This window comes from Amphibalanus amphitrite, unplaced genomic scaffold, assembly GCF_019059575.1.
Source record: "Amphibalanus amphitrite isolate SeventyFive unplaced genomic scaffold, NRLGWU_Aamphi_draft 000251F_arrow, whole genome shotgun sequence".
Classification (NCBI taxonomy): domain Eukaryota; kingdom Metazoa; phylum Arthropoda; class Thecostraca; order Balanomorpha; family Balanidae; genus Amphibalanus; species Amphibalanus amphitrite.
This window is the reverse complement of record NW_024881746.1, coordinates 555670-670623: the sequence shown is the minus strand read 5'-3', so window position 1 is coordinate 670623 and position 114954 is coordinate 555670. Positions and strand designations below refer to the sequence as shown.

The 114954-nt window shown below is 49.3% G+C and overlaps 1 protein-coding gene across 1 annotated transcript; it reads right to left on the bottom strand.

The window, feature by feature from the left end:
- Positions 1-17964: 17964 nt before the first annotated feature.
- On the bottom strand, positions 17965-105028 carry LOC122386436. The gene is made up of 8 exons (XM_043375616.1): positions 104858-105028; positions 49397-49637; positions 23030-23295; positions 22256-22515; positions 21924-22061; positions 19287-19496; positions 18692-18742; positions 17965-18017 (listed from the first exon to the last, which is right to left on the bottom strand). Exons 3-8 carry the CDS (start codon positions 23293-23295, stop codon positions 17965-17967), a joined length of 978 nt encoding a protein of 325 aa, XP_043231551.1. The 5' UTR covers positions 49397-49637; positions 104858-105028.
- Between the last annotated feature and the right edge of the window lie 9926 nt (positions 105029-114954).

Here is a 114954-nt window from a genome sequence, read left to right as displayed (position 1 = left end):
CACGTGACGCGTGAAATCGCAACGGAGAGCAAAGCTCCGCCATAACCCTACTCTGAAAGGCTCTCTGAACGACTTTACAAATTACAGGTCATGGGAGGGGGTGGCGTGCAGCCTGGCATTTTTTTCTATGCCGCCACCCATTAGCAGGTGACCAGGAGTGCCCCATCCCTCTATCCCAGCGACACACAGAACCTTACTTTAACACCATAATAACTTAAAATTGCACGTCGCGGCACTCCCTGCAAGGAAATGAGATGTAACATAAAAAAGCAGAAAGGAGAAAGCCATACGAATTAGGGGAACAAAAAAGAAGCAAAGTAGTCAACACTGCAATCAGTGGTGACTGCCCACTACTGAAAGCCCCCAATTTATCAGCACACTCACACATTCATTACATTCATAACATTCATACACGTTGGGGAAAGTGTCCAAGTCCACTGAGGCAGTTTAGTTTGAGGGGGATTCACAGTCATAGCCAAGTCATCATCAAACTCTGGTCAAACTCAGCGTATGTCAGCAGCAAGGTAGCCCGGGCTCCCAGAGCACCCAACGAAGCGAGGCTTGTTGTCGGGCGCTCCAAGATCCCAGGCCGCCAAACAGATGGGGTGGCATATTACAGTATCATGCACACATCACACTTACACACTCATTTACACAAATAAATGATATGCACAAATCCATGTCCACAAATCCAAATCCATCCATCCATGCACAAATAAATGCGGTGCGAGCGACTTTAGCGAGTGTCATTCGAGCGAACGTCATTTGAGCGAACCATTTTCAGCGAAGGCAATTCAGCGATTATCAAGTTAAGCGATTATCAAATATAACGATTATCAATTTTAGTGAAAGCTATGTTTCAGCGATACCTATTTCGTCGACTACAATGTGAGCGACTGTCAGTTCAGCGAAACACTTCATCGTCCTATTACGGTGTATTTTTTTTTTTTTTACTTTTGCCAGCGCATACGTATAATAGTAAAGTAACCTTGCGTACGAAAGTTTTCGGAGTTTCTCATGGTTATCTGGAACTGGATGGCGGATGTCACGTTCTAAGGTCAGACATTGAGTTCCAAATTTAATGCTACATTTCTAAAAAAAAATCAACGGTTCAATTTCACTACCCTGCTCTTTGCCAATCATGGTGACCAAACATTTGTTCAGAGATTCATATCGCTTGCGCTGTTTTTCACGAAATTCCCCCGCTTGAATTTGGATCAGTTCCCATGTTTAAATTTTGTTCTTGCCCCAAGCACCGTACAAATTTCCAGGTATTTGGGTGAGGTCCCTGAAACATAGACTGGATTTCCCTGTGCCATCTCTCGAGTTTATTATTGGTCCTTGGCATTCCTTCCGTCGTCCTATCTCTCACATTCCACATTTTCAATTCAAATTTTGCCCGCCTCCTTCCCCTCCCACCCCTTCAGGGGGATGTCGTCCCGGTTCTTCCCATGTATTATTCGCCAATCAGCTTAACACTACCGGTGACGTCACTGGTGGACCGCCAATCGGGGCCGACCGGCCGGGCCCGTAGAAGGCCAGACGCAGACGTTTTCAGAAAAGCGTAAGCCGTATAGATACAGTCGTGGATGGAGTTTTGCTGTGATTCGGCTCTCCAAGAGTGCGTCAGGGTATGTATGTACCAGGACCCGGACAAAGGTCATAGTGAACCGGCATCTGATAAAATCCGCTCACCACTTATCAGCCGACTTCGACCCTTCACCCTTGTACAACACAAAAGCCTGCCGGTCATCAATCCACCTGCATCTCTGCATCTGCTTACTACCTATATCGACCAGTTACTGCAGCCGTTTTGGAGTGGCTCACGGCCGATAACACACCAGGCGTGCGCTAGCCGCCGGTGCTAAGCGCTAACCACTGATTGCGCGTGGCCGACTGCCGCCCCGATGGCGCTGGCCCCCGGCACCGGCGCGGCGCTGCTGACCCATGGAGGGGGGGGGGGCTGATAATTAGTTGAGCCGGAATTGGGATAGAAGCCGGTATGGGATTGGGATAGAAACTCAGCGAGACTAAGGGATTGTGTGGTGCCCTCGGTACGCCCCTCAAAATCACCCGTGTAGGGCCCTCAGGGCCGCCGGTTATGAAGCCTTTGGAGGTTATGAAGCCATTTCGAAAATTTTCTTGACCTGAACTACGAAACAGCAACAGCACAACACAAGCAAGAGCCACATTTGGCCATTGATTCTACTCACTCGTGGCAGGACGTTGAAGACGAAGCTTCTAGGGTACCCTCGTCTGAAAGGTAGTGGACGGCCCTCCTCGTTCAGCCGTCACCTCGGCCCAGAGACGGCGGTCTGAGGAAACGTCCTCACCCGAGCACCGTGACCACTGGAAGCGCTCGTCGCCGACGCCAGTCCCACTATCTCCTCCAGTTCCGGACCCTCGGACAGTAGAGGCGATGGCACAGCGCGTTAGGCGGCAAAATCGCCCCTAGGAGCAACTCCGCAACAAGAGGACACTGACGCACTGGTCGGTCGGTGCGCGGGGACCACATCCTGGGCCGCTATCTGCAGCGGAGGGACTGAAAACATGTCAGCCCGGCCGGCCGGACGGCGCCTCGGCCCCGCACCAGTGTCTCCCGGGCAGACACACTGAAAAAAAAATTGAGCACCGTTAACTGGGTAAGTGGTTATTCTGCATACCGGAGTTTTTATATACCCAATAATGGGTGTTCAGGGAGCGTTTGACACCTTTAACCGTGTATGACAGGCTTCATGACACTGTAATAAGTGTCACAGTACACATTTAAAAGTGTCTGACACTCATCATACACTGCAAAAACACCCCACCCCGTTTTTAAATTTTCTCAGAGCAATATACGATAATACTAAACAATGTTTCATGGCTGCGACAACTGAGCTACATGCAAAACAGCTGACCCAAATCGTAGCCACATGAGACTCAAGAAAGGCACGAAAACTCGCCAATTAGGACCTCAAATGCTTTCATTTTGACCGTCTATATCACAGAACGGATATTACACACAGGACGGCCGGAACAGCCAAATGTGGTGAGGGAAACGACTAAGGAAACCACCGTCTCCGGGATGCACTCAGATAGATCTCTAACGATTTCAATGAAATCGTTCCTTTCAAAGACTGAGTCATGCTTTGAAGTTACACTGAAAAAATAATAATGCCTGTGGGGAATTTTTGGGGTATCGGACACCGTTATGACACCCGTGAGGTTGTACGTTCTGCTAACATATATCTCACATCTTTATATAACTCCTACTAAGCATTCTTAGGGTGTATTTGGAGTGTCAGATACCCCAAAAACACCCATGCAAAGTGTCAACTTCATTATTAAAGGGAGTTTGTGAGGTGTACAAAACTAAGCCAACACCTTTAAGAGTGTCAGTTTGATATTTGACACCTACATAATGCCAGAATTAGTCCCCACAATAATTTTACAGGTATCTGGAAGGTGTAGAAAAATCCCATTTACAGATTTCAACAGTGTTTTAGGGGTGATGAACACCGTTCATATTACCATCGTACTCCCTTGACGACTTTTTTTAGGAATATCCCTCGCCCTGGCAGGGCATTTTTCATAACACGGCCTGGCAGCAGGGGGGGGGGGTCGATGCGACCCCCCCTCGCGATTGGCTCCTATGGCATCTAGAAACACCAAATTTGGTAGGTAGGTGGGCCCCCTAGAGTTCTCGCCCCTGTGCAAATTTGGTTGCTCTAGGTCAATATTTAGGGGGTTTTGGGGGGTATAAATGTCAAAATTTCGCTAAAAACTGGTCAAAAGTTTTTCGCCTATAACTTTTGATCTAATTAAGATAGAGCAAAAAAAAAGCACCAGTGAACTCAGCACGTCAAGGCGCGTCAATTGATGTACTTTTAAGCTTGCTTATTTGTACTTAAAGTTTTTCTTAATTTTTAAGTAAACTTTAATTAATCAATTAAGTTAAAGTTAACCAAATTGCATCATATCGCATATCATTCGATTTGGCTGATCAGCAGGAACACAATGATAACATTTTTTAAGCTCTAGCGTCATTATGTGCCAAGTTATTGGCAAAAACGTCATTTGACCTCAGTTAACCTCATTTGACCTGACCCATGGATAAGTATATCAAACAAAGAAGCACCAAGTGACCTGCTGTTAAGTACTGTGGTTTAAAGCACAAAAGTGATAGAACGAAGCGGATATCTCCAGTATTTTCCGAATTTAGTATTTTCCCATAGGCTTAACCCGCGCCCTGGTGTGGGTCTGAGCCACCTTCGCCCTGGTGGGGGGGGGGCCAAAATGACCCCCCCCGTCTAACTCGAAAACGAAGAGGGCTAGGAAGACGCGGAAAAAAACAAACGAAAGACCATAACAAGTACGTTCGAAAGTATTTCGGTCATTTTTTCGCTAAGGTCAATATTGAGGTCGCTAGAGGTCATCATAGGTCAAATTTCAGTGTTTTCGGTGTTGCCGGACATATTCCGCTGTAGCTCGGAAACTAGAAGAGCTAGAGAGCCGCGGAAAAAAGCAATCGATAGCTCTTTTCAAGATCTTTCGCCAAGGTTCGTCAGATTTGACCTCAGCTTAACGGTTTGGCCTACAGAGGTCATGCAAGGTCAACTTGGCAAATTTTGTTGAAAATGTTTTTAACTATAGCATGCATTCACGAGGAAATAGAGAAACGATTCATGCACCATCGTGCTTGGCTCGTCGAGACGCGTCGAATGATATATAGTTTGACCTCGAAAGGTCATTTTGAAAATTTGACCTCAGGTCAAGGTCATGACCTTACCGAAATAGGTCATGCTGCATATCATTCGATCCGCATTGACGAGACAAACACGATAAACGTCGAACGGAGTCTCTATCTCTATTCAATAACAAGTAAGTGCAGAAAAACCGCTGGTGACCTCTGGTGACCAGGGAGATGACCTAGCGTGACCTCAGCGAGGTCACAAGCAAATGGTTTCACATGGGCTGTGATTTGCTGACCCAAGACACTTCAATAACGAAATATAGGATCAATCACGCCCGATTTAGCTGAAAAACAACTACTTTTCGATTCTCCCATTGACTTATAATGGGGAGCAGCGATGACCTGACCTGACCTTAGGTCACATTTATAAAAAATCCGAGATAGCCATTTCGTAGAGCTGGGTGACATCTTCAAGTACTGTAAATTTTACATCGATCGGATAAAAGCTGTGCCTTTGAGAGAGCTTTGAACTTTTTTAGAGGTGGTGTCAGTTTTGGTGACCTTGTGACCTGACCTGACCTGACCCGAACCCCCCAAAACAGGACATGATGTAAAAATGTTGAATAAACAGCTATACAAAGTTTCAGGGCGCTAACTCAAGTGGTTTCTGAGTTATCGCTGAAAAACCACAGGGGGGGGGCCAAAATGGCCCCCCCCCACCAGGGCGAAGGTTAACATTACGACGTAATGACCTCTAACTGACCTCAGGTCAGTGACCTATAAAAACCCGAACTATATGCTATACAACTCGGTAAACTTAGCACATCCTGAAAGTTTGAAGGAAATCAGTCAAAAACTGTGAGTTGGACAGCTGCTAAAAGAAAATTGAAATTTGACCATAACCTTGTACCGGTCTTTCTGACCTGGTGACCTGACCCAAGGTCACCCGGACCTGAAATTTTCAGGTCATATGTAAAGAGGCTGCCCCATAGGCTGTGCTAAATTTGGCGGCGCTGCGCGCCGCCGTTTTTACGCTATTTTCGAAAAACCTTAGGGGGTCGCATCGACCCCCCTGCGAGGGCGAGGGATATGCTAGGTGTAAATCGCTTGATAACACCCATGAAGGGTGTCAAAAGATAATGGTAAAACACTTGTTGTGAACATCTGCAGTGTCAGACACCCCTGAAACACCTCAAATAGTGTACGTTCTGCTGATACCGACACCTTAAGATTTCCCCAGGATAATGTATCGAGAATATTGGGTACCAAACTGCTCGCCTGGTCAAGGCGCGTCGTTTGGTATGCAGCATGACCATACCCCACAACCTCATTGAATAATGACCTGACCTTGACCTCAGGTCAAATTTTAAATTGACCTGTGAAGGTCATCACATACTTATTTCGCATCGCCTCGTCGAGAGCAACAAAAAATGTATTGGTTTTATGTCCCTATGTTTCTTAGTTTAAAAGTTATATAGGTAACTAATTCCAAAACATTTTATCGTTGATGACCTCTGGGGTGACCTCAATATTGACCTGACCTGAAAATGTTTTATGTAAAAGTTGTAGATCTTTAAACGACCTATCAAACGCCGTTTGCCGTTTGTCGCTGCGATGTGTAGTTTTTAAGATCTGAAGGGGGGGCCGAATCGGCCACCCCCCGCCAGTTTCTTGTCCCGGCGGAGCCCGCCAGGAATAGGGTTAAAAGCACTTAACACGCGCACCGACGGGGGGGGGCGGATATCCGCCCCCCCTGAGGTTTTTCGCGAATAGCGGGACCATCTCGTCTACGACATGTCATCACGGCCCCACCCCGTGCCGTGCTGCCACCACACCACCGAACGCCTCTGACCAGCCCTAAGGTGTCGGCGGGTGTGCCTCTTTTCTACGGCCATTTTCCAGCGGCCGGCCGGAGCCAGTCGCGGGAGGCGCTGCTGATTGGTCCGTGCGTAACGCGAGAGCCGCAGAGGCGTCTGCTGATTGGTCTGTGCGTGGCGCGCGTGCCGCAGAGGCGACTGCTGATTGGTCTGTGCGTGGCGCGAGAGCCGCAGTGGCGTCTGCTGGTTGGCTTCGGCTGCGCCGTCTTCTGGCCGCCTTCGCCGCGTCCCCCTCACCGCCCCCTCCGGCCGAGACGGGTCGGTCTGGCGAGAGGTTCGGAGCGGTGTGTCCATGTGGAGTGAATGCACTGCTAGCCACTGCAGCTATTTGGTGCCCGGCTGCCGGAATAGAGTGTCGGAGCGGCGACAGAGGAGTGACGGCAGCTGTTTGTGGTGGATTCTGACGGAGCTGACCACCGGCACAAAAAGACTGCAGCGGCACCAGCCACGGGGAGGGGGCTGCAGCTGGGAGTGTCACCGGACCGCTCTCCGTGCCGGCAGCTGACACTGACCGGTGGCCGGTCTGACACTGTCAGGGGCTGCAGTGTCAGTGTGTAAGTTCAGCTGACAGTCGGAGGACCAGCAGCTGGACACAGCTGACACTGTATATATATAGACCAGTGTCACTCGGACACTGACACGGACTGGGACGGCACGACGGTGTGACGTCACACTGGCCTCCAACACGGCCTCCAACAGCTGCACCCGGCTGTGGGCACGGACACACCGGCTGCAGCCAGTAACGCTCGCCGCTGTGCTGGAGCCGCCCGCTGGCCACAGCAGCGACGGGGGCTGACAATCGTCCCGCACTGCAACGGAAAGGCCACACGACGGCAACGGGGGTGACTGCTGTGGTGGGATTTTCCGATAAATACGGGAATGGTTGTGAGCTGTGTATTTGACGAGAGGAAACCGGTTGATTTTGTGAGTGTGTTGATGGACAGGCGAGGGTGATTAGTTGATTTTGTGAGTGCGTTGATGGACAGACGAGGGTAATTGGTTGATTTTGTGAGTGCGTTGATGGACCGGCGAGTGCCCGTGGTTGACAGCGAGACAAGCCGGCTGCTGGATGTGCTGTGACAGTGTGTCGGTGCTTGTTGTCGGTGTCTGGTGGTGCAGCTGGCGGCGGCCCGAGCTGCCATACGGGAGCGGTCGGTCGGCAGGCCGCTCGGCGGCTCGTCCAGCCGGTAGTTGGTGTCAGATCTCTGAGGCCGGTGGGTCAGAGCCGGTGAGCCCGGTCAGGGCACGGCCGGAGCACGGCCACGGCCCCGGCGGCGGCACGGCGTACTTGTCAGTGGGCCGGCCGTGACCTGGCGGTGACCGGTCGGTCTGTCTGCCGACCGACCACCGGTCGAGCCCCGACCGACCACTGCACCGTGTTTTAACTCTGGCCAAAAACTGGCCAGGACGCGAAATATCGACTATTTTTTAACGTTTTCATTTGGCCACTATCGTGTTCAAAAATGATCAGAGCATCTTTAACGACGGAAAATTTTATTCCCTTAACTTTTGAAAACGTTGAAAATGTACAACAAAGTCAGATAATTCTCGAAAGCTAAACTTCGGCGAACAAACGCAGAAACAGTCGCCTTGCTTCACGTCAACATCTTCGAGCTTTGGATTGACAAAACTATATAATTTGGGTACCAAACGATAGCGCAAGCTTTTGGCTTTGTAATGAGTCATAATTTATATAATTATGATGCATATAGGTGTTACATTTATTGATTTCCGTCAGCCCTTACATTGGCACACTTTTTTCGAAAAATGTCAATGTTCTAATAGAGCTACAAAAAATTGTACGCTAGTGTACGGTCTCGGACTACCACCACACTGTGGGTCAAGGAGTTGTCTATATGTCCTCAAAATTTCAGCTGCGCCTGAGTGCGCCGGTGTTGGGGATGAACACTTTTTTGAACGAGTCATGTCTGCTCCTGCTGAACCATGGGACGGTCGCTAGCGTGCGTCAAGGGAAAATGCTAGTACTCCTCGTTCATTCTCTCGTCTGTTGTGACGAGTTGGTGTCCCATGGAAGGTCGCCGACCTGTGTGCGACCTGCCGTACCCTGGGGCGTAATCAGCTGACGGCACGACCCCCTACGACACGTGCCAGCTGCATTTTCATGTGCCGCGAGAAGAAAACAAAGGGTCTCCGGAACCGGAGACCGGACAATGTCGGTGAGTGACAGTTGTTCATTCAAAAACTGCTAGCATTCCTATGAAACATACATTTCGTAAATATCAACAGCATTATCGGTGTAATTAATTAAGTATAGTACCTATAGGTCTATAACAGGAACCTTCCACCTCATGGCTATTGCAGCAAATTCATAGATGGGCTCTGCAGCTGTATGGTCGCTACACATGCTTCCTTGATAGCTTATAAACATATTTTAGTACCTGGTGAAGCGCAATTAAATATTCATTGTGTTCAGTTTAAGATGGGACTGTGAGCTGAAAGGTGACTGAGACCTGCCACAGACCGCTGATCACGATGATCGGCTTTTGGTCGTCCATTACCTGTTTGCGTTCGGCAGGGTTACCATCGGCCTCTTCAGTCAGTATTACTACTTCGATGTACTTCGATGTAGGTGGTATGGTATCATTAGTGCTGTCCGCCTTTATGAAAAAGCATCAGTTTGCTGCAGTAAGCGTCAGTTAGTATGGCAATGGGGTGCTTTTACATGCACGTTGTATGCTACATAACTCACCATACAATAGGAATTGGTAAAAAGTTTTGGGATACATTCTACCATTTCACGTCATGCGATGGCGGATCCAGTGAAGGGCATAGTGGGCATTTGCCCTCCCCATAGCTGAATAGTGTCGGCAAGACTATCCTTTTGCCGCTCCCAAAGCTGTTGGTGATGAGAAATATAATACAGCGTCGATGCCTATCTAGACGAAAAGCAGGTCTTTTTGTCACAATCATTTTGAGGGATGGAGCTGACCGCTCACTGCTCATTGTTTAGGTCGGTATGCTGATAACAGATGGAACTCCCTGAACTGCACACATGCAGATTGCAGACGTAGTGAAGCGTTGTAAAGTCACCGGCGCGGCGATGGGCTGAGGTCACCGAATGGGTCGGAAACTTTTGCCCTCTCCAAACGGATTAGCTGGATCCGCCCCTGACGTCATGTGACGTAAAACATACAGGACTCTGGACTTACTTAAGTGGAGACAGGGTCTAACATCAAGTTGATATAAAAAAATACGTTTGAAAATGTTTTTTTATAAATATAAAGATTGTAGGTCCCAGTGTTCCATTTTTCAGAATTTTTGGTGGCAAATCACACCTAATGGGGAAAATACTTTCATTCCTAAAATATGAATGACCGACTTTACTTCATCTCTGAAAAAGTTTCATGTATTCCCGACAGCCAGTTTACATGCCACTTGACAGTTGATGCACCCAACGTCCCACATCCTTTTGTCCAACACCCTGTCAAGATTCTGACATGGTCTCGGTTTAGCAGTTGGCATACAAATTGGGATTACACCATTTTACAACTATATTTCAGTTATTTATTCCCTTTTTTCTCATCCTATTATTTTTTTCTCTTCATCGGCACACCCAACCAAAATCCAATTTTAGAACACTGGTAGGTCCTATATGAATAAGTCCTATATAAGAGCATTCAAGGTCATCTGAGGTCATCAACGCTAATTGGTCATGTCCTCAACCTTGACTTGCCTCGTCGATGAGCCTTGCTCAGACTCACGATTACTATAAATTTACAGATACCTAAATGCTCGTGCATTCATAGCTAGAATATGACACAATATTTGCACCTATATGTTTCGTGACACTTATGATGTCATAAACAAGTACATAAGCATCTGGTCCGACACATTTTGCATTTTAAATGATCGTTAGTCTCCAACGTTTCGTTTGAGCCCAAAAACACGTTTGTACCTCATATAGTTTCTTAGTTACGAGCCCTGGCCAGTTTTGATCCCGAGTTAAAACATAGTGCACTGGGACGGCACCGGTGGATGATCAGGGGGGCGGGCGGGACATTTGAGACTATTGAGTTATGGAAGACCATCGTTATTCGTTAGTGACTGCTGATTACATAGTTCAGAGCGTATGTTCTGTATGTTTCTCGATAAACAGGGGCAGGTGTGTTGTATGTGAGTGAGTGGTCAGTACGGGGAGGCCGGCTGGCCGGCGGCCGATGGCACGCCGCCGCCGGCCCGACCTGACCAGTGTAGCGTACTGGGAGCAGCGAGGTCTGAGGCTGTCACCTCGGCGCCGCGGGCAGCGTCGGCCGGCCGCCGCCTGCCCTGTCCTCTCCGGTGTGGACGGAGACGAACATCGGACATAGGAGCGTCCCCGGCGGCCGTTTGTCCCAGTTGTGGGGCCATGCCGGCGCGTCGGACGGCACGGAGGGGAGTCGGGTCGTAGTCATGTGACTGCACGGTGGTGTGTAAGGTCGATCGACGAATACAAGGTGCATTGGAGAAGACACCCAGTTGACCACGTGACCTCGAGCGACCCTACACAGCGGACTGGGGAGAGGAGAAGGACAGGGTTGGGGGCTCAGCGGCCGCCGCAGAAACGGACACTCACATATAGGGTAGGGACAGTCGGCAGAGACAGTCCCACCGGTCCCACTCATGGGGTAGGGACAGTCGGCAGAGACAGTCCCACCGGTCCCACTCATGGGGTAGGGACAGTGGGCAGAGACAGTCCCACCGGTCCCACTCATGGGGTAGGGACAGTCGGCAGAGACAGTCCCACCGGTCCCACTCATGGGGTAGGGACAGTCGGCAGAGACAGTCCCACCGGTCCCACATATAGGGTAGGGACAGTCGGCAGAGACAGTCCCACCGGTCCCACTCATGGGGTAGGACAGTCGGCAGAGACAGTCCCACCTGTCCCACTCATGGGGTAGGAACAGTCGGCAGAGACAGTCCCACCGGTCCCACTCATGGGGTAGGAACAGTCGGCAGAGACAGTCCCACCACTCCCACTCATGGGGTAGGAACAGTCGGCAGAGACAGTCCCACCGGTCCCACTCATGGGGTAGGGACAGTCGGCGGAGACAGTCCCACCGGTCCCACTCCTGGGGTAGGGACAGTCGGCAGAGACAGTCCCACCGGTCCCACTCATGGGGTAGGGACAGTCGGCAGAGACAGTCCCACCGGTCCCACTCATGGGGTAGGGACAGTCGGCAGAGACAGTCCCACCGGTCCCACTCATGGGGTAGGGACAGTCGGCAGAGACAGTCCCACCGGTCCCACTCATGGGGTAGGGACAGTCGGCAGAGACAGTCCCACCGGTCCCACTCATGGGGTGGGCACAGTCGGCAGAGACAGTCCCACCGGTCCCACTCATGGGGTAGGGACAGTCGGCAGAGACAGTCCCACCGGTCCCACTCATGGGGTAGGGACAGTCGGCAGAGACAGTCCCACCGGTCCCACTCATGGGGTAGGGACAGTCGGCAGAGACAGTCCCACCGGTCCCACTCATGGGGTAGGCACAGTCGGCAGAGACAGCCCTACCGGTCCCACTCATGGGGTAGGGACAGTCGGCAGAGACAGTCCCACCGGTCCCACTCATGGGGTAGGGACAGTCGGCAGGGACAGTCCCACCGTTCCCACTCCTGGGGTAGGAACAGTCGGCAGAGACAGTCCCACCGGTCCCACTCATGGGGTAGGGACAGTCGGCAGAGACCGTCCCACCGGTGCGCGCCGCTCAGTGTCCCAGAGGGTGCGTCGCTGAGGTGCCGCGGCGCGCCGCAGTCCCGGCTCGGGCCGGCCAGCACCGCTCAGGTGACTGACGGCGGTCAGCCCAGCCGGCAGCGAGTCGCCGGGACCGGCAGCTCGGCCACCGGCTGGAGTCCAGCCCGCCGACAGACGAGTGGCCACGGCCGGCGGCACCGCACCAGTCGGCAGACAGCTCTGCAGCCGCGCCGCACCGCTGTATGGCCGGGACGGGGGGACTTGGTGCTGATTATAATACCACATCAGTCGAGTAGTTCTTACCTTCACTCATCACCTGTTTCGCTGTAGCTCGAGTGGATATGGCCGGGCAGAAGCCGGGAACCGTGTGTGTCCGTGTCGAGGTGTCTCCGTGCATGTCCGTGTCGAGGTGTCTCCGTGTATGTCCGTGTGTCCGTGTCGAGGTGCCTCCGTGTATGTCCGTGTCGAGGTGTCTCCCTGTGTCCGTGTCGAGGTGTCTCCGTGTGTGTCCGTGTCTCCGTGTGTGTCCGTGTCGATGTGTTTCTGTGTGTCCGTGTCGAGGTGTCTCCGTGTCTGTCCGTGTCTCCGTGTCGAGGTGTCTCCGTGTCGAGGTGTCTCCCTGTGTCCACGTCGAGGTGTCTCGTGTCTCCGTGTCGAGGTGTCTCCGTGTCTGTCCGTGTGTGTGTCACTGCAGTGTCACTGCAGTGTGTACGGCCGCTGTACGGTCCGTATATGACGGGTACGGAGACGGTGTACGGAGACTGCCGCTCCGCTCCGCCGGGGCGGACTGTCTGTGACCGCGCGGGGCGGGGCGGAAAATGACGGTTCACAGCGGAGCGGGACGGAAAATGACGGCTCACAGCGGAGCGGGGCGGAAAATGACGGTTCACAGCGGAGCGTGGCGGAAAATGACGGCTCACAGCGGAGCGGGGCGGAAAATGACGGTTCACAGCGGAGCGGGGCGGAAAATGACGGCTCACAGCGGAGCGGGGCGGAAAATGTCGGTTCACAGCGGAGCGGGGCGGAAAATGACGGCTCACAGCGGGGCGGGGCGGAAAATGACGGCTCACAGCGGAGCGGGGCGGACGGTGCAGCCGGACAAACACTCGGCACACTGCTCATTGGTTTATTGAAGGCGACATATATGATACAGCTCAAGCGTCTCCTCTCGTGTATGTATAGCAGACAGAGAGTAGAACAGACACCCGCTTGCCGGAGCGGCCGGGCGGGCGCGGCTGTGAGCCGCCGTCTCAACTGACACCGCCTATACAGCTCGGACGGCCTATCCAGTAGTATATTGATATATACCTGTCCGTGTGAGTGTCACAACACGCATCCAGAGCACTCAACATGGCGCGCTGTGCACTAGAGATGTCAATCGGATACCAACGTTTTGGTATACCGATACCAAACCGATACCAACTTGGTACTTGGTGTTTCAATCGTAATGTGTTTGGTATTTTGTTGGTATCATAAACCCTCACTAATGGATAAGAGGCTAAGAAATCGGTAAAGTTGGTATTTCCCTCATTTCCCAAGTTGGTTTGGTTTCGGTATTTTCCCGGGATTTTCGTTGGCATTTGGTTAGGTATCGGTATTCTGATTTTCTGTAATTGACATCGCTACTGTGCACCTCGGTGCCCGTGAGACAGCGTCCCCGTCCGCATGGGTGGAGAATGTTTGAAAAAGTTACCCCGGCCGGCGACCAATAGTCGGAAAGACGATATGCTCACATTGTTGTCAACGGTCATAATAAGCAAACCCCTTACGCAGCCTTCTTCAATGTTGGGTAGCTCAACCTCCTATAAAACAAACAGGGAGTCGATCCAGGAATATCGACCGGTCCCGGTCTCGCAGCTCAGTCGGTAGAGCGTTGGACTCCGCGTGGCAAGAGTACGCGTCCCGGTTACAACAGTCCGATTTCGAAGCGTGCAACGGACGCTCGGTGTTTATGAGTATCCTGACGAGTACGCTATTATAAACGGGTATGGTTGCGGTCTTTGGCACTGGCAGGCCAGTCGAAGGCAGTGAGGTCAAGCATTGTTTCAGAAAAAGTGCGCCGAAAACGCGCCAAATTTTCGAAACTGAACCCGATTTGAGAGCAGCCTTGGCATTGGCGACCACACGCGGGTCCTTGAGATTATGGTATGTTAAGCAAATAGTTAGTTACCTGATTTGCAATATTACGCCCATGGCAGTGAACATTTGAAGAACAAGTTTTCTTATCTCGTTTGGAGACAGTTTCTAGGATTTACCTACAAGAGTGGAAAAGTTACCCCGGCCGCGCCGGGGTAGGCTGAAAGTTACCCCGGCCACGGCCGGGATGGCCGGGGCAGGTTCTCCACCCATGCCCGTCCGACTGCCCGCCGAGCCGAGCCGAGCCGGCCGACCCGGCACGGCGGTCACGTGACCGAGCCGGCCGACCCGGCACGGCGGTCACGTGACCGAGCCGCCCGACTCCACCGGGGGGCGGTCACGTGACCGAGCCGCGCCGGACGGACCAGGCGCGGTGAACCGAGTCGGACGGTCCGGGAGCGCCCCATTTATACAGTTAAGCTAGGATGTGGGTTCTATATACAAAATATCGCAATGCCACGATCAGTTTCTACACTCAATCACATCACTTTTCACTGTCCCATTACCCACAATACCCACCCGGTAATTACCCACTGCATCACATACCACAGTCCAATTACCCACAATATCCGCCCGGTAATTACCCACAACATGCCATCTTCCGTGCAACTACCCACAATACCCGCCCGTTAATTACCCACTACATCACACCCTTGTGCTACTACTACATCTACTACTACTACTACTACAACTACATGACTACACTAGAGCGGACACCGGGGGCCGTGTGCCGGCTGACCGGCGCCGCTCTCAGTGCCGGCTGGTGCAGCACACACGGCAGCAGTCAGCTGGCGGCCCCGGCCGACTGGCTCGGCCTCTCTGCAGTCAGCTCATCACTGCACGGTCGGTAGTGCAGCGCATCAATCCAACCACCGACACACTATGACCCGACCGCCTTCCTGGCTCTCCAGCTGACGGTACAGCTGCCCTGTGGACAGAGCAGAGACACGTCTGAGGTGGACACGTCACACACAGACAGACACACAGACAGCGGTACAGCCATGTCCACACACCGCCGGCCAGTGACGTCACACACAGGACAGACGGCTGACGTGACGTCACCGTCGGCCGTGGTGGCCGTGACGCGTCACGTCACCGTCCGTGACGTGGCCTGCGGCGGTGGTCGAGTGTGTGTGTCTGAGAGGCCGGTGGCGCCGTGCAGCGCCTGTTGTGAGGGACTGACTGGTCAGAGGCGCGGCGCGCGGCGCCCTCTCACCTACCGGGGACATGGAGACCGAAGGTACGGGGAAAGCCATCACTGTACCGCAGGTCCGCCTCCTTCAGGGCGGTCAGCACGGCCCGGCCGGTGTTTGCCGTGCAGTGAAGGTGCAGAGTGTCCAGCTCCCGACACGACTTCACCAGTCTGTAACAGAGCAGAGCAGCAGAGCCGTCACACACAAACACAGCGGCACCAGCCGGCCGGACGTACGAGTCAGTGTCAGTGTCAGTAGTTCAGTGTCGGTGTGTTGGTGTCAGTGACAATGCGTCGGTGTCAGTGTGTCAGTGTGTCAGTGTGTCAGTGTGTCAGTGTGTCAGTGTGTCAGTGTCAGTATGTCAATGTGCCTGTGTCAGAGTGTCAGTCATTGTGTCATAGCCGGTGTCAGTCAGTGAATCAGTGTCAGTGAGTCGGGGTTAGTATGCTGATGTCAGTGTCAGTGTGTCAGCGTCAGTGTGTCACTATCAGTGTGTCAGTGTCAGTGTGTCAGTGTCACTGTGTCAGTGTGTCAGTGTCAGTGTGTCAGTGTCAGTGTGTCAGTGTCAGTGTGTCAGTGTCAGTGTGTCAGTGTCAGTGTGTCAGTGTCAGTGTGTCAGTGTGTCAGTGTCAGTGTGTCAGTGTCAGTGTGTCAGTGTCAGTGCAGTGTCAGTGTGTCAGTGTCAGTGGCTGACGTGACACCCCCTCGCCAGTGTCTGCTGACTGACCTGGTGACCGCTGCTGCTGTGAAGGCCGTCTCTGCCGGCCGCTGGAGATCCCCCAGTGTAAGGTCACACAGCCCGGGGCAGCCGCTGAGAATGTCCAGCACCGCGTCAGGGACGCCGCCGGACAGGGTGAGATCATACAGCTCAGGGCACCTGGTGAGGGGCTCCAAACTACCGGCCGTGAGATCAGGACAGTCTGGAAAACACACAGACACACATACAGACAGGATCAGCCGACTGGGATACATGTCGATATATGGAAACACGAAACAGCTATGAATTCGCATGTTTTTATGGACACCGTAAGCCATGGTATAACAGTGGTACTATATGATATGCCATATAACCATGAATGATTAATGAATGTGATAACATGAATGAATGAACATGATAACATGAATGTTCATGCTATCTAATCGCATATCCATGTTATGGATATGCGATCAGTTCAGCCAATGCATTGAAGTGCATTGAACATTGCATTACAATCGCAATATGTAGTTCAACTAACTATGAGGGAATATGTCACTGAGTGAACAGTCCTCCGCCATTTTGGAGCTCAATTGGCTTCATTATTTCACAAAGCACATTGGCTATGTATCACACCTGTCTCCATAAGGTCCGACAACGGCACACCGTTACTCGGTGTCCGCCATTCGCTGAGCTCATATATCAGCGGCCTGCCCGTGCTGCCGCTGCTCACCGTATATCTCCAGTACTGTGACCGTCCGTCCCAGGTCAGCCAGGTAACTGATGGTGTCGGCAGCCACCCCCTCGAGCGACACTGACAGATCATCATCCTCGTACCATTCCGGCCACCTCGGCTCCGTCACCTCCGGCCCTGTCGGACAGAGCTGTGTCAGCTGACTGCAGTCGGACAGAGCTGCCGCCAGCTCCCCGCTGCACCACTGACACCAGATTGTCAGACACTGACACAGCCGAGCGGCCGCGTAGCAATTTTTGGCACCAGCACTCAGCAGTCATAAGTACCTAGGTATGTAGAATGTAAATATGAACATAATAAGTACCTATATGGCTATATGCGATAAGTATATGCGTAATAATAAGTAATACAATAGCGTAAGTAACACAATAGTCTATGAAACTACTTATACTACTCTCATTGGTTGCACTATGTCTATAATCATTCCTCATTGGAATAACTGCTTACTAATTGCAGCAATGCCTGCATTCCCGTGCTGGCCGCCTTCGATCGTGGCGCCACCTATACTCTGTATAACCGCCTCGCCAGGGCCGCGGCCAGTCAGTCTCGCCAGTCTGCTCAGACTCGTCGTCAGCGAGCTCTCTATGTAGTCAGCAGTCAGTCAGTCGTCGATTAATACTCATTACGCTTGTTTGGAAATTTGTTGCTTGTGACAATGCAACTATCGCTAGTACCTCAACTTTTAAATCACCCCGTGACGTTACACTAATATTCCACGCATATGCCACAAGATTGAACACTATCGAAGGCATGCATTGAACCCCTTCCCCCTCTCACCACAATGCGAGTAATATACACGATTAACGATGAAACTTGCTAGTTGATGCTGATTGGTTCGTCCATATGCCGTCTTCGCTGACCATTTGCATATACCAGCATTACATGTATGATCCGTGGTATCTCACCTCTGACATTAAGGTACCCGAGGCCCTCCGGCAGCTGCCCCCTCAGTCGCGGGAGGTCGGCGGGGGTGACTGACAGCCACCGCAGCTCAGGGCACCTGGTGAGGGGCTCCAGGCTCACGGTGTCAGGGACGCCGCCGGACAGGGTGAGAATGTGCAGCCTAGGGCACCTGGTGAGTGGCTCCAGGCTGCCGGCCGTGAGATCAGGAGAGTCTGGAAAACACACAGACACATATACAGACAGGATCAGCGGACTGCAATACATGGCGATATATGAAAAAAACGAAACAGCTATGAATTCGCATGCGGTTTTATGGACACCGTAAGCCATGGTATAACAGTGGTACTATATGATATGCCATATAAACATGAATGAATGTGATAACATGAATAAATGAACATGATAGCATGAATGTTCATGTTATCTATGGATATGCAATCAGTTCAGCCAAAGCATTGAAGTGCATTGCACATTGTATTACAATCGAAATATGTAGTTCAACTAACTATGAACTACAGTCTTCCTCCATTTTTGAGCTCAGTTGGCTTCATTATTTCACAAAGCACATTGGCTATGTATCACACCTGTCTCAATGAGATCCGACAACGGCACACCGTTACTCGGTGTCCGCCATTCGCTGAGCTCGTATATCAGCGGCCTGTCCGTGCTGCCGCTGCTCACCGTATATCTCCAGTTGTGTGACCGTCCGTGCCAGGTCAGCCAGGTGACTGATGGTGACGGCAGCCACCCCCTGGAGCGACACTGACAGACCACGAGCCAACGGGTTCCATTCCGGCCACCTCGGCTCCGTCACCTCCGGCCCTGTCGGACAGAGCTGTGTCAGCTGACTGCAGTCGGACAGAGCTGCCGCCAGCTCCCCGCTGCACCACTGACACCAGAGTGTCAGACACTGACACAGCCAGCACTAACACATCCGAGCGGCTGCACAACGATATTTTAGCAACAGCATACATTAACGTAAATATGCAAATATGAGCAACATAAGTATTACGAATTTTGCAAGGCACATTGGCTTAGGCACTGGGCAGCCAGTCATGGTATAGTAACGGATCAGGTTAGTAGACTACATAAATATATGGTTCGCAGTGGTTGCAATGAAACCATTTCAAATTACCATAATTGCTACAATAATATTTCATGCATGCACTTGATGCTCACACTATATGCAAATGCATGCATTGCATCACTCTAACAATACCATATAACACAAACAAGGCTGTAAGATGTTGGCTGAATTCGAACAGTTCGTCCATTTGCCGTCTGTCTCTCTGTCCATTTGTATATCCATATGCATTGTCCATTATACCGGCATTACATGTATGATGCGTATTGCGTGGCATCTCACCTCTGACATTGAGGCGCTGGAGGCCCTCCGGCAGCTGCCCCCTCAGTCGCGGGAGGTCGGCGGCGGAGACTGACAGCCGCTTCACAGTCTCCCGTGAGCTCCGCAGCTCCGTCAGCTCGCTGTCACCGACTCCGACCGGAAGGATGACAGTGTTTGGGTCCACCCTGATGATGGCACCACGAAGTTGACTTGGAATAGTAGTAATTTGTGCTGGAAAGGTGATTGAACCAATGTCAGGCATTTGTCTAGGTCAAACATAGTACACTTACCTACATACAGGTATTGAAAACACAGAGTGAAAATTGTTTGTGGCTACCAGACATGTGCATGGATCCGAGTGATGGATCTATGATCTCAGTGGATCTCGAAGCAAAGTACAGGTTCTCCGGCGTGAAAAATACATCTTGGATCTATGATCTCACATGATCTGACGATAAAAATAAGAACATGGATCTATGATCTGAGTGGATCCCACCATGCACCACATTTGAAACCATGTTTTAACCCTAGAACGCCTAGGGGGGGGGGGGGTGTATCAACCCCCCCCCCCTGAGGTTTTTTCGAAGTGCACGCTAAACGGCTTGTCGTAGCGGGCTGAAATTTTCAATACCCTCTGGGGCAACCTTTGCGCATCTTTTGCCGAAAAAAAAATTGATCGGGTCATGTCAGGTCACGGAGTTATGACGTCATAAGAGGTACAGCCTCCGGCCGACAGTGACCAAACGTGTGCGCCGAATCCCTAGGTTTTCTGCCGGTGATACCCACATTGTTTGATGGATCATGATGAACCTTCCCATGCATGTTGGGGCAAGCATTGGCTATCGTGTGGTGCAAGAAAATTGACCGGTTCAGGTCAGGTCACGGAGCTATGACGTCACAAGAGGAACAGCGTCCGGTACTATTTTTGAAAAGCGCCCGAACCACTATTTTGCTAATTCTTGTCACCTCAATGGGAATATGCAGCAATATTAGCTTCTATAGGGAGCAAATGGACCTCCCAAATCCAAAAATACAATCAGATTTCAAAAATTTACATTTTGATTTTTCGAATTTCTGCCGCCGACTGTGACCTTGCCGACTTCCGGCGCTCCCAACGCGCCATTTTTAGAGCTAGGGAAACGAAATACATACCAAACGATAGAGAATTGATCAAGGAACACGATAGTAAAGGTTTCAAGTCGATATCTCCCACCGTTTTGCCGCAATCGCCGCGGAAAGTTGAAAAAGTTTGATTTTTTCGGAAAATTTGACCTTTGACCGGTCATAAGTAGGTCAAATGTTGACCTAGGACCAAAAAATATACCACCAATCGCGAGATCTCGTTGAGAGCAATCCGTTGGTTTTTTCGGCTAAGCTCTACGACCTTCCGTTTCGAAACGCCAGGGGGGGGGTCGTAACAACCCCCCCCCTGGTCGTTCGTGTTATGAGAAATGGCCTGGTCGTGCGAGGGTTAAAGGGTTTCTATGCCAATAAGTGACACAAACTATGGATTATGACGTGCGATCGCATAAAATCACTAAAACAGAACGTTTGTGAGTTGAAACAAGTGCTTTTTGGGGATATATGTGTTGCCAAAAACTAAGTGAGGATCTATGATCTCACTGGATCTCAAGCAAAAAATGAGACTCGGATCTGTGATCCCTACGGATCTCTCGATAAATTACAGAGCTGGATCTATGATCCCGTCGGATCCGAGATCAGGATCCGTGGGATCAGATCCCAGATCCATTTTCTCGGATCCATGCACATGTCTGGTGGCTACAATGCTGTGATAATTCCGTGTCTGAGTGAATATGTACTTTATCAAAACGATGTGAATTTCATAAATTACTGCGACTTTCCGTAACAGAATATTCAACAAATAAAATGATAATGGGTCTTTGACATACAAAACAAAAATCACCATTAATTAGTACATTATATTCCGAAAAAGGCATGTTTTCAAGATGTCAATTAATCAATCTGACAGTTTTTGAACCTTTTCACTTAAGTATTTTGTTCAGCACTTATGTGTAGCCAATTATTTCAATTTCGTATCGTTATAAAATTTGTAGCGTAAATTTTACGTCCAATACAGGCTCAAATCATTGACCATCACCATTCACCACACGGTACACGACTTGTCATCCTACGGCTTACCATGGCTTATGGCTTCCGTCTTACCTTAGGATGAGGCAGCATTACCTACAGTACATGTAATATGTGTTGTATCCAGTTATTCTTGGTTTGATTTAGGCTTCAGATTTTCAAGGATGAACTGCTTCTCCACGTTATTTATGAACATTTTTTTAGAAAAAAGTAGTTCCTTAGAGCAAAAATAACAAGCAAGGAGCGGTGCCGCCGACCAGTTTTCCTGTTCTTGTGTCCCCGTGTCGCCACTGGCCCCTGCCCCGTTCAGGAGCGCCCGGCAGCGCCACCTGCACCTGACCAGTCCGGCAGCGTTTGGGGTCGCCACGCACCGCCGACAATCAGCTGACGCGGCCGGCGGCGAGTCTCAAGGTCACTGGAGGTCAGCCGGGCCGCGGCCCGCCGGGGTGGCCGTGACGTCACAGCCAGCGAACGTTGAGCGCCGGAACAGCTACTGTTGTTTATCCCTTCCTAGCCATTCATATATGAGTAACTTCAACCTCTGCTCACCATCCGTGACAAGTAGCGTAATCCGAGACCCCAGCTCCGTGGCCAGGTGACTGATGGTATCGGCAGCCACCCCCTGGAGAGATACCGACAGACCACTCCCGTACCGTCCCGGCCACCTCGGCTTCGTCACCTCCGGCCCTGTCGGACAGAGCTGTGTCAGCTGACAGCTGTCGGACGGAGCTGCTGCCGGGTCGGGAGGCGGCTGACACTGTGGTGTCAAACCCTGACACAGACGACACTGACAAAGCCAGGGTCGATCGGCACTGTTGGACAGTAATTGAACATTGTGCACAATGCATGCACTATAATGCGTTTCCTCAACATATTCTTACCGGCAACGTATAGCGTCCTCAGTGACGTCGGCAGCAGCCGCAGCCACCGCCCCGTTCCGAAGGACGGGACCCTGACGGTCAGCTCCTCCAAGCGGGGAAGACTCTGCAGGAGCGCCGTCAGCTGGTCCTCGCCAAGGGCTGACGGAGCGTCGAACGTCGTCACGGTCCTTAGCGCCTCTCTCAGCACTGTGGTATCACTGTCTGCCGGTGGCTGCGGCTCCGTCTGTACTGTGACGTCATGACACGCTTTTGAAATTTTACTGAAAAGACAAGAAAAAAGGAACATAAATCAAAATGCAAAAGAAGTTTACAACTTTAGTTGGCTCCTTTGATGATCCGATATGCATTTACATATCGTCGTCAGCAATAGTATGTTGTCAAATCTATTCAGTTGTATAAAATCGTTCAGAGTTGATTTCATACGAATCTGAACGATTTGATGCGACCGATTATATTTTGTGACACGATTGTTGATGAAGACATGTAAATACGTGCGGGATATGATGTCCCGATCTGGCCAACTTTATGCAGGACGGCTGTCGAAAACTGGAACAATATGATCGAGACTAAACGGCTAACTTGCGAAAGATGGTACGAATTCAAGGCATGTTTCTTTGATTGGGCGGAAATTACAATTACAAGCTACTCGACCTTCAAGGACCTAGTTATGTTTTATTTTTTTACACCTTCTACAAATAAAGTTTACTTTTCACCATGACAGCTCTCCGAAATATCTCAGCCCCCGCAGCCACCCCTGCTGCCTCCCAGTCTCACCCCTGGGGACGGCCGGATGGCGCCGCTCGCCGGCGGACGCAGTAGAAACACACCAAACCGAGTAGAAACACGCCACACGCCAAACCGTAGCGATCCTCCACCACGGTCTGGCGAGTGGTCCGCTCTTCAACCAGTGCTTGCTCCAGGAGGACCACCGCACCGTGTGGTGCGGCGTTCTCCCCCTGGACTTTGGCCACCTCCTCGCGAAGGGAGGCCACCTCCCGGCGAAGGGCGGCCAGGTCTTCACGCACATCTGTCATCTCCATCTGGAACGCAGAATTACCGTTTTTTTACGTTTCTACTAATCATTTAAAGGTGACTTAGTACGTAGCGTTACGTCGTACGCATTACGACATGTCGTGCAGCGTCGTGTCCGATCACGTCACAAAACGACATGTCATTACGTATTACGACATGTTTTGTCATGCAACCCGCATTGTTGCATACCAGGCAGGCAAGCTTGGCAGGCAGGCAAACAGGTCTTAGGTAACCAATATCAAAATTTACTATCGTTACTACTTTTTCGCAAAAAAAGCGAGATAATAAAGACACGTTTATCACTACGAATGTTTACCCCGTGGCCAGGCCTTTTTCATAACGCGGACGGTGCAGAGGGAGGGTCTGGCTGTACGACCCCTGGCGATTGGCTCCTGATGCACTTAGAAACACCAGATGTATACTTATAGGATGGATCGGATGTATAGGACACAGCCAGTCACACAGCAGGACTGACACAGTCACACAGCAGGACCTCGGCTAAGGAATTTCGACTGGGGGATGGGGGACAAACCAGACTCCAGAAATCAGAATGTCATATACCACCTAATATGCACCGTATAAGCGGACCTTTACACCACACCTAACATTCATACCATATACCGTAGGTAACGGTATACCAAAATTCTGCCTAATCAGTTAAGCATACGTAAACATGTCTAAACAAACTTCTATCAAAGGTTTGGAGGCCAGCGTAGGGCCCTCAGAAGCCGAAGTCGAGCCGTCGGAGGCTAGCATGGTCATTTAGAGTCCGCTTTGGGACCTCCTTCCAGGCGGTGGGGGGCATTTTTTGCCCCCCCCCCCCTTTTAGTTTTTCAATATATCTCGAGAACCGCTGCGCCGATCGTCACCAAACTTTCAGTACCCTCCCGGGAGCAGCTAGCGCATATATGGTGACCAATTTTTTTCAAAGGCTATGATAGGTTGGCCGCTAATGACGTCAGAGTGACGTCATTTTTGCCATTTTCGACCCAAAAAAAGGTTTCGCGGGAAGAGCTGTCAGGCCTACAGCTTTAGAGATACAGGAAAATGTTTCAGACATAAAAGGTGTGGAATCAAAAGGGCTACAAAACTGCTATTTGGGTTTTTCATTTTTTTTTGGATTTGGATCCCCAAAAATAAAAATAGATGGTTTAATATAATAGCCGAAAAATCCAAAAAGTTTTTTGAATTTCGAAAAAAAAAACAGAAAATATGTGATAGTCCCTACCACCTTACATCTACATACCGAATTTGAGATCGATACCTCCTTTTTTGGCCAAGTTAGAGCGAAAAAAAACTGTTCAAAATTGATGACGTGAATTTTTCAACCTCAATTTTTAGCAATTCTAGACCTCGTAGCGCAAAACAAAGACCACCATTAGGCTCCCCGTGACGAGCTGCATCGAATCGATACCCATTTTATCCAAAAATATCAATTTTGAAATTTGACCTTTTTTGACCTGACCTTGACATGACCTCCACCAGAAAGTGACCTGAACCGTACCTGATGGTCGTATAACCAACACCATTGAGTTGGAAATGAAAAACTGGCCATAAAACATGCATCGTATAACCTTAGTAAAGTTGGGCTCATGTGGTGACCCTTGGTGACCTTTGGTGACCTGACCTGTGACCTGACCTGGTATGACCAGTGACCTCTATTAGCAACATATGTACTAGACAACTGACGCCTTATCGCTGATTTTCGACAAAATGCGTTTTACTCGGTGTTATAGCGCTTTCCCTAGAAGCCCCGTGAACGGTAAAACATTTTATCTTTGACCTGACCTGTGACGTCATCGGTGACCCCGAGGTCAATGAAATTTGGTTTCCCCTTGTCAAACTTGACAGGGCTATCGAACGCCGTTTGAATTTTCCGGATCCGTCCAGTAGTTTCGGAGATACGGGGGGGGGGGCAAAAAATGTCCCCCCCCCCCGCCGCGCGGAAGGTGGCTGGTAGGCCCACCGCCTTTTGGGTTAATGTTTTTGGGTTAAATAGCCAAATGTGGACGTGGGGCCCAAAGAAGCCAGTGCGTAGCCCTTTTAGACCAGCGTGGGGCAATATAAGGGCAGCGTGGGTTCCTCTAAGACCAGCGGCGTGGGGTCTTCTGAGGCCAGATTGGGGCCCACTGGGAACAACTCAGCTTGGGGCTATCTAAGGACAATGTAGGCCCTCTTAGGTTAACGTGGGGCCCTCTGTCCTCTGAAGTCTAAGGTTGGCGCTGGGCCCTCAGAGGCTGGCGTTGGGCCATCAGAGACCACCTAGAGGGCCTCGACGGTCAGACTGTAGCCCTTATGCATGTTTAACCCACGAGCCGCTGGGGGGGGGGGGACATAAAGTTGCCCCCTTTACGTTTTGCGGAATATCTCCGAAACCTGATAAGCTACGAACGTGAAACTCAAGGTAGCTTCAAATGAATACCTAGGCAATGTTTGAGCATAATTTGGTGGTTGTAGCACTTAAGATGACGTCACAGTGACGTCATAAAATATTGTCGTTTTCCTATACGGACCGTTTCTGATGTCGCTGAGCATGAAACTCAACTGTAAATGAACTAGACAGCACCTGCTGTCATCCTGAAACACCTAAATACACTTCCATCTAGTTCCTGACCAATAATCGGCCCTTTATATGCGGTCCCATATATCTGATATATCGTGAGGAAACTGGAGAGTCGCAAATCTATAATTTCACTTATGACGTCACTGTGACGTCATTTCAGATGAAATCGACATTAAATTTGGACACAACCTTGGCTAGGTATTCAGGAATATATGTGCAAAGTTTCGCTTCTCTATCTCGTCGCGTTGCGACGATATCGTCGCAGAAGTAAAGGGGGGCAACTATATGCCCCCCAGGCGGCCGGCGGGTGGCGCGGAGGCCCAGCGGCCGCCGGGTCCTTTAAACATGGATTACACGACACTTTCATTTGTGGTCCTCAGTGACCTGACCTCTGTTACCTGACCTGGTATCAGTGACCTCAAATAGCAAAATATGTGTTTCACGCGCAATTATTTCGCCCCTTCGGGGCGCGGGTTAACAAAAAGATCATTTTTTATTTTGTTTTACATTTTAGGGGATTATTTCAAAAGTCACTTTTTTAATTTGGGGTTCAAAATCAAAACAAATATATAACAAACAAGATAGCAGTTTTGTAGCGCTGCTCGTTTTATATCTTTTTGTTTTTCAACATTTTTCTTTATCTTTAAAGGTAGTGTGCCAACTTCCAATGATTTCCCATTTTATTTTTCCTAGGATAAGAAGCTTCTGTTTTTACCTAATATCGCAAAAAAATCAAAAATGGGCCTAAAATAGTGCTTTTTTCGCCTAAAATTTTATCGGTTTTTCGATATGTATAACAACTGTAGTGGGCTCACCTGCAAACAGGCGTCGGCAACAATAGTGAATGCGGCGCACATGTGACAATAAGCAAAGGTCATTATAGAATTGCGACGTACGGGAATGAGTTATCAGCTGTCTAATCGTAGACAACAAAATGTCGAATTTAAACTGTAAGCCTGTATTGGTATTGTTTCTTTAATTTGGCTGTCGAACATTAATTTATGGTTTGAAATATTATTTTATGTAAAATAACTGATATGAAACAGCCGTCTCGAAAGTTATGACCCCATCTCACCACATGAAAGTGGCAGAAATGACAATGATCAGCTGACGCATTTTTCTTGGCCGAAGTCAGAGCGCACGGCCCGACGCACCACCACCGCACCACAAAGTATGAGCAGAAGCCGCGCCCAAAGCCAGGGCCCCGGTAACGTGAGGTAGCCGAGTCGGGGCAGCGTGCGCTGACCCAAGCCGGGGCCGCAGCTTTGGGCGCGGTCTACCGCATCCCCGCGGGTAGCCCCGGGCTATCACATAACACCGGGAGGACGCGCGGCCCCGGCTTGGGTCAGCGCACGCTGCCCCGACTCGGCTACCTCACGTTACCGGGGCCCTGGCTTTGGGCGCGGTCTACCGCACCACCTATCAGGCGTGTTCGAAACCGCAGGAGCTGATGATGAACGGGTTTATCGAAACTTGATTGGATGAGCCTATCGGTGATAGCGATTTCAGTGTGTGCATTTAATGTTCATAGTGGTGTGAAATGTGGTTGGGGTACGACCGACAACCCGTCGGGGCGAATTTCGCACTGGGGTACTCAAAATTTGAAGAATTTAAGACGTTTCCATGAGTTTTGAAGGTATGGATAAGTTCTAAAAATCCGGTTCTCCTTATCTGGGCCATTAACTCCATACGATCCAGGAAAGCTAGCACACTACCTTTAACCCGCGCGGGGCTGGGGTCTCCAGCCGAACGCGCGGGGCGGGGGGGGGGGGGTAAATTTTACCCCCCCCCTGTTATCTCCCGAACTAATGGTCCGATTTGGAAAATTCAAACGCCAATCGAAAGATCTCATCACGAACAACTAAAAACATGCACTTAATTTTAAGTTTGAAGTCAAGGTCAAGGTCAGGTCAAGGGTACAAATTGCAAGTTCCTACAGTATCGGCCTTGCACCGTAGTTGCCGAAGAATGGAGTCATGGACTGAGACTGATCGCCCAAAACGTGTTCTTAGGCTACCAAGACAATATTCGTTGCATACAATATCATTCAGAGGTCAAGGTCAAGGGCAGGGCAGGTCAGGTCAGGTCACCAAAAACAAAATATAGAAAAGGGCATGTGCGACACATGTTTTATGGGTCATTTTACTCATAGAATTCAATGGGCACACTCAATAAGTGATATGGACCACCTCTGGATGAATTTCAGGTCGAGGTCAGGTCAAGGTCAGGTAAAGTGAGGTCAAATTTTGAAGTTGGTTGTTAAGGCCTAAAAAGGTGTCTATCTGATGCAGTTTTCACGGCGAATCGAATGGTGCTATTTTTGTTTCCGTACGAGGTCTAGAACTTCCAAAAAAGTCATTTTTCAAAAAATTTGTGTGTCGTACTCGTGACGTCACACAATTTTGAATAACTCCCACATTTTTGAACCGATTCTTCTAAAACTTGGTATGTAGGTACACATAGACCACTTCTCTGACATGTATTCCGGTTTTTTCGATACACTCAAAATTTTGGATTTTATAGCTATTTTCCCAAAAAAGTCAGTTTTTGAAAAAAAAAATTGGGCCAAAATCCAAAATTTTCAAAAAAACCGAGATAGCCATTTGATAGACAAAGTAGAATTACGTATATCCTTTTTTGTTACGTCTTGATTCCTTTAAAAATGAAGATGTTAGCGGCGTTTGAACTTTTGCCGTTTTCGAGGCGAAAATGGCGAACATGACGTCACTAAAACGTCAATTTCTCAAAAATATCCGACGGATTTCGCTCAAATTTTCAGGGAACGTGTCAAATTGATGTAAGAAAAGGTACTGAAAGTTTGGCGGCGCTGCGCGCCGCCGTTTTTGAGATATTGCAAAAATTCGCGAGGGGGGGGGGTAAAATTTACCCCCCCAGCCCCGCGCGGGTTAAAACTTTGAGCTTGACAGTTCCTCTCATTAACCCTATTAGTGGCAGGCTCCTGGCTACCCCTATTAGTGGCAGGGGGGGCTGTTTACGACCCCCCCCCCTTCATATCTCGAGATCTAACGGGCCGATTTTCAAAATTCAAACGGCATTCGATTTCACTCAACTACATCTACGTTTCCAAAAAATAAAAATTAAAAAATGTCAATAGGGGGGATAGAGGGGGGTAAAAACGGGCAAATTGCAGATACATTTTAGACTGTTTATCACGGCCAGGTTTTTGAACCAATCTTAACGCAACTTTTGCCGATCGCTAGAGAATGAACCAGGAATTCATATGGATCCTAAAAATATGCATTTTCAAAAATCATAGGCGGATACAGATCATTGAGATTGGGGGTACACAAAAAGTATAGTAAATAAGGTTTTTGTTGGTACTGTTTCTAAAAAGGGTGGTAATGGTCTTGTTATGTTACAATTTTCTTATGAGAGAACGACTACAATTGTATTGGTCATGCATAGGCGGTGTCAGGGCCCCTATGTTGGGAGGTAAAACATAACCCCCCTTTTTGGATGCCTGGATCCGCCTATTATAGCAAAAACGTGTCAAAAGAGGATGCACAATAACTGTATATGTTATCACATGATACCTTTCATTCACTGTTCGTAAAACTGGTGCAGCATCGTGATCTTCGCCCAAATGACTCGCTTCACGAATAGGACCCCCCAATTCCCAGTGCTCTGGAGACGCCCCTGGTAAAGTTATGAACTTGAAATTTTCAGGGAATGTGCCCAATTTAGTTTTAGGAAAAGTCAGAAAATTTCAGCATCGTAGCTTTAGCGGTTTCGGAGATATTCCCGAAAAACCTGAGGGGTGGATAAAAACAACCCCCCCCCCCTGCCACTAATAGGGTTAAACCTCTTTTGGGTCGGAAATGCCTGAAGGTGACGTCACTCTGACGTCATTTGCGAACAACCTATCATAGACTGTGGAAGAAAAGGTAACGAGGTGTGTTTTGGTTATGTAACGCTGTTCGTACAGTAGGTCTACTAAAAAAAGTCCCCCACTCCAGAGGCGGCCGGCCGGCCGAACCTCCGGATTCCAGCCCCGACTCTATTGCGCAGGCCGCGGCAGCGACACGGGTCAGGTCGCGGCGCCCGGCGAGTGGGTCAGTTGGCGGCGGCCGGCCGTGGAGTGAGGACGCCGTGTGTGGGGCGCAGAGATGCCGCAGTGCAGAGGGGAAGATAATGACTCTGCACGATGCCGGAAATGACGCCTTTGTGATCTAAATTAAACACCTGCAGTGCATATCCTCCCTTGCCCCATTCCAATTTTATCATAATCCTTCAATAATCCGTAATGGCCATTCAACGCAAGCAAGCAAACAAAACAACCCGTTTAGCGGCGACATCATCTCGGATAAAAAAGCGACAGTGATGAATAGACTTAGCGCGAGGGCAAATCGAGGGGTATAACTATAAGAATCACATACCGATTATTTTATTCCCATCTAGCGAATTAAGATTAAGGATCTTGTCCAATAAGTCAGCGGCCATTCTAGACACAGATAAATGCTTTGTTTTCGGTCGCATAATCATCTGCAATAATTCGAAGCGAGGTTTAACCCTCGCCGGCCGAGAAGAAGTGGCGGCCATGTATTTTTTTTTTGCGGTAGCTCAAAGCACACTGATGATAGAAGGCTTACATTTCACACGCCTTACATTTGATTCAAGTCGGATCAATTGACATCAACCACGTTTTCAGGTCAGGTCACTTAACTATGACGTCTTAAGTAAACCTCTGCACGGTTGTTGGTTATAAAATGATGCAATCCGCAATGCACTTAGTGTCATATAAGCATAATGGGGAATTGTGGAAACCGTTAATTTGGCGTCGGAAATGATCTGAAACTATGCCTCAAGCACATGAAATCGTGACTTCATACATTCTTAGCAAGGTCTTATGCTTAACTTTTGCATTGTTCACCTTGCGTGACGTCGTTTATGACGTCAATAGGGTCATAGGAGTGCTTCGTCAATAACTCCCGATCAAAATGAGCTAGCCAGTCGGGACAGCCATCAATGGACTTTGCAAGACTTGCCGAATCAAATGTTATGCAACATGTCCTCCTTTCAACAGCTTCGTGACCTGCGTTGCCATAACATGACATTGACCTGAGGTAAACATCCTAAATTGCTTCACCTAAACAAAAAAGCATATAAATCGACGCGTCTGAGAACAGAAAACACGATTATATCGAAATGACGATAACGCGTTAAGTTATTTATTAAAAACCGATCAAATGCTTTGGGACCCTTGACCTGCCCTAAGAGGTCACTGATATTTTAAAATGGGGTACTAGTCGCTGCGTCACGTAACGACGCAAACGCTCGTTTTTTCCGCGAGGCTCTAGCAGCTAGCTCAATTATAGGAGCTAAACATGGGGTCGGGGAATCGCTCCCTCCTCACTCACTATTTGGCCGGGATAGTGTTTGCAATTATTGTTAAAATCTAGCATTTTAAGATTTCAAATGGCCCATTTTTTCCCGCCCAAGTCTTTCAATTCAGGGTCAAAACACCAGCACGTCAAGTGACCTTACCTCAAGGAAAGTTCCTGTGCTCATCATATCTAAATACACCGACTAACCGACCGCTTCAGAACTTTCAGCGATTTTAACCCGCGCCCCGTAGGGGGGGCGAAACGCCCCCTGTCCTTTTTTCCGTCGATATCTCCTAAACGACTGGAGATATCGCCACCGAACTTTCAGGACCCCTCCGGGCATCAATTTTACACATTGTGACCAAAATTTTCCAGAGGCTATGATAGGTTGGCCACCAATGACGTCACAATGACGTCATGTTCTGCCATTTTCGACCGAAAAAAAGACCTTCGCAAGAAGAGCTGTCAGGCCTACAGCTTTGAAGATACAGAAAAATGATCAAGACATAAAAGGTGTAGAATCAACAGGGCTACAAAATTGCTATCTCGGATTTTTGAAACTTTTCAGTTTTGACCCTCCCCCCCAAAAAAAACATTTTTTGTATACATTAGTCAAAAAAATCCAACAAATTTATGAGTTTCGAAAAACCGGAATATATGTGATAGCACCTACCGTCTTCTATATACATACTAAATTTCAGATCGATATCTCGTTTTTTTGCGAAGTTATAACGAAAAAAAACTGTTCAAAAATGATGACGTTAAATTTTCAAACTCAATTTTTGGCAATTCTAGACATCTTAGGACAAAACAAAGACCACCATTGGACTCCCCGTGACGAGCTGTATCGAATTGATACTCATTTTATGCAAAAATATCAACTTTAAAATTTGACCTAATTTGACCTGACCTTGAACTAACCTTTACCAAAACGTGACCTAAGCTGGCCCCAAAGGCTGCCTGACCCACATTATCGCATTTGTCATGTAAAATGGACCATAAAACATGTATCACACGACACTTTCATATTGTGACCCCCAGTGACCTGACCTCTGTGACCTGACCTGGTATCAATGACCTAAGATAGCAAAGTTTGTGTTTGACGAACAATGTACCATCGATGATTTTCAATAACTTACCAATTTACTCGATTTCACAACACATTTCTTGAAATGCCTGTGAATGGTGAAAATCCGACCTTTGACCTGACCTGTGACGTCACCGGTTTGACCTAGGTCAATGAAAGTTGGTCACAAGGTAGTTCCCTGTTGGGGCTATCGAATTCTGTTTGAATTTTGAAAATCGGCCGGTAAGTTTCCGAGATCTTAGGGGGAGGGGCCGAAACGACCCCCCCCCTACGGGTGGTGTAGGGTCCACCGGTAGCCCTACGGGGCGCGGGTTAATGGGCAACAGTATATGTATTTGAAACGTTTATTTTGCATGTTTGACATTGTTGACAGAAAGGCCGGGTCAATTTCGAGATCACTCAAGTCAATGGGAGAAAATTGAACTGCGCTTTTTTGGACGGAACGCATAATAAACACTCTGAAAACATGTGGTGCTTGATGAGATACAATACCGAATGAGAAAATTGTTTTTTTTTTTTTTTTTGTTGGGGGCCATCTTTTTCGGTCTGAAAAGGCCCTTGACATAACTATGCTCTGGTGTAGTAATTGGGTTGTGCGAGCCAGCGACAGTGATCTGCGGAAGCGAGACTGTTCCCGTGGGACGATTGCCCTGTCGGGACGGTCCAGCCGTCTCCCAAACTGTCACCCGAAAAGGATTATGTGTCCTGGAATGGATCCGACATCAACTACAGGTTGGCTGGTGGGGTGACCTCCAGTTCAGAGAGGGAAGCATGAAGACTAGGGGCGATGCGGATTGGTTTTTCCTGAGGATACCGAGGACGGAAGGAATCTAGCACCCTTGACCCTTCCTTATACTGAATGTGTCTCAGGCTGTTAAATCTCCTAAGCGTTTTTTCTCGACATCGTCAAGGTGTCATTAACAAAAATATGAAATCCGGGAGGATAAATCAAATATAGAAATTGTGGCCAACAGAACATTATCAGTTGCGTTCAACATACTCATAAGCATGTTCACGCACCCAGCTTACATATGAGCCATGTAATAATTATTTTTGATAGACATGCTTAACCCTCGCCCTGGCAGGGGGGGGGGTCGATGCGACCCCCCCCCTAAGGTTTTTCGAAGATAGCGTAAAAACGGCGGCGCGCAGCGCCGCCAAATTTGGCACAGCCTATGGGGCAACCTTTTTACATATGACCTGAAAATTTCAGGTCCGGGTGACCTTGGGTCAGGTCACCAGGTCAGAAAAACCGGTACAAGGTCATGGTCAAATTTCAACTTTCTTTTTGCACCTGTACAACTCACAGTTCTCGACTGATTTCCTTCAAACTTTCAGGATGTGCTAAGTTCACCGAGTTGTATAACATATAGTTCGGGTTTTCTGAGGTCACTGACCTGAGGTCAGTTAGAGGTCATTGCGTCGTAATGTTAAGCCTATGGGAAAATACTAAATTCGGAAAATACTGGAGATATCCGCTTCGTTCTATCACTTTTGTGCTTTGAAACCACAGTACTTAACAGCAGGTCACTTGGTGCTTCTTTGTTTGGTGTACTTATCTATGGGTCAGGTCAAATGAGGTCAACTGAGGTCAAATCACATATTTTCCAATAACTTGGCACATAATGACGCTAGAGCTTAAAAAATGGTGTCATTGTGTTCCTGGTGATCAGCCGAATCGAATGATATGCGATATGATGCAATTTGGTTAATTTGAACTTAATTAGTTAATTAAAGTTTACTTAAAAATTAAGAAAAACTTTAAGTACACTTAAGCAAGCTAAAAAGTACATCATTCGACGCGCCTTGACGTGCTGAGTTCACCGGTGCTTTTCTTTTTGCTCTATCTTAATTAGATCAAAAGTTATAAGCGAAAAACTGTTGACCTGTTTTTAGCGAAATTTTTACATTTATACCCCCCAAAACCCCCCTAAATATTGACCTAGAACAACCAAATTTGCACAGGGGCGAGAACTCCATGGGGCCCACCTACCTACCAAATTTGGTGTTTCTAGGTGCCATAGGAGCCAATCGCGAGGGGGGGGGGGTCGCATCGACCCCCCCCCCCCTGCCAGGCCGTGTTATGAAAAAGGCCCTGCCAGGGCGAGGGTTAAGTTATGAAATCATCTGAAGTGTTTGTAAAGTTCCACGATACGGATCTAATATCCTGCTATGCATTATGACCATTTCTGGTTAGGTCATGTCTTTGAACATAGGCCAAATTTTTCAAATGACCTTTAAAGATCAACTTTTGATTCATTCGAAGCGTTTTGATAAGAGGAACACGAGGCTGGTAAAATTAATTTCATGCAAGTTTTAAGCTAAAAACTTTTAAGTGCTTGTGGAAAAGCAATTGGTTTTCTCATAATACCAATGGTGGCAGTTGTTGTTATTTACATGCTAAGCCGTTGACCTTAATTAAATCTGGCAATATTATTCAGACATAGCGGTAAACGAGCTGATTGTTGTGTTAGGTTAGGCTCTTTCGGTCGATTTCAGAGTGGGAAGGATGATAGGAATTAGGGGGAGACAGGGGGCCTGGGCGGGAGTCCTGGACCTCATGCTCCGCTGGGGCCGAGCCCATCACGTGGGTTGGATTGCCCTGACACATGGATAGCCCTGGGCGGTGTTTCACGGCCCCGCGCTGCAGCACGCTGCGCTGCGCTGCTGCATTGTTGCGGCGGTTGATATGAATTCGGCTCCACGCTAGCGTTGCGAGCTTCCGAGTCTGTTGATGTTCCCATGGAAATTGGAAACCTAATGCACCGGTGCGCGCAACGCACCCTGTCTAAGCAAAATTATATCATCGATGACCTCTAGTGACATGACCTCTGGCTACGACCCGATCCAAATTTGATTGAAGAATTTTTATTCTTCTTTTTGCTTCCTTTGACGCTACTTCGAATACCAATTAGATGCCCAAAGCTGAGTAGTGAGTTATAAGAATGATGCTCAATCCCCATTTCCCCTAAAACAGGGCGTGAGAGTCTAGGCATTCCTGTGGGGCTAACAATGACTATCTCATAATCATTGTGGTCATGAACATCTACTGCCATTCTTTAACCCTATTAGTGGCAGGGGGGGGGGGTTGTTTTTATCCACCCCTCAGGTTTTTCGGGAATATCTCCGAAACCGCTGAAGCTACGATGCTGAAATTTTCTGACTTTTCCTAAAACTAAATTGGGCACATTCCCTGAAAATTTCAAGTTCATAACTTTACCAGGGGCGGCTCCAGAACACTGGGAATTGGGGGTCCTATTCGTGAAGCGATTCATTTGGGCGAAGATCACGATGCTGCACGAGTTTTACGAACAGTGAATGAAAGGTATCATGTGATAACATATACAAAGTTATTGTGCATCCTCTTTTGACACGTTTTTGCTATAATAGGCGGATCCAGGCGTCCAAAAAGGGGGGTTATTTTTTACCTCCCAACATAGGTGCCCTGACACCGCCTATGCATGACCAATACAATTTTAGTCGTTCTCTCATAAGAAAATTGTAACATAACAAGACCATTGCCACCCTTTTGTACCAACAAAAACCTTATTTACTATACTTTTTGTGTACCCCCAATCTCAATGATCTGTATCCGCCTATGATTTTTGAAAATGCATATTTTTAGGATCCATGTGAATTCCTGGTTCATTCTCTATCGATCGGCAAAAGTTGCGTTAAGATTGGTTCAGAAACCTGGCCGTGATAAACAGTCTAAAATGTATCTGCAATTTGCCCGTTTTTACCCCCCTCTACCCCCTATTGACATTTTTAATTTTATTTTTTTTTAGAGATGTAGATCTCGTTGAGCCAAATCGAATGCCGCTTGAATTTTGAAAATCGGCCGGTTAGATCTCGAGATATCAAGGGGGGTCGTAAACAGCCCCCCCCCCCTGCCACTAATATGGGGTAGCCAGGAGCCTGCCACTAATAGGGTTAACACCGGTTTGGCTGCGCTGAGCGGTGGCCGTCCCGTTTGTTGGATTCTACAGCTGGCTGGCGGAAAGCGTTACCGGCCGCCCGTCCACCGCCCGCGGGCCGGACCGAGCGGTCCCGCTGACCCTACCTGACCTGAGCGCGGCGCGATATGGGGCAGGCAGACGGGGGTTTGGCTCAGCGAAGGCAGCGCCCACTGGTGCTGGGGACTTTTTTAATAGACCTACTGTACGGCGGTCGTGGCTTCGCTCAGCGCTATGGTGGGTGCACCGGTATTTTGAGCACGGCTCGCGCGGCCGCTCCGCGCGGCCACCGGTGTGGGTGCCCGCGTATGTGAAACGAGTGTGCTGTCACGTGATAGGCCGAGCCGAGGTCGGGGTCTTCCGCCGGACGGTGCGTCAGTTAGCATCCAGTACTGACTCAGACAGCACCTCCCGCCGATCCCCGACCGCTACCCACCTGATAGGTTACGGCTGAATTGGTATTTTGTACCATGAAGGCTGCTATCCTCTGCCTTTAAAAACCTGGGATATCGCTCCGGGTTTTTAAGCATCTGTTGTTATTTTACCGTTCATTTTATTATTGCTCGTTCGTTTTGCCCGCATGTTTCTTTGCCCGCACGTTTGAATGCCCGAGGTCAAAGACAATACAGACCTATTTTGTATACATTCTTTCAGTTAAGGGGTATATCGAGAACTGCACAGCCACACAGGTATCTTGTACCTTCTTTGCTGACGTTAACATACAGTCCACGTTCTCTCGCACGCAGCGAGCCGCCGGCAACAAGGTGTAAAACCGATTTACAAGAGGGTTCTGAAATTTTCGCGGCGATCGGCGCATTAATTTGGGAGATAGTGCGAAACGACTGGAACGGGGGGGGGGACATAAAATACCCCCACCAGGGCGCGGGTTAAAAAGTTTCCACTGGGTACCCTAAAGTAAAGGTAGCCTCAGGATTGTGGATACGCCGCTGGATGTTCTCTACGATATTAAACAAAGAGCAGTGTAAACACGGGCGACAAAATATGAAAAGGAATTAGGATTGATTGACTTTCACATCGGGTTTGACAGATTGGATAATATTTATTTGAAGCGCATTATCCTTCGCCCCAGTGGGGGGGGGGGGGGCATATGTTACCACCCTGTCGCGTTTTTTGCGTGTGAATAAAAAACCGCGGCGCTTGGGGTAGCTTTTAGTACATCAATTTTGAACAATGTGTAAAATTTTTGACCCCAGGTCATGTCAGGTCAGGTCACCAGGTCAAGTTCTTAAAAAAGTTTGCAGTCATGTCCAGCCTGCAGTGTTTGTCAGAAAGGTTTTAAACTTGGTGGATTGCATGCTGTTATGGGCGCCTACAATTTGTATATCTCGGATTTTTTATATCCGTGACCTAAGGTCAGGTCAGTGGCGTGACCTTTCCATTACAAGTCAATGGAAAAAATGGAAAATGCCTCTAGATCCGTGTGTACGTATAGGAACAGTCCAAGTATTTCAGAATCACAATGATATAGACCACTCGTGTCTCGTGATGACCAAGGTGTCATTTTTGCTGATAGCCTCTAGAAAGGTCATCCGAGGTCATTTGAGGCCACAAACAGTTTTTTTTTTGCCAATAACTCGCGATTGGAACGAGATAGAACGCTGGGGATGGTCTCATTGTGTTCGTCTTGTTGAGACGCATCGACTGATATGCAACATGACCTTTTCCGGTCAGGTCATGACCTTGACCTGGGGTCAAGTTTTCAAGTTGACCTTTCTAGGTCAAATTATAGTTCATTCGACGCGTCTCGGCGAGGGGAACACGATTCTGGCAATCGAAATGTCATGGCTTTTTGAAGTCGAAAGTTATTGTCGAAAAACACTTTTCGTAAAAACAGCTATTTTTGGAGATTTTGCCCTCTGGAGGCTAAACCGTTGACCTGAGGTCAATTTTGATAATAACCTTATCAAAAGAAGAGTTTAAAAGCTATCGATTGCTTTTTCATGCGTTTTTGTAGCTACCATAGTTCCTGAGATAGCGGCATGTTTTCTGAAAAATATAATGACAATTGGCAAATTTTGACCTTTGATGACCTCTGGTGACCCCAATACTGCTCTAAGGTGAAAAATAACCGAAATACTTTCAAACGTACGCATTGAGAGCTATCGACTGCTTTTTATCGCGTCTTTCTAGCCCTCTTAGTTTTTGAGTTAGAGGTGGGTGGTAACATATGCCCCCCCCCCCCCCACTAGGGCGAAGTTGGCTGAGACCGCCACTGGGGCGCGGGTTATAGGTATTCACTCCAACAGGATGGGCAAAATCTCGTCACTGCAGGGGCAACTGGCAGCCACTGCGGGACATTTGCCCCCTCCCCCAGTAGCGCGAAACACCTTCAATTAAGGTGGGGGTGGGGGTGGGGGGCATTGCCGACTTTTGGTCCCATTCTTTCCATGCAACGTCCATAGGGCTTATGTTAAAATGCCGAAATCAAGTTGGCACGGTTCCCCGGTGCCCCCTCCCCTTCCCGTTCCGCCACCCATGCCCTCTCCCCCGTTAAAGGGACCCTCCCACCTTAAGGCTGCCCCACACTAGAACTCGCATGCGGGTTGCGAGTTTGCGGGTTTTGAGTTTGCGGGCATAATACTAATTCATAGAGTGATTGGACCGGTCCCTTAACCCGCGCACCGACGGGGGGGGCGGATATCCGCCCCCCCCCTGAGGTTTTTCGCAAATAGCGGGAAAACCGCGGCGCGTAGCGCCGCGAAATTTGGTATGACTATAACCTCATCAATTTTACACATGGTGTGCAAGTTTGAACCTCCTACCTTTTAACCCGCGCCGTGCTGGGGGGGGCGTTTTTACGCCCCCCCCTCAGGTTTTTCGCGAATATCTCAAAAACGGCGGCGCGCAGCGCCGCCGTTTTTGGTACACGTGTTCCTACATCATTTCCGCACATGTTGTGAAAATTTCAGACCTAGGCCGTTCAAGGTCAGGTCACCAGGTCACGTCAAGTGACCTTACCTCAGAAAAAGTTCAAAGGCTCGCTATAGCTACACCGACTGAACGATCACTTTGAAACTTTCAGCGATTGATATGAGTAACAGTATGTATAAAATGTATATCTCGGATTTTTGATATATGTGACCTAAGGTCAGGTCAATTTTGCGACCTCTCCATTATAAGTCAATGGGAGAAAATTGAAATGCGCCTCTTTTGGACGAATATCGTTCAAAACGCTCTCAAACATCGGTTCATAGGTAAACATGACACACTGAATAGGAAAAATGCACCTGTGACCCCTCTGTGTGCCCCTGAGGTCATCTCAGGTCATGAACGGTCGCCAGCAGTTTTTTGGCTATAACTTTTGATAGAGACGTGCTAGAGCGGTGAAAACACGTCAGATGTGTTCAGCTCGACGATACGGATCGACTGATATGCAACATGACCCTTTTCGGTCAGGTCATGACCTTGACCTGAGGTCAAATTTTCAAAATGACCTTTCAAGGTCAACAAATAGTTCATTCGACGCGTCTCGACGAGAGGAACACGATGCTGGCAAAAGTAATGTCATGGCGCTTATGAGTCAAAAGTTATTGACGAAAAAACGTTTTTCGTAAAAACGGCTATTTTTGGAGTTTTTGCCCTCTAGAGGCTAAACCGTTGACCTGAGGTCAAATCTGAGAACATTACTCAGAAAGGTCTGTAAAAGGGCTATCGAATGCGCTTTTCCGCGGCGCTGTAGCTCTATCGGTTCCCGAGATAGCCGTTGGCAGTTTCCAAAATGTTGAAATAGTCAACATTTTACCTTTGGTGACCTCTGGTGACCTGACCTTTGACCTGACCCAAAAAATGACCGATGTGTTTTCGTCCTTATTTTTGACGCTCTTTCGATTGCCGCTTACCGCGTGTCGCTACGTGGCCCAGGAGCCGAGTTAGACGGGGGGGCGTGAAAACGCCCCCCCCCCCAGCACTCGGCGGAAAGTTCAGGCCACCAGCACGGCGCGGGTTAAGGTCAGGTCACCAGGTCACTTTGAATGACCCAAACTCAAGTCACTTTTTTGCAACTTTGTCACCGTGCCAGAGCTACAGTAGATGTCGGAGGCCTTTGAAAGTCGCAGGATATTATTAGGTCATTAGTAGCTACAATTTTTATATCTCGGAATTTTGATATCGGTGACCTAAGGTCAGGTCAATTTCGCGACCTCCCCATTATAAGTCAATGGGGGAAAAATCAACTCCCTGTTTTTACCACTAAAACGGGTCGGAATGGCCCCATATACCATACATGACTTCATATACGATCAACCTTCACTACCTTGAGGTCTGTTTTGCTGTTGGGCAGCTGCGAGGTCATGTGACGTCATCAAAGGTCACCAAAGGGTTTTGGCCAATAACTCCGTACAGGAACAAGATACAGACGCGTGGATGGTCTCATTGTGTTCAGCTCGTCAAGACGCATCGAATGATATACATGATGACCTCGAGGTCACGTGACCTGAGGTCAACCTTTGACCTTGACCTTTCGAGGTCAACATATATATCATTCGATGCGGATTGACGAGAGGATCACGATGATGCCCTTAGTTTGTTCCTATCTTGACTAATTCGAAAGTTATTCGAGAAAAACTCTCTCCATATCTAGCGCCGCCATTTTGACTTTTTTCGACCCCTGTGACGTCATCTTTGACCTGACCTGAAAATGACCTTAGTAAAAATTGTAGATCTTGGCCATGCGTATCCGATGCCGTTTACCGCTTGTCGCTATCTTGCTTCGTTCTCGAGATCTCAGGGGGGGCGGTCATCCGCCCCCCCCCCGTCGGTGCGAAGTTGGCGCAGACCCCCGTCGGTGCGCGGGTTATGGTAACTTCATGAATGCAGTAAAGGCGGTACACTTTCAGAAACTTACATATAGTCGCAATACCAGCGCAACGAACCATAATTCGTCTCCAAAGAAAAACCCGCAAGCCTCGCAGAACTCGCAGACCTCGCAGCGAGGAAAATCGAAAGTTGACTCAAAATCAACTTTTGGAATGCGATGCAAGGTCGCTCGCAAGCTAAAAACATGCACACTCGCTTGTTAGATGGTAGTGTGGGTCACTCAGCTTAGATTGTATCATTTGATTTTGAAGAAACCCAAAACCCAAAAACTCGCAACCCGCATGCGAGGTTCAGTGTGGGGCGGCCTTTAACATTAGATTTGAGCTGAGATAGCCAAAATGGGGTCCCTGGCTCACAATTACCGGTTTCGGCACTCACAACATCGAGAAATGCCTTAACCCTCGCCGGACCTATTGGTTTTCTACATACGCGCCGGCCGAGGGGGGGGGGCGGGTACGACCCCACCTCGCCGTTTCGCCCCTGGTGGAGCTAGCGCGTCGCGGAAAAAACGAGCGTGTGCGCCGTTACGAGACGCAGAGATTGGTACCCGATTATAAGGTCCTAGGTCAACCGGTAACCTCTGAGGTCAGGTCAAGTGCCCCAGGGTACGGTTCAGTTTTTGGTGAATAACTTCGCAAAAAATGGCCGCAGAGCCGCGATTTTGGCAGCATCGTGTTCGCCTTGCTGAGGCGCGTCGAATGATATACTTTTTGTTCGGGTCAGGTCAACTTAGGGTGTTGACCTCAGGTCAAGGTCAGGTCAGCACCCCCAGGTCACGAAGTTGGTCGAAAGAGGTCATGTCGCATATCATTCGATTCGGCAGGTCTTCCTGAGCCCATTGGTGGCTTTCCCGACTCGCTAGCTCAATTAGATCGGGAGTTATTGACGAAAAACTTATATGACCTTGATGACGTCATAAATGACGTCACGGAAGGTCAACATTGCAAAAGTGACGCATCTAACCTTGCAAGGAGTGCATAAAATCACGATTCTGTGTGCTTGAGATAGTTGGAGATCGTTCCCGGCGCCAGAATAGCAGTTTTCATTTTTCCCCATTGACTTACGTGTATAATGGTGAGGTCACGAAAATGACCTGACCTCATATGACCTTTAGGAAAAATCCGAGATATACAAGTTGTGAGACTCATAATGGATACTAGATCCTGCAAGTTTCATTTCCCTGTGACATCTCCTCTGGCAGTGAGGGCGTTGCGAAGTTGCGACATCTGAAGACCGTGAAGAGGTTCACTTATGACGTCATAGGTCAGTGACCTGACCTGACCCAACAATGCGGTTGATGTCAAAAGATGAAGCTTGGATCAAAGGTCAGGTATGCCAAGTTTCAGCTCTCTATCGCCAGCGTGTTCGGAGCTATCGCGAAAAAACCCTATGGGGGGGGGGGGGCGGCACCCGCCCCCCCTCGGCCGGCGAGGGTTAAATCGGAAATATTGAATTTCAAAATTGCAGCATTTTGATTCAGAGGGGCTAATGCATAGGAATACCCCACTGAATGTGTGACGTCAGCGCAGATATCTAACGATTTTAAATGTTTGACTAAAACGTTTTGTAGCACGCGGTGGTATATGCTGCTTGGCGCGCAACAATTGCCGCACTTTCAGCTGCCAAACTATTGCTTCCAAATAAAGTCGCTAGGAACAGCGGAGATCCCAAAAAGTAAACAAAAGTAGGAGTCTAATATCTTGAAAACCGGTGAATATTTTTCTGTGAAATTTGGTAGATATTCATTTTCGCTCTTACTGAACCGAGCGACATCACTTTCATGCCAATTCATAAACTTTTTTGAAGGTGGGAGCCGGGGCCCGGGAGGGTCCCTTTAACCTTCGCCCGCACATGGGGGTGCCACCCCCCCCCCCAGGTAGTTTTTCTGCTCTGCACTCGACACTTTTAGAGCTAGAAGGCTGATTTTTCGCATAGCTGCTCCTCTATCCTTTCTTGATGTTCACTGAAAATTTCAGGTTTCTGTGATTTTCGGTTTCGGAGATATGACCTTGTTTTTCAGGTCATGTCATGACCCAAATGGCCAATTCTCAACATCTTGCGTTTGCTATGGGCCTTGTGAGCTTTTGACACCTTTGATTTCGGCCTTTTTTGCCAGTCTTACCTCCCACCTATCATGGAACATGTTGTTCGACGATGTACAGGTGTCAAGGTCAGGGTCAAGGTCAACCTAGGTCATCTAAGGTAATTGCGTTTTAGGCAAGCTGAATTCACTTTTTGTGAAGTTTTTTGACTGCATTATTGGTAAAAGCTTCTCAGATCATGATTTCATGTAATATGGACATGGGTGTAACTTTGTATACTTTCGAGGTCCCATGTGGGACCCCAATGCGAACATTTGGGACCCCAATTGTCATTTTGGGACCCCAATAATGGAGGCCCCCGAAACGCACCAGCTACTTTGCAAACGGAGGTCCGATGTTCATATAAAAGGTTCTCTGTTTAAATAGGAGGCCCCTTGGACAAATCGGAGGCCCTGTTGGACAAATAGGAGGCCCCCTGAACAAGTAGGAGGCCCCCTGAACAAGTAGGAGGCCCCCTGAACAAGTAGGAGGCCCCCCGGAAAACAGGAGGCCCCCTGGAGAAATAGGAGGCTCTCTGGACAAACAGGAGGCCTCCTGGACAAATAGGAGACCCTAGACAAATAAGAGACCCCTAGACAAATAGTAGGCCCCATGGACAAATAGGAGGCCCTCTGTACAAAAAAGAAGCCCCCTGAACAAATAGGAGGTCCCATGGACCAGTAGGAGGCCCTCTGTACAAATAGGAGGCCCCCAACCCTGCAAAAATAGGAGGCCCCCTGGACAAATGGGAGGTCCTAGACCTAGACAAACAGGAGGCCCCTTTCACAAAAGGAGGCGCCCTGGACAAATAGGAGGCCCCATGGACAAGTAGGAGGCCCTCTGTACAAATAGGAGGCCCCCTGCAAAAATAGGAGGCCCCCTGGACAAATAGAAAGTCCTAGACCTAGACAAACAGGAGGCCCCTGTCACAAAAGGAGGCCCCCTGGACAAATAGGAGGCCCCTTTCACAAAAGGAGGCCCCCTGGACAATTAGGACGCCCCCTGAACAAGAAGGAGACCCCCTGGATAAAGAGGAGGCCCCCTAAAAATAGGAGCCCTCTGGATAAATAGGAGGTCGCTTGGAAAATAAGAGGCTTCTTTAACCAATAGGAGGACCCCTGGACAAATAGGAGGCCCCCTGAACACGTAGGAGGCACGCTGGACAAATAGGAGGCCTCTTGGGCAAAGAGGCCCCCCTAGAAAAATAACAGGTCCCTTGGACAAATAGGAGGCCCCCTGGACAAATAGGGGACCTCTTGAACAAATAGGAGGCTCCATGGAATTGGACAAGTAGGAGCTAGAGGCCCTCTGTGCGAATAGGAGGCCCCCTGGACAAATAGAAGGCTCCCTTAACAAAAAGGAGTCCCTTCAAAAAAGGAGGCCCCGGGACAAGTAGGAGACCTTTGGACAAATAGAAGGCCCCTGCACAAATATGAGACCCCTAGTCGAATAAAAGACCCCTGGATAAATAGGAGGCCCCTGGACAAATAGGAGGCCCCTGAACACGTAGGAGGCCCCCTAGATAACGAGGAAGCCCCCTGGAAAATAGAAGCCCCTGGATAAATAGGGGACCTTCTGGAGAAACAGGAGGCCTCCTGGACAAATAGGAGGCCCCATAGACGAATAGGAGGCCGCTTGGACAAATAGGAGGCGCCGTTAACCAATAGGAGGCCCCCTAGACAAACAGGAGGCCCTCTGTAACAGTAGGAGGCTCTCTGTACGTACAAGAGACTGGCGCTCGACCTGTAGAAGCTTAGCTGTATGTACAGTCTGTCTTAAAAGTACCGCGCAAAGTGACGGTGGATCCATCGAGCCTGACTGAGGAAGGGCCTGCTTTAGTATGAAAGTCACCGACCAACATGATCTAGGGAATGGACGAAGATGTCAATTGCTTCGATGACCCAAATTTAGCAGGCCCTTCCTCGGTCAGGCTCGATGGATCCACCGTCACTTTGCGCGGTATTTTTAAGACAGACTGTACACTAGGAGGCTCTCTGTGCAAGTAGTCGAAGTAGGAGGCTCTCTGTACTGTACAGTCTGTCTTAAAAGTACCGCGCAAAGTGACGGTGGATCCATCAAGCCTGACCGAGGAAGGGCCTGCTATAATTTGAAAGTCACCGAACCAATGGAGCTGGGGAATGGACGAGGATGTCCATTGCTTCGGTGACTCAAATTTGGCAGTCCTTCATCGGTCAGGCTTGATGGATCCACCGTCACTTTGCGCGGTACTTTTAAGACAGACTGTACCTACAATTACAAATAAGAGGCCCCCTGGGCAACTTAGATGCAACACAAATCGGAGGTCACCTTTAAAAAGCGAGACTCTGTTGGAATACCTGATTTAATAAATTATTTTCCTGATATTCAAATTGCTTAGGTAATCCTCGTCCGCACATGGGGGGGGGGGCAGTGGTTGCCACACACACACCCGCCCTAGGTAGTTTTTTCTGCTCTGCACTAAACATTTTGATTGCTAGAAGTCGGATGTTTCGTATAGCTGCTGCTCTATCCTTTTTTAGCGTCCACTGAAAATTTCAAGTTTCTGTGGTTTTTGGTTTCGGAGATATGACCTTATTCTTCAGGTAATGTCATAACCCAAATGACAAATACCCAATATCTTGCGTTGGCGTTGGGTCTTGTGAGCTTTTGACACCTTGATTTCGGCCTTTTTTGTCAGTCTTACCTCCCACCTATCATGGAACATGTTGTTCAATGATGTAGAGATGCCAGGGTCAGGATCAAGGTCAACCTAGGTCGTCTAAAAATATTGCGTTTTAGGCAAGCTGAATTTACTTTCGTGAAGTTTCTTTGACTGTATTTTTGGTAAAAGCTTCTTAGTTCATGATCTCATGTAATATGGACACATTCACAATCGGTGCACACATCAGTATACACACAGACACACACAGACATACAAACACATGTCATTGACCTTGAGCTAACTTGACCTGAAATGACCACAGCCAGCAAAAACCTAGTCGGATAGTGTGACAAAGAGGTTCAAGCTGGCTTGGCACCACAATATGGCAGCGTCATCGGTATATGATGAGCAGCGCACGTGATATCCCAACGGGCAACGGTGACCCCAAACAGCAACATTCTTTAGTTTGACCTGACCTGGAAGGTCAATGACTGACCTGATGAGGTAAAATTGGTATCATTGGATTCGTCTCTTCCCAAAGAATCTGTTGCTCTGGACCGCAAGGCTTAAAATCTTGTAAGAAAAAATTGTGTTGATGTCGAATAAGATACCTACACAAGCAGCGGGCCAACCCATCATATACCGATGACGCTGCCGTATTAGTGCCAAGCCAGCTAGAACAGCTCTTTGTCACACTATCCCACTAATTTGCTGGCTATGGTCATTTCACGTCAAGTTAGGTCAAGGTCAATGATATGTGTTTGTATGTCTGTGTATGTCTGTGTATGTACTGATGTGTGCACAGATCGGTTTGTGTGTCCCTATTACACTCGATCATGAACTGAGAAGCTTTTACTAAACATACAGTCAAAGAAACTTCACGAAAAGTAAATTCAGCTTGCCTAAAGCGCAATAATTTTAGATGACCTAGGTTGACCTTGACCCTGACCCTGACATCTGTACATCGCAGAACAACATGTTCAATGATAGGTGGGAGGTAAGACTGGCAAAAAAAAAACGAAATCAGCGTGTCAAAAGCTCACAAGGCCAATAGCCATCGCAAGATATTGGGTATTCGTCATTTAGGACATGACATGAACTGAAGAACAAGATCATATCTCCAAACCGCAAAAGCCACAGAAACTTGAAATTTTCAATGGACGCTGAGAAAAGATAGAAAAGCAGCTATACAAAAAAAAATCAGGTTTCTAGCTTTAAAAATGTTGTAGAGCAGAAAAACTAACTTGGGGGTGGCGACCCTCCCCCCAGGTGCGGGCGAAGGTTAACCCTCACACTTTTTGGGGTCGGCTTACGGCTAGATTCCTTGCGCAATGCTGTGCCGTTAATTTTTTTTTTCTATAATAAAGGCATTGTGTTTTATTGTCAAAAATGAAAAAGCCAGAGATTTTCGTCTATTTCGGATGCCGCGGGGGATATTTACATACAATGTCACCCTGCTGGCCTGGATCCACCAGTAGGGTCAGGTGACCTACCATTTCTTTATCAAAATTAACCCGCGCCGGGCCGGTGCTCTGAGATTCCGCGCCGGGCCGGGGGGGGGGGTGTCTGAACACCCCCCCTTCTAACTCGGCTCCTGGGCCACGTAGCGATACGCGGTTAGCGGCAATCGAAAGAACGTCCAAAATAAGGACGAAAACACTTCGGTCATTTTTTGGGTCAGGTCAAAGGTCAGGTCACCAGAGGTCACCAAAGGTCAAATGTCCACTATTTCAACATTTTGGAAACTGCCAACGGCTATCTCGGGAACCGATAGAGCTACAGCGCCGCGGAAAAGCGCATTCGATAGCCCTTTTACAGACCTTTCTGAGTATTGTTCTCAGATTTGACCTCAGGTCAACGGTTTAGCCTCCAGGGGGCAAAAACTCCAAAAATAGCCGTTTTTACGAAAAACGTTTTTTCGGCAATAACTTTTGACTCAAAAGAGTCATGACATTACTTTTGCCAGCATCGTGTTCCTCTCGTCGAGACGCGTCGAATGAACTATAATTTGACCTTGAAAGGTCAACTTGAAAATTTGACCTCAGGTCAAGGTCATGACCTGACCGGAAAAGGTCATGTTGCATATCAGTCGATCCGCAACGTCGAGCCGAACACATCTAAGGCGTTTTCAGCGCTCTAGCACGTCTCTATCAGAAGTTATTAGCGAAAAACTGTTAGATTCTGTTCGTGACCTGAGATGACCTCGGGGACAAAACGAGGGGTCACAGTTGCCATTTTCCGGTTCAGTGTGTCCATTTTACCTACATCTCGATGTTTGAGAGTGTCTAGAATAACGTTCGTGCAAAACAGACGCTTTTCAATTTTCTCCCATTGACTTATAATGGAGAGGTCGCAAAATTGACCTGACCTTAGGTCACCGATATCAAAATTCCGAGATATACATTTTATAGATATTGTTGCTCTAATCAATCGCTGAAAGTTTCAAGGCAATCGATCAATCGGTGTAGCTATGACGAGCATTCTTATTTTTTCTGAGGTGAGGTCACTTGGCGTGACCTGGTGACCTGACCTAAGGTGACCTGGGTCTGAAATTTTCACAACATGTGCGGAAAAGATGTACGAACAGGTGTGCTAAAAACGGCGGCGCTCCGCGCCGCCGTTTTTGAGATATCTGCGAAAAACCGCAGGGGGGGTGTTCAAACACCCCACCCCCGGCCCGGCGCGGGTTAAAAAAAAAATCATGGCATCAGAGCTGTGACGAAAAATAAGTGGCCTAAATCCGATGAGAAAACTGGATTTGAGGGTACCCCAGGTTTGGCTTCTGAGCCTCTGGTCCCCCAATGAAAATTTCTTAGAGGAGGCCCTGGCGTGGTTCGTAAATTACCGCTTCCGCAATTGGAGGCCCCTAATTGCTTGGAGGCCCCCACTAAATGGAGGCCCCCTTGGACGTTTGGGACCCCAATGGTGATGTCAAAGTTTCACCCATGAATATGGACAGTGGACACATAAACAATCGTTCCACACATCAGTATACACACAGACACACACAGACATACAAACACATATAATTGACCTTGACCTAGCTTGACCTGAAATGACCTCAGCAGCAAAAATCTGGTCGAGTAGTGTGATAAAGAGGTTCTAGCTGGCTTGGCACCAGAAAACGGCATCGTCATCGGTATATGATAAGCAGCGCACTTGATATCCAACGGTGACCCAAAACAGCAACATTTTTTAGTTTGACGGTCAATGACTGACCTGAGAAGGTAAAACTGGGTGTCATTGGATTTGCCCTTCCCAAAGAATCTTTTTTATCTTTACCGCTAAGCTCTATATCTCCAACAGGAACGAAATGGCGCGGGGTGGGGGTGGCAACCCCCCCCCCATGTGCGTTCTAGGATGGGAAAATGGCATGTGCGGGCGAGGGTGCATGTTGATGTAAGCACAGACATCCAAACACTCAGACGGGTACCTAGCACACAGAGAAGACACACAAAGAATCACACCATCACATACACACCGTTACACAAACACATGTAGTCTGACAATAGACACAGACGCACAAAACACACTCAGACAACAGACACAGGGACACACAGACCCCCCCCCCCCCCTCACACGCAGGTCGGCCCGGCTCACCTGATATTCGCCGCCTCCGCCGTGGTCGGCTCCGGTGGACAGAGCTCAGTACCGTCCACACACTGTTGGACCACCCGCTCTGTCCACTGACACGGCCGGTGGACGCAGTGCAGCTCGTGCGGCTCCCGCTCCTCCGTCGGCCTTTGTCCCGGTCCCGGAACTGCGCCGGACATCAACACCCCGAGTCGGTGTGTCGGCAGAATCGATCGTGTTCAGTGAGTCGGCGGCGCGGTGTCCTGGCCTGATGACGTCAGCGGGGGGTCACCAGGGTTACAGGGACAACACGGGCCGCCGGTCGATGTGCAGTCCCCCACCCCTCCCCTTCCCTTCCCTTCCCCAATCCCCGGGACAACTCTGCAACTCGGCAAAGCAAAACTCAGTGACGACTGACGAGCAGGCATGAACGGTTGAAAAACAAAACCGATGATAGGCGTAAATGGGTAATGGTGAGCGGTGGCGCAAAAAGGGCCGCTCGATTTGCATAGGCCGCGAACAAAGGGTCGTCGCCGCCGCCGCCGCCGCCGCGGAGTCGCGGTGTCGCGGCCTGCAGCCGGCAGCGGCCCCTCCCCGTCGGAGCAGCGGAGGAGGGTGCGTGCCGCGGGGAGGGGAGCCGGCGGTGGGGGAGGGCGCCGGCACCTGCCGACCACCTGGTGCCCCGCGGCGCCCCGGCGCCCTCCAGCCAGGCGTGACCGCGCCGCCGGCGCCCTCCCCGCCCTTGACCCGACATAGACCCACCGCCGCCGCTGCGCCGCGACCGCCGCCAGCGCGAGCCGACGGTGACCATTGTGACGCACACCGGGCGGGGCGCGCGCCGCGCTCGCCCCCAGTGCGCCGCATTCGTCCTCAGCCGTCCGTGAAATCCCATTTGGCGCATTGTGCGAGCGGGAGACGCGTGCGGCGCCGGTGAGAACAGGTGGAAAGGTTTCCCGGCGGTTGGGTCACAGCGCGCCGGTCAGCGGGCGGCCGCGGGCCGGGACGACAACCGAGGTCCTTCGGCGGCCCGCCGACAACGTTGACAAATCGTGTTTTGTATTTTACACTCGCACAAGGTCACACGGGTCGCCTGTGCGACACTGTGCGAAATTTGTTCTCAACGGGAATAAAGTGAGTCGGTGACAAACAAAAATCGGCACGGAGCACCGTACCGGAACCTATGGCCATTTAGCACGGTATGTCAGTTGACCCGCGGACCATGTAAAAGGCAAAGTGGGTGGCGCCATTCATTCTTCCACTGGGGGCGTTCCACGACAAATCGACAAATAAAAAATTAAATTTGCACCCTCATATTTTATTTTTCGTTGAAAACTGGTGTAAGGGGTTGTGATGGGCGGGGAAGCCAGCTGTGGCAAGGATTTTTTTCTTCGAACAACGGTTTCCGAGATATAGCCTCGGGCAATTCCAGCAGGTCGCGCTGCAGCCCTATGTTTGGCGGCCTATAACTCAGAAACTGTTGGTTTTCTACGATAAAAACTTTATATGGTTCAACTCACAATCAGCCAACAAACATTTTGGCTATCTCGGATTTTCAATTTTTGAAAATTTTGATCACGTGACCTTTTGATCTATTTTTCGAAGAGTGGCCTTGATATTTTCCCCACTGAAAGTTCCAATTTTGTCTGATGACGATTAAAGCCTTATCAATTTTCATTCATATGCGAAAATAAAAAAGTGGATATCGCCCTGCGTTGACCTCAGGTCAGGTCATTTTTATGACCTGTCCATTATTACGAGCGGGAGCGACAGCGAGATCTCGAGAATAAAACAAGATAGCGACAAGCGATAAACGGTGCAGGGTACAAATGGATAAGGTCTATAATTTTTACCGAGGTCATTTTCAGGTCAGGTCAAAGATGACGTCACAGGAGCAAAAAGGAAGTCAAAATTGCGGCACTACATATATATGAAGTTTTTCTAGAATAACTTTCAAGGTATCCCAGCTAGGAACAAACTAATAGCACCATCGTGATCCTCTCGTCGATCCGCATCGAGATATATGTATGTTGACCTCGAAAGGTCGAAAGTTCAAAAGTTGACCTTCGGTCACGTGACGAGCGGGAGCGACAGCGAGATCTCGAGAATAAAGCAAGATAGCGACAAGCGGTAAACGGTGCAGGGTACACACGGATAAGGTCTATAATTTTTATTCAGGTCATTTTCAGGTGAGGTCAAAGATGACGTCACAGGAGCAAAAAGGAAGTCAAAATTGCGGCATTAAATATATGAAGTTTTTCTCGAATAACATTCAAGGTATCCCAGCTAGGAGCAAACTAATAGCACCATCGTGATCCTCTCGTCGATCCGCATCGAAACATATGTATGTTGACCTCGAAAAATCGAAAGGTCAAAAGTTGACCTTAGGTCACGTGACCTAGGGTCAACTTTTGACCTTTCGACCTTTCGAGGTCAACATACATATGTTTCGATGCGGATCGACGAGAGGATCACGATGGTGATATTAGTTTGTTCCTAGCTGGGATACCTTGAAAGTTATTCGAGAAAAACTTCATATATATGTAGTGCCGCAATTTTGACTTCCTTTTTGCTCCTGTGACGTCATCTTTGACCTGACCTGAAAATGACCTCAGTAAAAATTATAGACCTTATCCATTTGTACCCTGCACCGTTTACCGCTTGTCGCTATCTTGCTTTATTCTCGAGATCTCGTTGTCACTCCCGCTCGTAATAATGGACAGGTCATAAAAATGACCTGACCTGAGGTCAATGCAGGGCGATATCCACTTTTTTTATTTTCGCATATGAATGACAATTGATAAGGCTATAATCGTCATCAGACAAAATTGCATTTTTCAGTGGGGAAAATATCAAGGTCACTCTTCGAAAAATAGGTCAAAAGGTCACGTGATCAAAATTTTCAAAAATTGAAAATCCGATATAGCCGAAATGTTTGTTGGTTGATTGTGAGTTGAACCATATAAAGTTTTAATCGTAGAAAATCAATAGTTTTTGAGTTATAGGCCGCCAAACATAGGGTTGCAGCGCGACATCCAGGAATTGCCCGAGGCTATATCTCGGAAACCGTTGTTCGAAGAAAAAAATCCTTGCCACAGCTGGCTTCGCCGCCCATCACAACCCATTAGACCAATTTTAAGCAAAAAATAAAATATGAGGGTGCAGGGCACTTGTCGATTTGTCGTGGAACGCCCCACTGGTCGTTTGCCGCTAGCACTGTCAGGGAGCCGACCAAGGTAACTACCGCCCCCTCTCGATAAACTGCAGGAATGGAGCTGAGCTGCTCACACCTCGGTACATACCGAGAGACAATGGCGCCGCGTCTTCCGTGGGTGAAAACCGACAATTTTCTGGCTTTGAAAATTGCAGCCTGCATTTGAAAAAAATGCACTTGCATTTGAGCCTGCAGTGAAGTATGCAAAAGTCAAATAAATATGTGACGCCTCAATCAAAAATGAATTTATCGGTGTTTTTGATAAAGCTATTTTAGATTTACACCGAAAGAGTAGTACCTTGCTTGAAATAATCGTGCTTCTGCCTCATGCTGCTTGTCACGGAAAATTTATTTTCTACCGTGGATCTGGTAAAGCACTAATGGCTCTGTCAACAACCAACGGTAAGCCACCAAGGCTTGTGGTAGGTTATCATCACTGTAAGCCATCATGGAATGCCACCGATCAGGGTGGTCACATTGATCTGTAAAGAGCTGCTGACGGGCCCCGGTAGCTCTGTTTGCTATACACTTCGTCAGGCGTGTGACACATTCATGGCAGCTCTGGGACCTGACCGATAAACTGTGGCAAACGGTGGCGTGCAGATTTCTACCGTGAAACCCACCAAACCCACTCTTTCTCCTGATATGCAGACATTAAAAATCCGACAAATAGTTGCGAACAGGAAATCAAAAGTCAGGAGCAATTCAATGCATAACGACTTAACCCGCGCCCCACTGGGGGGGCTATTTATAGCCCCCCCTCCCGTTTTTCTGCAATAACTTCCAAACCGCTTGACGTATCGACGCCAAACTTTCAGTACCTTAGGCTGCATCAATTTGACACCTTGTGTCTAAATTTGAACTTCGTACCTACTATAGGTCGGCCGGAAATGACGTCAGAGTGACGTCATGTTCGGCCGATTTCGACGCAAAACATTGAACCACGGCAATCACTCCCAAGAGCTCAGTTTTTAAGCTAGATCCAATTTCTTTGCATGAGAGGACTCAGAATAGACTGCGCTATCAAACTGCTATCTCGGATTTTCGAAATTTTGAAAATTTCGGAAATTTTATATAATAACATCCAAAATTTATATTTTTACATTTTTTCAAAAAGTTTTTGACTTTTCGAAAAAAAAACGGAATATATGTGATAGAACGCTTTATTATGACTAACTCTAGCAAGTTTTAGCTAAATATCTTCAAAAATGGCCAAGTTTTACGCATTATTGCAAAAAATCACAATTATTAATTTTTCAAATCAATTTTTCAGCACGTATTTGACATCGTACGTCAATATAAATAGCACCATCGTATTCCTGAGCTCAAACTGCATCCAGTAGACACCTTTTTTGTTAAAAAATTTTAACTTCAAAATTTGACCTTTTTTGACCTGAAAGTGACCTAACATAAGCTAAATTCGACTCAAAATGACCTCAAATAACACAGACGACATCAAATTCGAAATATCTGACCTAAATGGACCATAAAACATGTGTCACGTGACCGACGCATGATATAATATTTTCGTGACCTGTGATGACCTGACCTTGACCTGAAAATCAAAGTACAAGTTTGGTACCCTCAGGGTAACTAGAGCATCTGTTCCCGAGTGTGTGATCCAAAAATGAGCCTGGTCTGACTTGTAAGACGGCGGCCAGAGCCCAAAACGTGATCAAGCCAAAATGCTAATAATTTTTACTTTGACCTGACCTGTGACGTCATCGGTGACCTCGAGGTCAATGAAATTAGGTTTCGCTCGACAGTTTTTCCGGGGCTATCAGACGCCGTTTGAATTTTGACGATCGGCCCAGTAGTTTCGGAGTTAGGAGGGGGGGCTATGAATAGCCCCCCCCCCAGGGGCGTAGGATCCTATACAGTTGGGGGGGCTTCAGCCCCCCCAACCTGCTGGTCAGCCCCCCCAACTTGCCAGGCAGCCCCCCCAACATTATAAAATATGGACAAATTAAGAAAGCTCAACTTGGCAAAGTTACAATTTTGGGTAGTAGTAAAGCAGGCGTCACACTTCTTTTTGCAACCAAGGAGATGCGCTGTAGGTTAGGCTGTAGGGTGTAGGTTTTAGGTTTTAGGTGGTAGATTTTAGGTTGTAGGTTGCATGTTTTTGGTTGTAGGTGAGTTTAGGTCAGATTTGGTTAGGTTTGGTTTGGTTTGGTCCGATTAGAAAGCATCTCTGGAGTCTCGATAAAGCGCCTCTCTGCTTTACAACTAACTACCCAATTTTGGCCTTAAAACTAACCGGGGGCTTTGAAAATGTGCATTACAATGGAGGGAGTAAATTTAATTTATAAAATGACTTTCGAGTCATTAGAAAGAACATACTAGCAGAACAAAACCAGGAGGGTACACATAAAAATCAACTGTGGTTTTAGCAAGCCTGAAATAATCAATTGGTCAGCATGTTACACCAGTACAGCAGGCGTCACCAAGCAACTTCGGTTGCCGTTGCGGTATTTTACAAGAACGGTAATCTCACCTCCCGAACGTTGTCACACCGTTTTTGTAACAAGACTATACCTAAATAGTAAAATAGAGGTGAAATCAAGGCCGGTGAAATATCATCCGCTGAGTAGGTTTATGATTATGTCAAATCTTTAAAATGATAACGTCATAATGAATAAAAATAAACTGGCATTATCTTAAAAGGATTTGGTGAAAGAATTTTGCACATTCACCAACTTTTAAATGTTTTTTTTTCACCTTTTTTCTAAGATATCTCTTATGTCTCGCCTTCAGAAGAAGGTCAAATCCTTTTTACGGAATTTGACGCCATCGCAGGCATAATCAGCTGACGATACAGCACAAAACCTTTGGATGTTACTATGCGTGCCTTCGGCATCCGGATAATCAGGGAAAATTATCCGGCATCAGCGATAATTATCGGGGATTACGTTCGGTATCGCGATAATGAGACATGTTGAAGATAGGCACCCACCAATAATTTTCCGGCCGAGAATATCCAAACGATATTTTCCGGACACCGAACGCACGCTAAAGCGGCGCAGAAAGCAGAAAAACACAACAAAACAAAGGCGCGACACTTAACAGCTTCGTTTCGTTTGTTTAGGGGTGGGTGCAAGGCCATGTGGGTGGAACTCGGACGGTAGGACGAACGATTAGGACAATTGTTCAGGGACGTATCCAAGATGGACGGGGTGCCCCCCCCCCCCTCGGGGTTTTCAGGAGGCCCCCGTGGGCCGAAGGCCACGGGGCCAAAATCACGTCGGAGGCGAAATAAATTCAAGGGAATCCCAAAAATCACGTCAGGATATTCAGGGCCTCTGACCAGCCTGACAGCTAGGGTCCTTCTTACTTCCTGGGGCCTCCTGTGAATAACTGCTAGTGTCTGTGTCTGACCGCTAGGGCCCCTCTGACTCCTCAGTAGAAAGGAGGCCCTCTGTAAGAGGAGAGGAGGCCCCTCTGTAGAGAGGAGGCCCCTTTAGAGAGGAGGCCCTCTGTAGAAAGGAGGCCCTCTGTAGAGGAGAGACCATCTGTAGAAAGAAGGCCCTGTGTAGAGAGGAGGCCCTCTGTAGAAAGGAGACCGCCTGAAAGCAGAAGGCCCTCTGAAGAGAGGAGGCCCGCTGTAGAGAGGAGGTCCTCTGAAGAGAGGATGCCGTCTGTAGAGAGGACTCCCTCAGTAGAGAGGAGGCCGGAGGCCCTTTGCAGAGATGAGGTCCTCTGTAGAGAGGAGGTCCTCTGAAGAAAGGGTGCCCTCTGAAAGAGATAGACCCTCAGTAGAAAGGAAGTCCTCTGTAGAGAGGAGGCCTTCTGTAGTTGATAGGCCCTGTGAAAAGAGGAGGCCCACAGTAGAGAGGTGGTTCTCTCTAGAGAGGAGGCCCCTCTGTGTTTTGATTTTTTTGTTGCAAATTTGTGTACGTACAGGTCAATACGAGATCGTGACTGTAATTACACCAACCAACCGTGTCAAATTGAATCGGAATTCATATGTGTACTATGGAGTGTGAAGGAACTCCGGCTTGTACTACCATACTAAAAGAGTTATAAAATTTGTGATTTGGAGCAGTGTTTTGACAAATGCTTTTGCAAATTTTCTCGGCGCTCCGCGCCTCCGATTCATACACCAATCAATAAGAAAGGTCGTGACTGTAATAACACCAACCGTGTCAAATTGAATCAAAATTCCCTAAGTGTATAGTCGACTACAGAATGATGTTCCACTCCTCAGAAGCATCAGTTGACTGGGGCGCTAGTTGTGCCGTTTATCACGCAATTAAGCGCCTGTCGATTGTGAGCATTAGGACAAAGTTATAATTTGTGAACTCAGCCCGTGTGATGCGGCACAGCCTACCACTCCAGGCAAATATTTGCCTGTGAAAAGCGGAACATCATTCTTAAAAAAACGTTTTTTTTTTTGCAAATTTTCGCAGCGCTTCGCGCCGCCGGTTCGTTAACAGGTCAATAAGAGAAATCGCTACTGTATGCTACTAATGCATAGGCTAAAAGTGCGAATATCAACTTCTATGTTTTTAAGTCGGTCTCGATACGCCCCCCCCCCTTAAGTAAGAAATCCGTGGCGATCCATCAGACCCGTCATGTCGGCCGACCTGTAACCCCCCCCCCCACAAAAACGTTCGCCTAGATCCTCCCTTGCCCTCTGTAGCGAGGAGGCGCCCTGTAGAGAGGAGAGGAAGCCCCCCCCCGGATCCTCCGCCCCCCCCCCCCTTGGCCAAATCCTAGGTACATACGTGCCTGCAAATGTTTCGTGCATTTTGGGAGTATTCGTGTGGCTACACGACCTGCAATTTTAAAAACGAAATTATGCTTCCAATGATATGCAGAATGCAGGGGTTTTGCGAAATACTACAACAGAAATTGTTCTGTGACTGTCCTGTTTTACCAATCACGATCCGCCTACTTTGTCGATACCGCTATCGTGGCCCTAGAAGTAGTCGAGGAGGTCCCTGAAACAGCCAAAAGGGAGCCATTAAACAGTCTACAATCTTTACACAAAAACTTGACCCTTCCGAAATGAAGTGGGTGATTGGTGAAAAGTGAGTACCAAGATTTTAGGAAATTGCGGGGGTACCTCCAAGGACCCCTAAAACAGTTTGCCAAACTAGGGGATACCCAGCTAACAGGAAACGTTACTACAACGTTGTCACAACGTCGTGTTTCGGTAAGTTGCGAAATTACGTTTTAATTACGTTGTAGCAACGTTCTGAACGTTGTGAAGCCATGGTTTGGTCCGAAAGTCGTGGTAAAACGTCGTGACAACGTTTTATTGGTACGTTGCAGCAACCGCGCACTTGCAGCATTATATTTTGATAATGCATGATGACATATATGGCCATATAATGCATTTCCTTTGACTTTCAATGCGTATATTCAGTTTTCATCTTTAAATTTGACATATTTTAACACCTGGACTGTTCATGTTGTCAGCTGGTGGTCGCCAACACGTTGTTAAAACGGTTTTTCACAACCTTGACATTATAGGTACTGAATAAAATTAGCGGTGTTTTCACAAGTAAATTCTGATATCTTTCCCTCTCCATCTCTCTCTCTCTCTAATATATATATATATATATATATATATATATATATATATATATATATATATATATATATATATATATATATATATATATATATATATATATATATATATATATATATATATAACATGTGTAAATTGCAAAGCATCATTGGCATGTTTTGCAACATCACAGGCGGAGCTAGAGGCTTGCAACTATCCCTATGTAAACGCGGCTGTTATCCGCGGCTGCCAGCAAGCCACGCGGGCCGCCACTCAGGCGAACGGTGGCTCGCGCCCTGACCTCGCCTGAGGGGCCGTGACGTCAGTGTCACCGGCCGGCGTTCAGAGCCAGCCGGCCGAGCCGCAGTCTACGCGGCGCGAGCGAGCAGTGAGGGCCGGCGGCGGGCGCGGCTGAGATAGCTGGAAGATGAAAGATAGCGCCAGTTGTCTGCGTTTGATGCGATTATTGCTTTGACTGGTAAGTCAAAGTACCATTTACGAGTAGCATTTGCAAGATTGTGCCTTGTAATATCGTGCGGTCTAGGCTATAGTTCATTGTAGCTCTAGCCTCTAAGGTGTTGACATGTTTGATCTAGCCTGTCGCACTGTTACGGAAAGTGGTGCAGGTATTTTTGTGGTTTTTTTCATGAATTGAATGTCTGATTTTCCCTCATGTCTTCCCGCAGAGGTCCTGCAACTCGTCAGCGCGCCTTGTGGCAGGCCTACTGTCGGCAATGCGGTAGCGAAGTGGCTGTCCGGAAGCTGCGACCGGAACGAGGGGTGCGCAGACCGTCTAGTCAGGCACTGCCAGCTGCCTAGGGACATCGAGGCCGCAAATGAGCCGGTGCCTAACGGTCCGCCGAGTGATCCTCCCAGCGAGGGTTAGTGAAGAAGTGAACTTCCACCAGTTCTGGCGTGCTAGCGGCTAGCGCCAGAGCCGGTAGAACCCAATTCCGTCCCACGCCCCCATGGGGGCGCCCCTGGGCCCCATGTCCCATCACCGATGCCGCCGCCGTCGTTTTTTTTTTTGTAAATTGACCTGTATGATGTATTTATTGAAATATACACTTCTTACATGCCTTTTTTTACAAGTCTAGAGAACGAGAAGAGAGCGTCGGAAACACATTCTGAGTATGTTGCGAACACGTTGAGAGGGCGTTGCGAAAATGTTTAGGACGTTTACTCAGGGTCGCAGGGACGGCAATACGAAGTAGCGACAACGTGGTGCGCACGTGATAAAAACGTCGCAGAGACGTTGCCAAAGCGTTCTATACTCCTTGTAGTCACGTTGCGGAAACGTGGTGACAACGTTCCAGAAACACTGTTGGTACGTTACAGAAAACATTTCATAACGTTGGCGGGACGTTGTAAGAACAGTTTTGGGACGTCACGGCCACGTTACAGAAACGTTGTGATGACATTCAAATGCATAGTCGGATGACGTTGTCACGCCGTTGTCTGGAGTCTACAAAATTACGTCGTCACAACGATAAATCGGGACGTTGTGGTAACCATTTGACAACGTTTAAACGACGTTGTAACAACGGCAAATTGTTAGCTGGGTAGGAATCTAAATACCATGAATCAATCAAGAAATTGAATCTCTCATCAGCCTTAAGTATAAGAAGAGCCTACATATACCGTTTAACCCGCGCCCTGATGGGGGGGCCATTTTGGCCCCCCCCCCTGTGGTTTTTCTTAAATAGCGAGAAAACGGCGGCGCGCAGCGCCGCCAAATTTTGGGTACCTTACCGGACATCAATTTGACACCTTCACACAAAATTTCAAGTCACAGGTCACCTCAGGTCAGGAGTTATTGAGGTCAAACTGAGGTCATGTTCGAGTAAAAATGAGCAAAAAACATGACATCTTGAAACGCTCACCAATTCTACAGTTAACAAGCAATTTTAAAGTTCTTTATGTGGTTGTGTAGAGAAAAGACGGCGCTACAAAACTGCTATCTCTGATTTTCGAAATTTTTGGATTTTAACCCCCAAAAATCAAAAAAATTGATTTTTTTTAGAAAAACTCAAAAAATTTCCAAAAATTTTTCGAATTTCGAAAAAACCGGAATATATGTGATAGTCCCTGCGCTCTTCGATATACATACCAAATTTTAGATCGATACCTCTTTTTTTGGCGAAGTTATAGCGAAAAAACTGTTAAAAATTGATGACGTCAAATTTTTGAACTCAATTTTTAGCAATTCTAGACCTTGTAGCGCAAAACGGAGACCACCATTGAACTCCCCGTGACGAGCTGCATCGAATCGATACCCATTTTATGCAAAAATATCAACTTTGAAATTTGACCTAATTTGACCTGACCTTGACCTGACTTTGACCTGACCTTGACCAAAACGTGACCTAAGTTGGCCCTAAAGTCTGTCTGACCCACATAATCGCATTTGTCATGTAAAATGGACCATAAAACATGTATCACACGACACTTTCATATTGTGACCCCCCAGTGACCTGACCTCTGTGACCTGACCTGGTATCAGTGACCTCAAATAGCAAAATATGTGTTTGAAGAACATTTCCCCATCGATGATTTTCAATGAAATGCATTTTACACGATTTTACAACGCATTTCTTGAAATGCCTGTAAACGGTGAAAATTCGACCTTTGACCTGACCTGTGACGTCATCGGTTTGACCGAGGTCAATGAAATTGGGTCAAAAGGTAGTTCCCCGTTGGGGCTATCCAACACCGTTTACCGCTTGTCGCTATGTTGCGTGGTTCTCGAGATCTGAGGGGGGGCCAAAATGCCCCCCCCCCCCATCAGACCGCGTTGCTCGGCAGACCCCATCTGGGCGCGGGTTAAGTGGCATCACTTTGCATTTGAAAAGAGCGGGAACATACACTGCATAAATGTGGTTGCAAAACGTTGAGCCAGAATATAAATACCTACGCCTTATTTTATAAGCCTGAACTTGGATCCAGGGGGAGAGAATAAGTCATATCACTCAAGTCATAGACCCGCTTTTCACCACCATGGTCCACGCTCCCTCCCCCCCCGGTCAACACCTTTTCCACTGCTGGTTCCCCCCCCCCCCCGCTCAGCAACTTTCGTCGCCGCCCCACCGGCGCGGCGTCCGGGGTTCAGCCCCCCCAACCTATTTTGCGATCCTACACCCCTGGCCCCCCCCCCCCCAGTAGGGCGTGTTATACGCAGACCCCAGTGGGGCGCGGGTTAACCCGCGAGTTGCTGGGGGGGGGGGCGTTAAACGCCCCCACTTTTTTCGCCGGGCCATAGCATAAAAATGGCGCGCCGCAGGCGCGCAAAATTTTAGGTACCTGTAGGTAATTTATTGAAGTTTATTGTGACAAAGTTTCAAAAAATCAGTTGGAAATTGTTTGAGATATCGAGGTTTTAGTGACGTCATGATTTTTGAGTTTTCGACCAAAAACGGCATATGTTCAAAAAATCATATAAAATCACAGAAAAGACATACAGGCATTCCGTAAACGCTATTAGACTGCCAATACCATGAACAAACAAATGGCTATCTTTGATTATTGATTATCGTTACGCATTTTCCAAAATCTTGAACTGAATCTTAGCAATTTCTCGTGACTACTTCACGACCATGATACATGCATTTCTTACATTGAACGTTTTTAGCCAAACACGTACACGTATGATAAAATGAATGTCACCATCGTCTTCTACGCCTCAAATTACCCATAAAACATGTGTCACAGGCTGCGAATATCAGTTTTGATTTTCGGGGATATGTGCCTGCCCGGTTGACCTGACTTTGACCCTGACCTATGCTTGACTGACCCCTATTGGAGCTGACACTCTTGTAGGCCTTATATGATGGATTGTGCACCGTTTTTACAGAGTTTATGACGAGAGGCGCCCATCGCGAAGTCCTGAAGTCCATGATACTGAAAGCCCGATATCAGGTGTTTGACCTGACCTTGACCCGACCTGTGACCTCAAAATTCAACTTAAAAGTAGGGGAGAGTGGGGTAATTTGGCCGCTTTTTTTAGAAAACGATATAACTTAAAATTGACGACACATTTCTGCATTTTCTCAACGCTGGCAGGTGTCGCATTCATTTTACTTTACTGGACAGTGAACTTGAAATGATGGAGTAATTACTTATATTGAAATTGTGACGTATTACAAAGGTCTGCAAGGCGGCCAAATTGCCCCACTGGCAGGGTTATTTGGCCGGGGGTGTGGGGCAATTTGGCCGGTGTTAGTTTGCGGTCGGGATTTTCTGTTATATTGCGAGTCAGCTTCAGATTCAGCAATGACGTGTGTCCTATGACGCATTTGCCGCATTTTGGAGGTTGGCTCAGGGGTCACAGGGGTCAAAATAGCCAAATTAGTGGCTCTAGATGCGATCACAGTTTTTTTTTACGAATAACTTTTGAAGTAATCAAGCTAGGCCAAAATTTCGAGTACCATCGTAATTCTCTTGTCAGTCCGCATCGAAAGATATATGTGTTGACCTTGAGAAGTCAAGGTCAAAGGTTGACCTCAGCTCATGTTGCATCAGGTCGCTTGACCTCAAGGTCACGTGATTTCAAGGTCATCATGCATATCATTCGATGCGCCTTGGCGAGATGAACAGAATGAGACCATTTGTGCGGCTGTACCATTTGTATGTGAGGATTTATTAGCAAAAAACGTTTGGTAACCTTCGATGACGTCACATGCTCTTACAGTTGACCAATCGGAATTAAGGCATCAAAGTAGTCAAAGTTGGTCATGAATTATGTCATTTATGGTGCAATTGACCATGAAAACTAGGCCGTCCCAGCATAGTGACCATGAGCGCACCGGCCAAGTTGCCCCGCTAGTCCCGGCCAAATTACCCCATATTGCTATTCTGAAAATTTTTGTCTATAAAGTCATCGCGGCTTTCCGGAATTAGATAAAATTGCTCTTGGAACCGCTGAACACCCCCAAGAATGGCGCTATAATGTCTGAATTCGTTTTTAGCCCAAATACTACATGTTGTACAACTTTGTAAACAGAAGTAAAAGTTACCATTTTCTAATGAAATTAAGAAGCCGTATGGCTACCCATCTACGCTGGAGTACGAAAAACATCATCTCACGCTCTCAGTCCCAGCGGATAAAAACAACACCTAATAATGAAATTAACGTTTTATTAATTTTATATAATTAGATAAATAAAAGAAGTTGACCTTTTCCTCGACATCAAAAATGTAAAAAGCCGAATAATATATTTAAAAAAACGGTGAGCTTTCGGCCACTGGCCTTTATCAAACCAACGTGATAACAATGTTAAAAGACGATCCTGTGAATACCTAATCTGTCTGCCATTTTTCAAAAACCGAAGATCGTGATATTTTAGGAAAAGCGCTACTCATAAGGGCAAACTATTTGATAGACCGATTGTCTACATAGTGTCCGGTGTACGTAACATACATAATATACAATTGTAACCGCAGGTTGTTTGAAAAGACAAACACTATTCGTTAGAATTGTGTTTTTCTATTGAAAAACAACCGGAGCGGTCGTTCTCCGGGCTATGTTTTGCAAGTCTGGCAGCGAATCGAGTAACCGAAGGTTTGTTGTCAATAGTTAAAACACTATATTCGTTAGAATTGTGTTTTTCTATTGAAAAACAACCGGAGCGGTCGTTCTCCGGGCTATGTTTTGCAAGTCTGGCAGCGAATCGAGTAACCGAAGGTTTGTTGTCAATAGTTAAAACACTATTCTTTAACCGCAGGTTGTTTGAATCCGGGCTATGTTTTGCAAGTCTGGCAGCGAATCGAGTAACCGCAGGTTGTTTGAAAAGACAAACACTATTCGTTAGAATTGTGTTTTTCTATTGAAAAACAACCGGAGCGGTCGTTCTCCGGGCTATGTTTTGCAAGTCTGGCAGCGAATCGAGAGGGCTATGTTTTGCAAGTCTGGCAGCGAATCGAGTAATAACCGCAGGTTGTTTGAAAAGACAAACACTATTCGTTAGAATTGTGTTTTTCTATTGAAAAACAACCGGAGCGGTCGTTCTCCGGGCTATGTTTTGCAAGTCTGGCCGCGAATCGAGACATTTTGGGTGGGGCCTAGACGAAATGTACAATCTTCGTAAAAAGTTCAGTGTATGGGCTCCCGGAGGCGATCTACCTGATGGCATCGGTCGCTACTCGCTTAAAACCTCGTGGCACGTGGCACGTGCGTTTCAATTTTCGCCCATGTTAAGTCAATGGGGTTTTGGACACTTTTTGTGCGTTCGCCAATGGCGGGAAAACGAGCCAAGAAGGAGGTGGTTTTCTTCCCAGCATTTTATGGCAAACACGTTCAGGTACACGCCCGTGTGCGCCGTATACCCGCCAGAATCTCGTGGCACGTGGCACGTGCGATTCCATTTTCCCCATGTTAAGTCAACGGGGTTTCGGACACTTTTTGCGCGATCGCGAATGGCGGGAAAACGAGTCAAGGAAGAGGTGGTTTCCTTCCCAGCATTTTATGGCAAACACGTTCAGGTACACGCCCGTGTGCGCCGTATACCCGCCAGAATCTCGCAACACCTCTATGCACAAGGTCAAAGTTGGAATTTTGCTGTGTCCCATGTTAAGTCAATGGACGGCGATGCCGAGCCTTTGCAGAGACATTTTCTTTCGTTCAATGTACAAAATTTTAGAGATAGAATTTGCCCAAACTCTTATATCTTGTAGAGGAAAGAGCGTAGTACATGCTGGTATGCTTCGTTATGCTGGCAGAAATCGTTTTTTTTCAAATAAAGTGTGTTTGAAAATGAAAATTTTTAACATGGAAAGTCAATGGGAGCGTCTTTATTGCTCTATAACTTTTATCTTTAGTAAGATATATAGGTGAAAAGTTAATATAATATACAACTTTTGATGCTCTTTCCACTGATGCATAGAACGTCACTGCACGATGTGCCGTTTTTAAGAAAAGCTGTAAAAAATCAGGGCTCGACTGTAACTTGAACCCAACCACATTAGAGTATACGAACAGGTGACGGGGATACCTCCCATGTACGGACGCAACACTGATTATTGCTAATTATTGGCAGTCGGCCGCCGCGGGGGCGCCTTTGCAAAGCTTATATCCCCACAACCGATTGACCGATTCACTTGCGGTCTTTTATGAGGGATAGCCTCTTCCTTTCTGACACGTAGTGCGCTATTCTCGATGCGTATGGGTGACCCCTAATGCACGTGCCACGTGCAAAACGAAGGGGTGTCAGTTCGGTAGCAAGTCTAATAACTCTGTAGTTATTTTGCCGATTGCGCTGGTACTTGGCATGGATGTAGGCACCCGTCCCGCAATGCATTTCCATGTGTCACGGTTGGGGTGCCGCTGCACGTGCGCACGGGCAGGGTGACGCTTCCAGATCTCGAGAACGGCTGGGCCGATTGTGATCAAAGTTGGCACTTCGTTAGGGCTTGGCGAGTAGGGTGCCGTGCACAAGTCAGATGGGACCCAGTTTGCACGTGCGCACGTGCAGGGCGACGCTTCCAGATCTCAAGAACGGCTGGACCGACTGTGCTCAAATTTGGCATACCACTAGAGACTGGTTAGTAGGGTGCCGTGCACAAGTCAGTAAGTATGTATTTTCATGTGCCGCGGTTGGGGTGCAGCTGCACGTGCGCACGTGTATGGGTCGTTTCCCGATCTTGGAAACGGCTGGGCCGAATGCGATTAAATTTGGTACACCGCTAGAGACCGGCGAATAGAGTGCCGTGCACAAGTCAGTTGGGACCCAGCTTGCACGTGCGCACGTGCAGGGTGCCGCTTCAAGATCTCGAAAACGGCCGGGCCGATTGCACCCAAATTTTGCACACCGCTATAGACCGGCGAATGGGGTGCCGTGCACGTCAGTCCGTAGCACACCGACTCCGGTCTGCACGTGCGAGGCTCATCCTCTCGTTTGGCGGCGGGCGTTTTTGCTGCGTTTACAAAGGTGCTTGCTCAAACAACCTGCGGTCCCGCGATGCGGATAACCGCAGGTTGTTTGAAAAGACAAACACTATTCGTTAGAATTGTATTTTTCTATTGAAAAACAACCGGAGCGGTCGTTCTCCGGGCTATGTTTTGCAAGTCTGGCAGCGAATTGGGGCAACTTGAGCGGGGCCTAGACGAAATGTACAATCTTCGTAAAAAGTTCAGTGTATGGGCTCCCGGGGGCGATCTACCTGATGGCACCGGTCGCTACTCGCTTAAAACCTCGTGGCACGTGGCACGTGCGATTCCATTTTCCCCATGTTAAGTCAACGGGGTTTTGGACACTTTTTGCGCGATCGCCAATGGCAGGAAAACAAGCCAAGAAAGGGGTGGTTTTCTTCCCAGCATTTTATGGCAAACACGTTCCGGTACACGCTAGTGTGCGCTGTATACCCCTCAGAATCTCGGAACGTGTCTTTGCACGAGGTCAAAGTTGGAATTTTGCTGTGTCCTATGTTAAGTCAATGGACGGCGATGCCGAGACTTTGCAGAGACATTTTTATTCGATCTTTGTACAAAATTTTAGAGATAGATTTCGCCCAAACTCTTATATCTTGTAGAGAAAGGAGCATAGTACATGCCGTTATGCTTCGTTAAGGTGGCAAAACTCATTTTTTCTTATAAAGTTCATTTGAAAATTAAATTTTTTAACATGGAAAGTCAATGGGAGCGTCTTTATTCCTCTATAAGTTTTAGCTTTAGTAAGATATATAGGTGAAAAGTTAATATAATATACAACTTTTGATGCTCTTTCCACTGATGCATAGGACGTCACTGCACGATGTGCCGTTTTTAAGAAAAGCTGTAAAAAATCAGGGCTCGACTGTGACTTGAACCCAACCACATTAGAGTATACGAACAGGTGACGGCGATACCTCCCGTGTGCGGATGCGACACTGAGTATTGCTAAATATTAGCAGTAGGCCGCCTGTGGGGTGCCTTTACAAACCTTATATCTCTGCAACCACTGGACCGATTCACTCGCGGTCTTTTGTGTGGGATAGCTTCTTCCTTTCTTACACGTAGTGTGCTGTTCTCGATGCGTATGGGTGAACCCCTAATGCACGTGCCACGTGCAAAACGAAGAGGTGTCAGTTCGGTAACAAGTCTAATAACTCTGTAGTTAGTTTGCCGATTGCGCTGATACTTGGCATGGTTGTAGGCACCTGCCGCGCAATGCATTTCCATGTGTCACGGTTGGGGTGCCGCTGCACGTGCACACGGGCAGGGTGACGCTTCCAGATCTCGAGAACGGCTGGGCCGATTGTGATCAAAGTTGGCACACCGCTAGAGGCTGGTAAGTAGGGTGCCGTGCACAAGTCAGATGGGACCCGTTATGCACGTGCGCACGTGCAGGCTGACGCTTCCAGATCTCAAGAACGGCTGGGCCGACTGTGCAGAAATTTGGTATACCGCTAGAGACTGGTTAGTAGGGTGCCGTGCACAAGTCAGTTAGTATGTATTTTCATGTGCCACGGTTGGGGTGCAGCTCCACGAGCGCACGTGTAGGGGTCGCTTCCAGATCTTGAAATTGACGGGGCCGATTGAGCTCCAATTTGGTACACCGCTAGAAACCGGCGAATAGAGTGCCGTGCACAAGTCAATTGGGGCCTAGGCTGCACGTGCGCACGTGCAGGGTGTCGCTTCCAGATCTCGAAAACGGCCGGGTCGATTGCACTCAAATTTGGCACACCGCTATAGACCGACGAATAGGGTTAACCGCAGGTTGTTTGAAAAGACAAACACTATTCGTTAGAATTGTGTTTTTCTATTGAAAAACAACCGGAGCGGTCGTTCTCCGGGCTATGTTTTGCAAGTCTGGCCGCGAATCAGTACAAGTTGAGCCTCTCCTAAACGAATCGCTCAATCTTCGTAAAAAGTTCAGTGTATGGGCTCCCGCAGGCGATCTACCTGATGGCACCGGTCGCTACTCGCTTAAAACCTCGTGGCACGTGGCACGTGCGTTTCAATTTTCGCCCATGTTAAGTCAATGAGGTTTTGGACACTTTTTGCGCGATCGCAAATGGCGGAAAAACGAGCCAAGAAGGAGGTGGTTTTCTTCCCAGCATTTTATGGCAAACACGTTTGGGTACACGTCAGTGTGCGCTGTATACCCCTCAGAATCTCGGAACGCGTCTTTGCACGAGGTCAAAGTTGGAATTTTGCTGTGTCCCATGTTAAGTCAATGGACGGCGATGTCGAGACTTTGCAGAGACATTTTCATTCGATCTTTGTACAAAATTTTAGAGATAGATTTCGCCCAAACTCTTATATCTTGTAGAGAAAGGAGCATAGTACATGCTGGTATGCTTCGTTAAGCTGGCAGAAATCGTTTTTTCTAATAAAGTTAATTTGAAATTTGAATTTTTTAACATGGAAAGTCAATGGGAGCGTCTTTGTTGCTTAATAACTTTTTACGTTGCAGATGTATCAAAGTGAAAAGTTAATAAAATATACAACTTTCGATGCTCTTTCCAACAATGTATAGAACGTCACTGTACGATGTGCCGTTTTTAAGAAAAGCTGTAAAAAAGCAGGGCTCGACTGTGACTTGAACCCAACCACATTAGAGTATACGAACAGGTGACGGGGATACCTCCCGTGTGCGGATGCGACACTGATTATTGCTAAATATTAGCAGTCGGCCGCCGTGGAAGCGCCTTGCAAAGCTTCTATCTCCACAACTGCTTGACTGATTCACTCGCGGTCTTTTGTGTGGGATAGCTCCTTCCTTTCTTACACGTAATGTGCTGTTCTCGATGCGTATGGGTGACCCCTAATGCACGTGCCACGTGCAAAACGAAGAGGTGTCAGTTCGGTAACAAGTCTAATAACTCTGTAGTTAGTTTTCCGATTGCGCTGATACTTGGCATGGTTGTAGGCACCTGCCGCGCAATGCATTTCCATGTGTCACGGTTGGGGTGCCGTTGCACGTGCGCACGGGCAGGGTGACGCTTCCAGATCTCGAGAACGGCTGGGCCGATTGTGATCAAACTTGGCACACCGCTAGAGGCTGGTAAGTAGGGTGCCGTGCACAAGTCAGATGGGACCATTTATGCACGTGCGCACGTGCAGGCTGAGGCTTCCAGATCTCAAGAACGGCTGGGCCGACTGTGCTGAAATTTGGCATACCGCTAGAGACTGGTTAGTAGGGTGCCGTGCACAAGTCAGTTAGTATGTATTTTCATGTGCTACGGTTGGTGTGCAGCTCCACGAGCGCACGTGTAGGGGTCGCTTCCAGATCTTGAAATTGACGGGGCCGATTGAGCTCCAATTTGGTACACCGCTAGAAACCGGCGAATAGAGTGCCGTGCACAAGTCAATTGGGGCCTAGTAACCGCAGGTTGTTTGAAAAGACAAACACTATTCGTTAGAATTGTGTTTTTCTATTGAAAAACAACCGGAGCGGTCGTTCTCCGGGCTATGTTTTGCAAGTCTGGCCGCGAATCGAGACATCTTGAGCGGGGCCTAGACGAAATGTACAATCTTCGTAAAAAGTTCAGTGTATGGGCTCCCGGAGGCGATCTACCTTATGGCACCGGTCGCTACTCGCTTAACCTTCGCCCCAGTGGGGGGGGGGGGGCATATGTTACCACCCTGTCGCGTTTTTCGCGTGTAAATAAAAAAGCGCGGCGCTACGCGCCGCGCCGCTTGTGGTAGCTTTTTGTACATCAATTTTGGACAATGTGTGAAATTTTTGACCCCAGGTCATGTCAGGTCAGGTCACCAGGTCAAGTTAACTGACCAAGCCTAAAAAAAAAGTTTGCGATCATGTCCAGCCTGCAGTGTTTGTCAGAAAGGTTTCAAACTTGGTGGATTGCATGATGTTATGGGCGCCTACAATTTGTATATCTCGGATTTTTTATATCCGTGACCTAAGGTCAGGTCAGTGGCGTGACCTTACCATTATAAGGCAATGGAGAAAAATGAAAATGCCTCTAGATCCGTGTGTACGCATAGGAACAGTCCAAATATTTCAGAATCACAATGATTTAGTCCACTCGTGATGACCAAGGTGTCATTTTTGCTGATAGCCTCTAGACAGGTCATCCGAGGTCACTTGAGGCTACAAACAGTTTTTTGCCAATAACTCGCGATTGGAAAGAGATAGAACGCTGGGGATGGTCTCATTGTGTTTGTCTTGTTGAGACGCATCGACTGATATGCAACATGACCTTTTCCGGTCAGGTCATGACCTTGACCTGAGGTCAAATTTTCAAGTTGACCTTTCAAGGTCAAATTATAGCTCATTCGACGCGTCTCGGCGAGGGGAACACGATTCTGGCAATAGAAATGCCGTGGCTCTTTGTAGTCAAAAGCTATTGTCGAAAAACACTTTTCGTAAAAACAGCTATTTTTGCAGTTTTTGCCCTCTGGAGGCTAAACTGTTGACCTGAGGTCAATATTGATATGACGTTTTCAAAAGAAGAGCTCAAAAGCTATCGTTTGCTGTTCCATGCGTTTTTCTAGCTACCATAGTTCCTGAGATAGAGGCATGTTTTCTGAAAAATATCATGACAATTGGCAAATTTTGACCTTTGATGACCTCTGGTGACCCCAATATTGCTCTAAGGTGAAAAATGACTGAAATACTTTCAAACGTACACATTGAGAGCTAGCGACTGCTTTTTACCGCGTCTTTCTATCCCTCTTAGTTTTTGAGTTAGAGGTGGGTGGTAACATATGCCCCCCCCCCCACTAGGGCGAAGTTGGCTGAGACCGCCACTGGGGCGCGGGTTAAAACCTCGTGGCACGTGACACGTGCGATTCCATTTTCCCCATGTTAAGTCAACGGGGTTTTGGACACTTTTTGCGCCATCGGGAATGGCGGAAAAACGAGCCAAGAAAGGGGTGGTTTTCATCACAGCATTTTATGGCAAACACGTTTGGGTACACGCTAGTGTGCGCTGTATACCCCTCAGAATCTCGGAACGAGTCTTTGCACGAGGTCAAAGTTGGAATTTTGCTGTGTCCCATGTTAAGTCAATGGACGGCGATGTCGAGACTTTGCAGAGACATTTTCATTCGATCTTTGTACAAAATTTTAGAGATAGATTTCGCCCAAACTCTTATATCTTGTAGAGGAAAGAGCATAGTACTTGCTGGTATGCTTCGTTAAGGTGGCAAAACTCATTTTTTCTTTTAAAGTTAATTTGAAATTTAAAATTTTTAACATGGAAAGTCAATGGGAGCGTCTTTATTCCTCTATAACTTTTATCTTTAGTAAGATATATAGGTGAAAAGTTAATAACCGCAGGTTGTTTGAAAAGACAAACACTATTCGTTAGAATTGTGTTTTTCTATTGAAAAACAACCGGAGCGGTCGTTCTCCGGGCTATGTTTTGCAAGTCTGGCAGCGAATCGAGACATCTTGACCGGGGCCTAGACGAATCGTTCAATCTTCGTAAAAAGTTCAGTGTATGGGCTCCCGCAGGCGATCTACCTGATGGCACCGGTCGCTACTCGCTAAAAAGTCTTTTGCGCGTGGCACGTGCGATTCCATTTTCCCCATGTTAAGTCAACGGGGTTTTGGACACTTTTTGCGCGATCGCCAATAGCGGGAAAACGAGCCAAGGAAGAGGTGGTTTTCTTCCCAGCATTTTATGGCAAACACGTTTGGGTACACGCTAGTGTGCGCTGTATACCCCTCAGAATCTCGGAACGTGTCTTTGCACGAGGTCAAAGTCGGAATTTTGCTGTGTCCCATGTTAAGTCAATGGACGGCGATGCCGAGACTTTGCAGAGACATTTTCATTCGTTCATTGTACAAAATTTTAGAGATAGAATTCGCCCAAACTCTTATATCTTGTAGAGAAAGGAGCATAGTACATGCCGTTATGCTTCGTTAAGCTGGCAAAACTCATTTTTTCTTTTAAAGTTAATTTGAAATTTAAAATTTTTAACATGGAAAGTCAATGGGAGCGTCTTTGTTGCTTAATAACTTTTTACGTTGCAGATGTATCAAAGTGAAAAGTTAATAAAATATACAACTTTCGATGCTCTTTCCAACAATGTATAGAACGTCACTGCACGATGTGCCGTTTTAAAGAAAAGCTGTAAAAAAGCAGGACTCGACTGTGACTTGAACCCAACCACATTAGAGGATACGAACAGGTGACGGCGATACCTCCCATGTGCGGATGCGACACTGATTATTGCTAAATATTAGCAGTAGGCCGCCTGTGGGGTGCCTTTACAAACCTTATATCTCTGCAACCACTGGACCGATTCACTCGCGGTCTTTTGTGTGGGATAGTTTCTTCCTTTCCCAAACGTAGTGTGCTACTCTCGATGCGTATGGGTGACCCCTAATGCACGTGCCACGTGCAAAACGAAGAGGTGTCAGTTCGGTAACAAGTCTAATAACTCTGTAGTTAGTTTGCCGATTGCGCTGATACTTGGCATGGTTGTAGGCACTTGCCACGCAATGCATTTCCATGTGTCACGGATGGGGTGCAGCTGCACGTGCGCACGGGCAGGGTGACGCTTCCAGATCTCGAGAACGGCCGGGCCGATTGTGATCAAAGTTGGCACACCGCTAGAGGCTGGTAAGTAGGGTGCCGTGCACAAGTCAGATGGGACCCGTTATGCACGTGCGCACGTGCAGGCTGACGCTTCCAGATCTCAAGAACGGCTGGGCCGACTGTGCTCAAATTTGGTATACCGCTAGAGACTGGTTAGTAGGGTGCCGTGCACAAGTCAGTATGTATTTTCATGTGCCACGGTTCGGGTGCAGCTCCACGAGCGCACGTGTAGGGGTCGCTTCCAGATCTTGAAATTGACGGGGCCGATTGAGCTCCAATTTGGTACACCGCTAGAAACCGGCGAATAGAGTGCCGTGCACAAGTCAATTGGGGCCCAGGCTGCACGTGCGCACGTGCAGGGTGTCGCTTCCAGATCTCGAAAACGGCCGGGTCGATTGCACTCAAATTTGGCACACCACTATAGACCGACGAATAGGGTGCCGTGCACGTCAGTCCGTAGCACACCGACTCCGGTCTATGCAACTTTTGATGCTCTTTCCACTGATGCATAGGACGTCACTGCACGATGTGCCGTTTTTAAGAAAAGCTGTAAAAAATCAGGGCTCGACTGTGACTTGAACCCAACCACATTAGAGTAGCACACCGACTCCGGTCTGCACGTGCAAGGCTCATCCTCTCGTTTGGTGGCGGGCGTTTTTGCTGCGTTTACAAAGGTGCTTGCTCAAACAACCTGCGGTCCCGCGATGCGGAGCCCGGCATCGCAGATGCCGGTAACCGCAGGTTGTTTGAAAAGACAAACACTATTCGTTAGAATTGTGTTTTCTATTGAAAAACAACCGGAGCGGTCGTTCTCCGGGCTATGTTTTGCAAGTCTGGCAGCGAATTGGGGCAACTTGAGCGGGGCCTAGACGAAATGTACAATCTTCGTAAAAAGTTCAGTGTATGGGCTCCCGGGGGCGATCTACCTGATGGCACCGGTCGCTACTCGCTTAAAACCTCGTGGCACGTGGCACGTGCGATTCCATTTTCCCCATGTTAAGTCAACGGGGTTTTGGACACTTTTTGCGCGATCGCCAATGGCAGGAAAACAAGCCAAGAAAGGGGTGGTTTTCTTCCCAGCATTTTATGGCAAACACGTTCCGGTACACGCTAGTGTGCGCTGTATACCCCTCAGAATCTCGGAACGTGTCTTTGCACGAGGTCAAAGTTGGAATTTTGCTGTGTCCTATGTTAAGTCAATGGACGGCGATGCCGAGACTTTGCAGAGACATTTTTATTCGATCTTTGTACAAAATTTTAGAGATAGATTTCGCCCAAACTCTTATATCTTGTAGAGAAAGGAGCATAGTACATGCCGTTATGCTTCGTTAAGGTGGCAAAACTCATTTTTTCTTATAAAGTTCATTTGAAAATTAAATTTTTTAACATGGAAAGTCAATGGGAGCGTCTTTATTCCTCTATAAGTTTTAGCTTTAGTAAGATATATAGGTGAAAAGTTAATATAATATACAACTTTTGATGCTCTTTCCACTGATGCATAGGACGTCACTGCACGATGTGCCGTTTTTAAGAAAAGCTGTAAAAAATCAGGGCTCGACTGTGACTTGAACCCAACCACATTAGAGTATACGAACAGGTGACGGCGATACCTCCCGTGTGCGGATGCGACACTGAGTATTGCTAAATATTAGCAGTAGGCCGCCTGTGGGTTGCCTTTACAAACCTTATATCTCTGCAACCACTGGACCGATTCACTCGCGGTCTTTTGTGTGGGATAGCTTCTTCCTTTCTTACACGTAGTGTGCTGTTCTCGATGCGTATGGGTGAACCCCTAATGCACGTGCCACGTGCAAAACGAAGAGGTGTCAGTTCGGTAACAAGTCTAATAACTCTGTAGTTAGTTTGCCGATTGCGCTGATACTTGGCATGGTTGTAGGCACCTGCCGCGCAATGCATTTCCATGTGTCACGGTTGGGGTGCCGCTGCACGTGCACACGGGCAGGGTGACGCTTCCAGATCTCGAGAACGGCTGGGCCGATTGTGATCAAAGTTGGCACACCGCTAGAGGCTGGTAAGTAGGGTGCCGTGCACAAGTCAGATGGGACCCGTTATGCACGTGCGCACGTGCAGGCTGACGCTTCCAGATCTCAAGAACGGCTGGGCCGACTGTGCAGAAATTTGGTATACCGCTAAGGACTGGTTAGTAGGGTGCCGTGCACAAGTCAGTTAGTATGTATTTTCATGTGCCACGGTTGGGGTGCAGCTCCACGAGCGCACGTGTAGGGGTCGCTTCCAGATCTTGAAATTGACGGGGCCGATTGAGCTCCAATTTGGTACACCGCTAGAAACCGGCGAATAGAGTGCCGTGCACAAGTCAATTGGGGCCTAGGCTGCACGTGCGCACGTGCAGGGTGTCGCTTCCAGATCTCGAAAACGGCCGGGTCGATTGCACTCAAATTTGGCACACCGCTATAGACCGACGAATAGGGTTAACCGCAGGTTGTTTGAAAAGACAAACACTATTCGTTAGAATTGTGTTTTTCTATTGAAAAACAACCGGAGCGGTCGTTCTCCGGGCTATGTTTTGCAAGTCTGGCCGCGAATCAGTACAAGTTGAGCCTCTCCTAAACGAATCGCTCAATCTTCGTAAAAAGTTCAGTGTATGGGCTCCCGCAGGCGATCTACCTGATGGCACCGGTCGCTACTCGCTTAAAACCTCGTGGCACGTGGCACGTGCGTTTCAATTTTCGCCCATGTTAAGTCAATGAGGTTTTGGACACTTTTTGCGCGATCGCAAATGGCGGAAAAACGAGCCAAGAAGGAGGTGGTTTTCTTCCCAGCATTTTATGGCAAACACGTTTGGGTACACGTCAGTGTGCGCTGTATACCCCTCAGAATCTCGGAACGCGTCTTTGCACGAGGTCAAAGTTGGAATTTTGCTGTGTCCCATGTTAAGTCAATGGACGGCGATGTCGAGACTTTGCAGAGACATTTTCATTCGATCTTTGTACAAAATTTTAGAGATAGATTTCGCCCAAACTCTTATATCTTGTAGAGAAAGGAGCATAGTACATGCTGGTATGCTTCGTTAAGCTGGCAGAAATCGTTTTTTCTAATAAAGTTAATTTGAAATTTAAATTTTTTAACATGGAAAGTCAATGGGAGCGTCTTTGTTGCTTAATAACTTTTTACGTTGCAGATGTATCAAAGTGAAAAGTTAATAAAATATACAACTTTCGATGCTCTTTCCAACAATGTATAGAACGTCACTGTACGATGTGCCGTTTTTAAGAAAAGCTGTAAAAAAGCAGGGCTCGACTGTGACTTGAACCCAACCACATTAGAGTATACGAACAGGTGACGGGGATACCTCCCGTGTGCGGATGCGACACTGATTATTGCTAAATATTAGCAGTCGGCCGCCGTGGAAGCGCCTTGCAAAGCTTCTATCTCCACAACTGCTTGACTGATTCACTCGCGGTCTTTTGTGTGGGATAGCTCCTTCCTTTCTTACACGTAATGTGCTGTTCTCGATGCGTATGGGTGACCCCTAATGCACGTGCCACGTGCAAAACGAAGAGGTGTCAGTTCGGTAACAAGTCTAATAACTCTGTAGTTAGTTTTCCGATTGCGCTGATACTTGGCATGGTTGTAGGCACCTGCCGCGCAATGCATTTCCATGTGTCACGGTTGGGGTGCCGTTGCACGTGCGCACGGGCAGGGTGACGCTTCCAGATCTCGAGAACGGCTGGGCCGATTGTGATCAAACTTGGCACACCGCTAGAGGCTGGTAAGTAGGGTGCCGTGCACAAGTCAGATGGGACCATTTATGCACGTGCGCACGTGCAGGCTGAGGCTTCCAGATCTCAAGAACGGCTGGGCCGACTGTGCTGAAATTTGGCATACCGCTAGAGACTGGTTAGTAGGGTGCCGTGCACAAGTCAGTTAGTATGTATTTTCATGTGCTACGGTTGGTGTGCAGCTCCACGAGCGCACGTGTAGGGGTCGCTTCCAGATCTTGAAATTGACGGGGCCGATTGAGCTCCAATTTGGTACACCGCTAGAAACCGGCGAATAGAGTGCCGTGCACAAGTCAATTGGGGCCTAGTAACCGCAGGTTGTTTGAAAAGACAAACACTATTCGTTAGAATTGTGTTTTTCTATTGAAAAACAACCGGAGCGGTCGTTCTCCGGGCTATGTTTTGCAAGTCTGGCCGCGAATCGAGACATCTTGAGCGGGGCCTAGACGAAATGTACAATCTTCGTAAAAAGTTCAGTGTATGGGCTCCCGGAGGCGATCTACCTTATGGCACCGGTCGCTACTCGCTTAACCTTCGCCCCAGTGGGGGGGGGGGGCATATGTTACCACCCTGTCGCGTTTTTCGCGTGTAAATAAAAAAGCGCGGCGCTACGCGCCGCGCCGCTTGTGGTAGCTTTTTGTACATCAATTTTGGACAATGTGTGAAATTTTTGACCCCAGGTCATGTCAGGTCAGGTCACCAGGTCAAGTTAACTGACCAAGCCTAAAAAAAAGTTTGCGATCATGTCCAGCCTGCAGTGTTTGTCAGAAAGGTTTCAAACTTGGTGGATTGCATGATGTTATGGGCGCCTACAATTTGTATATCTCGGATTTTTTATATCCGTGACCTAAGGTCAGGTCAGTGGCGTGACCTTACCATTATAAGGCAATGGAGAAAAATGAAAATGCCTCTAGATCCGTGTGTACGCATAGGAACAGTCCAAATATTTCAGAATCACAATGATTTAGTCCACTCGTGATGACCAAGGTGTCATTTTTGCTGATAGCCTCTAGACAGGTCATCCGAGGTCACTTGAGGCTACAAACAGTTTTTTGCCAATAACTCGCGATTGGAAAGAGATAGAACGCTGGGGATGGTCTCATTGTGTTTGTCTTGTTGAGACGCATCGACTGATATGCAACATGACCTTTTCCGGTCAGGTCATGACCTTGACCTGAGGTCAAATTTTCAAGTTGACCTTTCAAGGTCAAATTATAGCTCATTCGACGCGTCTCGGCGAGGGGAACACGATTCTGGCAATAGAAATGCCGTGGCTCTTTGTAGTCAAAAGCTATTGTCGAAAAACACTTTTCGTAAAAACAGCTATTTTTGCAGTTTTTGCCCTCTGGAGGCTAAACTGTTGACCTGAGGTCAATATTGATATGACGTTTTCAAAAGAAGAGCTCAAAAGCTATCGTTTGCTGTTCCATGCGTTTTTCTAGCTACCATAGTTCCTGAGATAGAGGCATGTTTTCTGAAAAATATCATGACAATTGGCAAATTTTGACCTTTGATGACCTCTGGTGACCCCAATATTGCTCTAAGGTGAAAAATGACTGAAATACTTTCAAACGTACACATTGAGAGCTAGCGACTGCTTTTTACCGCGTCTTTCTATCCCTCTTAGTTTTTGAGTTAGAGGTGGGTGGTAACATATGCCCCCCCCCCCCACTAGGGCGAAGTTGGCTGAGACCGCCACTGGGGCGCGGGTTAAAACCTCGTGGCACGTGACACGTGCGATTCCATTTTCCCCATGTTAAGTCAACGGGGTTTTGGACACTTTTTGCGCCATCGGGAATGGCGGAAAAACGAGCCAAGAAAGGGGTGGTTTTCATCACAGCATTTTATGGCAAACACGTTTGGGTACACGCTAGTGTGCGCTGTATACCCCTCAGAATCTCGGAACGAGTCTTTGCACGAGGTCAAAGTTGGAATTTTGCTGTGTCCCATGTTAAGTCAATGGACGGCGATGTCGAGACTTTGCAGAGACATTTTCATTCGATCTTTGTACAAAATTTTAGAGATAGATTTCGCCCAAACTCTTATATCTTGTAGAGGAAAGAGCATAGTACTTGCTGGTATGCTTCGTTAAGGTGGCAAAACTCATTTTTTCTTTTAAAGTTAATTTGAAATTTAAAATTTTTAACATGGAAAGTCAATGGGAGCGTCTTTATTCCTCTATAACTTTTATCTTTAGTAAGATATATAGGTGAAAAGTTAATAACCGCAGGTTGTTTGAAAAGACAAACACTATTCGTTAGAATTGTGTTTTTCTATTGAAAAACAACCGGAGCGGTCGTTCTCCGGGCTATGTTTTGCAAGTCTGGCAGCGAATCGAGACATTTTGGGTGGGGCCTAAACGAATCGTTCAATCTTGGTAAAAAGTTCAGTGTATGGGCTCCCGGAGGCGATCTACCTGATGGCACCGGTCGCTACTCGCTAAAAAGTCTTTTGCGCGTGGCACGTGCGATTCCATTTTCCCCATGTTAAGTCAACGGGGTTTTGGACACTTTTTGCGCGATCGCCAATAGCGGAAAAACGAGCCAAGGAAGAGGTGGTTTTCTTTCCAGCATTTTATGGCAAACACGTTTGGGTACACGTCAGTGTGCGCTGTATACCCCTGAGAATCTCGGAACGTGTCTTTGTACGAGGTCAAAGTTGGAATTTTGCTGTGTCCCATGTTAAGTCAATGGACGGCGATGTCGAGACTTTGCAGAGACATTTTCATTCGATCTTTGTACAAAATTTTAGAGATAGATTTCGCCCAAACTCTTATATCTTGTAGAGAAAAGAGCATAGTACATGTTGGTATGCTTCGTTAAGCTGGCAGAAATCGTTTTTTCTAATAAAGTTCGTTTGAAAATGAAAATTTTTAACATGGAAAGTCAATGGGAGCGTCTTTATTCCTCTATAACTTTTAGCTTTAGTAAGATATATAGGTGAAAAGTTAATATAATATTCAACTTTTGATGCTCTTTCCACTGATGCATAGGACGTCACTGCACGATGTGCCGTTTTCAAGAAAAGTTGTAAAAAAGCAGGGCTCGACTGTGACTTGAACCCAACCACATTAGAATATACGAACAGGTGAAGGGGACACCTCCCATGTGCGGACGCGACACTGATTATTGCTGAATATTAGCAGTCGGCCGTTGTGGGGGCGCCTTTGCAAAGGTTATATCTCCACAACCGCTTGACCGCTTCACTCGCGGTCTTTTGTGTGGGATAGCTTCTTCCTTTCTCACACGTAGTGTGCTACTCTCGATGCGTATGTGTGACCCCTAATGCACGTGCCACGTGCAAAACGAAGAGGTGTCAGTTCGGTAACAAGTCTAATAACTCTGTAGTTAGTTTGCCGATTGCGCTGATACTTGGCATGGTTGTAGGTTAGGCACCTGCCGCGCAATGCATTTCCATGTGTCACGGCTGGGGTTCCGCTGCACGTGCACACGGGCAGGGTGACGCTTCCAGATCTCGAGAACGGCTGGGCCGATTGTGATCAAAGTTGGCACACCGCTAGAGGCTGGTAAGTAGGGTGCCGTGCACCAGTCAGATGGGACCCGTTATGCACGTGCGCACGTGCAGGCTGACGCTTCCAAATCTCAAGAACGGCTGGGCCGACTGTGCTCAAATTTGGTATACCGCTAGAGACTGGTTAGTAGGGTGCCGTGCACAAGTCAGTTAGTATGTATTTTCATGTGCCACGGTTGGGGTGCAGCTCCACGAGCGCACGTGTAGGGGTCGCTTCCAGATCTTGAAATTGACGGGGCCGATTGAGCTCCAATTTGGTACACCGCTTAACCGCAGGTTGTTTGAAAAGACAAACACTATTCGTTAGAATTGTGTTTTTCTATTGAAAAACAACCGGAGCGGTCGTTCTCCGGGCTATGTTTTGCAAGTCTGGCCGCGAATCGAGACATTTTGGGTGGGGCCTAAACGAATCGTTCAATCTTGGTAAAAAGTTCAGTGTATGGGCTCCCGGAGGCGATCTACCTGATGGCACCGGTCGCTACTCGCTAAGAAGTCTTTTGCGCGTGGCACGTGCGATTCCATTTTCCCCATGTTAAGTGAACGGGGTTTTGGACACTTTTTGCGCGATCGCCAATAGCGGGAAAACGAGCCAAGGAAGAGGTGGTTTTCTTCCCAGCATTTTATGGCAAACACGTTTGGGTACACGCCAGTGTGCGCTGTATACCTCTCAGAATCTCGGAACGTGTCTTTGCACGAGGTCAAAGTTGGAATTTTGCTGTGTCCCATGTTAAGTCAATGGACGGCGATGCCGAGACTTTGCAGAGACATTTTCATTCGATCTTTGTACAAAATTTTAGAGATAGATTTCGCCCAAACTCTTATATCTTGTAGAGGAAAGAGCATAGTACTTGCTGGTATGCTTCGTTAAGGTGGCAAAACTCATTTTTTCTTTTCAAGTTAATTTGAAATTTAAATTTTTTTAACATGGAAAGTCAATGGGAGCGTCTTTATTCCTCTATAACTTTTAGCTTTAGTAAGATATATATGTGAAAAGTTAATATAATATACAACTTTTGATGCTCTTTCCACTGATGCATAGGACGTCACTGCACGATGTGCCGTTTTTAAGAAAAGCTGTAAAAAATCAGGGCTCGACTGTGACTTGAACCCAACCACATTAGAGTATACGAACAGGTGACGGCGATACCTCCCGTGTGCGGATGCGACACTGATTATTGCTAAATATTAGCAGTAGGCCGCCTGTGGGGTGCCTTTACAACCCTTATATCTCTGCAACCACTGGAGCGATTCACTCGCGGTCTTTTGTGTGGGATAGCTTCTTCCTTTCTTACACGTAGTGTGCTGTTCTCGATGCGTATGGGTGACCCCTAATGCACGTGCCACGTGCAAAACGAAGAGGTGTCAGTTCGGTAACAAGTCTAATAACTCTGTAGTTAGTTTGCCGATTGCGCTGATACTTGGCATGGTTGTAGGCACTTGCCACGCAATGCATTTCCATGTGTCACGGTTGGGGTGCCGCTGCACGTGCGCACGGGCAGGGTGACGCTTCCAGATCTCGAGAACGGCTGGGCCGATTGTGATCAAAGCTGGCACACCGTTAGGGATTGGCGAGTAGGGTGCCGTGCACAACTCAGATGGGACCCATTTGGCACGTGCGCACGTGCAGGCTGACGCTTCCAGATCTCGAGAACGGCCGGGCCGACTGTGCTCAAATTTGGCATACCGCTAGAGACTGGTTAGTAGGGTGCCGTGCACAAGTCAGTTAGTATGTATTTCCATGTGCCACGGTTGGGGTGCAGCTGCACGTGCGCACGTGCAGGGTGTCGCTTCCAGATCTCAAAAACGGCTGGGCGGATTCAGTTTAAATTTGGTACATCGCTAGAAACCGGCCAATAGAGTGCCGTGCACAAGTCAATTGGGGTCTCAAAAACGGCTGGGCGGATTCAGTTTAAATTTGGTACATCGCTAGAAACCGGCCAATAGAGTGCCGTGCACAAGTCAATTGGGGCCCAGGCTGCACGTGCGCACGTGCAGGGTGTCGCTTCCAGATCTCGAAAACGGCCGGTTCGATTGCATTCAAATTTGTCACACCGCTATAGACCGGCGAATAGGGTGCCGTGCACGTCAGTCCGTAGCACACCGACTCCGGTCTGCAAGTGCAAGGTTCATCCTCTCGTTTGGCGGCGGGCGTTTTTGCTGCGTTTACAAAGGTGCTTGCTCAAACAACCTGCGGTCCCGCGATGCGGAGCCCGGCATCGCAGATGCCGTAACCGCAGGTTGTTTGAAAAGACAAACACTATTCGTTAGAATTGTGTTTTTCTATGGAAAAACAACCGGAGCGGTCGTTCTCCGGGCTATGTTTTGCAAGTCTGGCAGCGAATCGAGACATCTTGACCGGGGCCTAGACGAATCGTTCAATCTTCGTAAAAAGTTCAGTGTATGGGCTCCCGCAGGCGATCTACCTGATGGCACCGGTCGCTACTCGCTAAAAAGTCTTTTGCGCGTGGCACGTGCGATTCCATTTTCCCCATGTTAAGTCAACGGGGTTTTGGACACTTTTTGCGCGATCGCCAATAGCGGGAAAACGAGCCAAGGAAGAGGTGGTTTTCTTCCCAGCATTTTATGGCAAACACGTTTGGGTACACGCTAGTGTGCGCTGTATACCCCTCAGAATCTCGGAACGTGTCTTTGCACGAGGTCAAAGTCGGAATTTTGCTGTGTCCCATGTTAAGTCAATGGACGGCGATGCCGAGACTTTGCAGAGACATTTTCATTCGTTCATTGTACAAAATTTTAGAGATAGAATTCGCCCAAACTCTTATATCTTGTAGAGAAAGGAGCATAGTACATGCCGTTATGCTTCGTTAAGCTGGCAAAACTCATTTTTTCTTTTAAAGTTAATTTGAAATTTAAAATTTTTAACATGGAAAGTCAATGGGAGCGTCTTTGTTGCTTAATAACTTTTTACGTTGCAGATGTATCAAAGTGAAAAGTTAATAAAATATACAACTTTCGATGCTCTTTCCAACAATGTATAGAACGTCACTGCACGATGTGCCGTTTTAAAGAAAAGCTGTAAAAAAGCAGGACTCGACTGTGACTTGAACCCAACCACATTAGAGGATACGAACAGGTGACGGCGATACCTCCCATGTGCGGATGCGACACTGATTATTGCTAAATATTAGCAGTAGGCCGCCTGTGGGGTGCCTTTACAAACCTTATATCTCTGCAACCACTGGACCGATTCACTCGCGGTCTTTTGTGTGGGATAGTTTCTTCCTTTCCCAAACGTAGTGTGCTACTCTCGATGCGTATGGGTGACCCCTAATGCACGTGCCACGTGCAAAACGAAGAGGTGTCAGTTCGGTAACAAGTCTAATAACTCTGTAGTTAGTTTGCCGATTGCGCTGATACTTGGCATGGTTGTAGGCACTTGCCACGCAATGCATTTCCATGTGTCACGGATGGGGTGCAGCTGCACGTGCGCACGGGCAGGGTGACGCTTCCAGATCTCGAGAACGGCCGGGCCGATTGTGATCAAAGTTGGCACACCGCTAGAGGCTGGTAAGTAGGGTGCCGTGCACAAGTCAGATGGGACCCGTTATGCACGTGCGCACGTGCAGGCTGACGCTTCCAGATCTCAAGAACGGCTGGGCCGACTGTGCTCAAATTTGGTATACCGCTAGAGACTGGTTAGTAGGGTGCCGTGCACAAGTCAGTATGTATTTTCATGTGCCACGGTTCGGGTGCAGCTCCACGAGCGCACGTGTAGGGGTCGCTTCCAGATCTTGAAATTGACGGGGCCGATTGAGCTCCAATTTGGTACACCGCTAGAAACCGGCGAATAGAGTGCCGTGCACAAGTCAATTGGGGCCCAGGCTGCACGTGCGCACGTGCAGGGTGTCGCTTCCAGATCTCGAAAACGGCCGGGTCGATTGCACTCAAATTTGGCACACCACTATAGACCGACGAATAGGGTGCCGTGCACGTCAGTCCGTAGCACACCGACTCCGGTCTATGCAACTTTTGATGCTCTTTCCACTGATGCATAGGACGTCACTGCACGATGTGCCGTTTTTAAGAAAAGCTGTAAAAAATCAGGGCTCGACTGTGACTTGAACCCAACCACATTAGAGTAGCACACCGACTCCGGTCTGCACGTGCAAGGCTCATCCTCTCGTTTGGTGGCGGGCGTTTTTGCTGCGTTTACAAAGGTGCTTGCTCAAACAACCTGCGGTCCCGCGATGCGGAGCCCGGCATCGCAGATGCCGGTAACCGCAGGTTGTTTGAAAAGACAAACACTATTCGTTAGAATTGTGTTTTTCTATTGAAAAACAACCGGAGCGGTCGTTCTCCGGGCTATGTTTTGCAAGTCTGGTAACCGCAGGTTGTTTGAAAAGACAAACACTATTCGTTAGAATTGTGTTTTTCTATTGAAAAACAACCGGAGCGGTCGTTCTCCGGGCTATGTTTTGCAAGTCTGGCAGCGAATCGAGACATTTTGGGTGGGGCCTAAACGAATCGTTCAATCTTGGTAAAAAGTTCAGTGTATGAGCTCCCGGAGGCGATCTACCTGATGGCACCGGTCGCTACTCGCTAAAAAGTCTTTTGCGCGTGGCACGTGCGATTCCATTTTTCCCATGTTAAGTCAACGGGGTTTTGGACACTTTTTGCGCGATCGCCAATGGCGGAAAAACGAGCCAAGGAAGAGGTGGTTTTCTTTCCAGCATTTTATGGCAAACACGTTTGGGTACACGCCAGTGTGCGCTGTATACCCCTCAGAATCTCGGAACGTGTCTTTGCACGAGGTCAAAGTTGGAATTTTGCTGTGTCCCATGTTAAGTCAATGGACGGCGATGTCGAGACTTTGCAGAGACATTTTCATTCGATCTTGGTACAAAATTTTAGAGATAGAATTCGCCCAAACTCTTATATCTTGTAGAGAAAGGAGCAAACTACATGCTGGTATGCTTCGTTAAGCTGGCAGAAATCGTTTTTTCTAAAAAAGTTCGTTTGAAAATTAAAATTTTTAACATGGAAAGTCAATGGGAGCGTCTTTATTCCTCTATAACTTTTATCGTTAGTAATATATATAGGTGAAAAGTTGATATAGTATACGACTTTCGATGCTCTTTCCAACAATGTATAGAACGTCACTGCACGATGTGCCGTTTTTAAGAAAAGCTGTAAAAAATCAGGGCTCGACTGTGACTTGAACCCAACCACATTAGAGTATACGAACAGGTGACGGCGATACCTCCCGTGTGCGGATGCGACACTGATTATTGCTAAATATTAGCAGTAGGCCGCCTGTGGGGTGCCTTTACAAACCTTATATCTCTGCAACCACTGGACCGATTCACTCGCGGTCTTTTGTGTGGGATAGCTTCTTCCTTTCTTACACGTAGTGTGCTGTTCTCGATGCGGATGGGTGACCCCTAATGCACGTGCCACGTGCAAAACGAAGAGGTGTCAGTTCGGTAACAAGTCTAATAACTCTGTAGTTAGTTTGCCGATTGCGCTGATACTTGGCATGGTTGTAGGCACCTGCCGCGCAATGCATTTCCATGTGTCACGGTTGGGGTGCCGCTGCACGTGCACACGGGCAGGGTGACGCTTCCAGATCTCGAGAACGGCTGGGCCGATTGTGATCAAAGTTGGCACACCGCTAGAGGCTGGTAAGTAGGGTGCCGTGCACAAGTCAGATGGGACCCGTTATGCACGTGCGCACGTGCAGGCTAACGCTTCCAGATCTCAAGAACGGCTGGGCCGACTGTGCTCAAATTTGGTATACCGCTAGAGACTGGTTAGTAGGGTGCCGTGCACAAGTCAGTTAGTATGTATTTTCATGTGCCACGGTTGGGGTGCAGCTCCACGAGCGCACGTGTAGGGGTCGCTTCCAGATCTTGAAATTGACGGGGCCGATTGAGCTCCAATTTGGTACACCGCTATATTCACCAGGGCCCAATCTTAACCGCAGGTTGTTTGAAAAGACAAACACTATTCGTTAGAATTGTGTTTTTCTATTGAAAAACAACCGTTGGGGTGCAGCTCCACGAGCGCACGTGTAGGGGTCGCTTCCAGATCTTGAAATTGACGGGGCCGATTGAGCTCCAATTTGGTACACCACTACAAACCGGCGAATAGAGTGCCGTGCACAAGTCAATTGGGGCCTAGGCTGCACGTGCGCACGTGCAGGGTGTCGCTTCCAGATCTCGAAAACGGCCGGGTCGATTGCACTCAAATTTGGCACACCGCTATAGACCGACGAATAGGGTGCCGTGCACGTCAGTCCGTAGCACACCGACTCCGGTCTGCACGTGCAAGGCTCATCCTCTCGTTTGGTGGCGGGCGTTTTTGCTGCGTTTACAAAGGTGCTTGCTCAAACAACCTGCGGTCCCGCGATGCGGAGCCCGGCATCGCAGATGCCGGTAACCGAAGGTTTGTTGTCAATAACCGCAGGTTGTTTGAAAAGACAAACACTATTCGTTAGAATTGTGTTTTTCTATTGAAAAACAACCGGAGCGGTCCTTCTCCGGGCTATGTTTTGCAAGTCTGGCAGCGAATCGAGACATTTTGGGTGGGGCCTAAACGTGCATTGCGATTTTCGTAAAAAGTTCAGTGTATGGGCTCTCGGGGGCGATCTACCTGATGGCACCGGTCGCTACTCGCTTAAAACCTCGTGGCACGTGGCACGTGCGATTCCATTTTTCCCATAGTAAGTCAATGGGGGTTTGGGACACTTTTTGCGCAATCGCGAATAGCGGGAAAACGAGCCAAGGAAGAGGTGGTTTTCTTCCCAGCATTTTATGGCAAACACGTTTGGGTACACGCTAGTGTGCGCCGTATACCCCTCAAAACTTCGTAACGTGTCTTTGCACGAGGTCAAAGTTGAACTTTTTTCGCTCCCCATGTTAAGTCAATGGGCGTTTTTGCAGAGACATTTTCATTCGCTCATTGTACAAAATTATATGATACGATTTTGCTTTAACTTTCAGGACTTGTTGAGAAAAGACCATAGAACATGTTGTTATGCTTCTTTAAGCTGTGCAAATTCGTTTGTTGTCTTTAGGCTTCTTTAAAAATGAAAAATTTTAACATGGAAAGTCAATGGGAGCGTCTTTGGTGCTTAATAACTTTGTACCTTGAAGACATATTCAAGTGAAAAGTTTATAGGTTATACAACTTTTGATGCTCTTTCCAATGATATACAGAGCGTTATTGCACGTTGTGCCGTTTTTGAGAAATTTAGTAAAAAAGCACGACATTACCGAGATTTGAGCTCAGACCTATATCGTTACGGTGTCAGGCGGACACGAGGACAGGTGGCGCCGCCGCCGCCCGCATAGCGGCGGGAATGTGAACTAACCTGTTTACCGTCTATGATATGGTACCATCGGGGGACCGGCCGCCGTCGGCACGATTTCGGGACTTTGCATCGCAATAAAAGGCTTATTTACAATTGAAAATGGACTAGCGAGAGTCGTTATGGAAGCAGAATTTGATGCTCTACAAAACTAGGCTATTTTCATTGTGATGGCATCACAGACTACACCGCTAACCCCAATAAAGCAGATTTATGTCGCGTCATCGATGATTACATATAATGTTTCTTTGATATATACGTAGTCGGGTCTTTCAGCTGCGTCCCTCCCCTCCCTCGCCGCGCCGGCGGGTCGGCCATCCGCGGCTTGCCGCCCGCCGGCTGCTGGCCGGTCAGCTGGCCGGTCAGCTGGTCGCCCGCGGCTGTCGGTGCAGTGCGGGATGCCTACTTGCGGGGGGCCGTCGTGGCGGCGGCCCGGGTGGACTGGGCGAGCAGTGAGTTGGGGAGCGCTGCGCTGTCGGGTCGGTGCTCTAGTTTGTATTGCGTTCGCATGATACGGCTTGAGCCAATACAGAGTGAACTGATTGAGCTGAGCAAGTCTTTATATGCATTGAAAAGTAAAGCACTTTTTACTGCATCTACGGTGAGATGCTAGATAAAATTTATGGTCGGTCTACCTAATGGTACCCATTACTTAACAATTAAGTGAATCTATTTGCGTTTTTTTTGCGGTGTTTGCGTTTTGCGGCGGACGGGCGTTTTTGCGGCTTTTTTGCGTTTTTTCTGCGGTTTTGAGCCTGCGGGCGATTGTTTTTTTTTTTGCGGCTTTTGCGTTGCGTTTTGAGCGTGCGTTTTGCGAGTTTTGCGGTTTTGCGTTTTGCGGCGGGCGGTACAGAGGTGCTTGCTCAAACAACCTGCGGTCCCGCGATGCGGAGCCCGGCATCGCAGATGCCGCGTAGTTAAAACACTATTCTTTAACCGCAGGTTGTTTGAAAAGACAAACACTATTCGTTAGAATTGTGTTTTTCTATTGAAAAACAACCGGAGCGGTCCGTCTCCGGGCTATGTTTTGCAAGTCTGGCCGCGAATCGAGACATCTTGAGCGGGGCCTAGACGAAATGTACAATCTTCGTAAAAAGTTCAGTGTATGGGCTCCCGCAGGCGATCTACCTGATGGCATCTGTCGCTACTCGCTAAAAAGTCTTTTGCGCGTGGCACGTGCGATTCCATTTTCCCCATGTTAAGTGAACGGGGTTTTGGACACTTTTTGCGCGATCGCCAATAGCGGAAAAACGAGCCAAGGAAGAGGTGGTTTTCTTCCCAGCATTTTATGGCAAACACGTTTGGGTACACGTCAGTGTGCGCTGTATACCCCTCAGAATCTCGGAACGTGTTTTTGCATGAGGTCAAAGTTGGAATTTTGCTGTGTCCCATGTTAAGTCAATGGACGGCGATGTCGAGACTTTGCAGAGACATTTTCATTCGATCTTTGTACAAAATTTTAGAGATAGATTTCGCCCAAACTCTTATATCTTGTAGAGAAAAGAGCATAGTACATGCCGTTATGCTTCGTTAAGCTGGCAGAAATCGTTTTTTCTAATAAAGTTCGTTTGAAAATGAAAATTTTTAACATGGCAAGTCAATGGATGCGTCTTCATTCCTCTATAACTTTTATCGTTAGTAATATATATAGGTGAAAAGTTAATATAATATACAACTTTTGATGCTCTTTCCATTGATGTATAGAACGTCACTGCACGGTGTGCCGTTTTCAAGAAAAGTTGTAAAAAAGCAGGGCTCGACTGTGACTTGAACCCAACCACATTAGAGTATACGAACAGGTGACGGCGATACCTCCCATGTGCGGACGCGACACTGATTATTGCTGAATATTATCAGTAGGCCGCCTGTGGGGTGCCTTTACAAACCTTATATCTCTGCAACCACTGGACCGATTCACCCGCGGTCTTTTCTGTGGGATAGTTTCTTCCTTTCCCAAACGTAGTGTGCTACTCTCGATGCGTATGGGTGACCCCTAATGCACGTGCCACGTGCAAAACGAAGAGGTGTCAGTTCGGTAGCAAGTGTAATAACTCTGTAGTTATTTTGCCGATTGCGCTGATCCTTGGCATGGATGTAGGCACCCGCCCCGCAATGCATTTCCATGTGTCACGGTTGGGGTGCCGCTGCACGTGCGCACGGGCAGGGTGACGCTTCCAGATCTCGAGAACGGCTGGGCCGATTGTGATCAAAGTTGGCACACCGTTAGGGCTCGGCGAGTAGGGTGCCGTGCACAAGTCAGATGGGACACAGTTTGCACGTGCGCACGTGCAGGCTGTCGCTTCCATATCTCAAGAACGGCTGGGCCGACTGTGCTCAAATTTGGCATACCACTAGAGACTGGTTAGTAGGGTGCCGTGCACAAGTCAGTTAGTATGTATTTTCATGTGCCACGGTTGGGGTGCAGCTCCACGAGCGCACGTGTAGGGGTCGCTTCCAGATCTTGAAATTGACGGGGCCGATTGAGCTCCAATTTGGTACAACGCTAGAAACCGGCGAATTGAGTGCCGTGCACAAGTCAATTGGGGCCTAGGCTGCACGTGCGCACGTGCAGGGTGTCGCTTCCAGATCTCGAAAACGGCCTGGTCGATTGCACTCAAATTTGGCACACCGCTATAGACCGACGAATAGGGTGCCGTGCACGTCAGTCCGTAGCACACCGACTCCGGTCTGCACGTGCAAAGCTCATCCTCTCGTTTGGTGGCGGGCGTTTTTGCTGCGTTTACAAAGGTGCTTGCTCAATCAACCTGCGGTCCCGCGATGCGGAGCCCGGCATCGCAGATGCCGGTAACCGCAGGTTGTTTGAAAAGACAAACACTATTCGTTAGAATTGTGTTTTTCTATTGAAAAACAACCGGAGCGGTCGTTCTCCGGGCTATGTTTTGCAAGTCTGGCCGCGAATCAGTACAACTTGGGTGGGGCCTAGACGAAATGTACAATCTTCGTAAAAATTTCAGTGTATGGGCTCCCGCAGGCGATCTACCTGATGGCACTGGTCGCTACTCGCTTAAAACCTCGTGGCACGTGGCACGTGCGATTCCATTTTCCCCATGTTAAGTCAACGGGGTTTTGGACACTTTTTGCGCGATCGCGAATGGCGGAAAAACGAGCCAAGGAAGAGGTGGTTTTCTTCACAGCATTTTATGGCAAACACGTTTGGGTACACGCCAGTGTGCGCTGTTTACCCTTCAGAATCTCGGAACGTGTCTTTGCACGAGGTCAAAGTTGGAATTTTGCTGTGTGCCATGTTAAGTCAATGGACGGCGATGCCGAGCCTTTGCAGAGACATTTTCATTCGATCTTTGTACAAAATTTTAGAGATAGATTTCGCCCAAACTCTTATATCTTGTAGAGGAAAGAGCATAGTACATGCCGTTATGCTTCGTTAAGCTGGCAAAACTCATTTTTTCTTAAAAAGTTCATTTGAAAATTAAAATTGTTAACATGGAAAGTCAATGGGAGCGTCTTTATTCCTCTATAACTTTTATCTTTAGTAAGATATATAGGTGAAAAGTTAATATAATATACAACTTTCGATGCTCTTTCCAACAATGTATAGAACGTCACTGCACGGTGTGCCGTTTTCAAGAAAAGTTGTAAAAAAGCAGGGCTCGACTGTGACTTGAACCCAACCACATTAGAGTATACGAACAGGTGAAGGGGACACCTCCCATGTGCGGACGCGACACTGATTATTGCTGAATATTAGCAGTCGGCTGTTGTGGGGGCGCCTTTGCAAAGGTTATATCTCCACAACCGCTTGACTGATTCACTCGCGGTCTTTTGTGTGGGATAGCTTCTTCCTTTCTTACACGTAATGTGCTGTTCTCGATGCGTATGGGTGACCCCTAATGCACGTGCCACGTGCAAAACGAAGAGGTGTCAGATCGGTAACAAGTCTAATAACTCTGTAGTTAGTTTGCCGATTGCGCTGATACTTGGCATGGTTGTAGGCACCTGCCGCGCAATGCATTTCCATGTGTCACGGTTGGGGTGCCGCTGCACGTGCGCACGGGCAGGGTGACGCTTCCAGATCTCGAGAACAGCTGGGCCGATTGTGATCAAACTTGGCACACCGCTAGAGGCTGGTAAGTAGGGTGCCGTGCACAAGTCAGATGGGACCCGTTATGCACGTGCGCACGTGCAGGCTGACGCTTCCAGATCTCAAGAACGGCTGGGCCGACTGTGCTCAAATTTGGCATACCGCTAGAGACTGGTTAGTAGGGTGCCGTGCACAAGTCAGTTAGTATGTATTTTCATGTGCCACGGTTGGGGTGCAGCTGCACGAGCGCATGTGTAGGGGCCGCTTCCAGATCTTGAAATTGACGGGGCCGATTGAGCTCCAATTTGGTACACCGCTAGAAACCGGCGAATAGAGTGCCGTGCACAAGTCAATTGGGGCCTAGGCTGCACGTGCGCACGTGCAGGGTGTCGCTTCCAGATCTCGAAAACGGCCAGGTCGATTGCACTCAAATTTGGCACACCGCTATAGACCGACGAATAGGGTGCCGTGCACGTCAGTCCGTAGCACACCGACTCCGGTCTGCACGTGCAAGGCTCATCCTCTCGTTTGGTGGCGGGCGTTTTTGCTGCGTTTACAAAGGTGCTTGCTCAAACAACCTGCGGTCCCGCGATGCGGAGCCCGGCATCGCAGATGCCTAGAATTGTGTTTTTCTATTGAAAAACAAATCTGAGTTCCCTGACAATTTGGCAAAAGCTGCCTGAGATCAGTACAACTTGATGCTCTTGAAAACGGCTACTCCAAAAATTCTGATTTTTTCAGGATTTCTAGTGGGCCAGGTGAACTACGTTCTGGTATGGGTCTCCCCTCCGCGGACCATCTGGTGCACGTGCCACGTGACTTTGAAAATTCCCGTGTTAAGCCAATGGGCAAAATGAAAAAATGCATTCCACGGCAGATTGCTCGAAAACGATCCAAACGACCCCCCATTTTCTTCCATGCAGATCAACCACCATTCGGTGCACTACCTATGGGTATGTCGCAAAGTGGCCGGAAAAGTCCAGAACCACGTGCCACGTGCCGTTGAAAATGACCCTGCACACCGGAAATTTGGACTTTTGGTCATTTCGGCGCACCCATGATGCATACTATGGCGTGGGTGACCAAACAATGGGTGTCATCCGGTCGGCAACTGTTTAAGGTGTCGTCCAGTGGGCCAAAGTGGTAGCTTCAAACTTTTGGGATCCACCATTCTGGGGATTCTTTTTGACAATATACTTTCGTTTCTTGGCGCAATGTTCATTCCACCCAGCCGGTCGTCAATGCGTTAGCCGTTAGGTGACCCAAATGACGATTGACCTGAAGGAAGTTGGGGGCGAGGAACACGCACGTGCCATCCGTTTTTTAATCGGGCGCTTTCATCTTGGAGATTTTTGCAGATATCTTTTTGATTTGTGAAAATGACCAGCCTAGCGGTATGCCAGTCGTTGATAAATTATTATCTTGCTGCGGCCGGGCGCTTATTTGCGGTGTTTGCGTTGGACGCCATTTAATTGCGTCCCAGAAAAGCTATTTCCGGCACCTAAAAGCTGACTCGCCCCAAAATTGGTCCTCAGCACCTATTTGGTGGATACCAGCACCAATCATGGAAAATGACCTTAATTAGCTGTTTCTGGCACCTATTCATTGGTACGCCTTACTCTTTTTTCTGAATCTGGCACCTAAATGCTGAGCGTAGCACCAATCTAGTAGAAAAATGAACTACTGGCTGGTAGAATCATGTTGTTCTGGTATAATGACCCCTGGAGTCTAGCCTAAAGGTTGCCAGTGCAGCTACAGCCCCGTAGTGATCTCAGCATTGTATATGACGTTTAAGTAAGCAAATAATATTGATTTGTTTGAAAAAAACAATGTCATTTAAATGTTTAAAAGTATTTATTTGTAATGCTTCAAGAGAAACATTTTTGTGAGTAATTGTCTCGATTTTGACTATTAAAACGGGTATTGTATTTTTTGACGTCATCAAATAGCTCCAAAAAAGAAATGTAATGTTTTCATTCCGTTCAAGGCCGCTGAAGAAACGCGGGATCTTGCGTGGGACATTGTCCGTTGTTTGCCGCGCAGAGTTGTGCCGTGGTTGTCCCTTTTTCATCTGTTTCTTACTTATGTCATATGTGTGCATGAAGCTTTGATTTTGTTTTTGGTTATTGTGTGGCCGGTCAGTCAAACGCCCCTGTAGAAACCGGATGCTGCGTTTGATCGAGATGGAGTCAGACGATGATTGCAGAAAGCTAATAATATTGAAAAGAGGGCCGGTTGCGTGGCATGTCTGTTCAGAGTTGACATTTTGCTTTACTCCAGTTTATGACCTGAGAGCCTGGCTGGAAGTGACGGATCCAAACTTTTCATGTTAAAATGGCTGAGGGTGCAATAATCACTAGTCTCTACATAGCGGGCTGGTATAGGAGCGTCTTGCTATGCTGCACCATAGCTGGCTAGTGATTCTCTTTTGGCTAGAAATGGCATTAATCATTATCTCCACTGGCGAAAATGGCACTTGACATCACCGAATGCAACGTTCATGTTGTTAAGATACATAAAATCAGGAAGATTACGCGAATTAGGTAGGCAAACGTGGAATAAAATAGGTGCTGGATGTTTTGGTTTTGGTGCTGAATCAGCAAACAGCAAATACGGAGTTCAACTAGACGATCTGGCAACTTTAGGCTGTGTGGAAGCAATTAGGTGCCAGATTCAGGTATTAGGGTCGAATAAGCATTTTGGGGCTGATCAGCAATTAGGTGCCAGAAACAGCTTTTTAGGGACCAGAAACAAATATTCCCCGTTTGCGTTTGGCGGCTGGCGGGCGACTTTTAGTCGTTTTCGGTTAGCAGTTAGCGTCGGTGCGGTGCAGGCGGTTTTATTTTTTCGGCGTTTCGGCGTTTTTTTTGTGTGGTTTGCGGCGGTCGGGCGATTTTTTGCCGTTTGCGTTGGCTTTTCGGGCGTGCGTTTTACCCGTTTTGCGGTGTTTACGTTTTGCGGCGGGCGGGCGTTTTTTGTTTTTTTTTGCGGTGTTTGTCCTTGGCGGCGGGCGGGCGGGCGGGTGGGCGATGCGGGCGGTTTTCTTTTTTTTTGCGTCGTTTGCGGTGTTAAATTTGTTTGCGGTTGGCGGCCGCTTTTTCGTTTTTTTTGCGGTGTTTTTTTTTGGCGGCGGGCGGGCGATTTTTAGGCGTTTTCGGTTGGCGGTTAGCGGGCGTGCGATGCGGTCGGTTTTATTGTTTTGCGGCGTTTTTGCGTTTTTTTTTTATTTGCGGTTTGAGGCGGGCGGGCGTTTGTTTATTTTTTGCGACCTTTGCGTTGGCGTTTCGGGCGTGCGTTTTGCGCGTTTTGCGGTGTTTGCGTTTTGCGGCGGGCGGGCGTTTTTCGCAATTCATAGTTCAAACCTTCGGGCCACAGCGCTCCTCGAAAAGCGCTGCCCTCGAGTACACGTAGCTGTCAAACACACATCGTATGGAAGGTATGTACACTAACGCCGATGTACATCACACACATAACAAAATAATATACACATACACATATTAATCGATTGAGTTGCAAAGGCTACACGCTCACAAGATACACATGATACAGGCGCTTACATGATCGGCCACGACGAAAGATTTGAGTTTATGTGCGGGCGGTGTTAGCGAGCAAATAGGCATTTTTGATATCTTCGCAAAGACGGCCGGCGCTCGGAGCGCGGCGGTCGGTCCGCCGCGCCACGCCGCTCACATATGTGTCATCTGGCCCCTGTCCTGGTTCTCATGCCCACGTGTTGTGCGTACCACGAGGGCTGAGACGGGACGGGGGCCTGACAGTCTTCGACGGGACTCCACCGGTGCGCGACGGCCCGGTGCACGACGTGGCCGACGTGGCCTTACGTACGACGCGGCCGACGTGGCCCTACGAGAACGATTCAGTGAACCGTATTTGTGACCGCCGTATTTTGCGCATTTTAATCGTTTCCGTTTCATTCAAGAATAGACTTTTACTTATATGAACAATAACTTTATGGTCCTCCGGGTGACGAAAGAGAACGAGTGAACGATCACGAGCACGCACGAACATTTCCGTATTGAACGGGTGAACTGTACGATTCTCACGAACATTCTGGTCCTCCGGGCCGGATATCAGTGAACTAGTGTGCGAATGGATTTACAGTGACGACGCGGTAGTGTGAACTGTGAGTGCAATGTCTGACAAACGGTCACGACACGACAGTGATGCAAAATCGCATCAAGGTCGCCGGAGCTCATATCACACGAGGAGTGAGGCGAGCTTCAGCACAGCGTCCTCCGGCCTCAGTGAAGCCTGCCGCCGAGCTGCGCTAAGCAAGCTCCAGGCGGAACAGGCCCAGCGCGCCGCCGCCGCCAAGGCTGAGCTGGCCCGGCGTCAGGCGGAGGCGCAGGCAGAGCAGTCCCGGCAGCAGGCGGAGCAGGCGGAGGCGCAGGCAGCACTGGAAGCCCAGGCGGCGAAGGATGAAGCAGAATGCCGCCAGCTGGAGTTGGAGCTGCTGGAGCAGGAGGAGCGGGGTTCGCAGCTCGCTCGTTCTTACGCTGCACCATCCGTCGCCGGCCTCCCGGTGGTTGCAACAGAGCCACCGGCGCAGGTGTGCGTGTCTCAACAGACAGACGAGTCAGTCACGCGCACCCGACAGTGGCTGGCTCAATCTCGGCTGCTCGTACCGCCGGTGAACACGACTCCTGTCGGCACTCTACCTCCACCTGCAATGCGTCTGCAGCGCCTGTCCAGTGACGACACGCGAGCGGTCCCGCATCTGCCGCGCATCACACTGGAGAAGTTCGGAGGCTCTGCCATCGAGTGGCCGCGGTGGATAGCCCTCTTCAAAGCGCTGGTACACGACCGCGCCGACCTCACCGACGTAGAACGGCTGACCTATCTGCAGAGTCACCTGACGGGGCCGGCGAGAGACTCTGTGCGGGGCATGCTCTGCGACGCCAGTCTCTACAGCACCGCCCTGGGTGAGCTGGAACGAGAGTTTGGTGACCCGTCCCGTGTGATACACGCCACGATGAAAAGACTCCTCACAGCGCGGCCGGTGAAAGATGGCGATCTGTCAGCGCTGACAGAGCTGTCTCGTGAGCTCCACACCGCGGTGAGCGTCCTACAGTGTTTGCACTACGAGCACGACCTTGCCGCCGCCACGAACGTCACCACTGTGACTGGGAAGCTACCAGCCTCCCTCGCCTGGAGGTGGGGCGAGCACATGGTGGAAAACGGCATCACTCGTCCGACGCTCGTCGATCTCGACGAATGGCTTCGCCGTCATGTGTCAGCTGGTCGGTTGGCCTTGAACGTGACCACCAAGCAGCTGCCGAAGGTCGAGGCTAATGACGCTGAGTGCCGCCCGAGACGCGTGTTTACCACCGCGTCGGCGCGGCCCACGCCGGCGGCTGTAAAGCGGGAGAGGACAGCTGCCATAAAGTCATCAGCGGACGGACACAGTGACTGGTGTACCATGTGTCAGCAAACACACGAGCTCCAGCACTGTGACGAATTTCTCGCGCTGACTGTGAGTGAGAAGGCAGAGTTCGTCGGCAGAAACGGACTGTGCTTTAACTGCCTGGGTCGCGATCACATCAGCGCCACGTGTCCCAGTGATGCACGATGTGACGCGGAGCACTGCGGCAGGCGTCATCACACGCTGTTACACAATGGAGGACGAGTGTTTCCGCTGCGCGATTCCAATGATGGTACGCCGTCATCTGCCAAACATGTCGGCACCGCATCGGCCGAGCCTCGCAGTGATGTTCTCCTGCAGGTGGTGCCCGTCACCGTAAATGGGCCGGCAGGTAGCCGCACCACGAACGCACTCTTCGACCTGGGCAGTCAGGTCACACTGATCACCGACGACCTGTGTGACCGGCTCGGCATCTCGGGGCCCACCGACAAATTGGTGCTGAGTACGCTGAGTGGGACCCAAACGACGACGTCACGACGCGTATCCTTCGCCGTCGAGGCTGTGGGCGGCGACGGCAGGGCACACCGTATACGAAACGCCCAAACGACGCCGACGTTAAACGTGTCAGCCAAGGCCATGGACTGCACAGTAGCAAAGGAGAAATGGCCGCACCTTGCCGACCTGGATCTCCCCAGCGCCACCCACGGCCCAGTGGAGGTGCTCCTGGGAACCGACGTCATCGAACTTATTGTGCCGCGGGAAGTGATCGAGGGACCGACGGGAACGCTGTGCGCCGTAAGGACGCTGTTGGGATGGACGGTGACCGGGCGGGCGTCGGAGCGCTCGGTGCTCGATGGTGAACACGTTGTCAACCACGTTCGTGTCAGTGATAAAACGAGTGCAGTCGCTGACCTTCACACCCAGGAATCATCAGAGACGACCCAGTGGTGTCACGCAGCCGAGCCGCCGGGCCCGGCCGACATCTTCAGCAGAGGCGGCCCGGGGACGGACCTCGCCCCCGGCGGACCGTGGATACGAGGTCCAGCTGCGCGGTCCGGCCCGGCCGCCCTCTCCGACGACGAGACGAGGGTGACAGCGTGCGTCACCGAGCGAGCGGAGCCGGTCGTAAACGGCAGTGACTTCTCGTCCTGCCTCATGGACTCCGGCGGCCTGCTCAGAGTCGGTGGCCGTCGCTGGAAGCGGAAGAACACGCAGCCGCAGGATCGCTCCTGGCGACGCCGACGGCGAGAGCGTCTCCCCGCGCACGCCGACCGCGCAGTGTATGTCGATCATGGACACGACCGAGGTCAGGGTCGACGAACCAGTGCGGCTGACCGACGGAGACGTACCGCGTGGACACCGGCCGATGGGACGAGCGGAGTGTATGACCCCGGTGTAGGCGGTCGTATCCGCGCCGTGGATGCGACGACTGCCACCGGCCAATACAGGCGGCCTGTCAACCGCCTCCGCCGCCTCGAGTGCGACGGTGACGGACAGTATTGATGGGATAATATGCGCGCGCGTGGGACGACTGAAGTGAGTCGTTTACGACCCTGCCGTGCCGCCGGCGAGCAGTGTCGAGATCTGGACATCTATTAGTGTTTCCTGCCCTCGTCATTCGCGGTGTAAGCGTGTCTGTGTGTGTGTGCGTGTGAGAGTGAGCCGCTCACTCTGTCCGCGGTCAATGGTCATTTGTGTTTAGTGTTCAGCCATTAGCTATCAACTGTGAGCCGTGTGACGATGCTACGCGTTCACTGTGACAGTGTCCCTCCCGGCCCACTTGGCCGGTCGGTCTACGAATGAGCTAGTTTACGACCTTAGAGTGCGCAGTGTTAGATTAGTCTATGGTACCACGCCCATGTTAGAGCTAGTTTCTGTTCGCGTCCGCTCCGTTCGGTAATGCAATGTGTGTTATGTGTTGTACGCTGGGTGCTGGGTGTTTGTGTGTCGGCAATGTGACACTGCCGCCAGTGCCTCTCGAGCGAGTGTTCGTAGTTAACGACATGCGTCAGTGCGTGACAACGGTGACAGTGACCGGCGGCCGGGACCGCGCCGTCGTATAGTTTTACGACTGGGCGCGTGATTGTTGTCAGGAATGACCTCCGCCCCGGCCAGACTCTGTAGTGCGTAATGCGTATTGTATGTGAGTGTATGTATATCGCGCATGTTGAACGGATCGTGGCGAGTGTGTGCGTGCGTACGAGACGCTTGAACGATTGCTCGCTAGTTGTTGGATTTTCCGCGGATGATCGCGAAAAACCGGGCCGGCTATGTTAGCGAGCAAATAGGCATTTTTGATATCTTCGCAAAGACGGCCGGCGCTCGGAGCGCGGCGGTCGGTCCGCCGCGCCACGCCGCTCACATATGTGTCATCTGGCCCCTGTCCTGGTTCTCATGCCCACGTGTTGTGCGTACCACGAGGGCTGAGACGGGACGGGGGCCTGACAGTCTTCGACGGGACTCCACCGGTGCGCGACGGCCCGGTGCACGACGTGGCCGACGTGGCCTTACGTACGACGCGGCCGACGTGGCCCTACGAGAACGATTCAGTGAACCGTATTTGTGACCGCCGTATTTTGCGCATTTTAATCGTTTCCGTTTCATTCAAGAATAGACTTTTACTTATATGAACAATAACTTTATGGTCCTCCGGGTGACGAAAGAGAACGAGTGAACGATCACGAGCACGCACGAACATTTCCGTATTGAACGGGTGAACTGTACGATTCTCACGAACAGGCGGTTTGCTTTTATAAGTAGGGATTCTGCGATTTTTCTGTCCGGGTGGTCTTTGGAGCGATAAAGGACGCGAACCTGAAGAGGAAGGGATGATTTGTTTAGCGGCGCGCCGGGGTGGTGCTCACGGAAGTGGTCTCCCATCGGGGTCCCTTCGGATGCGCTCAAGGCGTCTCTTAAATGTTCGTTAAATCTTAGTCGAACAGGTCGTTTTGTCTCGCCAATATATGTGCCGTCGTCACCCTTTCCTTCACACAACTTACAATTTAGCCTGTAGACGACGTTCTGTGTACAATCACCTGAAAAATCTGATTTACACATGTTGCATCGTGGGCCTCCAGGGCAGATAGGTTTAGATAGAGATGATCTAACCAGTTTGTTCCGTAGCTTTTGGGGGTTCCTCCATGCTATCCTGACAGCTAAGCCAGATTTCCTAACTTTACTTTGAATTTTGCATAGCAGTTCTTCATCTATGTACGGTAAACATAAGAAGCCATCTTCGCCCTTGTCTCGACTAACTTTACCCATCCTGGATCTGGACCCTTGCTGTTTGACCTCCCACAAGAGCCTTCTAAGAACTTTCTCTGGGTACCCATTTTGAACCAACAATGTCCAAATCTTGTCTATACTCGCCCTCTCTTTAGCACTGCTCGAAGAGTTCCTGATCGCTCGCCGAAACTGACTACGGACTATGTTTTGTTTAGTAGACTTCGGGTGGGCTGATTTATAGTGCAGGATGATCCCCGAGTTCGTAGGTTTTATGTAAAGTTCCGTTTCAATCTTCGTAACCTGGCCCTGGGTCACTACTGTCACTAAGGTATCTAGGAAGGCCACACCCGACTTTGTACCGGAATGCTCCATGGTAAAGCGGAGTGTCGGATGAAGCGAGTTTAAATGCGACAGAAAATCTACTAAAGCCTGCTCTCCATAGGTCCACACGCCTGCGTAATCGTCAATGTACCGAACCAAAAAGGACGGTTTCTGATCCAGGTTTTCCAACGCTTTGCGCTCAAAACGATCCAGAAAGAGAATGGCTATGGGAGGGGCACATGGATTGCCCATAGCGATCCCTAGTGTTTGTCGGTAAAATTTATCATCAAACCTAAATACGTTCTTGGTGAGACAATGCTGAAGGAGATGTTTAATATCATCCTGGGAGAGACCGAAAGTATCCACCTCATCCTGGTGAGCCTCTAAATTCTCCATCACCGCATCGATAGCCTCAGGGATGGGGATGCTTCCATACAAATTCACAACATCTATGCTGAAGAATATAGATCCCTCGGCGAGCCCCTGTCCCTCTGAGTGAGCTGCTAACCGCTGTAGGAAATCACTAGTGTCCCACAAGTGCGTTTCCACAAAGTTCAATAGCTGCTTAAGTATGCGTTCTAAAAGACACGATGTTTTTTCCGTAGGACCCCCACAACCAGATATAACAGGCCTGAGTGGCACTGACTCCTTGTGGTCCTTAGGGAGACCATAAAATACCGGAGTCCTGCTATGGGCCGGTGTCAGCTCCTTAATGGTGTTCTCCGGCAACTTTCCTTGTGACACAGCTTTAAAAACTCTTTTAGTCTCGGCTTCTACCTTGGGGACAGGATTTTTCTCAAGAACCTCGTAGTTTGTGGAGTCGTCTAAAATAGCAAGTGACTTGTTCACATAATCATCCCTATCCATGATCACGAAGCCCTTGCACTTATCGCTCTGCTTAAAAACTACATCATTAGACTTCTGTGCCTTTTTAAGAAAATCTAACTGCTCTCCTGTAACGTTACTTTCATGCACTATATGACATTGTTGGTTCAAAATGGGTACCCAGAGAAAGTTCTTAGAAGGCTCTTGTGGGAGGTCAAACAGCAAGGGTCCAGATCCAGGATGTGTAAAGTTAGTCGAGACAAGGGCGAAGATGGCTTCTTATGTTTACCGTACATAGATGAAGAACTGCTATGCAAAATTCAAAGTAAAGTTAGGAAATCTGGCTTAGCTGTCAGGATAGCATGGAGGAACCCCCAAAAGCTACGGAACAAACTGGTTAGATCATCTCTATCTAAACCTATCTGCCCTGGAGGCCCACGATGCAACATGTGTAAATCAGATTTTTCAGGTGATTGTACACAGAAGAACGTCGTCTACAGGCTAAATTGTAAGTTGTGTGAAGGAAAGGGTGACGACGGCACATATATTGGCGAGACAAAACGACCTGTTCGACTAAGATTTAACGAACATTTAAGAGACGCCTTGAGCGCATCCGAAGGGACCCCGATGGGAGACCACTTCCGTGAGCACCACCCCGGCGCGCCGCTAAACAAATCATCCCTTCCTCTTCAGGTTCGCGTCCTTTATCGCTCCAAAGACCACCCGGACAGAAAAATCGCAGAATCCCTACTTATAAAAGCAAACCGCCCGCACATAAACTCAAATCTTTCGTCGTGGCCGATCATGTAAGCGCCTGTATCATGTGTATCTTGTGAGCGTGTAGCCTTTGCAACTCAATCGATTAATATGTGTATGTGTATATTATTTTGTTATGTGTGTGATGTACATCGGCGTTAGTGTACATACCTTCCATACGATGTGTGTTTGACAGCTACGTGTACAATTGTATATTATGTATGTTACGTACACCGGACACTATGTAGACAATCGGTCTATCAAATAGTTTGCCCTTATGAGTAGCGCCTTTCCTAAAATATCACGATCTTCGGTTTTTGAAAAATGGCAGACAGATTAGGTATTCACAGGATCGTCTTTTAACATTGTTATCACGTTGGTTTGATAAAGGCCAGTGGCCGAAAGCTCACCGTTTTTTTTTTAATATATTATTCGGCTTTTTACATTTTTGATGTCGAGGAAAAGGTCAACTTCTTTTATTTATCTAATTATATTCAATATGTTCCTCGCTCGAGCACTTAGTAATATTTTATTAATTTTGAATAAAACTACGAGGGGCAAAGTTTTGACATTTGTCCTCCAGTTATTTCTACCCATGACAAATGAATAGAGACTAGAGTTATTTCACTCACTTTTATTAGACATCGTACAGGTGGGGGCGGCCAATTTACACCACCGGCCAAATTACCCCACTCTCCCCTACTCATCTGAAGCGTCTCGTCGCGTTCTTTCGTTTGCCGCCTAGTGCGTTTCGCTGCGCCTATCGGTTCTCGAGTTATCGGCTGGGGGCGTTTAACGCCCCCCCCCCCCCCCAACAAACGGTGGGTGGCGAAATACCCCAGCAACTGCCAGGTTAATTCCGCTGCATGTTGCTCCACTACCACCACACGGCAGTTTGTTGGTAGCTCAGTGCTCCGCCCGTCTGTGCCCACTGCACGTGTAGCTGACCACGTGTGCTGCGCCCCCACGGCCGGTGCGGCAGGCGGCCCCTTTGTGCGCCCGCCGGTGTGACGGCCTCCCTCCGGCCCGGAGCAGGCCGGTCAGCTCTGGCGTCACGGCCTGTGACGACCGTCACCGCGGCGGCAGGGGAGCGTCACGGCCCGGCGCCGCGGCCGGTGAATCGGGCCACCCGGCGCCGCCAGACGGGCGGGAGCGCGGGACAATTACCCACTGCCCACCGCCGCGGGCCCACGATACAGGCCAGTGATAGAGTCGCTGCACCAGTCACGCCGGGAGCCATCACTGCCATCAAAACCATCAACACCAGCTGCATGGTCAACCCTGGCCGTCAGCCGGCAACAGCCCGGCGTTGTTTGACGAAGACCGGCTCAATTCGGTGCCGTCAAACCCGGCGTGGTCAATAAGTCAGCGACAGCGTTGTCAGATTTCTGAATAAGATTTCAATACTCCGATCATCTCATGACTGATGACATGTTGTGAACCGAGACGCATGTAAGCCACCGCGAGGAAAAATAGGCCACACCACGGGAAGGAAACGCTCTAAGCACTGTATACCAGACGCAACTCAAGTTGGGAGCCAGTAGTTCGGTCCAGGTCTCTCTTACACCCCGAGGGCAGGACTGGGAACAGAGCCGGGCGCGGGACCCTCAGGGATCGCTCGGCCGGGGGCGTCGGGCGCGGCCAGTAGGACAGACAGCCGGCCGGCCGGCGCCCCCCACACACAGCCCATGTCACACCGCTGATGGAGTGACTACCGACTCAGCCGCCGCCCCCCCCCCCCCCCCCGGGCGCGGCCAGTAGGACAGTCAGCCGGCCGGCGCCCCCACACACCCAGCCCATGTCACACCGCTGATGGAGTGACTACCGACTCAGCCGCCGCCGCCGCCGCCCCGGGCGCGGCCAGCAGGACAGTCAGCCGGCCGGCGCCCCACACACAGCCCATGTCACACCGCTGATGGAGTGACTACCGACTCAGCCGCCGCCGCCGCCGCCCCGGGCGCGGCCAGCAGGACAGTCAGCCGGCCGGCGCCCCACACACACAGCCCATGTCACACCGCTGATGGAGTGACTACCGACTCAGCCGCCGCCCCCCCCCCCCCCGGGCGCGGCCAGTAGGACAGTCAGCCGGCCGGCGCCCCCACACACCCAGCCCATGTCACACCGCTGATGGAGTGACTACCGACTCAGCCGCCGCCGCCGCCGCCCCGGGCGCGGCCAGCAGGACAGTCAGCCGGCCGGCGCCCCACACACAGCCCATGTCACACCGCTGATGGAGTGACTACCGACTCAGCCGCCGCCGCCGCCCCGGGCGCGCTCATTACTGTTCATTAATGAAGCCTATTTAATGTCCTCCTCGTCTGCCTATTGGTGGGCAGTTGCTGAATTTAGTATCGGCCTTCTGTTCTCTGTAATTACGGTGACGATAAACAGCGGACGATGGAGAGAGGGCAGGGGCTCCGATAAACTCGTATATCGCCTCCGAGAGGGCCGTTCCATCCCTGCCCGATCCACGCCGGCCCTCACCCATTCGACCGGTCGTAACCCACTCCAAAGCACCTTCCCAACTCCTTCAAACACCCTCCCCGTGCTGAAGGAGCCCCGTCGCTGAGCGGCAGGGGGACGCCGCTAAGGTCATCCATCAAGACGGCAGCCAGGTGGGTATATCGGCCGGGCCGGGACGAGGGGCCGACTGACGTCTTTTTGTTGGCGGGCGGGCCGGCGCTGTCGGCCCCAGTGAAAGCAGGGCCGGACGGGTCGGGGTGACTTGGTGCAGTTGACGTCATGTAGAGTGGTTCACCTCGTCAATCAGAGCCGCGAGTGGAGAAGCGCCGACTTGGAGTGCTCGGAGACCGGCGGAGTTTGTGAGGGATTTTGGATCTGAATCGGAAGGAAGGAGAGTGAATGTCCGGTGCCTTATTGGTTGTGGAGGGTTCGGAGCATGCTACGGCATTTGTTGGAATGGAGTTAGGAATAAATAGCATTGTTAGCTTAAGTGTGAGTGCAAACAGAAGACCAAAAGAGACAAGACATGGCGACGTCATTTCGAAAATTTTCTTGACCTGAACTACGAAACAGCAACAGCACAACACAAGCAAGAGCCACATTTGGCCATCGATTCTACTCACTCGTGGCAGGACGTTGAAGACGAAGCTTCTAGGGTACCCTCGTCTGAAAGGTAGTGGACGGCCCTCCTCGTTCAGCCTCCACCTCGGCCCAGAGACGGCGGTCTGAGGAAACGTCCTCACCCGAGCACCGTGACCACTGGAAGCGCTCGCCGCCGACGCCAGTCCCACTATCTCCTCCAGTTCCGGACCCTCGGACAGTAGAGGCGATGGCACAGCGCGCTAGGCGGCAAAATCGCCCCTAGGCGCAACTCCGCAACAAGAGGACACTGACGCACGAGTCGGTCGCTGCGCGGGGACCACATCCTGGGCCGCTATCTGCAGCGGAGGGCTGAAAACATGTCAGCCCGGCCGGACGGCGCCTCGGCCCCGCACCAGTGTCTCCCGGGCAGACACACTGAAAAACAATTGAACACCGTTAACTGGGTAAGTGGTTATTCTGCATACCGGAGTTTTTATATACCCAATAATGGGTGTTCAGGGAGCGTTTGACACCTTTAACCGTGTATGACGGGCTTCATGACACTGTAATAAGTGTCACAGTACACATTAAAAAGTGTCTGACACTCATCATACACTGCAAAAACACCCCACCCCGTTTTTAAATTTTATTAGTGCAATATACGATAATAATAAACAATGTTTCATGGCTGCGACAACTGAGCTACATGCAAAACAGCTATCGCAACGCGACCCAAATCATAGCCACATGAGACTCAAGAAAGGCACGAAAACTCGCCAATTAGGAACTCAAATGCTTTCATTTTGACCGCCTATATCACAGAACGGATATTACACACAGGACGGCCGGAACAGCCAAATGTGGTGAGGGAAACGACCAAGGAAACCGCCGTCTCCGGGATGCACTCAGATAGATCTCTAACGATTTGAATGAAATCGTTCCTTTCAAAGACTGAGTCAAGCTTTGAAGTTACACTGAAAAAAAATAATGCCCGTGGGGAATTTTTGGGGTATCGGACACCGTTATGACACCTGTGAGGGTGTACGTTCTGCTAACATATATCTCAAAGATCTTTATATAACTCCTAATAAACATTCTTAGGGTGTATTTGGAGTGTCAGATACCCCAAAAACACCAATGCCAAGTGTCAACTTCATTATTAAAGGGAGTTTGTGAGGCGTACAAAACTAAGCCAACACCTTTAAGAGTGTCAGTTTGATATTAGACACCTACATAATGCCAGCATTACTCCCCACAATAATTTTACAGGTATCTGGAAGGTGTAGAAATGTGGGCGGCAGCCCAGCTGGGCGGCCCGTCTGCTGGGCGGCTGCCGCCGGTGCCGCCCGAGCGGGTTCCCGGCCGCCCGGGCCGCCCTGGTGACGCTGCGTGGTCGGCCAATGGCTGTGTGTGTGGTGGTGGCGTGACCCGGTTGAGGTCGAGCCGACGGCCAATCGGTGGTCGCCACGTGCCGGTGGCGTGACCCGTCGGGATCGTGTGCGGTGCGATCGGTGAGGCGCGGCAGTCGTGGAGGTGCGGGCTTGCCGGCCGGCCCGGATCCACGTGTGAGCTGTGAATGGTGACTGGCCGAATACAGGATAAATGGACTCTGTTGGTGTTCTCCAGCAGAGACTACAGTGGTGACAGCGGTGAGTTGAATCCAGTGTTGCCTTTGAACGTTCCATTGGCTGTGTAGCTACTGACCCAAACCAAGGGTAAAGTAGCTGATTGGGGCTGACTGCTCGGTCGACGCTAACGATCGGTCCCGATACTGCTCACCCTGCTGGACTTCTGGCCCTGCTGCCGCTGCCCTGTCGGCTGCTGCTGCCGCTGCCCTGTCGGCTGCTGCTGCCGCTGCCCTGTCGGCTGCTGCTGCCGCTGCCCTGTCGGCTGCTGCTGCCGCTGCCCTGTCGGCTGCTGCTGCCGCTGCCCTGTCGGCTGCTGCTGCCGCTGCCCTGTCGGCTGCTGCTGCCGCTGCCCTGTCGGCTGCTGCTGCCGCTGCCCTGTCGGCTGCTGCTGCCGCTGCCCTGTCGGCTGCTGCTGCCGCTGCCCTGTCGGCTGCTGCTGCCGCTGCCCTGTCGGCCGCTGCTGCCGCTGCCCTGTCGGCCGCTGCTGCCGCTGCCCTGTCGGCCGCTGCTGCCGCTGCCCTGTCGGCCGCTGCTGCCGCTGCCCTGTCGGCCGCTGCTGCCGCTGCCCTGTCGGCCGCTGCTGCCGCTGCCCTGTCGGCCGCTGCTGCCGCTGCCCTGTCGGCTGCTGCTGCCGCTGCCCTGTCGGCTGCTGCTGCCGCTGCCCTGTCGGCTGCTGCTGCCGCTGCCCTGTCGGCTGCTGCTGCCGCTGCCCTGTCGGCTGCTGCTGCCGCTGCTCTGTCGGCTGCTGCTGCCGCTGCTCTGTCGGCTGCTGCCGCTGGTGCGCTGAACCTGCCCTCTCAACCAGACTTCACTCACTTCTAATGAGCTAAGTACTGTTCTGTGGTGTCGTGTATTGTTTGGCTTTGTGTGTGTGTGTGTTTTTTTTTCGTAGTGCATTAGAGTCAGAACAATGCCTGACGACGTGAAACCGGCTACGTCTGCTCGTGGGGCCACCGGGTTTTCAATGAAAGCGCCAGATTTCTCTGGGGAGGGCTCCTTTTCCCGTTTTTCGGCTGACTTGGAGACATTCTTCACATTGCATGCTTTCGATGATGCCCTCAAACTGAGGTTTCTTCCCCTGTGTTTAACGGGGGTGGCCCGGGATGCCTTTGAGGCACTTCCGGCTGACAGTCGGGACACCTACGCTCAGGCAATGCGGGGCCTTTCGGAGAGTTTCAGAAGGCCCTGCGCGTTGGATGCTCATGCTAAGTTGCGCTGCTTACAGTTCGATACTTCTACGTCACTGGATGCATTCGTTATCCAATTTAAGCGTTTGATAAGCGAGGCATTTCCCGGACCCCTCAGTGATCAGGTACTGTTCCATACCTTCCTTCCAACACTTCCTGCAAAGTTCCAAGAACATATCATCGCCCAGGGGATCGGGACCTTTGAGGAAACTGTACAGCGGGTGAGAAACCTCATCCAGAGTGAGAGATTTCAGCAGCCTGTTCGTCAGGTCTCCGCCGCACCGAGGCAAGGTCAGGAGGACGGTAAGTCGAGGCCAGACATGCTCGAACAGATCATGGCACGTATCGAGGCTATCGAGCAGCGCATGACTGAGGAGCGCAGGTGGAGGAGTCGGGGTGGAGCTGGTGCGGGGGGCGGTGCTGTCGGCCGCCGAGGTAACCCTGCATCGGAGCCTCGGTCCTGCTTCTGCTGTGGGGATACTGATCACCTCAGGGCAAGCTGTCCCGCACGTGACGGCTTCTGTGCCCGATGTGGTCGACGGGGGCACACTGTCGCGGTGTGTTGGTCTCGGGGAAACGGGCGAGGGGTCGCCGAGCCAGGCAGCGTCGACCGGCGACCCCAGTAGTTGCGGAGGTGAAAGATGCTGCTGGAGGTGATCCTGCTGTGCCAGGTGTGCGTCCGTCTCCGGATGTCTCTGGCGCCACGTCTGGCCTTCATGGGAGCACTGGAGAGGCTGCTGAGACCTCAACCACTAGTGCCCCTGCCCCTGGTTGTGGTCCATCTGACTGTCACACCGGTGATGTCAGTGAGAGTGTCTTGTTGAGTGATGACATGACGTTTCAGGGTTGTATCGCGGACACTGTTTGCTCTTTTCTGCTTGACACTGGCTCCTCAATGAGCATCATTAATCGTTCAGTCTATGATAAATTGTCCGGCATTCCATTGCAACCCACGTCAACTAAAGCAAAAACAGCCTCTCAGTCTGACTTACCTTTGCTCGGTAGAATTGCTGCTCCGTTGCGTGTGGCTAAACAGACTCACGTGATTCACCTCTACGTCTCTGAAGCCATTGATGTTCCATGTATATTGGGGCTCGACTTTCTCAGTGCTGTCCCTTGTGTGATCGACCTGTCTGCTAGACGTTTGGTCCTGGTGTCTGGTGGAAATGTCCGGTCAGTCTCTGTTGACCGCACAACGGTGGGTAGCGCTGTGCTGGGGTGCGATGTTTCCCTTCCTGCCGGTGCAGAGTGTTTTGTGCAAGGCCATGTGCATAACTGCCATTACAGGGGTGATGGGATAGTGGAACCCACCTTGGATGTCCCCGGTTTGCAGGTGGTTAGATGCGTTGTGAAGGTTGATGACGGGTCTGTGCCCTTGTTGATCCGTAACATAACGACGGAGAGCATTACCTTACCCAAACATTCCCAGGTGGCTGAGGTTGAGGTGAGTTTTGTAGAAGAGGATCTCCCAAAACCTGAGGATTTGTCACCTGATTTGGAGTCTTTGATTGATTTGTCTGATTCTGATGTGTCAGGTGACCAGCGACGTGCACTGGTGTCCGTGCTGATGAAGCACCAGTCGATGTTTGACGGTCATATCGGACACACTGATGTGGTGGAACACACGATTGACACAGGGGACAGCCCACCGGTGCGCCAACGACCGAGGCGCATTCCCCCTCACTTGACACAGCAGGTGCGGGAGGAGCTGGACAAGCTGGTGAGTCAGGGGATCCTAGAGGAATCTGACAGTGGCTGGTCATCACCCATCTGCTTGGTTAGGAAGAAATCTGGGGAGCTGCGAATCTGTGCTGATATGCGCCGGCTTAATTCGATCACCCGGCTGCCCGCTTACCCCATCCCCCGGATTGACGACACACTTGACGCCTTGTCAGGATCATCTCTGTTTTGTGTCCTCGACATGAATGCCGCTTACCATCAGATCTCCATCGATCCGCAGGATAGAGATAAGGCCACTATCACTACTCCTTTGGGAAATTTCAGATACCGTCGCATGTGTTTTGGCCTCAATTCCGCGCCCTTCACCTGCTGCAAGTTGTTGGATATTGTGCTGAAGGATGTTCCTCGGAGTTGCTGTGTGCATTACTTCGATGATATCATTGTGCATGGGGATTCGTATGATGATGTCCTGGCAGCCCTGGATGATGTACTTTTCAGACTTCGGCAGGCGGGGCTGACGTTGAATTTGGCCAAGTGTGAATTCTTCAAACCCCAAGTCACTTTTCTTGGCCACGTTATTTCCAGGAGAGGCATGTCCACTGATCCGGAGAAGGTGGCGAAGGTGAGGAACTGGCCCATCCCCCGGACAAGGAAAGAGCTCTCGAGCTTCCTTGGACTTTGCTCATATTTCCGGAAATATGTGCAAAATTTTGCTTGTATCGCCTCCCCGTTGTTCGAACTCACAAGAAAAGAGGTGCCATTCGTGTGGTCTGAAGGCGCTGATGATGCTTTTCGAACACTTAAGAAGGCCCTCTGTGATGCTCCCATTGTTGGTTTTCCTAGGTTTGGTGAGGGAGCGGGCGCGTTTTTATTAGACTGTGACGCCAGCAATGAGGGCATGGGTGCTGTTCTTTTGCAGGAGCAGGACGGTGAGCAGCGGGTGATTGCTTATGGTAGTCACCGACTGTCACGGGCGCAAAAGAACTATTCGACGACTAAGAAGGAGCTCCTAGCGTGCGTAACGTTTGTACAGGAGTTCAGTCACTATTTGAAAGGGAAATCGTTCTTCCTCCGTACGGACCATAGCAGCTTGCAGTGGCTCCTCAACTTCAAGAACCCGTCTGGCATGCTGGCCCGCTGGATTGAGATCCTGGGAAATTTTCAGTTCCAGATCCTTTACCGTCCAGGAGCTGACAACTCCGCTGCAGATGCGTTGAGCCGCTATCCGCTACTCGTTGATGACAAAAGCTGTCAAACTGAAGCTTGTTGCAGGGTCTCGGCCAGAGATTGGCCCATGTCCTTCATCCAGCAGGAGCAGGACCGAGATCCCGTGCTGTCGGAGGTGATGCGCCGTGTGGCTGCTGGTGACAGGCCCTCCCGCAGCAGTGTTCCCGATGGGGTGGGTCGCTGGCTTCGACATTGGTCTCGTTTGCGCCTTTTTGAGGGCGTATTGTTTCGGGTGTTCCGGAGAACAGCCGGTGGACCCGAATGTCTCCAGGTCGTCATCCCGTCTGACCTGGTGGCAGGTGTCCTGACGTCGATGCACGCTGGACCTTGTGGGGGACACTTCGGATCGGAGAAGATGCTGAAGCAGGTGCAGCTGCGCTTCTTTTGGCAGGGGATGGCGGATGACATTGAAGAGTTCTGCCAGCAGTGTGCGAGCTGTGCGGGTCGTAACCCTCCTAACCCTCAGCCTCGCGCTGAGATGCAGGAGCTGTACGCTTCTCGCCCATGGGAAGTTGTTTCAATAGATTTTTTGACTGACCTTCCTGTTACAGAGAGCGGAAATAAGCACATCCTGGTTTGCTGCGACCATTTTACACGTTGGGTTGAGGTGTTCCCTTTACCCGACATGTCTGCTGTGACGGTTGCACGTACACTTACTAACGAGGTGTTCTCGCGGTTTGGGTGCCCAGAGCGCCTACATTCTGACTGTGCTGCTAACTTCAAGAGCCAGCTTATTTCAGAGGTCTGCCGCATCATGGGGGTGGAGAAGTCTAACACAACTGCATTTCATCCGCAGGGAAATGGCCGCTGTGAGAGAGTGAACCGAACGATTCTTGGCATGCTGTCAAAATACTTGTCTGACAATCATTCTGAATGGGACCGGCATCTGCCGCTCCTGATGCTGGGCTACCGGGCACAGGTTCATCGGTCAGTGGGTTACTCGCCGTTTTACCTAATGTTTGGACGAGAGCCCCGTCTGCCTGTCGACACAGAGTTAGATGTCCCCCATGTTGTGCGCGCCAAGTCGGCAGCTGCGTATGTGGATGACCTGTGTGATGGGCTCTGCAAAGCTTACCGTGAGGCGCTGAAGTTCTCTGACGTCAGCCATCAGCGAAATAAGCGTCGGTACGATCTGCGAGCTAACAGTCATCAGTACAAGGTGGGTGACTTGGTCCTCGTGCATAGAGCGGCGGCCAGGCGTGGCGAGTACTACAATTTCAGGAGGCCCTGGATTCCTGGTGTGGTGGAGTCTGTGAAGGGTGATGTGTTCGCTCGAGTGAGACTCGAGGACGGTAAGACCCTTGGCGTCCACCATAACAAGCTGAAACCTCGCCGGTTTTCAGCTGCTGGCGACGAGAGAGGTCCGTCGCTTGGGCATCGGGGGGTCCAAGTGGGACCGACTGGGTCGACGGTGGCCTCTGGTGGAGATACCGGGGCTGCTGGTGGCGGTGCTGCCGGCCATAGTTTGCTGGACCCGGCTGGTTCGCTGGTGGCCTCTGGTGGAGATACTGGGGCTGCTGGTGGCGGTGCTGCTGACCCTCGTTTGCCCCCGGGAGATGGCGGAGGGGTGACTGGTGGTTTGTTGTCGGGGGGCTGTGAGGCTGGCTCGGCTGTCAGAAGTGAAATTCTGACGAGAGGTTCTGGACTTGGACCTGGTATCCGGGGGCCGGGACCCGGGGACTCCGTGGGAAGCGGCCCGGCACCTCACCCACCTGTGGCTTCCGGCGATCCCGTGGGGCAGGACTCCACGTACTGCTCGCCCGTTACCTCCTCGGTGGACAGTCGCACGGGGTGTGCCACGTCTGGGGATCCCTGTTCACCTGTGACTGTTACCCTGGATCCCGGTCACTCCGATGGACGGGGCCCGTCACATCACTCACCTGCTGCCGCGCCTGGGCATCCATGTTTACCTGGGCCCGCGTGGTCGGAGCCTGGGTTGGTGGTGCATGCAGGGGGTGCGCCCGCGCCGGCGCCGCCACGGGGGTTGGGTGATGGATCCTCACCTGCTGCCTCCAATTCCAACGCCCGTCCCGCTTCCTGGTGCGAATCTGCTCCTGAGCCGGCTGCGTCTGCCCTGGCCGGCCCTTCGGTCCCGGACCTGGATTCGGTGCCTGAGTCTGTGGTGTCCGGATGTAATGCCCCAGCAGTTGAGTCATGTCCAGTGGTTCCCCGGAGATCCACGAGACAGTCAAAACCTCCTGATCGATTTGTATTGAGATTCTTTTCAGAATCGTTTTAATGTCACTGTAAATTGAGCTTCCATTGCCTGTTTGCGTGTGTGTTGATGATTGTGGGTCTGATGTCTCTTTGTGCATGTTCAGTGAAGTTGTCTGTTCGACACTTGTAGTAATATACCATTCTGGTCCCCAGGGATCTGGCGCTACGTCTTCTAAAGGGGGAAGGAGTGTGGGCGGCAGCCCAGCTGGGCGGCCCGTCTGCTGGGCGGCTGCCGCCGGTGCCGCCCGAGCGGGTTCCCGGCCGCCCGGGCCGCCCTGGTGACGCTGCGTGGTCGGCCAATGGCTGTGTGTGTGGTGGTGGCGTGACCCGGTTGAGGTCGAGCCGACGGCCAATCGGTGGTCGCCACGTGCCGGTGGCGTGACCCGTCGGGATCGTGTGCGGTGCGATCGGTGAGGCGCGGCAGTCGTGGAGGTGCGGGCTTGCCGGCCGGCCCGGATCCACGTGTGAGCTGTGAATGGTGACTGGCCGAATACAGGATAAATGGACTCTGTTGGTGTTCTCCAGCAGAGACTACAGAAAAATCCCATTTACAGATTTCAACAGTGTTTTAGGGGTGATAAATACCGTTCATATTACCATCGTACTCCCTTGACGACTTTTTGAGGAATATCCCTCGCCCTGGCGGGGCATTTTTCATAACACGGCCTGGCAGGGGGGGTCGATGCGACCCCCCCTCGCGATTGGCTCCTATGGCATCTAGAAACACCAAATTTGGTAGGTAGGTGGGCCCCGTAGAGTTCTCGCCCCTGTGCAAATTTGGTTGCTCTAGGTCAATATTTACGGGGTTTTGGGGGTATAAATGTCAAAATTTCGCTAAAAACAGGTCAAAAGTTTTTCGCCTATAACTTTAGATTTAATTAAGATAGAGCAAACAGAAAAGCACCAGTGAACTCAGCACGTCAAGGCGCGTCAAATGATGTACTTTTAAGCTTGCTTAATTGTACTTAAAGTTGTTCTTAATTTTTAAGTAAACTTTAATTAATCAATTAAGTTAAAGTTAACCAAATTGCATCATATCGCATATCATTCGATTTGGCTGATCAGCAGGAACACAATGACACCATTTTTTAAGCTCAAGCGTCATTATGTGCCAAGTAATTGGCAAAAACGTCATTTGACCTCAGTTGACCTCATTTGACCTGACCCATGGATAAGTACACCAGACAAAGAAGCACCAAGTGACCTGCTGTTAAGTACTGTTGTTTTAAAGCACAAAAGTGATAGAACGAAGCGGATATCTCCAGTATTTTCCGTATTTAGTATTTTCCCTTAGGCTTAACATTACGACGTAATGACCTCTAGGCTCTAACTGACCTCAGGTCAGTGACCTAAAAAAACGAACTATATGTTATACAACTCGGTGAACTTAGCACATCCTGAAAGTTTGAAGGAAATCAGTCAAAAACTGTGAGTTGGACAGCTGCAAAAAGAAAATTGAAATTTGACCATAACTTTGTACCGGTTTTTCTGACCTTGTGACTCGACCGAAGGTCACCCGGACCTGAAACTTTCAGGTCATCTGTAAGAAGGCCGCCCCATAGGCTGTGCCATAGGCGGCGGAACGATTGGAGACAAGGGGGGGCACCATGGCTCAAGGAGCCAAACCTAGGGTACCCCCAAATCCTGTTTTCACATCGGATTTAGGCCACTTATTTTTCGTCACAGCCCTGACACGATGATTTTTTTTATTTTTTTATTTTTTTTACTAAACGAAAATGGCAGTTCACCCCCGTATGCAGGGGTGTAATTTTATATCTCTTTGTGGGGGCATATGCACCCACAATCCTGAATTATGCCCCCACAATGATGAAAATGCACCCACAAGTCTTTTACAAGGCTGCAAGCGTCCTTTCGAGAGCACGGTGCCCTTCGCATGCTCTAACGGCGTCCTCCTGACCGTCTCGCGTTCATGGATAATATAGCGTTTTTAATCACTCGGCGCCCTTCTGGGAGAATGGCGCACTTTTGACAGCACCGCGCCATTCTCATGGTCTAACGGCGCCCTCCTGACCATCTCGCGTCCTTAGGTCTCTGTTCACCGTGCATCCCTCGAGTGTTCGGCGCCCTTCTGGCCTCTCAGCGCCCCTGAACCATATATAGCGTTTTCAATCACTCGGCACCCTTTTACGAGAAAGGCGCCCTTTTCATGATCTCAAGGCGCCCTCGTAACCATCTGGC

Excerpts from the sequence above, each read along its gene's own strand:
- LOC122386436 (XM_043375616.1), bottom strand. The coding sequence starts at position 23,295 with ATGGAGATGACAGATGTGCGTGAAGACCTGGCCGCCCTTCGCCGGGAG. Across the intron at positions 22,062-22,255 it reads GAGGACGCTATACGTTGCCG|GGCCGGAGGTGACGAAGCCG; the intron begins GTAAGAATATGT and ends TCTGTCCGACAG. Across the intron at positions 19,497-21,923 it reads TACGCTACTTGTCACGGATG|CACAAATTACTACTATTCCA; the intron begins GTGAGCAGAGGT and ends TCACCTTTCCAG.